Source organism: Astatotilapia calliptera, chromosome 16 (assembly GCF_900246225.1).
Source record: "Astatotilapia calliptera chromosome 16, fAstCal1.2, whole genome shotgun sequence".
NCBI lineage: Eukaryota > Metazoa > Chordata > Actinopteri > Cichliformes > Cichlidae > Astatotilapia > Astatotilapia calliptera.
Window position 1 is genome coordinate 9,832,490 of NC_039317.1, and position 102,839 is coordinate 9,935,328.

The window sequence follows — 102,839 nt, forward strand, 5'->3', positions numbered from 1 at the left end:
TAGGTCTTAATTCTCCATGTGCCCCTCCCATTCCATCCCACACATGGAAAGTCCTTCTCAGGCAACATAATTGTGTCATACTGTACATCACAGCCACGTTTAACCACGAGATTCATCATCATTTCCATGTGTTTTACAACTGCAGCAGCAAAAGTGGTTACACTGCTCAGAGTGAGTAGTCTGCGTCATGATGAAATAACAATAAAAGTGTATGATTTAGACTACTGACATCATGTCTGTCATGAGGGCGAAAAAACATGTTAAATGTAAACAGAAAAAAGGAAGGGCAACACAATGCTGACCACACAGAGTTATTTTTTTAATTTAGCATGTATCTAAACCTTAAAGCATCTTTTTTTTCATGACCAAAGCAGAAAATAATATGGCCATGGTGTTTACACATGCTACAAATGCTACAAAAACATAACCAATTTAAAAAAATTTAAAAATCTAACTCAATGCAAACTGGTCACTTAAATCTGTTTTGATTAAGCTGTAAACACAAATCACAAACGAGCTAATTCCACGTAGAATTCATTCATTTGAAAAATGAATGAATGAATTACTCTTTCACACAGGGCCAGGTAAGTCTGAGCAGTTTTTCTCCATTGATAAATGAGATTATTATTTAAAATCTACAATTTGTATTAGGTTAGGTTAGATAAGGGTTACTTAGGTTACCCTTATCTAACAATAAAATCTGTCTAATGATCTGAAAGATAAAAGTGTGACAGTGGTGGCAAGATGGAGCAGATTAGAAAAGAATATGTAAGAGGGACCGCTCAGGTTAAGCAAGTTGGAGACAAAGTTAGAGAAGTGAGGCTGAGTTGGTTTGGATATGTGACGAGGAGGAGAGGAGGGATATATTGGACTGAAGGTAGAGTTGCCAATCAAGAGGAAAGGATTCGTGGATACAGAGGCTTCTGTGACAGAAGAAGATGTTAGAGAGAGGGACAGAGATAGGATGATATGGAGGCAGATGATCTGCTGAAGGAGGTGTAAAAGAAGAAGCGTCCATCAGCTTGATTCCCAGTGGCTCAGAGATACTGGAAATGAAAAACCGAAGTAAGTTTATTAAAAAAAATGAAGGTTATGCATGTTGTTCACTGCTAAGTGTTCTCAGACGAGAGTTAACACTGGAGTGACATTTGGCCAGGATGCTGACGTCTTTTCGACCTTTAATACACATACAGTAGTACTAATGCTGAGCAATGATGTGTTGATCATAGTGATGATGTGTTGGTGCTGCGTTTTCAAGCTTACTGTTGTTACTAAGAACATGCTGTCACCAACATAAAACAAAAGATCAGGTCAAACGGTGTTACCTGACCTTCTGAGGAACTTCAATTTGGAAACGATCAGCAGTTCCTGGAAATTTTGTCCCTGAGGACGTGTTGAGTAATTACTCCATTATACCCTCTCCACACATGTCAGACACATTTCTGGAACAGAGGTAGTTTTATTTCTCAGAGGTCTGTATAACTGTCAACTACTTCCACATGTACATCAAATACAACAGACCCAGATTGGTAAAAGATGGAGTGATGGAGAGGCAGACGCAGGAGGACAATTAAGCTTTGTTTCTGGTTTATTCACCCTGTTTTTCTTACGACTGTGCTAACTGACTTCCATGACTTCACTTTTTGGCAAAATTTATGTCAAAATACAGCTAGTGGTGGTCAGGGTGTTCCTCTTTCTGGTGGTCTATGACACACAGCCACTTATGCATGAATACTCATACACAAGTTAGTCCACAGACAGGCAGTAGGTTGGACACAAGGAAGAACAGCAAATTGCCAGAAAGCCTGACTGTGACTATTAACAGAATAGTCTGCCACCGACAAAGGTAAAGAGGGGAGTCCTTAGAGTGGTGGAAGTGATTAACTGGTTCGACTCAAACAGCAAAAAAATGAAGGGAACCAGAAAAAACAGTGATTTTGGCAGTTAGGAAGGTTCTAACTGAGTGAAGTTCCAGAAGTATCTGCATAGCAGCCATAAAAAGAGCAAACATGCTTCAGTGTTTCCTTTACCATTTCTTTAAACAGCATATACCACAGGTGTCAAAGATATGGTCGATGTATTTTCATACATTTTACAGATTATTCTGCTAATAAAGACCTCCACAATGGCCATGCATACTACAGGACAGTAATTAAGTAATAGATTTCTCTGAATTAACAGAAAGGTTCTGTTTTATAATGACAGGGCAGTCTAGACAATGAGCTACTACACTTTTTCCGTAATTTTATTTCTTAAAATGTAAGCTCCGAAAGTTGTGCTTTCCTTTACTACAGCAGCATGTGGAAAAATTTAAGAGATACTGTTGAACTTGCACTTCTTTTTCTTATATTAAGCTATCTCCAGGATTAAATGTGTAGTTAAACCTCCACCGATCAACAAGGGAGGAGCAATGGACCTTAGTACCCAGATTCTCTGGATACTTAGGTTATCTTAGGTTAGGTTTTCCCACACGATCGCAGACTTTAGAGGGAAAACCAGCACACCGCAGACCACGGCCTCTCTGTGTGAGGATCTAAACGTATTCTACGCTAGATTCGACACAGCGAACACTGTAGATAACAGCAATGTTATGTTTGTCCATACTGCCTCCTGTTGCTGCCGTTACGGAGAGTTCCAGCAGGTGTCGCTGTGGTTCTCTCTAGATGTTATGTGTACTTCCTGTTACGAGTGTACGGACGTTCATGTTGGCTGCTAATAAACGCCTGGCATACAGTTACAGCGGACCGGTTATTATAAGCAAAATCTACATGGTGTCAGAAGTGGGATACCTTAGAAAGCCTGCACAGGCCAAGAAGAAAAGCGGAGCCGGTAAGGACGACGAAAAAAGCAATCACCGCACAACATGGCGGACGGATTCCGGCGCCCAGATCCTCTCATCTTTGACGGCAACGTCGCTGAAAACTGGCGTAAGTTCGAGCGCGAATATGACATCTTTATCGCCGCTGCCCACAGTGACAAAAATGCTAAGACTAAGGCCTATATACTCCTCAATCTGGCGGGACCAGAGGCCATTGAAAGAGAGCGATCATTCACGTATGCCCCCGCAGTCATATCAGCTGAAGGCATAGTAGAAGTCGCCGCGGAATCGAGGGAAGACCCCGCATGTCTAAAGCGAAAGTTCAGGGAAATCTGCAACCCAGAGACCAATGTCATAATGGAGAGGCATAACTTTAACAAAAGACAAAAGAAACCCGGTGAAACCATTGAAGCATACGTGAGCACATTAAAGAACATGGCCAGAACCTGCAGCTTTGGTGCACTACAAGACGAGTTAATCAGAGACAGATTAGTATGTGGTATAACCAGTGACAGCGTCAGACGTTCCCTGCTTAAAGAGACGGAACTCACTCTTGCCAAGGCGGTGCGTATATGCCAAATAAGCGAGCTCACAGATCAACATAGCAAAGCCCTCTCTACACCAAAGCATATTACATCTGCTAGTGTGGACACTGTACAGATTAAACATGGCAAGTTCAAAAGGAAAACAAATAAACTTCTAACAAACATTCAAAATTGCAGAAACTGCAGCGGTTCGCATCCAACCAAAAGGGAGCTTTCGGACAACAGTGTCACGTCTGCAAAAAAATACAATCATTACAAAAAACAATGCAGATCAGCAAAACCGCATCACAGAGGCAAACAAGTGAACCAAATTTCAGAGGATGCTGACCCAGACAGTGATGAGACATTTTGCATTGAGCACCTAACAATGGAGGGTGAGAACAATCACAACAAAGAAGGATACTGCACAGTCAAAGTTTCTGATAAGGCCCTCAAACTAAAAGTAGACACTGGGGCAAAATGTAACGTAATCTCACTAGACACTTACAGAAAGATCGGCAACAACGAAACCCTATTCAAGTCACAAAAACAGGTAAATCTTGTTGCTTTCGGAGGCACGAAGATCAAGACCACAGGCACAGTTACTCTCAAGTGCAAGCTAGCTGGACAGTTATATGACCTGCAATTCCAAGTTGTAAAACACGATGTGCAACCCATCATCGGATTAAAGGACAGCGTGCGAATGAAACTGGTTAGTTTCAGCAAGGAAGTCTACCAAGTTGACACAGATCAGGATGAGACACTAGCGCAGAAAGTGTTTCATGAATACACAGACCTGTCGGTGACTTACCTATAACTTACTCAATTAAACTCACTCCAAACGTGTCACCTGTCGTCAACCCTCCAAGACGCGTTCCTGTTCCTATGCAGAAAAGGGTTAAAGAGGAACTTCAAAGAATGCAGGCCCTGGGAGTAATTGAACCAGTGGAGGAGCCCACGGAATGGGTATCTAGCATGGTCGCAACACACAAAAAGAATACCGATGATGTTCGTATCTGCATTGATCCAAGGGATCTGAACAAGGCACTAATGCGACCTCACCATCCCATGCGAACTGTGGAGGAAGTAGCTGCTCAGATGTCGGGAGCAACCATCTTCTCAGTTCTGGATGCAAAGAGCTCCTTCTGGCAAATCAAATTAGATCCTGCCTCATCTCTTCTCACTACGTTTGCAACACCTTTCGGCAGATTCAAATTCCTGAGGATGCCCTTTGGCATCAACACCGCTTCTGAAGTCTTCCAGAGAGCCATGGAACAAATATTCATGGGATATCCATGCGCAGTGATAATGGATGACATCATAGTGGGAGGCAAAGGAATAGAGGAGCATGACAAAAATTTAAAAAAGGTTCTGGAGTGAGCCAGACAAGTAAAACTCAAACTGAATCCAAAAAAGTGCAAGTTCAGACTTAAAGAAGTGAGCTACGTGGGACACATATTCACTGATGAAGGACTAAAAGCAGATCCAACTAAAATCTCCGCGATCAATGAAATGCCACCACCAGAGGACAAGACGTCTCTCCAACGTTTCCTGGGAATGATCAACTACCTGGGCAAGTTCATCCCAAACTTAAGTGAACTGTCGGCACCACTTCGTCAGTTGCTTCACAAGGATGTGGTGTGGAGCTGGACTCAACATCAGCAGGATGCTTTCAACAAACTTAAAGCATGCCTCACTAGCCCACCAGTACTTCAATACTATGACATGCACAAGCCAGTGACTCTCACATGTGACGCTTCCCAGCATGGTCTGGGGGCTGCATGCCTTCAGGATGACAAACCTGTGGCATATGCATCAAGAACTTTAACTCCAACGGAGAGAAGGTACGCTCAGATAGAGAAGGAGTTACTAGCTGTAGTGTTCGCATGTTACAGGTTTTACGACTACATCTACGGAAAGCCAGTGGTGATTGAAACTGACCACCAGCCTTTGGTCACAATCCAAAACAAACCTTTCCACACAGTCCCGGCACGGCTACAGCGCATGATGCTACGATTACAAAAGTTCAACTTGACTCTGGTGTACAAGAAAGGCAAACACCTTTACATCGCAGACACACTCTCTCGCACACCAACGCTGGATGAGCAACCTCTAAAGGAAGAGGGGCGCGACTTCGAGGTAATGTCACTTCAGCTCATCTCACCAAAACTCCTACAAGAGCTCACCGAACACACCTCGAAGGACGCTACCCTACAGACACTTGCTCGCTACATCCAGCAGGGGTGGCCAAAACAAGCAAGTAGTGTGCCTATAGAAATAAAACCATTCTTCAGCTACCACGATGAACTAATCATCGACAACAATGTCATTATGAAAGGCAACAGAGCCATCGTTCCAGCATCACTACATGAAACCTATCTGCAGGAACTACACAAGGGACATCCAGGCATGGAGTCTACAAAAAGGAGAGCAAGGGACAGCGTATTCTGGCTGACAATAAACTCTGACATTGAGAACAAAGTCAAATCATGCAGCATTTGCAACAGTCTAAAGCCTCACCAACAAAAACAACCCCTGAAACTACACCAAATTCCTGATCTTCCCTGGTCCATCACAGCCACAGACATATTCGAATGGGACAATCGCCACTACCTTGTGCTCGTGGATTCATATTCTGGATGGTTTGAAATAGATAAACTTGAAAACCTAACATCTACCTCAGTCATTAACAAACGCAAACACCACTTCTCAGTACATGGGATACCACAGAAACTGTACTCAGACAATGGCACCCAGTTTACCAGCCAGACCTTTCGTGAGTTTGCCACACACTGGGAGTTCATACACGTCACAAGCAGCCCTGAGTTCCCTCAGTCAAATGGACTCAGTGAAAGAGCTGTCCGGAGTGCTAAAAGACTCCTTGAAACATCAAAAAGAGATGGAACTGATTTCTATTTGAACCTGTTACATCTACGCAACACGCCACGAGACAACATTCTTGGCTCACCAGCACAGAGGCTGATATCAAGGCGAACGAGGTCAACCCTTCCTGTGTGCAAAAAACTGTTAACACCAACAGCAAAAGTGACAACCACTATCAAAACTCAACTCACAAAAAAGCGTAAAACTCAAAAACAGCACTACGACAAGTCCAGCAAGCTGCTCAGTCCATTAACACCAAACCAGGTGGTGAGATTACAAACACAGAGAGGACATGACAAGATTGGAGTTGTAAGTAAAGTATGTGCTGAACCTCGCTCATATGTCGTTGAGTCGGGTGGAAAAGAATACAGGCGCAACAGACAACATCTTCTGCCTGTGAGCGAGCCTCAACCCGAAAAGCTCGCTACAACACAAGATGAACTGGACTCATCTCGACGAGCGGATGAAACTGAACCTAATAAAACACAAACCAACAAACATGAAACAGTTCAAGTTCAACTCGACCCACCACAACATGGCACAAAACAGTCAGAACAGGTGATGACACCTACAAAATGCCAAGTACGCTCTGATGACAACTTGTACCGAACCAGATCTGGTAGAGTGTCTAAACCGAATAGTAAATACGTGGATTAAAAGCACACTTGTGCTGTATTTTCTGTTTTGAAATGTGTTTTATCTCGTGTTATGTTGTTGCATACTTGTCGCAGTTATGACAATGATTACTGTGAATTTCATTTGATATTTGAAGCCTCATTTTGTTGTGTAATCCATAACCTGATAAGTTCTTCCATCACTGTGGTGTTGTTTGATTTGGGTTTGCCTGAAAAGTGCAAAATTAAGAAGAAGAAAAAAAAAACTGAAAAGGGGGATGTAGATAACAGCAATGTTATGTTTGTCCATACTACCTCCTGTTGCTGCCGTTACGGAGAGTTCCAGCAGGTGTCGCTGTGGTTCTCTCTAGATGTGATGTGTACTTCCGGTTACGAGTGTACGGACGTTCATGTTGGCTGCTAATAAACGCCTGGCATACAGTTACAGCGGACTGGTTATTATAAGCAAAACCTACAAACACCATGAGACCGGACAGTGTGCGCACCGCGGATGACGTCAGTGCGCACACTGTGTCTGAGGAAGATGTGCGGAAGTGCTTCAGGAAGGTGAACGCACGCAAAGCTACTGGTCCGGACGGGATTCCCGGCCGCGTCCTCAAGTCATGCACGGCTCAGCTGGCTGGAGTGTTCACGCACATCTTCAACCTTTCCCTCTCTCTGTCTGTAGTCCCAGCCTGCTTCAAAATGGCCACCGTCGTCCCTGTACCCAAATCCTCCACCATCTCCTCACTGAACGACTGGCGACCTGTAGCCCTGACCCCCATCGTAAGCAAATGCTTCGAGAAGCTGGTCAGGGACTTCATCTGCTCTGCACTACCCGACTCACTGGACCCTCTACAGTTCGCATACCGCCACAACAGGTCCACTGATGATGCCATAGCCCTGACACTACACACTGCCCTGTCACACCTGGAGAAGAGAGACACGTATGTGAGGATGCTGTTTGTAGATTACAGCTCAGCATTCAATACCATCGTTCCCTCGAAGTTGGACAGGAAACTGCAGGATCTAGGACTGAGCAGCTCCCTCTGCAGCTGGATCCTTAGCTTCCTGTCTGACAGACGCCAAGTGGTCAGACTGGGCAGCATCACCTCATCCCCCGTCACACTGAACACTGGTGCTCCACAGGGGTGTGTACTGAGCCCTCTCCTGTACTCACTCTACACCTACGACTGCACAGCCACTAACAACTCCAACATCATTGTGAAGTTTGCGGACGACACTACAGTGGTGGGTCTTATCACCAACGGTGATGAGACGGCTTACAGGGAGGAGGTCAGCGCCCTGACCCACTGGTGTCAAGACAACCATCTCACCCTCAACGTCGCAAAGACAAAGGAGTTGATAGTGGACTTCCGGAGGTGTAGAGAAGTACACACCCCCATCACCATCAACGGCGCTGCTGTGGAGAGAGTGAGCAGCTTCCGGTTCCTTGGTGTACATCTGGCTGAGGATCTTACGTGGTCAGTACACACAAACAAAACAGTGAAGAAGGCGCAGCAGCGCCTCTTCTTTCTCAGGAGACTGAAAAGATTCGGCATGAGCCCTCGCATCCTCAGGACCTTCTATCACTGTGCCATTGAGAGCATCCTCACTGGATGCATCACCACCTGGTATGGCAACAGCACCGCCTACAACTGCAAAGCTCTCCAGCGAGTAGTGCGGTGCTCTGAACGGATAATTGGAGGTGAGCTTCCCTCCCTCCAAGACATCTACAGGAAGCGGTGCCTGAGGAAAGGGGAGGATCATCAAGGACTCCAGTCACCCCAGCCATAAACTGTTCAGACTGCTTCCATCAGGAAGGAGGTTCTGCAGCATCCGGTCCCGTACCAGCAGACTGAGAGACAGCTTCTTCCATCAGGCCATCAGACTGCTGAACACGTCATAGACACCTCACCTTCACTACTGGAACTTCAACACTATGCACTCCATACTGTACAGTAATGCCACTGTTTTGCACATGTCTCAACTCTGTATATTTTTTTATATATTTTATTTATTGTTTACTCTATTTAACTTGTAAAATATGTACACACACACACACACACACACACACACACACACACACACACACGTAGAAAAATATTTAGTATACACATCCAGAAATGCATATACTATTATATATTGTACATATATTTATTAGTTTCAGATGTAGCCATTCTTGTATTTTGCTTGTTTACATTATTGTATTTTGCACAACTCTGTTGCTTGTGAAGCTCGCACACAAGAATTTCACTCACATGTGCTGTACCAATGTACCTGCACATGTGATGTGACAATAAAAGTGATTTGATTTGATTTGATTTGATTTATCTTCTCCTCAGTCTGTATGAACTCTCACATCTTTCACTGACCTCGTGGCATTCACCATCTACATCAACGAAGTGATTAGGAAAACTTCACTGCTTCATCATCTGTATCAAACATTTAGAATGAACAGATGTGTGTGAAGCCAGGACCAACTGATCAGTGACTTTGAAAGAGAGTGGAGTCATTTTTATTTACGTAGAATATTTATAAGTGCTTTCCAAGTGTCCTGGGGGGTGATTGGCAGAACCTCTCAAGCCCCAAGGGTCTTTCTGAGGTTCCTGCTCGAAAATGACGTCTAAAATGAAATGCATTTCTCTGGAATTTTAAACTCTGTGTAAACAATCTTGGTTTTAAAATAAAGCTAACACTTGTGAGATTTTATCAGAGGTGTAATATTACAACAGATGTTACTGTGTCAAAGTAACTGAGGCTGGATTTTATCGGATAAAACCACTTTGAAAATGTGCTTCAGAAAACAATAGGCTCCAGAAAACCAAGAGTCAGCAAATGGACAATATGCATGCAAAGATTGATGCTGCTGAAGTGAAACAGAAATGTTACAGTGGGTTTTATAAACTCATAGTCAGGTATTTTGCCATTGAGCACATTCTGGCACCATCTGTCAGTTCAAATTTCATAGGTATTGAAAAGCAGAAATGATTTAACTTTATTTACATGCCTAAAAATGCTTGTATTTTGAATATTTTTGGAGGAATTACCCAGACACGCACACATCGGCCCTTTTTACACAAAGTTCCCTTTGTGTAATGGCAATTTGGAAATAGGCCTTTTCCCTTTAAAAAATGAAGGGCTGTAACTTCGGCTTCTATTAGCCGATTTGGAATATTTAACCCCTCTTTTTAATCATTTGAGCCCACAGAATCATAATAAAATCACCATGTTTACATCAGTTCCACCAATAAGAACTTGCAAGGTGACAAACACACCCAAAATTTATGACACTTGCCCTCGTCTAATCAAATGTCTGTAACTGGGCCGATAATTTTTGATGGGTGTGTTCAAGTTAATCTGGAGTTAATCTGAGTGAGAGACTAGCTCTCCACTCCATTACATATTCCATATGCATGGAGTGTGACCCCCCCCCCCCTTGGTTGTAGCGTGCGGATACTTCTTTAAGACACTCTGGCTAGCTTGGCCACGCCCCAAAGCTTATGTATAAATCAGCTGTGCAGATGTGAAACTGGTGACAATTTGATCATAACGCGTCTCCGAGTGGCCTGAAGCTGGAGCGAGAGGCTCTTACTCAGAGAACCAAGGTTACAGTGTAACCGTACATTCTCTATCAGATCAAGACTATCTCTCCACTCCGTTACATATTCCATATGTACGGGGTAACTCTTTAAGACACCCCCGCAAGGAGACAGTGCAACCGAAACCCTAGAGTGAAAGTGTACAGACAAACTATATACAAATGCAAATATATACACGCCACCGCTGTCAAGGCCCCGCCAAATGCAAAGGTGGGCAGAGGCATCAGTCTGCCACACGCAAGACTGACGTGAACGAGTCCCACAAGACGCAAGGACTGCAATTAAGCAGCTGCTCATTGTAGCCTGCAAAATGCTAGGCCGACTGAGGAGACAAAGGTTACTGCTGACGGGCACCCAGCACCTGCTCCACGAAAGAGGGGCTGGCTGCCACGTTCAAGTGGTAAAACCTAGTAAAGGCAGTAGCCAAGGACCATGTTGCCGCCGCACAAATGGCAGAGAGGGAGGGCCCCTTCACAAGGCCAGAGAACTGGCTACCCCATGGATTGAATGGGCCCGCACTCCCGAGGGGAGGGGAACTCCTGCAGAGGCATAAGCCTGCTGGATTGCCTCTACCACCCAGTGGGACAACCAGGATTTGGACTTGCTCAGGATCCTGGCATGGAAGGCAATGAACAGCTAATCCGTTGTCCGAATTGGCCGGGTACGCCTGACAAAGATTGGATAGGCCACCAGATGCTAAGCTGACTCTCAGTTCAAGCCCTCAGTGGGAGATTACTGCAGCTCGCCCTACTGGGAGAGGTGGAAGTCGGACAGGGTTTACAGCAAGAAGGCAGGGTTGTCACATTTGCATTTTCCAAATGTTTTCATAGACATTTGCATTTTCCATGCAAATGTCTATGAAAACATTTTTTACCAGACCATGACAAGTCTTAGTCTCGGAGGCAGCTGGTTTGGTCACACAAAAAACAGTCTCAGAGAGGACTGACGTATCTTTGGATTCTGCGGCTGAAAAGCACAATGGGTTCTAGAATAAGGTTCAGAACATGCAGCCTTAAAGTCCTCAGCTATCCCCCGCCAGAAGCAGTCTTTGACACAGAGGAATCAACAGGATAATAGGCACAGCCTCCACACACTCGCAAAGCGCCTAAGCAGGCCTCGTGACATCTCCTGTGTCACGGTCCTGGGTCTGGTGATCTAGTGCTCAGGTTTTTGAGTTAAGTTATAGCTTCTGAATTATGGCTTTCTGTTTGTATTGTAATTATAGTTCACAGTTCTGTTACGGTGCCTTCCCTGTGCTTTTGTATCTCATGTTTCTGTTATGTTTTCATATCTGCTATTCCTGGTCTCGTCTGTGTGTGTCTTCTCATTACTTCCTGTTTTACTTTGACAGTCTGTGCCCTATGTTAATGTTTCTAGTTTTGCGTCTCACTGGTCCCGTCTGTTAATTAGTGTCAGCTGTGTTCCCCGTCCGGTCCTCATTCCCTCGTTTTCCTCTTCTATTTATTGTCTGTGTTTTCATCTGTTTGGCGTCTCCTCGTGTCCAGAGTATTCTTAGTTTCTAGGTATCTGTTCCCCAGTTTAGGTTTTAATTCAGCATTTGAAGTTTGTTTTGTCACGTTTGTTGTAATAATGGATTGCATTTATATAGCACTTTTCGAGAACCTCAAATAATGTAATGAGTAATGAGGTTTATCCAGCAATAAAGCTGCACCCTAAATTAACTCTCTGTTTCCTTGTCCTGCATTTTGGGTCCTTCATCCTGCCTGCCGCACAGCACAGCCGTGACATCCTGAGCAGCACAGCGATTGTCTCGGGTAAGGGGCCCACAGGCGATCTGCTCCTGGCCGTGCATAGCAGCAAACCCTATGCAGGCAGGGGACCACCGGTGTTGGTGGCCGTGCACCAGGTCTTGGAAATCAGGCAACAGTGGCACCTCCATTCGAGGGCCCTGCAGCTCCATGATATCAAATAGGTCAAACCAATATAGGTCAAACCTAAAGGGAGCCAGCCAGAAGCGGGCCAAGTGGACAGACCCAGCGTCAACATCCTCCTGGTGATATTCACTCTTCACCAGCTCAAGCTCAGACGCGGGGCCAAGGGAGGGGCAAACACCTGTGAGGTAGCCACTCTCCCTGCTTTAGCCTTACGAACGTTAGTGAGTGGGGGGCCGGTGTGCTTAGAGGCAAAAAAACGGCCTCTCTAGTCCATGCTGGCAAAATAAACAGTCTAAGCAGGACTATGGAGCTTCCCTGGCTAATAAGGAATCTTCAGAACCAACGCACAAAATGCATCTATCTTGCCCGTCCTCCAACGGCATGGATATGCTGCACTCGACACCATTATGGCCCATTAGGGTGGCCATACTCTGGTGTAACAAGGGGGCAGGGCCAGCCGAATCCAGAAGGAAAAAACAAACAAAAAAAACACACTCTCCTCCAGCTACCAGATAAGCAACAGCTACAAGCTACAACACTTTTTCCCTCTTGTTATTCTTTATTCGTACTGAACTGTGTGAAGTGCTTTACAGCTAGGAAGCTGGGCTCACTGAGCTACCGAACGGGTCCCTGCTGGCTGCGTAAACTGGCGAAACACAGGCAATGCGCCAGGGGAATACAGCGTGCAGAAGCAACTCTTCCCTGGAGAGAAGGGACCCAATGACTACGTGAACCTGCGAGACCACAGGCAACACGGCAGGTGAACAGCTGGCTGCAGGACCCTAGGTGAGCGCTACGTGTGCAACCCATGAGACCGTGAGACATGGCACCAGCAGCTAGAGCCACACACAAACACTCTCACACAGTACCACACAGAGGCACCACACACAAGCTGTCACACACGCTCACTCTCAAGTGGAGATCAAACGATCACTGGTTTCACGTCTGCACAGCTGATTTATACGTACCTGGAGTGTCTTAAAGTAGTAACTACATGCCATGACCAAGGATCATACCCCGCATTGGAAGTGGTGGAAAAGGTAAATCTGATTTCACGTTAATTTTTGTCGAGCATCAAACATATTTGTGGTCTTCTTTTGCAGCTGGTTCAGTGAATTTTGGTCGGAGCGTGATGAAACTTCCAGTGTTGGAATCTGTGAGATCTCTGCTTTTAGAAAATGTATTGTTCACTTGGTTAGCCATGGTTCTGTGCACATAAGGCTCGGTTGTTTGTGTTTATGGACATTTTGTGAAGTGACATACCTGCTCTTTTAATTGTTGTTATTTTCACTGTGTTTGGTGGTCGTAGAAATGGTTTATATGAGCTTTTAGCTGAGATTCTGAGGTTTCTGTGGATATTGTACATGCCTCCCATACCGAGGGCGCTGGGGCTCAACACCTCAGGGACCAGGAGGCAAAATATGAACTTTAAAGAGCCATGATATACTGTGGGGCTGATCCACATAAATAATAATAAAACCTTTTTGGCCATTTTTAGACATCCACAGTAGAGAGCAGGCAGAGGGGTGGCTTACAGAACTGATCCAAGGCAAATGTACAACATGCAGATCACTGGCTGAACCAACTGAGCTATAGCAACTCCTTGGAGGGGTAAAAATTTTAAATTAGCCCAGTTTCACAGGTGGCCAACTGAGCTAACACAGGAGTGATACCTTAGGGGGCAATTCTCTCTGTAGTAACTTAATGGCTTCTGATTAACTTTCTTTCTTGTGTTCACTCTGTACTTTGTGGGGGTTTTCCATTTTGTCAATCTTGTCAGTCTTAATTTGAAGATTTACTTACTCTGTGCATCTCCATATATTTATTTATTTTTAATTTCAGTTTTTGTTTCCTCTGGTGCAACCCCCTCTCTCCCTCTTTAAATGGTGAAGAGTGTATATACTCCTCAGCAGGAGTACTTCCTGATCTCCCTACAGAAACTTCTAGTTCTTTGTATTTCCCTTGTTTTCTCCAGTGACCAATTTTGGCTTTCCTGTGCCATAGGCCATCTCTCTTGGATGAAAAACTCAGTTCTGAAATATCTACCAGCTCACTCCCCATTTCCCCCAACCTGACATGTTTTCTGTAATAAAACTCTCATCATTGCCTCTTTCGGAGATTTCCCTATCCCATCAGAACGCTCAGTTACAGACTGCAGATAAGTCAGCTGGCTTTACAGTCCTCTCCCATCTTCATGTGAGGGGATTCTTTTGAGTCCAAAAGGAAAACTTCTTTAGAAAGAGGATGGTCTTGTTTTGAAAGTTTTGAGCTGCACTTTTTCACTTTCAGCAAGATGAGGTCTGGAAAGCAGATGATAGGGTGCAAAGAGAGGAACTGTGCTACTGTATGAGGAAGTCAGGAGTGGCAGAGAAGCATGTTAATATGGTGCAGGACATGTATGAGGACAGTGTTGAGGTGTAGGAGTAACAGATGGTTTTATGGTGGGAGTGAGATTACATCAGAAATTGGCTTCAAGCTCCTTGTTTGCCGTGTGATGAACAGGTTGACTGATGATGTTACGCAGGAGTCTCTGAACTGTGATGTTTGCAGATGACATTGTGATCTGTAGTGTACTGTAGTGAGACCTGTTATGATGCATGGTTTAGAGACGTGGACAGGAATTTAAAAGATCTTCATTGGGAGTGACCAGGCTGGACAGGATTAGAAATGAGGACATCAAAGAGACAGTTCAGCCTGAGAAGTTTGGAGACAAAGTTAAAGACAAGGCTGAGATGTTTGGACATGTGCAGAGGAGGCTTAGTGGATATATTGGACAGAGGATGTTAAATATGGAGCAGCCAGGCAGGAGGAAAAGAGAAAAATCTCAGAGGAGGTTCATGGATGCAACGAAGGAGGCATGCAGAGGATAGGCGTAACAGAAGAGGATGCTAGAGACAAGGTGAGATAGAGGCAGACTATCCACTGTGGCAACACCTAAAGACAGCAGCCGAAAGAAGTAGAAGTTGATGAAAGGTGGTCTGGAGGCAGGCAGGGGTGGAAGATGTATTTCAGGTTCAGGTTCAGAACAAACAACAGGGTTGATCAAAGTCCTTAACAATCAGCAAAAAAACAGCAAGAGATTAAAAGTTAACAAACAAACAGCAAACACACCAACAAACATCAAAGGTCACAGACATAAAACAGGCCTGATGATAGTTAAAACTAATTTGATCCAAAAGCCAAAGTAAAAAAAATGAGTTTTAAAAGAATGTATAGACTCAGAAGTGCGAATAGAAGCGGGGAGACTATTCCAGAGTCTAGGTGATGCAATTGCAAAGGCCCGATCACCTCTGGACTTCAGCCAGGATCTAAGTTGTTCTAAGAGCATCTGACAAAATGATCTTAGTGCCCTCCTGGGGTTATACAAGCGGAGGAGTTCAGTCAGGTAACTGCTAAATTAGTGCAAATTAGCCAATGCAAATTAGCTAGAACTGGGGTGATATGATCATACTTTCTAGTATCTGTCAGAAAGCGTGCAGCAGCATTTTGAACTAACTGCAAGCGGTAGAGGGAGGATTGTTGGAGGCCCAGGTATAGAGAGTTACAATAGTCCAGTCTAGAGGTGACAAATGCATGAATAAGTTTTTCAAGTACTTTTAAAGGAATATAGGGCTTCGCCTTTGATATTGTGGTATTATAATATTATTTTATGCCATGTTAGACCCTTAATTAAAGATTGTGAATTATTATGTAGTTTTGGTTTGCATTATTCTCCTGAATTAGAAGAAGCGGATAACTATTGCATTTGTTAAACTGATTTGCATTACATTAGACTGCTGATTTATTGTGAATGAATGATATTGTTTTATGATGCATTATACTGCTGAGTTATAAGAAATACTGTTCGCAGAAAGTCATCGCCTTATTTGTCTGATTGGAAGAGAACAGAACATACTGGAGTTTTCTGCCCCATCTCAGCAGGAGCAGATAAAGAAGGAGCCATGGTCGTAGCTTAGGCGCCGTGTGAGAGAAAGCATGTGAATGTTTAGGTTTTTATGATAAGGTGGGGGCCACTAGAGGCTATAAGAGTTTGATCAATGCTCCACCATTTCGAGATCTGATGCTGTCTGCGTACGGTGTCCATCTCCCACGCGTGTGATCATTAAAATCATCGTTTGACTCAACCCGGCCGGACCAGTGTTGTTATTGTGGTTTTTCCTCTTGTATCCATCTCCAATATTTGAATCCGTAACAATATCAAACGCAACTGATAAAAGCTAGTTTTTACCACTGAGGACACTTGCTTCTCCAATTTAAGAGAGCTATCCAAAAACACTCCAAGGTTTCTTACCGTGCGAGAGAGATGGCTGGCAAGAGGACCAAGGGTGTCTGTTAACTGACCCAGAGGGGTATGACTATCAAAGACAATTACTTCAGTTTTATTTTCATTCAAAGTGAGAAAGTTTTGTGATAGCCAAACTTTAACATCATGAAGACAATTGAACAAAGGTTGTAGTGGGTCAGAGACATCCAAGGTCAAGGGGAAGTAAATTTGGATGTCGTCGGCATAGCAGTGGAAGGAGATGTTATATTTGTTGAAAATAGAGCCCAAAGGCAGCATATACAGGGAGAACAAAGTAGGACCAAGAACAGACCCCTGAGGCACACCACAGTGGATAGGGGCAGAAGAAGAAAATTACTGGCCCATAGCAACAGAGAAAGTCCTCTCTGAAAATATGATTTAAACCAAGCTCCAGCCTTGATAATAATATCAAGAATTATTATAGAAGAAGGGAAGAATATCATGCGGGGAGTTCGAAATTCTAAGGTGACCAATTATCTCCTTTAAGGTGGAGAAAGACACTGGCTCAAACTGCTGAAAAACAATCTGAACTTGAGAAGCAGGAACTTGGCCAGCCAATGTCGGCAAATATGGAGCCCTTAGGACTAAGATTTTATCAGTGAAATACCTAGGAAGTTATCACAGAGTGCGGGGGACGCATCTCTATGAGTAATGACATCAGGGTTAATCATAGAGTTTAAAAAGGACTCGAGGCTTGGGACTGTTTTTTGTAATTATACCTGACAGGAAGGCAGACTTGGCAGGAGGGAGGGAGAAGTTCCGAGAAGGAGAAGAACTCACCAGGACGAAGCCAGGTTTCCGCCAGGAAAAAGTAATCCAACTCCGATGAGAGAAAAAGGTCGTTTAAGACAAAAGTTTTATTTGCCAGTGATCTTGTGTTTAGCAGGGCCATCCGGAGAGGGGTCGCATTATTGCTGGCTGGAACATATCTCAGTTGACGAAGGTTGCTGTGGTTCACACCGCCTCTGGAAGACCGTACCCAACTCTGAACAGGTGGAGCCTCAGCCGGCAGGTCCACGGGAGCATGAGCTCCAACATGGCGAATCCAGCGATGACAGAACAATCTGTGGCTTGAGTGATCCCAGTGAGCATGGGAAGGTGGCAGGGTATCCATGAAAGCACTGCGAGTAGCCACATTATGAAAATTTAGAAAAGCCTTGATTAACACGGAGACCGCCTCGTTTACCCCGTCTCCTAGATCGCTTCTTGTGTGGAGGAGAAAAAGGTAAGCGGCGTAGGCAGTTAGAAAAGTCCGGCAGAAGCAGGGGAAAATTTTCTGAATTCCACTTCAGAGCAGGTGTTTGGTGATGCAAAGGCCTAAGATTCAGAAGAGTTTGATATGTGAAACCCGCGTACACATCAAGACAACACAAAAAAGAACAAATAACAAACAGCAAACAGAAGTTGAAGAGACGCTCCGCCGTGAACACTGGCGCCATCTTGGAAACACTGTGTGTTTCGTAAGTAAACTGTGTATTTGCTTAAGAAGTCCAGTCACTTTTCTTTCCAAGCTCCCTACATTACCATGACCATGACTGAGAACCTTACAGACGATGTACTTGCTTGTTTTACTTAAAGCCAAAAGCCAATTTAGAGATGTTTTCCAATTTGAAGGAAACCCTGCAGGATCACTCTGGTTTGCCTTCTGCCAATCAGCCTCTCTTCTCTGTGCTTTCCATCCCAGTGCTATTCTGTAGTGAGGTGACGTTCTGTATCGAGGCTTCGAAGCTTGTGTCGAGTAATTGAGGGGCGTTTCCGCGATGCGCATATCGAGGCTTGCTTCATTTATGGGAGCTGCCCGGCTGTACCACGTGACTGGTTCATGAAGTGGTTCGAAATTTGCCACGAGCTATGACAGCGATATAAACCCCTCAGACTTCATTCAAAATGTGGGTGTTTGATGGAGAGTTGCGGTTAGTGAGAGTTTGGAGACAGTTTGGAGGTTTATGAGAGTGAGGAGAGAAAGTCAGGAGAGAATGGAGCCAGCTAAGAAGAGGAGGATGTCCTCCCCTGTGTGGGAACATTTTGATTTTATTCCTCCCAACAAGGTATGTAAATTTCTACAGAAGATGTATTTTCATAATACTGATGGTGCAATAAAACTTATGTTAAGCAGCTTTTACTTTTGTACAAGGTGAAGTGTTTGCTATGTGCCAGGGAGCTGGGATATAACAGCAACACCTCATCCATGCTTAGGCACTACAGAGCTTTGCATGAGAATAAGGGGAACACCGATTGTGGAGCAAGACCAGGTGAGCCATCAAATGCAATGATAATATAGGATGCAGTAATGTTACTAAATGATATAACAATATTATACAACTGTAATAAGTTACGTGTGTGATATTTATATTTGTGCTTTGTTTTTGTTGTCTTTCCTCAGGAGAACAATCTCAAATAGATGAAGACCTGGTTAGCATGGTGATTGAGGACTCCCAGCCATTTAGCATTGTGGAGGACAAAGGATGTAAAAGATTTGTTAAATCGTTAAATCCTAGCTATGTTCTCCCCACTAAAAAGGTCATAAAAGCAGTGAAAATTTGGTTTTTACAGAATAAAATGTGAACAGGCAGGACTGTGTAGCTGTCCATACCTCAACGTTACTAAAGCACAACCACTGTCCACACCCCAACCACACCTCACCTCACAGTAAATGATCGTTTCCATTTTAAGCATTTCCAAATGATCATTGTCCATACTGCCAGTGTAAATATACACAGTATACTGCCATCACTACAATATAGATGTTTTACACACTCCTTTTGTTGTTGACATTTACAGGCTGTGTGCAAAAGGCCACACTCTTCAAATTCATGCCAACTAATATTTTTACGTCCAGTAGGTGTCCTGCTAGAGCAAATGAAGCTTCAAGACGCTTTGCGCTGGGGTGAACCAAATGGATGAAAAGCTTCAGTGCTTCATGAAGCTTCATCTGCCCATCACTACTATTCTGTCTCTCAGTCCTTCAGACATGTTTGTGGTGAACCGCTTCCTCACCATTTCCATCTCAACCTGGTCACTCACAAAGCCTCCAATCCAAGTCTCCAGCTGTCAGCTGCGTGCGTCACTACCACCAGCAGTGCCCAGAATCAGGGGCTCTTCTATTACAACCATCCATTGTTGGGACACCACACTGTTGCTACATCTGACTCTAATCGCCAAACTGATTATTTCTCAAACTTCAGTACATGTTATGTTCTTTCTTTCAAGTAATCTTTCCTTAGGGAAATGCAGCTGGAAAGTTTAATTATATTATGCTGTGATTTATTGTGGACTGCAGAGAAAAACAACCACAGCTGTAAAATAACTGTAATGAGCTCAAAAGTATTATATTTTCCTTCCTTGAAATGCAGGGAAAATATAAAGCAGCATAAAAAAAATTACCCACATCCTTCAAATATGTATTTTAAATAACTTGTTAAAGAAGACTTTGACTTAAATGTGAAAACTGTCAAGAACATCTCATCTGCTAACCTTGTGACAGCCACTAGGTCACCTGTGGCCATTTAGGGTTAGGATTTAACAGGTTTCTGCATGTTTTCAACACATGCATGGAAAATATTTTAATATTCAAAATCCAGAATGTAACTGACAGTATTTGAAGTGTAGTCTTCTGAAAAACGGTCTATTTAGCATGAGGACAAAACGTCTTCTTTCTTTTTTTCCCCCAACTGTACTAACATGGTTCTACTCACTAGAGGGCAGCAGAAGTCTGGATATTGGGGACTGATCTGCTGTGACTGTACTATGAGCACAGATACACAGGCACTAATAATCTACATACATGTCAACAGCCCACATTTCTGCTGCTCAGTCTTCTATGTGGACCCAACTTTATTATCTTCAGACAGGAATTTCTGTTGTCCTGCTGCAAACAAGTGATTCTTATATGCTGTAGCAAATTCCTTTAGTGGAAACAAGGAGCCATGCCAAAACCACAAAAAATAAAAACAGCCACAGACCATAAACCATACAAAAACTCTTTTGAGAATGAAAGACGGCAATAGACTTAAAGTTTTAGAGAGAGATGCAACAGCACACTGGGCGTACATTCAGCCTGTAATACACTGAATAAATCATTGAGAGGAAGCACAGCTGACAGTGCAGCGTGCGCGTCATACAGTAGATGAGAAGATGGTGTTACCTTTTGTTTTGCCTGTCACAAGCCTCTTGCTAGTTAAACAGTATACTGTAATGTATGAAAAATATGCAGCTTTGCATCAAAAGCTAAATCTCACCTAAGTCTCAGATTGGCTGACAATGACAGTCTTCAGGAGTGGAGGTCAGAGGTCTCTGATATTTTCCCACTTGGTTCACACAGTTTCACTGAAGCACGTGGACAACAACAAAGAAGAGTGCTGACGAGTGAGCTGCTTACTCCCACTCATACGATCTACCACCCACTGAACTGTCTCAGCATCCAGACACAGATCTAAACTAAACTCAGCAGTTTACACAAAACATTTACATTAGAGACAGATTAACGCTCCAAGGAAGGCACACACAACGCACTTGTTCTTTTTTTAGTGTTAAGGGAAAGATACATTTGTGTGTGCAGAAGGAGAAACCTGTGGCATAACTTAGTCTGGGAATCTCTGACAAGGCTAGCTGTTACCAGCATTACTGAGGCATAAAAAAAAAACCCAACTGATTCAAATATCAATGCAATAGCACTTCAGTGTGAACCGTTATTGCCAAAACATCGAGCACTCAAACATTATCAAGAGAATAAATCCAGTCTGGACCATACCTGCATGAAACATTTGGGTCATTAGCCCTTAAATGGGCCACTTTTCAAGACACGGCTGCTTAAAGGAATACTAGAATTAACTATTTGTGGAGTTGTGAGGTGCTCATGGTTGTTTAAGGATGCAGTCTAGCTGATGATGCCTCTAGTAAGATTGTGCCCAACGGATTTACTTTACCAAATTGACCATCCTAGGCTTGCCGTAATGGTCCATTTGATTCACCTTTTGTTTATTTTATTTTCACTTGCTGAATATGGGACAGACTTGGTACATTCACTTTGTATGTCCAGCTTTACTCTTTATTGTAAGTGTGGGATTTTATTCCCCCCGTTTTTCTTTTTTAAATGACTAAGCATACAACATGAAACAAAAGCAGTTACACTTTTCCAGCTGCAGCAGATCTCCAAGCTGTAGGTGTCAGTCTGAGAAGGACAGTGAAATGATGCAGGGCGAGCACAAACACAATGTTTTGTGGCAATAAAGCAGAAGGAAGCTTGTTTTTCATACAGGAAAGATGGCAAAAAAGGAAGTGAAATATTCAAATATGACCTCGGTTAGCTGTCCATTATATCAGTGCATTAAAGCCATATTAAAGCAAACGCTTCCATAAAGGCCTGTCAGAAAATGCTGGACGGTTTAAAAACCACATGGATCCTGCTTCACAAATATAACCAGTGGGATGCGCCAGGGATCACCATACTTAAAAATGATAAAATGTCAGTTTAACAGAACTGGAGTAAATAGACCATCTATCCCCCTGAGCTGTAGTTCATCAGAACATGAAGTCAGACGTCTGTTCAGCAGTAATTAGCCTCCATTATCATCTTCCAGCTGTTAACACTTTATTTTCCCATGTTTACTCTTTTTGTTATCTACACTAAAGTTCCCCCTCCCTCCGTCCTCTGGCAGCCATGCTGAACCTAAGCTCTGTGACTCCACGAGTGTCTCACAGTGCTGGTGCTACAAACGAGGCAGGAGGGCGAGAAGAGACAAACTCAAAACCACCCAGGGTGGGTGTGGAGATTTATGAGCTCACCTTGAGCAGGGCAACACACAGGACAGAGTTTTTCCTTCCCATTCGAAGAAATCTTAACCACAGGCACGAGTGAGCCGGTCAATGTGTGCTGTGTTATCCTGAACCTTTGCAATGTAAGAAAAAAGCTTTTTGTTTGAGGGTCACTGATGGTGGAACTTTCCCCCTTTTAGAAGAACTCAGACCCCGTATCTGTGGCAAACTGGCCGGACTGGATGGAGCTGAGAAAGACTCACCTACATACAGACAACACTGTATCAACACCGACAACACTACACTGTCCTCTGTATTATCGACAAGGATATCAGCCCTTTGTAAAACTCTGTCCCAGGAGCATGGAGGTAATCGTGAAAATATGAAAAAAAAAAAACCTCAAAAGAAAAAAAGTATTTTCTTTTGTTGCATTTTAAGATTTTTTTCTGGTGTGTGTACATACAGCATATCACAGACACTTCTGGGGACGGGGATAAACTGAGGACAATGCAAAAGCAGTGGAGATTAACAGCTTTGTTAAAGGGGTTCCCCTAAAGTACAAAGTGTCTTCAATCCCTTTGTAAAACTTTTAAACACATTTCACTTTATTGTGAGAGACAAAACTGTCATTTATAAGATCTTTTATAATCATTTATCATTAACATAAAAATAACAAATCAAAAAATACTGACTGTTACATGCGAATGTTCACATCTCTGTATGGATTCTGATGTGTGGACATGTAATTAACTCTGCACAAATGTGTAGTGCAACATTTAGTGACATATTAAACAGAGAGAATGAACTAAATTAGCTGCTGTTCTTTAAAAATGAAAAAAAAAAAGTTAATTTGAAGCACATGGAATAAACCTAATTACAGAGTCATTATGATAATGTGTGGGAGGAGTTTAACCAAGTGTAAATTACAGCATCAGAGAAGCAGTCCTGTCTGAGCAATTACACATCAAACATGTAAGAGCAGAGTTAGTGGTGCAAACAGATGTTTTACCAAACTTTGAAGTGTGCACACACGCATGTGCGATGTCCTGGAATAGAACTCGGATTCACAACGTTCGTCCTAAAATAGCCTTTGAGAAAATTCAACAATGGACTGAAGCAAACACAAGAGACTGACGGAGTTTTGACAAAAGCAGATTTATTGTTTTGCTGTGTGTGCGTGCAGTGTTACAGGGAGTGCTGCGAGTCCTGTTTTTCCATGTGTAAATGTTCAGGGCTGTACAAAGAGGAGGAGCTGGAAAAGGTAGTGGTGGGAGAACTTCAGTCAGCTGTGCCAAGAAGCACACCCGAGCCAAGTGAAAACTGCAAGGCACTTTTAGCCTCGCATGCCCACATGTAATATTATTAACATTCATCACTCACTCACGCCAACTCCAAGTTCCTGCCACTTACACTTAAGATTGTTACCAAAAAGCCCACAGAGCACCTTCTTCCCCCAGGCTCACCCCTCCCTACACGTCCTGCTTTCCCTCTGACGGTTCAGACAGAGCTTCTTCCTGTGGGAACAACGACTGCTGATTTATGACCCTGGACACTTTGCTTCCACCCACTCCCACAGCTGGCAGGGCGAATACAGAGTCATATTATAAGCCAGTCATATTATGTGCCCAAATAACATTAACACAGCACCGCACATGTCACAGTCACACTGATCTGTGTCTCCACTGCACGTGAACGTAACCGTTGAGAACATCATTACCACAGTGCTGGCTATTTCACACAGCGCAGACCCCTAACCCTGTGTTTGGGAGCTGGTTTTAGAGAATCAGAGGCTGCTGATGTTTGAGATTTTCCTTACTGTCAATACATTTAAAAAGACACTGTTGATTATAATTAATGTTTTTTTTCTGCATATATACATTTTATTCAACTCAGCGGCATATTCATAGACTGAAAAATTAAACAAAAGTGAAAGGACCAAACTAGATAATGGGTGAAAAATGTATCCTATTTAACTTATCTATTTGGATTTTGTTAAGGCTTTTCAGTAAAATTATCTCACAATATTTCCAAGAAGATTGTGCTTCATATTTGGTGAATGGAATTCTAGCACTTTATTAGTTCTGTCACTTTGTAACAGTGACATCATCATATTGCTTGTTTTGTCTAAACAGTCAAAAAGATAATTGTGTAAGAAACACTTTATCCAAATTATCTGCAGGAGGTTGGATTTGGCGGCATGGCTCTGGTACCTCCCACCCTCTCGTTGTCATACATGGAAAGCCTAAATAGAAGGACGTTGCAGAAGCAAGATACTGAACCAGGTATGTCTGTGAAGGTTCTCAGTCATCCAGGTCAGTGTAGACTAAGGAGCTTGGAAAGAAAAGCGTCTGGACTTCTTTAAGCTGCTTTAAGAGGTTTAACCTCTCATCAGAGTAGCTTCTTCAGTTCTAAGAGTCCCAGATTTAAGCCCTATGGGAGTGTCCCCCCCAAGAGGGACAATGGACCCTCTAATGATCCTCTACATGAGCCAAGGTGTGAAAACGGGTGTAGGTCACAATCAGCCAAGGTTTCGGGTGAACTCACTGTGAGACCTAGCCCCACCCTTTCATGCGATGTCCTGAGGTCAAATGGCCCAGGATGTGTGTGGGCGTTAAGGCGTCTGGGAAGGGATCTCAAAACTGGATTATAGATGGCAGACAGTTGGTGTCGTAAGCCACCGCCTCTGTTCAAAGATGGCCGCTCACAGTGCACATAGATGGCTTCTTTTACTCCTCTTTCAAACCATCTGTCTTCTCTGTCCAAAATGTGACCGGGTACAAATGACATACATGATAAAGAGGAGCTGAGGTGGGTTGCAAAAACAGCTTTTGCAGTGGCAGCAGCAACTCAGATTGGCCAATAAGATACACAGATGGGTATGAACTGATCTGGACTGGCATTACCGTCAGGCGATAGCTGACTGACCTTGACCTGTGACCTCCCAATACTAAGCTTATTAATTTATTAACACTCATTTATTTTACAACATAAAATAAACTGGGCAGGCTAATGGTGACCAGGGGCCAAATCTGGCCACTCAGCCTCCCCGACACAAGATGAGGTTTAATAGTCGTGTTTAAAAATATTAACACTGGGCTTATATCAATAAACATAACCACATTAAATCCAGTCCTGCCTATATTCAAGGAAGTTAATAAATGAACCCATAATATATACTGTATATAAATATACTAAAGAGCCCATGATTGAATACTTGCTGACCCCTGCTGAATGTGTTTTAACGTATAGAATGTAATGCATGTTATTTATTTAGTTGTACATTTAAAGAAAGCTAAATGTTTGGGAATGGGTTTTTTTTTAGCAGTGTCTTAGAGGTGGTAAGGAGGCCAGAACAGCTCTAGAAACAGACCAAAATGTTGCCAGATTTGTTCTTTTCTTGTTACAGAGCAACACCAGACTGAAACGTCAGTGTTCAGATGCTGAAGGGTGAGTTTGTACCCTGCAACTGAGTGCAACTGGAGCACAAACACACACACGCACACGCACACACACGCACACACACACACACACACACACACACACTTAAGACATTAAAAAAAACTATGTAAATCTTTCCAAGACTTGACTCAATAACTTCTGTGCAAAATGAAGGTAAGAAAAGTTGCTTAGTAAAAGTTAGTAGTACCAAACATTTTAATAGCCCCCGGCCCCCTCAGAAATATGTGCTTTTTAAGAATCATGTGAATTGGAATCATCTGCAGTTCAGAGTCGTGCTGGGTGCGCAGTCTGTGCTAAAAATGCATCTTCAACACCTACAAAAATATACAAAGAGAAGCCAATATCTTGCCTGATCTGTACAGAATGAGCAGTGCTTTTATGTGGCTGGAGTTATGGTTTCCATAAGTTGGTCTATGATGAATAACTGCAGACGAGCTCACTTCTAACCCTAATCACTCTGTATCCCGATCACGACGAGGGTGGTGTTAATTTGTTCGGTGAAGCACAGACACAGGTGGTTTGAATCTCCCGGGTGAAAATAAAACAAAAAAAGGCCACAGACTTCTCTTTGAACACACTAAGTCATTTCTCTTCTGCCATCGCCGTGGGTGTGCACTGTGCAGACGGGTGAGTGTGCTCAGTCCACCATCCACCTCAGGCACGTCTCCTTGATCTACTTGTTGGACCGGTCCCGCCGCGCCCTGTACTGAGGGATCAGTGGAGCCCTCCATTGTAGGACTTACTGTACATGCTGAAATCTGTTTCCACAAAATGTGTAGAGATGGGGTGCTTGTACAGAGGGTTAGAGGCCTGAGGGGGAGAGAGATGAGACTTTTAATACCTGAAGGGCCCATTTTACTTGACTGGCTTGGTTTATCTCACCTACATAGAAGGTGCTGAGGTTTTTCAGCCTCAAACTATGAGCCTCAGTTTATTGCTAGTATACATGATGGGGCTGTAATACTCATGAGTTAGGCTCATCCTTACCATTTCATATCGGGCACGCGAGCGGGCGCTCTGGAAGCGGGCAAACTCACGCCGGTCGTGGATAGTGATGACCAGCTTCCAGGCAGCGAGCAGCAACAGTCCTACCAACAAGATGCTCCCAACCACTGCCACCAGCACCATCAGGGCATCTGGTCCCCTGACGCACTCTGAAGCAGGCACAGGAAACAACATTTAACACAAGCTCACTTAACTTAAGTCACAGCTAAGGCGGCACTGAAAACACAGCAAGAGGGCCAGGGTGTCACTCTGCCCACTTAAAAATAGACGTGTGGACTTTCTGGAGCCAGTGTGTAAATGGAGACAGCGAACTCAGGTAACATGAAACAGTTGACATCCCCCACTGCAGTCAGTCTTTTATTTTGAGTAACAGTAATGTTAACAAATGTTTGTATTGAATATGACCGTTTTAATCCACCTGTACAGCCTGAAAATTTCTAGTTGTTTTTGGTTCAATTTGTAAAAACAAATTGGACCAAAAATAATAAATTCGACACCCCTGACTCTGGACATAGAATGACAGTCACTCAGTACTACACTCTTAAGCTTCCTTTGTATTGACAGGTTCATTGTCTGTAACCACTGAGGGGGAATAATGTGAGGTAAGGTTGGGAGCAATGAACCCAGAATCTTTAAAGATGGTGGTGAAAATCAAGCAGCTGATACCTACGTACAATCCAAAAGCACCTGATCATTACCAGCTGTCAAATTTACCAACAAGTGCTGCTAAAAAACAAAACAAAAAACCCAAGAAAGACAACATTATGTATTGTTGTTTGTAGCACTGACCTGGCTCTTTAAGAGCTGAGAGTATAGATTGTCCGCTGGCGTGCTCAGAATATGTGAACTTCATGACACAATCGTCGTCTGTCTTGTACAAACAAAGCACAGCGCCGGGCTCGTCAGTTTCTAAGCACGACAGAGAGAGGTGGGAGGTGGGAGAAAACACAGACACATTTTTCAATAAATGCAAGTTTCTCACTTTCTACTGCTGTTCTAACAAAGCGAGACTTTGATATTATAAAAAACTATTAAGGTTTGGCTTCAGATACTGGAACAAAAGACATCCAAGAGGAATCTCACGCTCAGGGGCAAACGGAACCACTTATGAATGTTTAACACATCGGTCAATGTCTCTGCTGTGAAGTCACAATTTAAAAACAACAACAACAAAAAAGACAGCCTTGACTGATATGCTGACATTCTGTTTGCCATTGTTTGCATTCGATCATCATTATCTGACCAGATTCAAAACCTCACAAGGGAGGATGAGGTCACTCCGTCCTGGTCCACCCCTCCCATCAGCCCCTGCTCCTCTAGTTCATGCACAAAGTATCTGGAATGTACATGTGGAGACCATTAAGGGCAGTCAGATGGCTGAACTAGTAGAGAATGCTATGAAACACATCAGACCTGGGCCAGGGCCATGCTGGGCCAATATGGAATGCTAATATAATAGTCTCTATGGCTAAACACAGACTCAGGCCATGCAGTGTCACAGTGCCACTTAAAACATTTCACATTTCCCCCGAGTGTTCAGCACCAGGCTGTGAGGAAAAAAAAAAGATGCACTGCCAAACATTTTGGATGGTGTCCCCTGGCTTTTTACAATGAACCACGAGACAGGCAGTGCACTGCAGGTTTGGTTTGTTTAGCGGGTGGATTCTCCCTGTAGAGAAGGTAGGTGTCAGCGGAGGATTGGATTCTAAAATAGACTGAACTCTGAACCAAACGAGGGGTTGTAGACGAGATGGTGTAGCTGCCTGCTGTGTGGAGCTGCGACAGGTCCAGACCGCCGTCTTCCACATAATAACATGAACACGAGGCCAAGCCTGACCGCTGAGCACTGGGTGTACTTTCATTAGCAATCACAGAGGTGTGAAAAAAGAAAGGGTGCAAGCAGCAAAGCCTCAAACAACCACAGAGAGTGGAACAGAGGTGACAGCCATACTAGAAAAGAAACTCAGAGGCTGTAGCACCTGTAGATGCTAACAGGGGATTTATACTTCTGTGTTAAGCTACTGGAACCAGAAAGCTCCAAAACCCTGCCACATAATATGATGTAAGCTGACGTGGAAAAGTAACTACACTGTTTTTAAATTTATCAGTAAAAGAATAACGGCTATCGTCCTAGTACAGGAAGAACAATCACAGCCTCGATAAAAGAATTCCCAGTGGTCGGCATATTCCTCGAGGGAGATTGCGGAAACGATCAGAATGCACCTGAGGGAAGTACAAATGTGTCTGTCTCTGAAAATGAAAAAGAGCCAAACCAAAACAACAACAAAGAGTGGGAACCAAACATTTTATTTGTTTCTTATCGAGGCTGCACCACACATGAAACAACACGCACAAGCATGAATGCTGGTAACAAAGTTGGCTACTTTTACAGGTTATTGCATAGAGTCAGAGACTCACAGCACAAATCTAAATCAGCTGTGACATGTCACATGTCCATCCAAAGTACCTGGAACTAAAAACGTTACTTTAGACAATCCCGTAAACACCTGTCAGGACTCGACATGTACTATACTTCATCTGTCCATGCCGAATGCACTCTTGGCTGAAATAAAATACTGTAGGTCCAATCAAACAGTCCAGTCCCTCCATTTGCTAAAATGGTCACTTCTGTTGCCAAAATACAAACTTGAATTTTCCTATAATTTGTTTTTAAAATAGACTGTATATAAAAGATGGCCAACTATTTCACTTTCAGCTAATCAGTTAAGCCGCTTCAAGCTCTGCTGCTTCAGTCGTTTCTGTCTGGTGTATGTATCCTGCTTCTCATGAAAGCTTAAAGGTAGAAGATCACTTCGAGCTGTTCTTCTATGTATTGATATTTAAAATATCGTTTTTCCTGGAATGGAAAAGTCCTTGCGCGTGCATTCAGGCTGTTGAGCATCTGAATGTACTTTATTACATCAGGTGTTAATAGTGCCTCATTAGTGGGAGTCAGACAATTACTTTAGCAAAGTCCCACAGTAACAACAATAAACGGTATGCAGAATGTGAAAAATGAAACTTTTGCAGATGCTACAGATGTGAATACTTTTCTCTGCCAGCAAGTTGGTCTCTGTGTTAGCGTGTGTGTGTGTGTGTGTGTGTGTGTGTGTGTGTGTGTGTGTGTGTGTGTGTGTGTGTGTATTTGTGTTTACTCACTGAGAGTCTCCACAGGGATGATGTGATCCTTGCACTGTCGCTGGCAAGTCTCATTGTCCGCAAGCCTTCCAGAATTGAAAAGCCGGCACTCAATGCACTCCCTGAATCAGAGAAGGGCAAAGACACGCTAAACATATGCATACATTTTTATATCTACATTCAGGAGGCAGAGATCACTCAACCCAAAAGCCAATCATATGACATTGTTACTGTGCTTCAGTTTGTTATTTTTGCTCTGCTACATCAGCTGTCGAAAGTGCCCCACTGTGCTCTGCTAAAACACTGGAACTGTCTCTACTACAAACTGCGACTAAACAGCAAGTGAGCCGTGCAGCACACAGAACAAAGAACCTGATGAGTGCATGAACTGTTGCTGGTGCAGGTTACAGGAACCTTTCACAGATGCTTCAAGTTTGTTAAACGCTGCTTTTAAACTTGATTTGGTTCTTAAAAGAAATGGTTTTCTATTCTGAGAGCTCAAAGCGCTTTCTTACTACAAGACACCCATTCACAAAGAGATCGATACAACACTATTCTTATATGCCTCTAAGCATTATGCCCAGCAGGCTCCAGTGGATGGATTAGGCAAAACTTGTTCTATGTATCATGTCAGAAGATGCTTCGACACAGAGGTTAAAAGAAGCAGGGATTGGACCACTGATTGTCCAGTTATAGAAATGTCATCAATTCTCTGGCACAGCAAATGCACAGTGATGCCTTTGACTTCCACTATGGAAGCAAAAATCCTGTTTTTAAATCAGTTCTGACCAGCACTTGCGCTTTTGCACAATAAAAACAACATTAGTTTGTCAACTAAACTTTATCTCTCACAGGAAGCCTGTTGAGAGGAAACTGTAGTTCCATCAAAAGCTCGAGCTGCTACACGGAGTGATCCGAGTTCAAACAGCAGACAAATGGTTTCATGTCTTCAGGTCACAAATGACAAGAGAGTTAGCTTTGAAGGCATGGGAAGAGTTTTCTGATCAGTCTTCAAGTGAGAGAGGTATGTGAGGTCTTGGTTTTAGACTACTTAGAGCTTTTCCTGGAGCTTACAGTTGCAGACAGCCTGAAGGTTTCAATTTTCCACCTTATTTCTCATCTATCAGCGGATATTAGCAACCCAAACAAGCAGGTAAAGCTCCAACTTGGACTGTGTAAACCACAGGTATAAACCGCAGCACGGCACTTACCTCTTTGTGCCGCAGGCATCGGGGCAAGTGGGGCATTTTTCGCAGGTTTCTCCAAAGGCTCCGGGCTCAGTGCACTGACAGCGGCCGCACACACAGCTGCCTCGCCCGCTGCACATCTGCCCGTCATCTGAAATGCAGCCCGATGTCTCCGTCGAGCAGTTGCAGTTGTCGCCAATGTAACCGGCATGGCATTTACACTCCCCACAGTGACACTCACCATGACCTGCCGTGAGAGGAACACACAGCAGGTCAGCAGAGAAACAATGTTACAGCGAGGCAGCTCGGACACTGTATGTGATAAGAGATATTTTTAGCAGATGCTCTGAGTTTGAAACACCTAGGTCACATTCAATTTTGGGCGTCCATACCACCTGAACGCCCAGCAGGGTGATGACAACACCCCATTGGCCTCTTAGAGCTGTGGGGTAAAAGGTTTTCTGGACATAGATCCCTATAATTAGCAACCCTCATAAAAAGCAAAAATTGGAGTTTTATGCGATTCATTTCATGGCTTTGGAAATATATTGAGATGCTTTTGTTGGCAAACTTGAATATCATTGAAGAGTGGATTACTGGCTAAGTCTAAGAACTGAAGGACTTAGATTTAGCTAGAGGAACAAAAACTACACTAGAAGCCGCTGGCTAAACTTCACGTGTGACATGAGATTGAGCAACATATACAGAGTCTAGCTGACAGTTCATAGAGGTGGTTTTGCTTCTCCTTTGCAACAGTGGGAAACTGAAACATCTGGAGTATTGCAGTGTTGATCATGCTCTTCTCCTACCAGCACTGAGCAAACTGCCCTGTTTGTACTGCACTCATTGACTTATCAACACTGGAATGAGTCCGAGAACGGGCTCTAGCTCTTGCTATAACTCTGATTTGGTTGTCTAAGAACAGCCTGTGGTAAAGAGAGAGCAGTCAGAGACAAGAAGACTCCTTGATATAAGGAGGACAGCAGCTGCAATCAAAGAAGCCTTACTGACAAGCTGATTTCACACCCGCTGTTCCAAGACCCTCCACAAAGACCAAATTCATGAATCTGCTCCCAGAGAATGATAAGAAAGAGGAAGGACATACTGTAGGCAAACTATACCAATACAGACTTTATCAACAGAAAAGGAATGGACTGGTTCTTATGTAGCACGTTAATCGAGTAGGCTGGTACATTAAACACTTGACTTTTCCAGTCCTCCTATTTCAAAGCCGTTAAAATGGAAAAAACACTGAAGACAGTTATTTGTGGAGACTAAGAAATAACTGGGTCACTAACAAATGAAATCACTGTAGGAGTGGTTCCTACTTCTGTCAAAGGGGCTCTCCTGGCAGTCAAGAAAGACAATCACAGTATACTGCCAGTCAACATCAGACACAACTAGGAGGAAAAACTGAGCCTCTGATTGCAGCCAGATCCTGAAAGAGGACACAGAGACTTCTCAAAACCAAGAGGAAACATTTTTTCTAATCATCAAGCAAGTGGTCAGGGTTGTGCAACACACTGTCTGGAATCACAGACATGCAGTAAATTCTTCCTATTCTTGTCTAAACACTTCCTAATTATTCAGTGCATGCTGCAGAACTGTGCATGTTTTTTTCTCTCAAGGTTGAAAACCTGAGACCAGTCAAATGAAATTTGTTTAGAGCACCACTCCTAGCCCTCAGTCACTGGAGGCTACCACGATGAGTGGCATGTGGCTGACTCACAGTACCAACACTGGGAACGTGTCCTTAGATGACTGCGCTGCTTTGTGGGCATTCAGAGGGCACGAACTGGGATCTTTTCCTGACAGTATGGGGAGGATAAAAGAAGTGTAGCTGTGTTCTCATTCAACATGTCCTGGCGAGCTGCTAATAGATCTGCTGTGTGCAAATACTCCTCTAATATTTATGTGAAATATTCATGTCTGTGCTCTTTCCCAGCGCTTATGACTGAGCTTTTGGAATTTCCTGTTGTATACAAATGTTGTTTTCTGCATCACACTGCATGGCTGCAATTTTTTTCTTTAAATAAATAAAGAAAAGAAGAAGATCAGCTATGTGGGGATCTTTTTATAAAAGTCTATGCAACAAGACAAATTCATGCTAGGAGATGTTCATGCTCAACTTAAACAAGCTTAAAATTGGCCAAACTCCAAGTTAAAGATGTCTTTGTTTCGTCATATGTTAGGCACCGCTTCTTTTCCTAGATGCTGACAGTCTTTAAACCACTGCACCAATCGTGAAATGAACTGGCGTGCCGACAGAAGAAAATACCAGCGATCAACACTTCACGAGTCTACAACAGCTAACCGTCACCATATGCCTTGAACCAGATGTTTGGAGCAAGTGCACATGCTCTTTATCCTGCCATTCAGTCTTGTGATTTAGCTGGTAAGTTGTTTCACTTCTTCTTCTCTGCTGTGAGATTAAGCAGTACTCACAATAAACACAGCTGTAGCGGAGGAGGGAACATGGAAAGTGTTCAGATCCTTCAGAGCTGTGACCTTCCCCTTTAGCTTGCAACTTTTCCATGACGTTTCTCGAGACATTCTGTCAGCCTGGAACAGCAGCCAAGATGAGTTAAAATGAGGAAGAGGAAGGAGTTGTTCTGGAGACATCCAAGACTTTTCATTTCTGACATTAGGCTGCTTTCTGTTTCGTTACCACCATCTCAGGCCGTCAAATACTTATTACTTATACTCCCTTATGTTGCTCGATTCCCATAAGAAGATTAGAGGAAATTCAAAATGGAAAGGAAAAACAAAAAATGGAAAGAATAGTGTTCTAGTCTTCACACTACTGACTATGAATACCACATGAATGAATGAAGCATGAACGCATACTACATATGTCTATATCTTGCTCACTGTAATGCACTAGCCTAAAATCTGCCATACATCTTTATTTTCACAATTTTACCCATCTTTGCAGTCAACTGCTGCAGTAAAATCAGCGAAAGCGTCTGCTTTTCAACATTTCTCAGGTCCAGCTCTAACCAGTGGTTAGTGAAGGCATATTACAAAGGATCTAAGTTTTTTTCTCTTTTTGTGAACTGACAGGAAAGCTGGGGAAACTGCAGATTGGCACCTGGGCCTTATTTCTGTCTACATCTAGGTGTGTTTTGTCTTCTAACATTCAGTCTCTGACGAATGTGTAGCCCAGCTAGAAAAAAAGAGCAGTGGAAAGTAGTTTTTTTTTCATGTATAATGTAAACAATTTAGTCATTTCTTTTTTTCTTTTATGTTTAAAGGAAGATGTGGACCAATAAGATTATCTGTTGTCATTTAACTTGGCCAATCAGCAATGAGCTCCCAGTGACCCTTGCTGTTGACCTTGATCACATGATTTCCTGTGTTGCCATTTTCGTTCCTGTTCATATAATGCCATGTGCCAGAGAAACTAATGTTCCCGAAGTCGAATCGCTAGGAGTTAAAAGCAAGTCTGCTGCAGTTGTTTTTGGTTGTTCAGAGTTTCACCCTGTCAACGGATGACTCGACAGACGGACCCAGTCTGAAGCAAGCCCCATCGAGGAGCAGTGATTCCACAGTTCCAGTTAACTGGATGGCGAGCCAACCCGAAATTGAAAAGGATTTGCCAAGGTTTTATTGAAGCCAAAGTTTCGTTACCATTGAAGCTTCAGATACCTGCAGGACTACGAACTTTCTTCCTTCATCGGAGTGTGGTAGGACAAACGTTAAACAAACTGAACGGGCCCCAACGATCCATCAGTTACCAGACATTGTCCATTCATACAATTGACTCAGAGAAAGCTGTATGCGCGCACTTTTATTTAGTTTGTTATTTTGGGGGAAATATTTTGTATTTTATTTTATTGTTTTTTCATTACATTGTTGCAGCTGCTGTGTGTCAAATATAATAAATTTGTGAACAGTCTATTGTGGTGTGGTCTCTCCTTATTGGTGTTTATACCTTGGGCTCCTGCCGATCCTAGATCTTCTGCTACTGGCTAGTGGAGTTCGGTCATTCTTAATGATAAGTCGTAAGTCCGGTTACAAATGCATTGGGAGCAACTCAGGCTTCATTATCTTGCCCAATGATACTTTGGTCTCCAAGCTTTGGATTAGTACAGGACGCACTCTACCTCCTGATCCACAGCCATTTAAAAAAAAAGAAAAAAAAAGGAATGTGTTGATTTGTGTTCTATTCTGCAAGACTTGAAACTGGTGATTGAGACTATAAACTCATCAGAAAAGTGTTCACTGAGCTCAGAAATCAAGGGCTGTTCTCCAATATTTCCCATGTTTTCCTATATTTCTATACAACAGTGAGTCACCTCCTTCTGGCCTTTTGCTTCAGCCTCACCAAAGCAAACCAACAACGTAAGTTCATCTTTTATGTAAATGCAAAGTGTTTGAGGTCTGAACAGATCCGCATAGCATGGTAATAACACTGCCATCTAGTATTGTATAGATATACTTGCAGAGTGGTGCAGAGACATAAGCTAATGTAGCATGGCCTAAGACTCACTCGAATTTATACAAAAATGCTATTACAGTTCTTAGTAAAATATTAGACAGGTAAGAAAGAAAAAAAAAAAAAAGCGCACCTATAATTATTCTTTAGAAATCCTCAAAAACAGGAGTATACGATCATCTCACACCACAATACGCTGCATTACATATTCTCATAACACTGGAGCATATAATATGCAGTATAAACATCAGGGGGATATCTTTGGAAGGATTACAAAGGCTGAAAACAAGCAAATAAAATAAATAATTAGTCCCTTCTGTCAGACTGGTGGCTTTTATAGGCATGACAGGATCAAGAGTAGATCCTAACATTGCATGTAGCCTGTGAGGGCCTGTGCATATTATTTTTGCTGTGAGAGAGTGACATCACATTGTAAACGAGCTTAAATAAATATTTGGAGATTATATAAACGGAAATGAGCTTCTGGGGTATTTTTAGAAGGATAATTCTTCCATCATATCATACAGACAACAGGAGCTTTGGGCTTTAAACGGGAGCTCAACTAATGTTTCTCAATAAAAGCATCACAGACAAATAAAAAGTCCACAGAGTGAATTGTTTGGCCATCTGGAGAACTGTTGTGCATGTCTGTGCAAACCAGAGTGTACAAAGAAGGATTTGACACATCAGCCTCTCCCTCCCTCTGCGTGTTTTGTGGGTGGAAAACAGGAGAGAGAGAGAAAACGATGGACTCGACACAGATGTACAATTCATGAGATGGTTGCAGTTGTAGTTCCAGTTGTTTTTGAACAGCTGGACATTATTTCTAGATCTGTGAGCTGGAATTACTCAATACTCTGACACTTTGAACATTTGGCTCAAAATGAAAGCCTTCAAATGATGCCATAAGCTCTGAAGATGAAACCAAACAGTTTATGACAGCAGCAGCAACATCAAGCAGCAATTAGCTGTCCCATTAAGTGGAAAGCATCAGCTTTACATCGAGCCAAGATTCTTTTTCTAGTCTGGAGGTCAACAAACTGAACTCAGTAACCCTCGGCAGGAATGCAGTGAATGTGTGATATGGTGTGGCAGCCTACAGCAGGAGTGGAGGAAGACTGAAACACTCCCTCTGGTTCCCACTGCAGAGAGAGAAACAGTCACTTCCTGCAGCGGTGGCCAAAGAGGAGCCTGTGTCCCAGAGGCTGTGATGTTTGGAAGGAAAACGAAGCCGGCAACCTCCAACGTCTCCAGTTGCAGTCTGAATCTATATTGTGGTCTTGTGCAAAGGCTTCACCAAATATCGGAAATGTTTGTGGTAGAAAGCTATTTTGCCTTGAAAAAGAAAAGTGGAGGTAAAAAGTGTCCTTCTGGAGAGGCTCCATTTCCTGTGGGATATCCTGCAGTACATAATTGGCATAGTTGAGTTCAAATGTTCTAAATAAAGTTGATACAAAAATATGAATTAAAGTAAAGATAGAACCAAAAAATCCACAGTGTGAAACATCTTTTCAAAGCATGTTATCCATTCATGTGCTATAAATCTGCACAGTACAGGATGTCAAAAAAAATAGCCTCCTCTGGCACTATTTCTTGACTTTAAATACAGACGTAGACACTTCCTTTTTATTAAACAACAAAAACAGAAGAAGCATGCTGCTAAAGAGGATATGTACCAGTGAAGCGCTTATTGTTGTGAGATGAGATACTGTCCAAAAAAGACGAACACAGAAAGCCAAAGGAGACAAAAGCTAGTAAGAAATCTTTGTAAAAACAAAACTCATTCATATCCCAGCAACATCTCCACCAGGTAAAGCTGCCACAACCAGTCAACGGAGGGTAATTTGGGCCCAGTTCCCAGTGTCGGCATGCACTCCGCTCACCGCTGAGTTCAGCGCAGTGTTTTAGGATACTGCAGGGGACAGCGCAGAAGAGTTTTAAAAACTGCATGCTGGAGAGAGGAGAAGGTTAATGTTTGACATACCTATTCGTCATTTTTGGAAAAAAAATGGTGACCCACACACGTCCTTTCCTTCAAAAACATCAGTCAAATTCCAGCATTAGGTTTTCCCCATCTTCCCAAATGACCTTCAAATCACCCACGAGCCCACAATTAGATCTGATGGGTGATGATGAGTACTGCCACGAGCAGGTAGTGCCAGTCATTTTTCTTTAATTTCTCCAATCATGACTCAGCCACTCATTCTTAGGTGGAAACCCTGGCAGCGATTCACGGCTGCTCCGCACAGAACTTCCAGTGCTCCTCACTCAGGATCCCCAAAGCTGGATACCAGAATAGTACTGTCCCCAAAGATTCATCCACCTACACTATATCTAGTCGTTACCACGCAGGATCCTACCCCTTTATCCCCAACAGCACCTGATAGGTGACTGTCCAAAAAACACCTGATCCTGCTGGGAGGTGTCAGACCTTGAAGGACTGCTCTGCTAGTTATCTGCCAGTATACTGGCATTGGTATTTTTAATGGCCGATCATTGAAAAATAAAAAATAAAAAGTAAAGAAGACCCTAAAGAAACACCCTTCAAACATGTGTTGATATTGTATAGTTTGCAGACTGGACGCCACTCGAAAACAACAAAACACACATAAAATAAACTGGATATGTAGGATTTTGAATGACCAAATATCAGTCTGGGTGTAGTCCTGTCTTCCACGTTTGATCTAAAGTATTATTTATTCTAAAACCAGAGGACCCACAAAAGTAGTTCTGGGTCAATTTTTTTCGGCTTACAGTGAATACAAAGTACTAAAAGAAATACAATCTATGCATAACAACATTTAAGTTGATAACTATCTTACATGATGCCTGTGGTGGCACTTCTTTTGTTTGACATCATTTGAAGAAGCAAATGACAGAGTGCTCTGTACACTCATTTCAGAGACGAGACAAATCCATCACAGCAAGGCAGCACCTCCCTGACCCTGGGAAGGAACCTCAAAATATGAGTGTACCACTTTAAATGAGTGCTCTGACAGGAGAACAATATCTCTGTAAACCATTCATCTTAATGACACAGTAGGCTGTAGGATAAGATTACTGTTTAGTCACAGGCTCAGACTGGCCTCGGAATGTGTCTTATTTTAAACAGAAGCTGCTCGTGTTGTGAGTTCAAGGTTTCAATGTGCTGAAAGGAATATTCCCAAGGGTTCTTTGACTGTACTCTAAAACGGGCTTACAAGAACACACGGTTATTGTTTAGAGGATGGGCCTGGTAGACGTTTCTCCCCATTTATGGTTCATTGAAACCAAGCCACATCAATTACACGTCAGCAAATGTCGCCCTGCCAGACACAAAATGGCAGTAGTGATGATTTCATGACAGTAACAAAAACTGTAAAGTATCACCAGCAGACAAATCCTCTAAGAGGGTCCTGCGAAACATCTGGAGTGACTGCAGGGAGTCGGTGAGCAGCAAAAGTGCCGACGAGGCTTCAGTTTGTGTCCCCAGTGAGTAGAAATGAAAACATGTTATCACTTATCACTGCTGTCATGGTTTAAACACCCTCAGTGACATTTTTAATCCTCTGTCATGGCTAGGATCTGGGAGACACACTGTTCTCACAAGATAAGAGGAAAAGATCAAACACACCAAGTTACTTCTGTCTATATGTGGAAATTTGGAGCAGGAGGAATGAAATACTTCCAGAGACCAACAAATATTAAAGGCTGAAACTGTCAGTGGGTTCCATGAATTTAAGTCATATGCAGTGACATGAAAGAACTGTTAAACTCAAGAGTACTTGATGATTTATAAGCCTAAACAGTGACAACCTCAGCCTTGTGCAGTGTGACTGCAGCAGCAAAACACAAGAGCAGGTGGGATATGACGTTATTTTTGTGCCACTATTCTGAGCACACGTAAAAAGAATTTACAGGTGAAACTGTTGTATTTTGAGGAGAAATTTATTTTGAGCGAAGAAAAGCTAAATTTGAGTGAACAAAATTAATTTCTGCGTGCAAAATATGTATTTCAGTGTTTGCTATTATCCATACACACACACACACACACACACACACTAGCAGCCCCTCTCACTCAGTTTTTGCGCTTGCCCGCAATGTGTTGCTCGCGCTCTCAACATTTGTGCCCGTGCGCGTTCTACTCGTTCTGTACACCGTTATATTTGTGCCACAAAACCAGCCAAACACAGACTTGGATGCAAAAAAACCATCTGATTGGCTGTTTTGGTCTTCAATCAGCTCGAAATGACGAAATGCAATATCCCAGAATCCATTTCGTTCAAAACTCAAACGAGGCAGTGGCGGAGGAACATAGAGTGGCGGAGTTTGAAATATTACTCTTTATGGGTCACAAAATAAACTTTTAAGATATTTTCATACGAGAATGGTGCTGTGTTAACTTCAAATATCTGCTCGATTTATCAAGACATCACATATTTGCAAAAGTGCTCTAACGTTTTCGGAGATGCCTGTTACCCACCAGCTGGTCACTCGGGTTAAACATAATATATAAGGCTGAACTGACGACAAAAAAGACAAAAAAAAGACCAAAAAAAAAAATCTGCCGGCTACACCACCAGGTAATACAGGAAAAACCATAAAGCCTTTGAACTAAAATAAATGCTGTTGTCACAGTGATGTACACTGTCTTGTTGTTCTTGACGAAATGGATTCTGGGATATTGCATTTTGTCATTTCGAGCTGATTGAAGACCAAAACAGCCAATCAGATTTTTCTTTTTGCATCCAAGTCTGTGATTGGCTGGTTTTGTGGCACAAACATAACGGTGTACAGAAAGAGTTGAACGCGCACGGGCAGAAATGTTGAGAGCGCGAGCAACACATTGCGAGCAAGCGCAAATGCAAAAACTGAGCGAGATGGGCTGCTACTGTGTGTGGATAATAGCAAACACTGAAATACATTTTTTGCACGCGGCAATGAATTTTGTTCACTCAAATTTAGCTTTTCTTCGCTCAAAATACATTTCTCCTCAAAATGCAACACTTGCACCTGCTCAAATTTTTTTTTACGTGCGCTCAGAATAGTGGCACAAAAATAACGCCATAGTGGGAGACATGAAACTATCCTGAGAGAACAGGCGTCTTCCCGTGGCAGACCAACGCACAGACCGACCAACTGACAGTCTGACTATCCATCCCTGTTTTTCCCCTTGTCTCTCTCTGCTCTCTTCAATATCACCTCACCTCCAAATGGTTGTGACTGCCTGGGTTTTTCCTTCACACTTTCACTAAGTGCTTCCTCACAAGGGATTGTGCAATTCTTTCTAAAATTATAGGGTGAGTGTTATTCAGAACTGTTGCTGTATAAATAAAATTGAATTGAATTCAAGGAACACTTTGTGTGCATACGGAATAAGGATACAAGTACTGCACTTTATCTGGGCAGCATGTCTGCTGCTGGCTTGTCACAATCACTGTGACAATATACAGTACAGCACACTCCAGGCAGTCACTCGTATTTTTTCTGCCAGGAAATGTTACAGCTGCAGACACGGCCTACAGCACTACTACTCACACCAGAGACTGGTATCAACACTTCCATCCATCTCCTAGAAACACAACAGAATAAGCACACGTCAAACTTTAAGTCAGCAAAATGAGCTTTACAGGTGTCACAGGCCACACTACTGTCAGAGCACAGTTATTCTCTCTCAGATTCAACCATCTGATACATCTTTACTTCAGTATGGGATCCATTTTCTAGTCAATATGCCTTCTATTTAAAAGGCAGTTTAAACAATGTTGCTAGCGTATCTTTGTGTGAGTGTTTGAGTGAGCGGGTCAAACAGCTAAAATATGTATGCTATTAAAATGTGCAGGCCAAGACAAGCTCTCTCATGTATGCTGAGCTAAGCAAAGTTCATCAACAGGAATAAACAGAGTATTTGGTCTCTATGAGATGTGGGGGAGTAAAAACCTTAGGAGACCAAACTTCCTCTTTCGTGAGGCTGTTTTAAGAGTTCCAGTAAAAGAAGAATAAAGGTAACGTAAGACATGCAGCCTGTTGCAGAGCTCGCTAAAACTATCAGAGCATGCAGCAATTACAGATAGCTGGGATTATTATGTGAATAACAGCACACAGATGACAACAATCATTATCAACCATGAAAACAGTCTTTACTTTTCTTCTCCTCAGACTGCAAGTCATAGAATGACTCTGCATCGATCAACATTACTCACACTAAGACACAACATAGACACGGAAAGAAAAAGACAGACCGACTTCTTCTGTTTCTTATTATCAGTCACGTATATGTGGCTCCAGTGTAGGAAGATCATGAGAAAAGGTATACACATCTCTCATCACACACACCTAAAAAATGTGATGCTTTTAAACAGTGAATAAAATACTACATGAACTTTAAAAGTTGGGCCGTTATGCATGAGAAAATGCATTATTTAAAAAACAAAAACAAACCAAAAAAAACCCCATTAGCACATTTTAAATTTGATGGTAGCAACATGTCATGTTTGCCACTGTGCAGCATTTAAAAACAACAGCACCCAGGCTCTTCAAAAACTATTTCAAGATTTGAATTCAGCTGATCTTTGCACGGTAGAACTTTAAGCTGGATTTGAAGATAACACAGTAAGTGGTGTGAGTCAGTGCACTGACTTCCATGACAGAATCACGGCTGATTTCACGTATAGTGCCGTATGAGGCTCCGGAGCTCAGGGGAGATTGAGCTCTGTCCTCTCTCCAAAATCTCTGAATCTTGATATCTCATGTACTGTTGGTGATGAGATATTCAGAGTTGTATTTTTATATTGAGGAACATTATTTTGAAATTGTTCCACAACTCGTGAATGTATTTTTTGTAGAATCATTGCATTCTGTTTTTATTTACTTTCACTTGGCATACTCTAGCACTGCCTCCAGCCCTGGAAGTCCTCCTGTCATTCATTTGTCGTGTGTGAGAATACATATCAGCAACAGATCACCTTCTAATCAGCATCAGAAGGCTCCAGTTACTGGAATCTGCCGGACACAAATCTGAATTCAGAAGCTGCTCTGTGGTTATTTTCTCCTCCGCCCAGCACTGTGTGGATGGCACAGCATGCACCCAGCAACAACCAAGCTGATTTCTTGTATTCATCCCACACTCAGCTGTTTAGCTTAAGGATATTAACCCAGGGGCTGAAGCAGTGACCTCTAACTGACAAACCACCCAAGAGGCTGAGCTAGCTTTACCCCTGCCAGACTTCAGAGTGAGCCCCAAACACAGCTGGAAAATCTTCCTCTGTGTTTGTGTGTTATTTTCCCACATGATCACTCAAAATGAAAAATAACACAGATCCAGTGCTGTCATACGTAAGAAAATTTTTGCTAGTGACTTTTACTCTGGTTTTATCTGGGTTTTTTTGGACTAGTATTTAACACGTGAAGAGCATATAAATCTGAAAACTGCACTTCAATAAAAGCTTTTTTTTTTTACCTTTTAGTTAATAACCTTTTAGTTATTGCACACAGATCATTTTGGATATCAACACTTGGTTAAAGGACTTAATCTATAAGTCCATCCTGTAGCTGTGTTCTTCCAGCTACAGCCACAGAGTGTGTGATCCTGTGCATCTGTGTTATAGTAGTTCAGAGCAGAAATCTGAGGTCTTCGTCTGCAGCGGTCAAGTTCAGTCAAGTCTCAAAGAAGAGGGAGGAGACGTCCGGTGTTTGTTTTACCTCAGAGTGTGAGAAATGAGAGCAGGTTCCCAGGTGCAGGGTATGTAGCTTTGATCAGTCAGACACAGAACAGTTCACAGAGAATTAACTCAAATGTTGGCATAAATTCAGCGCATGATAAAAATGTTGCTCCTAGTCAATAGTCGAATGGATACTAGCATTTCGCTAACACTCAAACTGACATCAAAGTGTCAGAAATATGTACAGTAGCATTACTTTTAATCATTTCTTTGTAGCCATGAGACTGGTGTTGCTTGTGACCCTTTAACTGGTGGTATGGCTGCTGGCCCAGCTTTAATGAACACCAGGCACACTAATTGCAGCATGTTCAAGTACTGACACATAAAACATTAATGAGAAACACAGCCACTGAATTAAACTGTCTTTGCAGGACAGATATTAGTCATCCTACTGTTATTTTTTTTTCTTCCACGTCCACATTTGCATTCTTATACTCTGCTATAGCTACAGACTAAAACTCTGATTACATGTCCAAAATAATCCTGATTTATCTGGTGGCAGAACTTCAGTTCATCTTTTGTCTGAAACAAAGTGTTTCAATTAGAATCAGCATACTTTATTAATCTCTAAGGAAATTATGTGGGTTACAGTTGCTACAGTATAAATAACAGTAACAGACTAAACTATTTAGCAACACAACATGTTACAAATTTAAGAAATTTAAGAAATAGCACAATTCACTTGTGTCCCTTTAATACCACTGTCACTGCCTATTCAGAAATCAGTTCGTTCTATGCCTTTCACAATAAAAAGGCATATGCACTGCTGTTGAAATGATGTTGAAAATATGCAAAAGGAATTACAAATTGGACTCTAAATAAAATCTTACAAAATAAAAGATAAAAAAGGGAGAAACATATCTAATATATGGCAGAAATTAAATACATGACTGAATGTATCGGTTTTTCCATTTTAGTAACAAATATAAGTTAATTATCCATGAAAAAACTTATTTAAAAGCCTTCATCATCCATTACATTATGAAGAAACAATATGATGAATGAATACAATGTACTACATATAACATTTATATTATGTTGGTTGCGTTGTTAAAGTCTCACTAAACTTGTTTTTAAGTATTTAGCATATTTAATTCTAGTGTTCCTTTTCTCTATTCTGTATTTAAGCAGAAACATGTGCACAAACAGAGCGAGTGAGAGAGAACAGAACATTTTCTAATACAAAGCTCAGGTCATCAACTTCACCATTAGCTCAGTTACATTAAAGTAAAAGCACCAACCTCTCTGCAATTTGGAAAAGTCCATCTTTCCCCAGTGATTGTGCTCATTTTTTCCCTTTTCTTTGGCAGTTGGAGACTGACTGCAAGTCGTTGCCCAGAGGCTGAGCATGAAACACCCTCAACAACACTTTGATCACAGGGTGATGGCTCAGGTTATCTGATGGCAAGCTACTGCTCTCAAAACAATAGCTGTCAGACTCAGACCGACTGTAATCACTCTCAGACAGATTGATGGAATTTTGCAAATAACTGCCATCTAATTTATGAATGATGACAGATGGCCAACACGTTACAGTCGATCTAAATGATTAGAGAAAATCCAAAATAAATTAATGTGCGTCCAGTTCTTGTGTTTGTCAGGCATTAACGACGTGTGCTGTACAATCTGTACAAAAAAACAGTTCAAAGAAATCATTAAAAGACCAAAATTACCGTGATATCCACGCCCATGATGAGTACACAAACTTCTGATCACAACTGTAGCTGACAGAAGATAAGTCCAATAGTTCGTTTTAGAGCCACAGCTGCATGCTTCTGCTCCACAGATGGTGTTTGAGACAAGCTACTGGTTTTGATGAGCTACTCTGATCCATCACTGATCAGAGGAAAAATATATCATAACAGGATCTGAGGATTTTATCTTTGACACAGCTGACCTGGTCTGGATAGCATTTGGAGCTTCGCTAGCAACCCGGCATTTCATCTCCGACAAAGTTATCCCTGAGAGAAGTAAAGCACGTGTGTAAGTCCATCTCTGAATGTTTGTAAAGCATTCCTGCATTAAGCTTAACGAGCGACTGCCTCTCGCTCTCCGGCTGCTACTTCAATCATGAAACTGCTTAAATGATCAGCTGATCGGCTTTTCTGTCGCGAGTCCGTGTCTCTTGTTTGCTTTTGGCCCACTTTGCACCAGACAGAGGAAACCAGCGGCTGAACAACAGCAGCACGTTTAAGCTTGATCAGCTGTTGTTAGAATTTATTTAATATTACTTTCTACTCCAGGATCTTTTTCTATGTAGCTGACGGCTGGTAACTGTGCAGGGGCGGATCTAGCAAAGTTTAGCCAGGGGGGCCGATAGGGCATTAACAGGGAAAAGAGGGCACAAAGACATACTTTTCTTTCTTATTCTCATTTAAAATGTCGAGCTTTTAATTATTTAATATTTATCTGAATCTTACACCCAAAGTTTTAATCTGATGTAAAATGTATAGAAGTCCATTATTGTATATAGTAACTGTTAAGTCTAATATACCCTAGTAAGCTATAGTACTTTTTCCTTTGGGAAGGTACCATCTGTGCAGTCTGCAATTTTGTTGAAGAAAGATGTTGAATCTATTTAATATTTCTTGAAAAATAATTGATTTCTGTGTATTTTTTTCACACTGCATCAAATTAAGGTTGATTACGTCGATTAAGCATCATGAGGTGGAGCGTGAGGGGTGGTTCCCTATTTTTTATTTATTTATTTTTGTTGTTGCTGGGAGTTGGAACCCTATTAGTTAGGTTGCTTAATATTTATGCTAAGTACTCTTTAAAATACCAGAATAGGGAGGATGGTGTAGGTTTAAGTTTATTAGATTGATCAGTATTGCTGAACTATGAAATATTTTTTTTTGCATACAGGTATAACAGAATAGCTTTAGTGTAGTTGTTGTTGACAAGGCTTTTCTTATTACAACAACATGTAATTAGTATCAAATATTTTTGGCAACTGTGCATATTTTAGCAAGGTGTTCCAGGACTGTTAGAGCCGTTTCAACATGTATTTTCTGCAGCTGGGACAACATCAATCACACTTGCAGTCCTATTGTGTCAAACTGGTCTGTTTTCAGCGCAGCACAAAGAAAAGTCAATCTCTTGCTTTTAACCAAACGGCTCTGTGACAAAACAAATAGACCAATTAAGGCTGAAGAGAACTGTTTTCTATATTCAAGCACAGTTCCAGTAATGCTCTGCACGAGAGTGAATAAACACACATGTTTCCGTTTACTCCATAAGGAGACACAGTCCTCCGAGTGAATACACATGGTGTGTATGCACGCTTTTATTTATGAGGTAAAAGATGGCCTGTCCAAGTCTGGAAAAAAGACCCACGCTATTTCTGGCTCCTGCAGCCTGCTGAGTGCTGAGATCATTATTTAGAACCAGCTGCAGAGTCGGCAGAGGAGATGTGGGTCAGAGGGGCAGGAGGACGACCAAGTCTTCATGAATCCCTGTTACCTTGGAACAGAGGCGGAGCAGCACAGGCGCTCTAGGATGTATAATGATGTCACTGTTCCAGTGGTTTTGACTGCCTCGTGCCACCACAGCACATACACGCCCACACAACACACAATTACAGCTCAACCAAACAGCCGGTCTGCCCAGCAGGTGTGAACTCCAGCTGGATGTACAGTGCAGCCCGATTCTGTGTCCTCACGTTCAGCTGTGAGAGGATTAGCAGCAGCTTTCCAAGAGTGACCAAACCACTGGTATTAACTGAAAACTTTGTTTCACTGGAAAAAAATGGTGGTTAAAAACAGTCCAGAGCATGATTACCATTGATTGTGTCGACACTGGGTCACCAGGCCATATTTCCTATTACATTCCTAAACAAATCGTTAACAATGTTTTATCATTTCCTGGAGTAAACGTGTTCAGATTTAAACTTGGCTCATCTCAAAATCTCACACATGTCCAGCACTACTGCAGTTTTGCTTTTGCAGAGGATGTAATCCAGCTTGACACATTTCTTCTTTAACGAACTGGATTATTTTGTATAAAGATCAAGGAAACATACTGACAGTACAAAGTAACACGGAAGTGCTGACTGCAGGTCTCTGGAGAATCAGCCATCATAATACTAAAGTGGAAGCAGCTCTGTGGGTGTGACTCTTACCCAGGGACGTTTCACTGTCGAGCATGTCTGAGTGAGAGAGAGCTGCCACTTTAACCTGCTGACGAAGCCACTTGACGTGATGTTAGTGGCTTCATCAGCATGGCTGCAATGACAGCAACATTAACACACTTGTCTGGTCAATATTTCAATCCCAACATTCACATGCTGACATAGCCCAACAGCACAACTGTAAAATCAATAATAAGTGATAAAAACTTTACAGCAATATAGTGAATAAGACGCCACAAACACAATCTGGTTGCCTTTGACTGAAGTTAAATACTGATGGTGACCAAGAACACAGGCTGACTATAAGATAGACCGGTCGGGATTATAGCCTCCACACTGCAGAGCAGCAATAATCTAATAAACATCGCAAGTTATATCAACTGAAATCAAACCTCTATCACCACATTCTTCAAACTACATGTCAGATTAACTCGCTGATAGCTCCAGCTCTCTCAAATGTGGATCTAATATGCAAATTTTCTTGCAGCCTCACTTGCAGGAATAACTGTTCCAAATAAATATTTTTTTTAATCTTGTACCGGGTCTCACTGAAGCCATTCAACTAATCTTCTCCGAAACAAACCGTTTCAGCTCCCTTCACCCTTCACTGGAGCCAGATTTCTTCTGAATGGCTGTCTCTTACAAACAAAGTTTGTACAGCAAGTGGATGGGTCTTCTGTGCTCACGACCAGAGCGGTGTGTCTAAGAAGACCTTGAAGACCTTCCACTTGTCAGTGACATCACACAGAGGCAAAACGTTCTGAAATTGAGTATTTAAAGCAGTCTGAAGCCTGAGCTTTAGACTCACAGAGATTACTTTTAAATAAACTGACTTCATTATTCAAAATGGTCAAAAACTTTGATATGAGCATCCACAGAAAAAATGAGCTATCAGCCTGATTTTCCCAGGTGTCAGACTGAGCAGCTCACTCTCTGTGATGAATCTCAGTGAAACAAGAGCTGAGGGGCTCAAAGCACCCCTTAGCAGTATTCCAGTGGTCACCTAATGGTGTTATATTAACATTGTTATTATTATTGTAATTCTTGTGTCTTACACAAGGTCCACAATAATTAACTGACACATTTAGAGGAGTGCAAGGAGCAAAGCATGGAGGAGGTGTCCTGTTTAGAATCATTAGGACCTCATTACAGTTTAACACAGGGAGAAAGGCAGGAGAGAGGAGGAGAGGGACAGAAAGTAGTGGACTGTTAACATTTAATGACTGCTTATGGACGATCAGTACAAACAAACAGCCATTATGCATCTGTGTATTGAGCGTGTCCAGCCTCGCCACTGACTGAACGAAAGACTTCTGTTTCTACTGACTGTAGACAAATAGAGGCAGGCATTGTGTAACAGGATCGCGCCAAAGCCGGCCCCACTGCCACAAAGCGCTCTCTGTGGTTTCACAGGAACAGCCGTTGGCTTGGGGATGAGCCAGTGGGTCTCCTTCAGCCAGGAGGTCTCACATCAGAACTCAAAGTCTTGGACCGAGTGTTTTGGGAACACAACGGCAGATACACCCTGAGCCAAACCTGGATTTTCATACCAAGTCTTGGTTCTCTCTGGGCATCAGATTACAGCTGGGACAGTCAATGAGAGGACAAGAGATCTTTCTTATATAGTCTGAATACTTAGCTAAGATTTGATTGCAACTAAATGATGTCACAGTGCATTGGTTTCTGGATACCACATTTAACTCTTTACCCCTTGGACACCTACCAGAGGACCACTGGTCCTCTTTTCTAAACTCAGATGTTTCTGTCATATTTCAGGCCTGCGGCCAGAATAAGCATCAGATGTTAGTGAGGGTGATCTCTGTCTACACAGTTTAATAGGGCTTGGAAAAAGCCTGGAACTTATTCTATTTAATGATGTATACAGAGGTTTCAAAACTTCCTATTATGGCTACAGGTGAGATGATCACCAAATGGGAGCAAGAGTAATTTTTCTGGGGTCAAAAGTAACTATATCTGGACAAAAGCATGGTTACCAAATTATCAGCTAAGGATAGCAAGGCTGGTTAGTAGGCTGTAGTCATTAACTGTTAGGTAGGTAGATATAGAAAATTCACATGGCCATCGTAACATCACCAATATCCCCCTTTTTGAATGGTTTGTACCACAAAGTGGTCACCCCAGATAATTACATTAAAAATGCTCCAAAAGGCACCAACACTGGAAATCAATGAGAGGTCCAGGTTCACTCACGTCAATAATGGTGGCCCAAGTTGGGCATTTTAACAAAGTAGTCTACGGTAGTTGACTTGGTTTCCTTTATGTGGCTACTACAGGAACTGCTGTTTTGTTGCACGCATTGGTTTCCTTTTTCCACACCAACAGAAAACATGTACTGAATCTTTTCAACAGACATGCCCCCAGAGGCAGACGGCAAAGAAAACAGGAGATGAACATTAGACCCATTACTTTTGCAGCTGCTCCTTTGATCTAGTTTGGTGAGTAAAGAGAGCAGCTCTGCAGGTGACTGTTTGAGTTTACCCAGAAAAGCTGGGTTGGTTTCAATGCAGTCAGGACAAGGTCAAATCACCAAGACACACCCAGAGCAGGCATGGGACGTGACTCACTATTGTTAATGTGGATTACCCAACCCACAACAAGCATCTCAGATCTAAAGAGTCTTGATGTGTTCCTGTTCAGTGCCCTCTGAGGTGTGGTCTCTCGCCAGCTTTAGCTCAAACTACTCCTTCATGACAAGTACAGAAACTCCACAGAATCACATACAAGAATTACCCTAACATCACCCTGCAAGCACGATCCTCGAAGGAATATGTCGGAGGTCTTCCTACCTGAGCAGAGGATGCCTTTGTGTCGAGCACAGGAGAAGTCGTCGCACTCGCAGAAGCTGCCGTAGATCTTTCCGAACTCCGATTCATAGCACAGGCACTGGTTGCAGCTGCACTCGCCTCGTCCACTGCAGATCTGTTTGCCCTCGGATTCCCGGCAGGCGCTGAGAAACATGTTGCTTGTCTCACCCTCCTGGCATTCACAGCGGGCACCCAGGTAGCCGGGCTCACATTGGCAAGTCCCACAGTTATAAGTACCTGCAAGGAAAAGGTTTCTTTAACTTCACTTTTCCTTCATTTCTGTTACACACACACACACACACACACACACACACACACACACACACACACACACACACACACACAGTTACAGTCATGACTGCTCATATTAAACATAGTCAGATTCAAATAATGAGGTCAGCATATGTACAACCAAAAGCTAAGACGGCTCCACACACTGAGACTCCGAGTTCTTTTCTACTCTTGCTCTGTATAAGGTCAGTGAGAGCAGAAGTTTTTCATGGTGTACCCCATGGTCATCTCAGGCACACGGCTTTGGCTGTGAGAGCAGAAGCGCCACCGACCTGCTGTTGAAATGCACTGTGTGCGAGGAGCTACTGCTAATCAGAGAAAGGTTAAAATTAAAGGAAAGTTTAAAAGCTAAAACAGCTCGTTTCAGAAAAAGAATGAACAGAACAAGATATCTTAGGTATTACTTATATTAGTGAATGCAAAGCTACTAAAAATATGGAGCTGGAAATGAGCTTAAAGGGTCTACTTTTAAGTTATACTGAGGAATTATTTTGTCACATTTGAATGTTCGCTTAGATTTCCATTGATGTTCTTTGTTAGCTTACAGGCATTAGCATAAAGCAAACAATATATCAGAAACAACCAATTGGTCCCTGTGTTTTAACACCATACATGCCTGACATCTGGGACCATCTTTACTGGTGTAACTGTCATAACAATAACCAGTTACTCCCAAACATGCTAATGACAACTCACAATGTGTATAAACCAGGCTAGCCAAATCTGGTTTGGCCAAGCTAGCCACTGTAACTGTGTTCTCCAAAATCCTCAACTCACCTTCAGTTGCAAAGATTTGAGACTTCAGGAAGAATTGCTGCATCTAATGGGGACCGTAATAATTGTTTTTAAAATTAATAACAAGCTTTTCAAAAAACTGCTTCATTCTCTGGATTTTCATAGCCCAGTTTGATTGGCTAATGACAGAAGTTAGCACATTCAAATAAACTTTATTTGCCTTATGCTTGTGATTGAAATGTTGAACATTTCTCACCTTCTCACCTATTTTTTGTGTTGTTCTGCAGATTATACGGGTTGGAGCAGGCAGTTCTGTAAAATGTATGCCAGATTAAGTTTGAGAGCCATTTGGATGAATGGCTTTAACCAGAGGTGTGGACTCGAGTCACATGACTTGGACTCGAGTCAGAGTCATTAATTTTATGACTTTAGACTTGACTTGAAAAAATGTTCTAAAGACTTGTGACTTGACTTGGACTTTTACACCAATGACTTGGGACTTGAATTGGACTTGAACCGGTTTACTTGAAAAGACTTGATATTTTACCCCAAATATAAAATTTAACATGCATATTATATAGAGATTGAAAATGTGACGTCATTCACGGGTAGAACCGCAAAGGATTCTGGGAACTCGTGGCAAGCGGTACTAGCGCACGCAGGCTTTCAATTGAAATCAGTCACACAGCGATAAAAAGAAACACAAAAATGTCAAGAAGCTGTTGTATTATTAACTGCAATAGCCGGTCACATGACAGCCACGGGAAGCCGATGGGTAAAGAGATCGGTTGTTATCGGATTATGTCGTTGAAGAGAAATTGTTCGAGTCATGTTTCCGAAGTAACAAAGACGCGACGGATGGCCTGGATTGCAGCCATTCAAAGATCAAATATAACGTCCCAGAACCCTCCAGCTCACAGGTTAGTCTGCTCCAAGCATTTACACAAAGGTCAGTCTGCTGTTGTAGTTAATACGTCATTTTTCTTAGTGATATAGGTTACAAGCAAGTCTGGCGCTGAACAGAAATTGTCGCGCTATGCTCCTTTATTTATTGTGCATAAATAGTGAATTGTCCTGACACAATATTGCGTTTCGCTTCTGTTATTATGGTACATTGACAAAAACATATACTTTTATTCACAGGATAAAACAGGTGTTTTGTATCACTAATTGCCCAGTACGATTACAGCATACAATATTATTGTCACTGCTACATTTCTGTGATGCTACCAGAAATTATTTCCACTGCTAATTAATTACCGTTGAGCTCAAAGGTCCTATTAATAAACGGTTAAGGAATGTGTATTTATGACGACGATTTGTGAGACTGGTAAACTTATGATACGTACGATGGTCTTTCGTTCTACACGGTGCATTTCAAGGTCCTGCACCCATCCGTCGGTAAACTGTACCTGGGCTTGTTGCAGTGACCGGAAGTTACTAAACTTCATGAGTGTATGCACTCACTCCAAGAACCGTATAATTATAAATATGCATATAAATATGCTAAGATGAGATAGCTGACTTCATCTAACTAGCAAATGTTGTCCAGGATACGTTGGTGATACAGTTTTTTTTAATGTGTATGATATTTTTGTCATGCGATTTTAAAGCTGGTCCTACAACCGCATCCAAGAATAACATGCAGCTTATCTCAGAACTGTCGGTGAAAATTATTCTTGGAGCTAAGTTTAATTGAGCTGCATTTTAAAGAGGTGCAATTTCACAATTTGTGTATATTTTCTAAGTTCACTATTTTGTCATGTGTTGAGAAAAACACAGATTTTAAAATTACATGGTCTAATATTTACATTTAGCATAACTGCAACATTATTTTTTCGTTGTTTTTTTTTTTAAAGACTCGAAAGGACTTGAAATTCAAAGTTTCAGACTTGTGACTTGACTCGGACTTTTACACCAGTGACTTGAGACTCGACTCTGACTTGCCTGACATTACTTGAGACTTGACTTGAGACTTGAGGATAAAGACTTGAGACTTACTTGAGACTTGCAAAACAATGACTTGGTCCCACCTCTGGCTTTAACCTCCTAACAGTGTTTCAGAAAGCAGCGCAGCAGTGGTTTCTCTGCATTTCGTGTTTTTTAATCTAACTAAAAAAAAGGCAGGACTGAATGTAAAAAGGGGTCATGTCATTTTGGACTGATTCCCACATGTTCCTTCAAGCTTTAGTTTCCTGCAGCACGAATATGTTGGCCTGTACACTTTAGTTTACAGTAAACAACACTATCAGTCAAATTTCCAAGTGGAGTAAGGGGAAGAAAAGATGAGCAGTTATTCTTCTTGGAAGTTCGGGAAAAAAAACAAAAAAAACATGAAAACTCTTACATGATCATAAATGAAGATTATAAATGAAGATTTAAAAGTAGTGAATAAATATGAATTGTTAAAGTTATACCTATGGAGCTGCAGATGACGCTATTGTTTTGTGCATTCCGGCTGCAGCCGCAGTCACACTCGTAATCCACGGCCACTTCCAGGCGGTCTTTAAAGCCCACCGGCTTGATTGTGAATCTGCGGTCAGTCCCACGGGGAGGACAGCTCCTCGCCTCCACACTGACGTTGAACGAGACCTTAAAAAACAGAGTGATGTTCTCAGAAAGGAAAGATACCAATACTGACAAACTGACCTCCTGTTCACTCGCTGGAAGTTCATGTCAGGTTCAAATGGTCAAATGTGCTTTTTTTAAAAAGTAGCAGCCTCATGAGGCCTTATTTGTCTCTGATATCTCTGCTCAGCTTTTGTTTCCTTACTCCCAAATGACCTGATCCCACCCTGCATCAAACACAGTGAGTTGCCAGCCAGCCAGCACATGACCCCGTGGTGTCACATTTACATCAGTGGGCTTGTTTCACTCCAGAGACTAATTTACATAGCTCAGTTGCAGAGAAACTGGGACAGGAGATCTACACCCATTTGATTGCTCTGAGGAAGGAAGTTATGACAAGAGAAACCAAACCCCAGGCATGCCTTTATCATCAAACATAAGTCTGTTTTTCTGGCACTCTCCTGACAGTCGGCTCAGTGTAAAGTTCAATTTTCTCTGCGATTAAAATTGTCCTGTTGACAAGAGTTTTTTTGGACTTAAATGATCCAGAGACTGTACAAGTGTATGACAGAGTCTCATAAAGAGAAGCACAAAGTGGACAGTGATACGTGTTCCAGTGGTTTGACTCTGTCCTTGAGTTCTGTGGAGCAGAAATAAAAACAAAAGTTATGAAGTTAAACAGCCAGAGGAGCTTGCAAAGAAAAGCGTCTGGACTTCTTTAAGTTGCTTGAAGACGTTTCACCTCTCATCCGAGAAGCTTCTTCAGTTCTAAGGTCAAATGGTGGAGAGTCCCAGATATAAACCTACGTCTTCAAGTAACTTAAAGAAGTCCAGACGCTTTTCTTTGCAAGCTCCTTTGACTACGATGACCTGGATAACTGAGAACCTTCACAGACTTAAACAGCCAGAGTTCAACAGTAATTGGCAGGTGTTCACATCCATATCTGATAAACACACCCTGCTGACTTTTACACTGATAGGCTAAGAGATTAGTGAGTCTGAAGTGCACGCAGCTGGCAAAGAGAGAAGAGGGTTGGAAATTCTTAACTATTTTGTTTTTAAGATGAAAACTGACCAGAGGGGATGCAACATTTTCTGCTTCAAAGCTCTAACTAGAAGCACCTGAAAATTTGATGTCTCGCACAAAGAGAAATGCACCAATCCTTTGCTCTGTCAGGCATGGGGGGAGCAAAGCGGTTGGGAGACTTAGGGAGGCATTCAAGGCATGCTACACCAGCAAGTGCTGTTTGCTTGCAGCAGCTTTGAGCAAACTGTGGTCAAGTGAGATGATGTCACGCTTGATGTTGCCTCGAAAGAATGATTCCTCTTCCTCAAAAGGGACAAATCTGTATCATGATATTAGTATCATGACTCAATAAGTTGGATCATCTCATCCTGAGACCTATCCTGTTGCATATGTGCTAGAGAAACTGAGACATGATGGTGGTGGTTGTTGGTGTTGTTTTGGTGTGAAGGGATGAGGCTTGGGGGGGGGGTACAACCATCTTTAGCAACCACAAATCAAGCAGTCCAGGGCTATGTAAACTTGCAATCAATGTAAAGTTTCTCATCTCGTCTGTATAATAAGCTACAAGCTAATCTTTGGGTTAGCATCTTGCCCAAGGCCTAAAGCTTTAAACATCAACAAATTCCAAATGGATGTGATGAAAAAACAAAACAGACTCTTCATAGAGTTGTTATGAAGGCATAAACCATTTACAGAGGCAACCAATGTATGTGATAACCATACAGTTTTGGTTTTGTTTTGTTTTTTAAATGTACACTTTTTATTATTATTTAGTATTATGTTGCGTTTTAGCGAGCAAATAATTAGTGTAGAAAGAAACAAGTGAAAACAGCTCTTCATATTAGAGGCAGCAAACTAGATTCTGTCCAGAGTTGGCAAACGTTAGTTTTGGTAGTATCATGATGTTGAACGAAAAAGGATGACATTAGTGACATCTGCTACAGATAGCTACATAGGCAGTTCTGTGTGTTCCTTCACTTGTTTATGATGCTTGATAAAAAAGACGATATGACGCAGTACCATTGGGGAATGCACCAGAGGAACGCTTGTCACATTAGTCCAGCATACAGGAAGAGAATACATCACATGTTGCCCAAAAAGCCCCTCTACTCTAACATTAACAAGTTAATGAGGAACACAATTAAATTTACTGTAAATGTGAGTCGCGAGGAGGCCAGTTCACCCAGTCATGTGGCTTGTTAGGAGAACTATGAAGCTGAAATGGAAATGGGCAAAAATGTGAGAGGAAGTCGTAGTAGGGCACTTTAGGAGAGATGGGTGCAGAAAGACCGAGCTCACTGAGAAAACTATGTAGTTGATCGTTTAATCCAATTCAAGGAGAGATGCAGGGAGTCAGAATGGGGAAGTGACAAAATTGTATCCAACAGTTTCACCAAGAATTTCTTCCTGGCAGAAAAACACAGCAGCGTTGCTGTGGATAGCTCTGTTTTGATGATGGAATTCTTATGACTGCCTGAATTCAGTTAAGTGGGATAAAAACAGTGGTTATGGTCAAACAAAACCACACATAACCAGGTTCAAATGCTTCTGCCTCATTTGGAAATAAATCTTTAAAGAACCCGTGGTATGTTAGCACAGACTTTCATTCATATGCATGAGCCCTTTCAGTCCTGCAGTTGTGTGAATGAAACAGTGAAAACCATGCTCCTTTAACTATACTCCAGCTAGCATTTCTCCTGCTGCCAGCTTCGCTCTTTCATGCTGTGCAGTTTCACAGGCCTCCTCATGCCTACTTTTGTGCAAAGTCATTGAGATGCGACGACAAGCTCCGTCACAGACTCACAGGGTCCCAGTGACTGACACCTGGGCACTGCAATGGCCCATTCCCTCAGTAAAGACTGGGAAACGTAGCCCCAAGCAGAATAAGCTGCTACCCTTCATCTCCTTTCACTGCAAAGGACAAAAGACATGAGCAAGCCCCATCACCCAAGAGCTCCCTTACATTCACTGTTTTGAGTTTTTTTTTTCCCCTGACACAATGACCCTAAACTGCTCATTCCCATCCCAAAACCTTCCCAGGAAAATAAAGTGGCCAAGAGAAGAGCACAGGGGGTTTTCAGAGAAGCATTCTACCCTGCTGAAGTCTCGCTGTGTGACGCATGTATCAAACTACCCCTCGCTAACATTTTCAAAAGATTCAGATCTCAATTGAGGCCTGTACAGAATACAAAGTGACTGCCACGAAGAGCCCAGTGCAAAACTCAAAACAATTAAGATGTACTGTAACCACCTGTCACCTGAAAAGACCCCCCAACTGCTAAAGGCAAGGCTGTGAAAAACACATAAGTAACACAAAATGTTAAAGTGTAAGTCCATTAAAATTACTCTGTATGTTGTCACCAAACATACAAAAAAAACTCACCTTGGTTAACTCAGAATAAAAGATGGATGTAAATACTATAATGTCACAAACTGGTTCGTGGACTAACACAATGAAGTATTGAGGTTGGCATAACCAGATAGCTAAGTTTCAGCTAACCCAGAAGGACTGCTCAACAACAACAACAACAATCTTTATTTATAGAGCACATTTAAAAACCAGCGGTATACCAAAGTGCTTAACATAAGAGACAACCTCTCATAGACTATAAAGGTTAAACATACACCAGCTAAAAAAAATGCAAAAAATATAGCAATAAATTACTGGAATTTCAAGCCAGGCCTGCTCATGTCTTTTGTCCTTTGCAGTGAAAGGAGATGAAGGGTAGCAGCTTGAAGTGGATCTGACATTGTACTCTGATACTTGGTGAATAAACTCCTGTGCGACGTGAGAACGTAATCAAACTGTTTAACTGAGGGAAAGTATGATTTTTAGGACCCTTGAGCCTAACATTAGCAAGCTTAATGTAAACTTATAACCAGCTGTTATTGTTGTTTAGCTGGTTCTTGTCAGCTGTCCAGAAACCAACAGTTGCATGTTTAATCTGCAGGTAATCATGACATTGTTGGGAATATATGAGCATGTCTGAGGGCACTGAGCGCTCGAGTATAAAAGCTCTATATAAAAACCTTCCCTGCCACTGTATTTAAATATATATAATAATATAAATATATAGGGAAACTGTTTGCAGTTTCCACAAACCAGTGCTCAAAGGCATTGATTTATGAGTATGCATGAGTTTGTTGGAAGATTTAATTACACTCTATTCTTTGTATATTTATCAATATAATATCTTCTTTTTATATTAAATAATCTTAAAATTGCTGAAAGTCTTAACTTTAAGATGAGTTAAGACTGAAAATAAAACTTCTCAATCTTAACAAACTTTTCAGTCTAGTACCTGCTACAGGGCATGCTGCAGCAGGTACTACTAGCAGGTAGGAAGAAAATCCAGAAAGTCCAGTTTGAGTAAGGGACTGGTGAGCTGGGTTTTTGTTTCAGTACTACTGTTGGTCTGAACACAGGATAGAGACGGGGATGAACCATAATGTGTTTCCCACAGCTATATCCACTGTGAACTGAATCCAGTCTCAATTCCAACTCACAGGAAGTCACCCCAAGAGGGTCCCACTGTGCGTTTTCTTGTTTGCTTAGGTGTTGACAGGAATTATTAATATCACTTTGGCCAGAATAGAATACGTTTGCCATAACTTGGCATTGCTGTGTACTCAGATTTATTATTATTTCAGCAAGTAACCGTCAACAATCACCTGATATCACTAACTGAACTGCAGTGCACCTGCTGAAGTTTAAACTAAAGGCAGAGGCCGTAGGTGTTAAGACGTCTGCAGTGGAACCTGAGAAGGAACTACCAGGTAGGACGCAAAGAGTGTGCAGATGCTGCCTCTGGCTGAACGCATTCAGGCAGGAACTCAGTGCAAGTATGACCCATCAAGTATTAAATATGATGATTTTAGGGTGACTGGGTCCTCTATTTTGAAAAGAATTCGATTTTTTAATTGACAAAAAACATAAAAATACAATACTGGCACTTGAAACCTTAACATAACATCCACTATTTTGTTTCAGGCTGAGTACCAAAAACCATTAAGAACCAAAACATGCACACGATCCTAGACAGCCTCCTAGATACTATACCACACACTGGAAATGATATACTTCAACAAACAAACAAACAAATTTGCCAGCAGTGACCTTTTCCAATACATGAACCAAAATGAATGTTTTCCATTCCATCAGAGCTGCATGTTGCTGCACATAATTCGATCCCTGGCAGAAGCAGTCAGGGACTTTTTTTAGGTTGTGTTTAACTTTGTGAACTGTGTCACATTAAGCTGAAGTGTGCTGAAAAGAAGTATACTTTCGTAGATGGCATTTTTAATGTAGTTGTTTGCGGTTTGTCGATTTTATTTTGGAAAATCTTAAATTGGGCTATGACCTACTTTCAACAAAAATAACAGTACTCAGTCATTTTAAGTGGCTCGGGACAGTTAACTACATGCTGTAGCTCAGGAGCGAGAGCAGGTCATCTACTGATCGGAAGGCTGGTGGTTCAATCCCTGGCTCCACCTAGTCTGCATGCCAAATATCCTTGCATCCATTGGAGTATGAGAGTGTGTGAATGGGTTAGTTAGAAAGCACTTTGAAAAAAGAAAAGAAAAGCATAGAAGATAGTGCTTGTGTGAATGTGGCGTGCTGTATAAGAATCAGTCCATTTACCTGTCCATGCAGATAAATACCAGTCAAAACTGAACAAAACAAAAAAAATAAGAAATATAAAGTTTATTAACTTTGACCCTAAAATATGTTTTGCAAGCTTTTTCCCCTCTTGAACCTCCATCTTTGCCGTTGCTGAACTCTCCCATTGATTTCAGTTCAGGACTGACTGATGTGTCTCTCTCTATAATACTCTGACACCAGCAACTTTAAATACTTCGAAAATCATTATTTTTTGTGCAATGTCTTACATTCTCAAACACTGTTTCCATCTATCCTGCCTTTTGCTACAAGCTCCACAGATTAGGAATCACGTTTGTGCACAAATATGGACATTCTTGCAGTTTTTTCATGTGGACGATATTAACCTCCCAAGACCCGAACTCTTTCATGGCATGCATTTTTAATTTCTCTTTGCTATTTGGTCTGACTGGGACCAGATGAATGTAAAAATTATCTTTTTACCTGATTTTGCTCTACAAGGGTCTGATATCTACATATGAGGACATTTGTTTAAAATTTCAATAGAACAGTGGCAGGATAATGTCCTCGTAAGAGATATCAGGCCCTTGTAGAGCAAAATTTTGTATTGTAGTCTAGACAACCCAAAATGTGATGTCCACATATGCTGACGCCAGGTCCTAAGAGGTTAAAGTTCATTTGCCATATGATATGCACAATCAATGTCAATAACATCGCTGTTTAAACTCTCCTCCTCCCTACTTTTGTCATTTGCTTTTAAGTAATTTTGGTGCTGTAAACATCACTTTCCCAGCTGAGATAGTAATCGGCACTTCCCGACTGAACTTCCAGAATAAAACAAAAATGAAAACAGGATGCGAGTCGTGAGTTTGTGCCTGTGCCTAGACTGAAAGATAGAGATTAGGTGTGCCATGATATGTACACCCAATCATGTGACCGCAACTTCTAGATGTTTACGCCCAACAGCAGCAGAGATGCTTTAAAAACCAAACAAACAAACAAACAAACAAAAAACAAATTCAGATAGAGCAAAAGCAGCTCAGAGATCTAAATCAAAACCTTCATTTGTTTGACAATCCGCTATATTCAGAGCACCACTCAGTATGTACACTGATCTAAAGACCTGGCTGAATTGTGAAGGGCCGACACAACAGCAAGCAAGTGGTGAAACACTTATCTGCAACTTCACCTTCAAAATAAGACTAAGGGCTTTGCAGTTTTTTTGGTTCCCATAGATGGAAAAAATAAAAAGACTTGAAATGTCTGAATGATTTGCATTATTGTTGTAACTGTGCAGCTCTGCCCAAGTAACATCTACACATTGGGAAATCTTCAAAAACAGGCATCCAATGGAGAAAAAGCAATCGCTTCTCTCTTTAAACTCTTAAAATCACAGACTGAATTTCATAATCCAAGAGAATAAAAGCGTGTGAGCGAGCACTCAGACGTTTTCTGGGCCAGCAGGACACATGAAACATTTATAACATGAGGTAAGCGTGGAGAAGAACTCACAGTGTCTCCTATCTTCAGGTCAGCACACTTCCTGAGGCCTGGCAGTGGGTTTCCATCCTGACAGGTGGCAGTGAAGGAAAGGCTGAGGTCCTCTGGGTGGTCCCACACTGACAGTTCTACTTTAGAACGGATGTTCTAAGGAGAACACAGCCAGGAGAGTTCAGTCATATGTGGTAATAAACCCAGGGTTTAAAACAGAAACGTTTAAGGTCAAGTAAAATACGCCATCAACAGCAGGACTTTTTGCACTTTTAACAGTAGTTGAGCATCTAAGTGGAAAACCGAGTGAAACAGGAGGAGAGCATTTCTCTGGTTAGACACTGTTTTATAGCCAATCTCACCACAACCTTAAGTGCTGTGCATGGATGCAGGTGGCTTGTGTGGGGACAAGAAATACCACAGCTGCCTGCTCAGTTTGCAGTTGTTCATTCAGCGCTGCAATGCAAAAGTGCCAGGAACAAATCAGGAGAGTTCTTTGGTGCACATGGATAAGCATGACTTCATTCGACCCTTCGCTTTCTCTCTTTCTCGCACACTTGCACTTTCATCACCCTTAACACAATCACAGCATGAAGCAGCTTTGTCCCTCAGTCAGACCTGAGGAGGAACCTCACGCTGCTTGGAAAAGCCCGTCCATCCATCAAACCTCAGAGGTGGATATAACGTGGCAGCTGGAATGTTAACAGGCCCCGAGTTAAAAGCGCTTCATTCAGCATTGCTTCTACACACTGAGCATGTCAAGTGTGCATTTGACACAACTTTCTGCCACTCAGAATGCACCGACTCAGCCAAGAGAAAAGAAAAATCTGTCTCGCCCACACATAAAAATATTTAGGGAAAGCTTCCCAGCATGAGGTGCAGTTTCCTGGTTTCAGAAAGCTGTTTGTTTAATAAGAAGCAATCAGATGGCTGTGGCTCCAGTTTAGCAGCGAGGCACAGGGAGACATGATTGGCTTTAAATAAAAAGACCACGGAGGAAGCACGATGTGCATTTCTGTATCAGTGTAGCCCTCGCTGCCATCACAACTCCACAACGCAGTTTTTATCCAGATTCGTACGTCAGCCAAACCAAGTTTAAACTAAGTAATAGAATGATGTTATATGAATCTCGTTTTTGTTTTTTGTGGTTTTCTTTTTACTGGTCAGATCAAATTTGGCCCATGAATTAGAGCAATTCTGAGAAGCCTGCATTAAGATAACTCTACCTGCGACTGAAGAGAACAAAATGATTTTTTGTACCACACTGTTAGCATGGCTTTTAATGTTGTAAACTGGGCCAATTTAAAATGGGAGTCTATGGAAACTGTCTTGGTTTTTGAGCCTGCCTCGAGTGGCTGCTAAAGGAACTACAACTTTCTGCAATTTAGGTTGGTTTCACTCGTCTGCCTCAGAGGTCGCTGCTTACTCGACACTTGATGTAGATCTAAGGCTGACTAACTTTCATTAGAGGAGAGGGGAGACTGAACTGTCACGTAATTCACAAAAAATAATTCAAAGACTAGAGGAAAGTATTAAACATATAAGCAGAGATGGGCAGCAAAGGATCATCCGACTACTTTTTTCAAGTAACGAGTAAAGTAAGGGATTACTATTGCAAAAAAAGTAATTGGATTACTGTTACTTTTCCGAAACACACTGCGTTACTAAACCGTGAATTACGTTGCTTATGGTTTTTTTACGGTATGGTTTATGGTTTCTCACTCCCACCAGCGGGAAAGCAGATGCTCAGCTGCACAGATTTGCATTACTCACATTGTAGGCTGCGATAATCAGCTGGATGACATTCTTGGAATCCTGATCAAGGATTTCTACTGTGGTCCCTGGGATGAGTGCAGTAAAATTCTTTGGGGAAAAAAAAACAGGAGGCACCACTGATGGTTTAAGATTTTAAATACTGTTAGAATGTGTGATCTTTAGCTTGTATAGACAAACATTCAGAGTACCTTGTAGATCACGTACAGCCTTTTTGTCACAGCAAAGTTGAGGAAGATGTTGTTTTCTGCCAGTTTCTCCCCGAGAAGCGCCAGAGAAGGATAGTCCTGGAATAAGAGAGAAGGATTTGGAGTGTGCAAGGCAACTCTATATGTACAGAGTATAGTTCACCATGAAACAGCATCAAAAAGTCTTAAGGGGTCAATAAACCAGAGCTACAAATAAATGATTTCCACTTTAAATGGAAGCGAGTGCCTTTCACATGATTTTGATCCATGTTTACATCATTAGTCTTCTGGCATCTACAGAAATCCTTAATGAACTTGTGTCTGAAAGCCTGTCTTTGTGCAGTTTTACCGAATATAAGAAACGAATCCACTGATGTCAGAAGGATAACGCATCTCATACCAATACTGCTCTTCATCAGCTGTTATTTGAACAAGGATGCTTAAAATCCAACAAACAAAAACAACAACAACAACACACATCTCTGCATGCTCCTGTAAAACCTTCCAGGTTTGTTTGTGTATTTGGACCATTCACGGGCTCTTGTCATTAATAAGCATTTTATTGTGATTACCTGCTTACCTGAGAACTTAGTGAATTACTTATTTACTGAATTAGTTAGAAAAAAAAGAAGTACTCAAATCTAGTAATGTAGTGTGGCTAAAAGCTGGGTGGAGACAGAAGGCCATGAAAAGGGAAGCAAACTATCCTAAAAGCCTTGAAAGTATGCAGGATGTTCATCATGTCATATTTTTTTTGCCTTTCAGTGACCAAATGCTGCAAATTCCAGCATCTGTTCACGGGTGGGCTTTGCAGTGAAAAGCACCTGACGTTTACTGAACACCAGCAATATGAACCACAGTACAGAAAATTCCTGAACCCTGAATACTACTTTGTATTTTCAGTCTTCTTACCATCTTTGTGGAAGCGCTGTACTCGTTGTTGTCATTGAGGTGACACTGTCCATCGTGGGGATGGACAAGTCCACCGAGCCTGCCGTCCAGAGCGAGGTGAGGTACATCGTCTGTGGCGAACACCAGCAGGTGAAGGGCCTCTTTCCTCCAGCCTATTTTTTCCTGTAAATGGGAGGAGTAAGTTAATGGAGCTAATTCTAGCTACAAAAAACAAATACCAGCATCCAAATCGCCAACATCATTAGAACCAAGCAGCAGCTTCCAAGGCTGAAAAAGAAACCAACCCAGAAATGTTGAAAAGTGCCGTTCCACTAATGGGACTGAGTCCAATGATCCCCACAGACCCCCACGTTAAAATGTGCATCTTTACAGAGAGGTACAACATGGTTTTAGCTTTTGTGGCTATTATCCTACTTAATAATAACTGCTTTTTGAGACTACACAGCCCTGAGGAGGCTTCAGCAGACAGTGTTTTTCCCATTTCTTAAAAACATGATTTTCAGATAGTGCTCATTTGCTCTAGATTGTTTTGACCTTCAGTCAGCTTCTTTTGCTTCTTTTTTTTTTTTAAAGGACACATTGCAAAACATGCCGAGATATACCAAGCTGCCAATTGCAGCCATAATATGGTCATTATGCCTCTAAGCTACAGCTGAAAAGGGCCTCCCTTGAGTTAGATGCCTTTTTATGCTTCAGTGATTCTTATTTAAGTGTTGGTGCAGAGAAATTAGAAAAACGTCAGAGGAGTTTTGAGCTGGATGTCAGTTTTCACTCCGCATCTTCCAACTCCATTGTCACGAAGAACAAGTGACCCACGTCTGAATCACATGATGCTGACTCTTTGATAGACTGGTAAAGCTTAGCAATGATACACAGCTCATGTGCTCCCAAGTCCACTACTGTACAACAAGCCAGACTTTTCTCTGCTTTTATCAACAGGAAACAACAGGCGGGGGCACCGAGAACGCTGACAGAGTGCTGACTGATGCGTGACAACAGCTTTTCAGCCAATGACAAAAGAGGGCTCGGCATTTTTTTGCCCTGTGCAGTGCACAATAGAACCGTGGATGCACCTATCAGAGGCCTCTCTGAAGATGAACCACAGCTGTGTCATAAGACTGATATCTACATCTAGGTGTGTGATGGGTGGCCTTTCCTGTTATTGTGGATGTACTGTAGAAGAGGAAGCATTTATGCTGCTTGTGAATAAAAACCTAAATAAAAAACTGCCTCAGTGAGTGAGACTGATAAATGACCAGTAGTGGCCTAAAACAGTGCAAATTAAGTAAATTACAACAGAGGAGCCAACTGGAAGGAGTCATGGTCCTCCTTTAGAAGTAATTAAACTGGAAGAGGAACACGGGGATATGACTGGGCCCGCAAGATACTCATCCTCATGTTTAACCAGCTGCACCAGACTGTACTTCCTGTCATCTCCACCCCCGATGTTTTTAATTAACAAGCACATAGGCAGGATGCCTGTCACAGGGGCTGCTCTCACAGGAGCTGTCCCTCAGACCTGTTACCAACTGTGAACAAATAAATCTTCAAAGGGTGCAATAGAAGACTACACAAACATACTTTATGAAACTTTTTTCTATGTATTGAACACTGAGCTGGTTGTAGTGCAACTCCGCAACATTTGACCTCCCTGACTCTCAGTAGCATCTAAACGCCTGTGGACTAATGTGTGAAGGACAACTTTTTCTTCCCCTCAGAATACAAACAATGTGATGTTTATGCTAACTCACAAGTGCATAGCCTACATGTGTTTCTTTCACTGCCAAAGTCAACAATTGCAAGACTAGCTACAGTAAAACAGAAACTGAGTTCACTAATATCACTAACATCGGGATTGACTCCCAGCCAAGCTCAGAGACTTCTCTGCGCGGAGAGAGCCCACACAGGCATGCTCTCCCCATGCCTGTGTGGGCTCTCTCCAGGTACATCAGCTTCACACAGAACAAAGACACGGTTGGATTTTGCTACTAAAAAAGGGCCCCATTCACAAACAGTACACATGCAATCTTAGCGTAAACAGTTCACACAGGTGGGGTTCATTAATTATTTCATATTCTACAAACAACCTCTGAGCACATGTACAAAAGAAATGATGAAGTCCTGGATAAATCTCCTAATACTGCTCAATAATAATAATAATAATAATAATAATCCTCTCTTCCTTCAGGTTATTGCATACAGTTTACACCATAAGCCAAATGAATACAAGCAAATCATTTAACTGCATGTAAAGGAAAGCTTACGTGTAAGCTAGGCCAATAATAAAAGTATGAAGTCATAAATGAACAGAAGGGGTGGGCGAATGGAAACATCTACAAGAAAAAAAAGATCATCACCTTACAAACAGCAGCCTGAAGGATGGCGTCAAAGCCGCCCTCCGGTGCGTCTCTATTGCGAGATACCATCTGCTTCTGCACCTCCTCGTTAAAACGGTCCACTTTGTCAGTCAGCGAGAGGATGTGGCGGAAACCAAAGCTGGGGACACAGTTGGGAAACAGCTTGTACCTGTGCAGGGTGACAGACACACTGCATGTTAAGATTTTATTTACATTTTTGGAAATTAAAAAACACAATAAGTGTCTTTAAAGGCATAAATCCTGGCTCTGACGGTTGGTTTGTGTTGAAGAGAAGCTTAAATGTTAAATATGGCGTATCTTATGATTCACTTCATATACAGTACTTGTAGACTCTTTCTAATGTAGTGAATGGGATAGCTATGAAAGAAGGGAGATCTTTTAGCAGGAATCGCTTTAGTTTTTCCCTAAAGTGCCTTATTGTTTTGTGACTGATGCACAAACACACACTCACAAAAATATCTAAACATGGCACACACACACAGCCCAGGCCATAACCTAAATGGGAAGTGATGCGCACAGAGTTAGCCGCACCTCCAGGGCAAACATTGTGTACCACAGCTTTCTCTACTCTTTCACTTCTGCTCCCTTTCAGTTTGCCTGCATCACCAGCCCCAGGGGACCGTGGGAGTACTAGGGCCATTTTTAAGAACTACATTATTCCATCTGCCTTCTAAATATGAAGAAAAAAGATGCAGAGTACAGGATTCAGAAAGGTGCAAAAACAGAGTGTGGCCACAGAGTAAATCTCTTTCACCTACAGCTATAGAGCTCGATTCCTTTTGCCACCACTTACCCATTGCATGGGTTCTCCTGGTACTTTGGTGCCATGTAGGAGAACGGGGACATGTTTTTGTCCACAAATGAGCCGAAGCCTAGCCTGAAATTGCTGGTGAGCTTGCCCATCTCGTGGGCTAGCTTAGTGCCCAGGTTGCGAATGGTGTCCAGATCATCTTTCATTGAAAGAGAGAGGTCCATCAGGTAGTAGAGATCCACCGGGTAGTCCTCCACCTGCCGCACCTGCAGGCTGAACCACGTCTGGTCTCCTGCATGAAAAAAATCAGTGAGCTTTGCATTATTTATAAGAGATGCTTTTATTACTTTTTTTTTTTTAATGTTCCAAGGTTATCTCGTATCCTAAATATGAAATGTTTATGATTCTTACCGGGTCGCAGGCTGAGAGAGATCTTCTGTGGCATAATCTGGACCACATCATACTGGGTTGACCCAGACCCTTTTGAACTTAGGGGTATGTTCTGCAGGACGTTGATGCTGCTGGTTGGGTATTCAATGAAGTGTTCGTCACAGCCTCTCTTCAACAGGTTTTGACTAAAGTCACACCGTGATGTCAGACTGCGCCCCCTTCCAAAATCCTGCATATAGAAAGCAACAAATCTCAGATTCCTGATTACTCATACTGCTTCCAAAAGGTCAAAAAAAAAAAAAAAAAGTGCTGAATGCATCCCACACTTCACTGGACCTGTACAAGTAAATGTACATGATGAAAATAATCGATCAACTAAGCCATACCTCTTGTGCGCACCAGGCGCAACTGGGGTGAATCAGGAGGCATTCTTCACAGGAAGTAGCACTGCCACTCATGCACATGTTGAGACCTGAGGGGGGGACGGGAACAGAGCAGAGGCTAGATTTCTACTTTCATCCCTATCACGGTTGCACTTCTATTTCAAATTAATGACCAAGGAAACAGACCCTCAACAGATGCTCATTTCCATCTTTTCCGTATTTATTAGAATAACTCTGAGTACAGAATTTGGAGGCTGATGCAAACATTGATTTTTGGGGATGTAACAAAAAAAGAACTGATATGAAAATCTCAGCCAATATTCTTAACATGCTGCTTGTTCATATGAAATCATGGAGGCTCTGATTTAGCAGCTGAACATCAGTTGGAGTGATCATGGCCTTTGTGAGCTCTTAATTAAATTTATCAATAGTTTCAAACATTTGTCTGACTGACTGTGTGGCCATTTAAAGGTAAGCGTGACATAAGGTTGATTTCCTTGGCACTGAATGGGGAATAAATAACAAAAAATCTTATCTTGCTCCAATCTTATTTCCACAATAGCTTTGCATGATTCACAGTTAAAAATAATCCTTATCTATCCGAGGGCCTGTAGTCCTTTCATTTATCACTGTCAGAGGCTTCGAAGTGTTTTTTCGAGGAGCTCCAGCTCCGCGTGTGTGATCCAAACACAACCCAACGGCCGCTGCAAAAACAGGCAGTGATTTGTGCTGAGAAGAAGACAGTCCTGCGTCCTACCTCTGGCACTGGGCAGCACTGTTTGCAGAAGCACGCAGCACAGAGCCGCCTGCAACATCCACGTCCCGAGGCTCCACATGGTGTCCCTGTGGGTGTTTTTAAAGGCTTAGGGAAACACCGGCTTCGTATCTCTTCAGGAACCGATGGCACCGTGTTACTCTCCCATCAGCGCGCTCACCAGAATAAGTCCAGCTGATTCGTGCAAATCAAAACAGTGTGGCGTGTTTAGACCATTTCACATCCACAGACACGCGGGTTTGGGGCTCATCACAGTGAATGATCCGTGTGAGGTGAGGGACAGCAGTTCCATTGTCTTCAAGTGTGAGAGTCAGCGCTCTGCACCGTCCTGTTGATCTGCTCTCTTAACTCAGGCTTCGGTGTCTGACGCCTCTGCAGCCTTCCACGTCTACTCTACCCTCAGCTGACAACTGCTCTCACACTTCAGCTTCATAGCACCTCTCGTTTCAAATCCACTCAAAGATCGCTAAAAGAGGAAAAAATCCCGTCCCAAATTACATGAACAAAAACTGCGCTCAACTGTGATTTTCCTTTCCAGATTTGAGCGTTGCTTTCTCGGTTTGCTTCCAGCTGGAATCTCCGCCCACTTGCTTTAACCCGTTCACTGCCTTTATGGAGTTGTCGGCACCACATTATGTCGACCACGTGGGGACATCTAGCGGTGAATGCACAGAAAGCCTCAGCTGGGAGGCATGGACAAGGAAAGGCTGCTCTTGTCATAATCCTCTTCTCACGTATGTGAGAATGCTGTTTGTAGATTACAGCTCAGCATTCAATACCATCGTTCCCTCGAAGTTGGACAGGAAACTGCAGGATCTAGGACTGAGCAGCTCCCTCTGCAGCTGGATCCTTAGCTTCCTGTCTGACAGACGCCAAGTGGTCAGACTGGGCAGCATCACCTCATCCCCCATCACACTGAACACTGGTGCTCCACAGGGGTGTGTACTGAGCCCTCTCCTGTACTCACTCTACACCTACGACTGCACGACCACTAACAACTCCAACATCATTGTGAAGTTTGCGGACGACACTACAGTGGTGGGTCTTATCACCAACGGTGATGAGACGGCTTACAGGGAGGAGGTCAGCGCCCTGACCCACTGGTGTCAAGACAACCATCTCACCCTCAACGTCGCAAAGACAAAGGAGTTGATAGTGGACTTCCGGAGGTGCAGAGAAGTACACACCCCCATCACCATCAACGGCGCTGCTGTGGAGAGAGTGAGCAGCTTCCGGTTCCTTGGTGTACATCTGGCTGAGGATCTTACGTGGTCAGTACACACAAACAAAACAGTGAAGAAGGCGCAGCAGCGCCTCTTCTTTCTCAGGAGACTGAAAAGATTCGGCATGAGCCCCCGCATCCTCAGGACCTTCTATCACTGTGCCATTGAGAGCATCCTCACTGGATGCATCACCACCTGGTATGGCAATAGCACCGCCTACAACTGCAAAGCTCTCCAGCGAGTAGTGCGGTGCTCTGAACGGATAATTGGAGGTGAGCTTCCCTCCCTCCAAGACATCTACAGGAAGCGCTGCCTGAGGAAAGTGGGGAGGATCATCAAGGACTCCAGTCACCCCAGCCATAAACTGTTCAGACTGCTTCCATCAGGAAGGAGGTTCTGCAGCATCCGGTCCCGTACCAGCAGACTGAGAGACAGCTTTTTCCATCAGGCCATCAGACTGCTGAACACGTCATAGACACCTCAGCTTCACTACTGGAACTTCAACATTATGCACTCCACACTGTATATAAATGCCACTTGTTTTGCACATATTCAACTCTGTATATTTTATATATTTTATTTTATTTTTTTTTTTACTATTTAATTTGTAAAAATGTGTATACACACACACACACACACACACACACACACACGTAGGAAAATATTTAGTATACACATCCAGAAATGCATACACTATTATATATTGTACATATATTTATTAGTTTCAGGTTGGCCATTCTTGTATTTTGCTCGTTTGTGTTGTTGTGTTTGCACATCTCTGTTGCTTGTGGGGCTCGCACACAAGAATTTCACTCGCATGTGCTGTGCCAGTGTGCCTGCACATGTGATGTGACAATAAAAGTGATTTGATTGATTTGATTCTTCCAGGGGTTCCCAAAGTGTGGGGCGCGCTCCCTAGGCGAGCGCAGAGCAATTAATGAATTAAAAACAAACAAACAAACAAAACGCTTGGACACTGCTACCATAAAGGACAGGTTTTTGATGGGGCTCCCACACAAACTCAAAGCAGAAGATAAAGCATCGTCAAATATGTTTCCAAACCAACTTCCTTCCAAGCCAAATACTAGAAAATATGGTGAAGCATATCTTTCCTTTGGCTTCACCTGCACAAGTGCCAAGGTAGGTCTCCCCGGCAGAATTGGTTTTCCCCTGTGTCGGGAGCACGCGCTGGGCTGTCCAAATCCTGACAAACAGTATCCCACATTCTGGATTTTTTGTTCACAAACACTTTTTAGTTCTTGACTAACTACTCCTGACATTTTCAAGATGTTAGCTCTTTATGCCGTAAGGTTACAGCGGGATACAAATAATATCAGGCTGATCCTGCCACAATTTGTTCCCCCGGTTCAAATCACGGACAAACAGTATCCCACAATTCTTTATGTTTTTAAACCCATTTTTCACAGAGAGGCATTTTTTGAAAAATGTATCGATAGCAATGTTGAATATTATTACACAGGAAAAAAACAACTACACGTAAAATAATTGCACCGTGACGCCTCTGCCTTTTTAAATAGAGGGACATTAATGTAGTATGTAAGCGTGTAAACCTGCAGTTAGAGACAAAATACTGTTAATCTGAATATCTGCCATTCTGCAATTCATCTCATGTAAACAATAACGTGGCGCACAGCGTGACATGGCACATACCTTTCACGTTGAGTGACCAACTCTGTATTCCTGGTCCACACGTTAACGCAAAAAAGGAGTTTTAAAAAATGTCCGTTTTCGGTGATTCGAAAAGCCGTTTACATGTGGACAAAAGGTCCAAACACAAAGAAACAGCTGCGTCCGTCAGATACACACCAAAGCACATTTTTTGGTAGCGCATGCAAGCGGGCCATTGTTATTACCAAACTGATTTTATGTGGTACACGGCGCTCAAAAATCTGTCAAAAAATGTTTTAGTATGACTTTGCTAAGCTATGAAGCTGCACCGCTTGATGGATTGTCGGAGCATTACAGCTAGGGATGGGTACCAACGGTACCTGTCATAAACTGTAGTAACCAGACCGAAAAGCAGCGCACATTTGCTTCTTTTTTTTTTCCTGAGCTGTGATACACTTTAGATTCTAGCCAATCATTTTACGTTTCCGAGGATAGTAGGCGGGGCCAGGTACGTACGTTCTTTTAGAGCAGAGCTACAGATTAAAAACTCCCAAGCCGAAGCGGTCAAAAGTCTGGCTGTACTGCGCAGCAAAATATGCAAACTCAGCAGCAACAAGTGCTTTAAGCTGATACTGTGATACTGTCAAAGGAGGTAACACCTCAAATCCGATGAAACACCTGGCAACGCATAGCGTTTTTTTTTTTTAAAAGCCGAGAAATGTGCCATATTTGATAGCTTGCTGTGAGACCTCACACCGAGCGCATCTACTGCGGGTGTGGTGCCTGTTATCGGACCCGGAGTTAGCAACATCCCCCAAGAACCCGAAGAGGAGAGTCCTGGCCCCTAGCCCTGCCAGTGCAGCAGAAATGATGACGGATGATGATGCAGCAGCAGCCGTTCTTCTCTGCGTGAGTCGCTTAATGTTGTTTGTGTGTAATTTCCGTTGAGTAGGCTAACCACGTTATTACATTAATGCATGTAAGGTGAACTAGCAAACATCATCATAGCTACATGATGCTGTCTTCTTGTTTGATGGCAGATACTCCCTTCACCCTGGACAAAAAGGCTAAAATGACCAAAGAAAAAGTGGAAAACAGTTAAACATGAGAGGTTTTTGGACAAAGTTTGTGTTTTTTCCATTGTTTAAGCACTGCTTCCAGCCAAGAGTGATACCATATATGCCCCATAGCTGCAGAAAAGGCTAACATTGTTATCTTTTTACAAAAAACCAGCTGAACATGAGAGGTTTTTGGACCAATTTTGTGTTCTCCATTCTTTAAGCACCGGTTTGAGCACCGTTTAAGCACCGGCACCATTTCAAAAGTACCGGTTTGGCACCGGTATCGGATAAAACCTAAACGATACCCATCCCTAATTACAGCTACTGTAGTCAGGAGCCTCGCGGAGTGATATGTACTGTGCTTCAACATAATACTACCGCATTGTGTGTATAACCTCTTTTTAAGTTCTGTGGATATTATACATGGTTATGCTCAGGATATGTCGGCCAATATCCACTGGAAATTCCAAACTGTCATCAAGGAATTTGCATTTGCACTGTTAGATTGTTATATAACTTTAATGCACATAAAAAAACAGCAGCTTGTTTGAGTGAAAATAGATTGATGGATTTTTTTCCCCCACTAATAAAGTTGTGGAGTTGTAAAGTATTTTGTCTCCCGTCAATTAAATCGTTATCGCACATTTTCAAATATATATCGTGATAAATATTTTTGGCCATATTGCCCTGCCCTACCAATAAGTATAAAATCCAGAAAGCAACCCAACATGGGGCAGTTGATTTACAAACACAGGTCTAACTTAAGTTTCACTTTTTTGTTAGAAAAAAATCAGATTGGTACATGCTTGAATTCACACAAATTTACACTGTCATGAACAAAAATGAAAACCTTATTTTTCACGATTTGTTGGGATTATATTTTGGACTCTGAGGTGCAAAATATAATTGGCCATTTTTGACTACTTTTGATTTTACATTTGTATTTCACCTTCAAATGGTTTTATTTGATTTGATTTTTTACCTTGCCTTGCTTGGTATCATTCTTTTCAGCACAACCTCATGTGTCTGAATCTACAGTAATTTTTTCATTGACATTCTGTATTAACACAACTGATCTGAAATCACACAAAAAACATGAAATCCTAGTACCGTAGTATTTTTTTTTACTGTGAAACCCACAGACATATTTAGTAAATTACTTTCAGAACTTGAAATGGAAATATAAATAGTAATTTTTGTAAAGTTATGCATACATTTTGTAAACAAAGTTATATGCAACTATTTATCTAGTAATTCAGCCCACGCATCTCATGGGTTTTTTTTTTTGTTGTTGTTGTTGTTTTTTTAAATTTTGTACAACAACTTAAAAATACTACTATAACTATAACAATCAGGTGTCACAATAAGATGTCCCACAAATTATTTGTGCCAATAAAAACACAATACAGAAGAGACCACCACAGGGATAAACCCTGCAGGCCTGACAACAGGAGGTGTATCACTCTTCTGGTTTTCCACCTGGAGACAGCGTTTACATTGCAATCTGCCTTTGTGACATTCATTAGTGCCCTCACTGCTACGCAAAACAAAAAAACAACGACTACACAAGACAACACAGTGCACTAACTATACGCTAAACGTCACAAATCTCTCACATCTCAAAACTTGCTCTCTCTCTTTCTAGTGATGTGTCGGTCGCGAGTGAACGACGCAAGCCTGCTCCTTATTGGGAGCCATGGGTTTTTTTTGTTTTGTTTTTTCCTTTCTCTCAGTATGGAAGAAATATAGTATCATCAGAATTCAAGTATTTTTAGACATTGAATTTATGACACTGAATTTTTATCCTCCAAATTTCCCTGCAAAAATATTCACCTGCAAAAATTCACCTGCAAAAATTCAACTGCAAAAGTGATGAACTTTAATGACCCAAGCCAGAGCAATCAGCACCAGATCGAGTCGAGTGGCTCTCAGCCAATTAAATTACGCTGTTTGATCACATGACACCGTTAGCCAGCAGTGTGTCTCCTAAAAGAGAGCTGTTTAAAGGTGAGTGATTAAGTTTTTCTCCTAAATAGAGATCATTACAGAACGCCTAGTCCTACTTAAAATCCCATTTATTATTATTATTTTTTTTTAATCATCTACTCGAACTAAGGAAAACGTTTGACTAACTCAAAGACAATTTCCACGCCTCCCCTGCCTGACTGCAGAGGCAGTTTTGAATTTAGGAGCGCCAAGATGGCAGCGGCAAACCCTGGCGGCTCTCCGGTGAGTATATATATTTTTTTTATCTTCAAGTTTGTCTTTTGAAACCTTAATTTTATTTAAATCCGTTGCTCACGTATAAAGTACACAGATGGGGTCTTTGCTCAACTCGTCTGAGGCGTGTCTCACTAAGCGCTACATGCTAGCATCCTGCTAACCGAGCTACCCTTTACATGCTGTGCTTTAGAAAATAGGATACTCGTTAAAAAAATACTCCGCAGATATTGATAGATAGACGAACACTGCAAATATAATGTTGGAAACGAGAACGGCCTTTGGTGAAGGGGTAAAATACACCATGAATAAAGCCATAGAGTGAATGGCTGCCATGGTTGCAGAACGGCCTGATTTAATGACAAGAATGGGGAAGAGTGAGGTGAAGTGAACCACAGCCACAAAACACGGTCAGACAAGGCGGCAAAAGGGCAGTGATCTGTCCGTCAGTATGAAGTTGGTGTGTGCTTTGGTGAACAAAAACTCCAGACTGGTAGCAGGAAGATGGGAGACTCGTGTTTCACTGGAATAGTGGTGAATTAAAACATCCTTTGTTGGGGACATTTCGGTGTAAATGCATCCATACAGGCAAGACAGAGGCAGACTAGACAGTGAAGAAAACAAGGCAAACATTAGAAATATAAAAACAGAAATATAGGATGAGTCGGGGATGAGTTCCTGCCCCAAGTGGAGGAGTTCAAGTATCTCGGGGTCTTGTTCGCGAGTGATGGGAGAAGGGAGCCGGAGATCGACAGACGGATTGGGGCTGCAGCTGCAGTAATGCGGACGCTGCACCGGTCCGTCGTGGTGAAGAGGGAGCTGAGTGTAAAAGCGAAGCTCTCAATTTACCGGTCGATCTACGTCCCTACCCTCACCTATGGCCACGAGCTGTGGGTAGTGACCGAAAGAACGAGATCGCGGATACAAGCGGCAGAAATTAGCTTCCTCCAAAGGGTGGCTGGCCTCTCCCTTACAGATAGGGTGAGAAGTTCGGCCATCCGGGAGGGGCTCAGAGTAGAGCAGCTGCTGCTCCACATCGAAAGGAGCCAGCTGAGGTGGTTCGGGCATCTGACAAGGATGCCCCCTGGGCGCCTCCTGGGTGAGGTGTTCCAGGCATGTCCCACCGGGAGGAGGCCCCGGGGCAGACCCAGGACACGCTGGAGAGATTATATCTCTCGGCTAGCCTGGGAACGCCTTGGTATTCCCCCGGATAAGCTGGAGGAGGTGGCTGGGGAGAGGGAGGTCTGGGCCTCTTTGCTTAGGCTGCTGCCCCCGCGACCCGGCCTCGGATAAAGCGGATGAAGATGGATGGATGGAAATATAGGATTAATATAACATACAATTAGGGAAAATGTAAGGAACACAATGTAAATGATATTGTAAAGTCATTAAAACAGCATACTCTGATTAAAAGAAACACATAATTGGGTAGGATAATAACAATAATAATGTTAAAAAACATGTACAAGATGGGTATGTATACTTGTAGCCAGAATACTATAAAGTTGTAGCATGCCAGACCATCTTGATTGAATGTAACTTCGCTCCACACAAGTTTTATGGTAGACATATTCATATTGGTATCTAATAAATGATTAATTCTTAGATTTTATCGAACGTTAATTTATAAATTGTTTCTGTCTTTATGTGTTTGTTTCAGATTATGCAAGATGAAATTATTCAGTCAGCAAGACACTTGCTGCAGTTGCTGACATCATCCAACTGAACTGCTGCTGTGATGAATCAGAATACAAGGTTTACTTTAGCAAGACTTATGAGTTAATGCTACATTTAACTAAATTGTTATATATTTTTTGTGTCCAATATTGTCTCCATATGATTTTATCCGAGGCCGGGTCGCGGGGGCAGCAGCCTAAGCAAAGAGGCCCAGACCTCCCTCTCCCCAGCCACCTCCTCCAGCTTATCCGGGGGAATACCAAGGCGTTCCCAGGCCAGCCGAGAGATATAATCTCTCCAGCGTGTCCTGGGTCTGCCCTGGGGCCTCCTCCCGGTGGGACATGCCTGGAACACCTCACCCAGGAGGCGCCCAGGGGGCATCCTTGTCAGATGCCCGAACCACCTCAGCTGGCTCCTTTCGATGTGGAGCAGCAGCTGCTCTACTCTGAGCCCCTCCCGGATGGCCGAACTTCTCACCCTATCTCTAAGGGAGAGGCCAGCCACCCTTCGGAGGAAGCTCATTTCTGCCGCTTGTATCCGCGATCTCGTTCTTTCGGTCACTACCCACAGCTCGTGGCCATAGGTGAGGGTAGGGACGTAGATCGACCGGTAAATTGAGAGCTTCGCTTTTACACTCAGCTCCCTCTTCACCACGACGGACCGGTGCAGCGTCCGCATTACTGCAGCTGCAGCCCCAATCCGTCTGTCGATCTCCGGCTCCCTTCTCCCATCACTCGCGAACAAGACCCCGAGATACTTGAACTCCTCCACTTGGGGCAGGAACTCATCCCCGACTCATCCTATATTTCTGTTTTTATATTTCTAATGTTTGCCTTGTTTTCTTCACTGTCTAGTCTGCCTCTGTCTTGCCTGTATGGATGCATTTACACCGAAATGTCCCCAACAAAGGATGTTTTAATTCACCACTATTCCAGTGAAACACGAGTCTCCCATCTTCCTGCTACCAGTCTGGAGTTTTTGTTCACCAAAGCACACACCAACTTCATACTGACGGACAGATCACTGCCCTTTTGCCGCCTTGTCTGACCGTGTTTTGTGGCTGTGGTTCACTTCACCTCACTCTTCCCCATTCTTGTCATTAAATCAGGCTGTTCTGCAACCATGGCAGCCATTCACTCTATGGCTTTATTCATGGTGTATTTTACCCCTTCACCAAAGGCCGTTCTCGTTTCCAACATTATATTTGCAGTGTTCGTCTATCTATCAATATCTGCGGAGTATTTTTTTAACGAATATCCTATTTTCTAAAGCACAGCATGTAAAGGGTAGCTCGGTTAGCAGGATGCTAGCATGTAGCGCTTAGTGAGACACGCCTCAGACGAGTTGAGCAAAGACCCCATCTGTGTACTTTATACGTGAGCAACGGATTTAACTTGAAGATAAAAAAAAAATATATACTCACCGGAGAGCCGCCAGGGTTTTCCGCTGCCATCTTGGCGCTCCTAAATTCAAAACTGCCTCTGCAGTCAGGCAGGGGAGGCGTGGAAATTGTCTTTGAGTTAGTCAAACGTTTTCCTTAGTTCAAGTAGATGATAAAAAAAAAAAAAAATAATAAATGGGATTTTAAGTAGGACTAGGCGTTCTGTAATGATCTCTATTTAGGAGAAAAACTTAATCACTCACCTTCATCCTGCAGCATCTGGACTCCCCAGGAACCTACGCCAGGATCCTGTTTGTGGACTTCAGCTCTGCCTTCAACACCATCCTTCCAGACCATCTCCGAGACAAGCTTTCCCAGATGAATGTGCCTGATCCCATCTGCCGGTGGATCACTGACTTCCTGACGGACAGGAAGCAGCATGTGAGGCTGGGAAAGAATGTCTCGGACTCCCGGACCATCAGCACCGGCTCCCCTCAGGGCTGTGTTCTTTCTCCTCTACCCGCCACTAACACATGACCCTACGCTGTGTCACTGCATCATTCTATGTTTGGCACTGATCACCACCTGCACTCATGTATATATCTTTCTACGTAGCACTCTTAATTCTTATTCTCATGTATATATCTCATGTATATCTCATGCACATATCTTTCCACGTAGCACTTTTAATTCTTATCCCTACTTTTATTTTTTCATGTCTATTTAAGTGATATTTATGACAGCATGTTTGCACTGAAGCACCGCAGCAATTTCCTAATGTTGTAAACCTGCTCAACATTTGGCAATAAACCCCATTCTGATTCTTTAAACAGCTCTCTTTTAGGAGACACACTGCTGGCTAACGGTGTCATGTGATCAAACAGCGTAATTTAATTGGCTGAGAGCCACTCGACTCGATCTGGTGCTGATTGCTCTGGCTTGGGTCATTAAAGTTCATCACTTTTGCAGGTGAATTTTTGCAGGTGAATTTTTTTCAGGTGAATTTTTGCAGGTGAATTTTTTTCAGGTGAATATTTTTGCAGGGAAATTTGGAGGATAAAAATTCAGTGTCATAAATTCAATGTCTAAAAATACTTGAATTCTGATGATACTATATTTCTTCCATATCTCAGTCGCACTTTTTTCCCGCTTCACTCCGCACGCCAGCCTTGTGCTTTGCGCTGGGAAGGGGGGGAGGGGCGGTAGTTACACTCGCAGTAGCACAGGAACATTTTTTTTTTTTTTACCATGACGATAATATTTAGAAAAAGATAATAGCTCAGATATATATATATTTTTAATCATAACTGTGGACTTAGTGGTCTGTCATTAACATTTTTAAATTTCTGTATACTTTGAACTCCGAACTTTCAACACAAGCTGCAGCTTATGTCAGCTTAAATCACTCGTGATTTGGAGGTGCTGCGTGTCCGTGTACCCCAGAAGGTTAAAAACAGACACCTTCATTCCATTTCCAGAGCGTAACCAACCAACCACCTGTGTGAAATGCCCAAGGTTTTGATTCAAAATGTGCTCTGACACAATCATAAGCATCGGTTGCTACTGGAAAAAAGAAAAAGAAAGCGGTCAGCGCTATGGGCGGAACCATTTGTTAATAGTGGAGGGGGGGGTGTAACACTATGTAATATATTCAGTTTTAGAATTTATATTCACTGTTAACTTTAGCTAGGTCTTGAGGTCTGCAGTTCACTTGGCTGTCAAGGCAGCTGTTATCAGCTGATAAAAGACCTGGAGTGGAAATTTACGGGTCAACACCAGAAGACAGTCTTAGAAAAAGAACTTCCAGAATTAAAAAGCTGTTTGTTTTTTTTAGGACAGTCACCTTTTCCATTTGTTAAAAATAAATCAAATTTAAAGTTTGCATTTATATATATGTTCTAGACAGTCTTTCAGTTCTGGTGACAGCGGACATTAAAGCTAGTTTAGATACTACTTCAGAATAAGTGCCTTAGTTACAGCCCTTCACATCTACTAAGACGACTGCACAGTGTTGAGCCTCGACATTAGGACTCTGCTAATACTTGGTTAAAGAAAGGCAAAACAAAGAGGATAAGACATTTTTCAAAGGATGCTTTTTTTTTTTTTTAATGACAGAAAACAAACGAATTCACGTGCCAGATAACAGAAGTAGCAGCCTGAACATGCCTCTAACTTTAAGGCAGCAACATTGAGAGATTCAAAAATTATATTCTTTATAGCAGGCTGATTAATAGCTTTTCCCTCTTCTTAAAAATAATATGATGGAATGAACAATCAAAGGTTCTGTCACATAACAAATCAGAGCTGTTGGTTTCTTTATTATGACTGCTTAGCAGTCTGCGGCCTGGTCAGAAGTTCAGATATCATCTCCCTGATGGTCCTGAGGGGCATGCCACAGAGGACGCCCTGATGCTTTGCCCTCAGCTCAAGCATAGCATCCACAATCCTCTGCCTCCCCACCTCTGGGTGGAGCTGTGTCAGCTCTGCTATCAGAGTATCAAAGCTGCTCATGGTGCCATAGTGTTGTGGCACAAAGGTTCCCTTTGCTGTAGGGGAGATGCACACCACCTTCCTGATGCTGGGCTTAACAGGAGGCGGGGTTATCAGCTGGAGAGAACAGAGGAGCACACATTTCCATATTAATGCACTCAAAAAACAAAAACAAACAAAACAAACAAGCATAGATCCAGTCCCGATCAAAGGTTTAAGACTTGAAAAATGGCAAACAAGCCAGCTGACAGAAAATGACAATGAATAGACATTTTTGCACAGATTTAGCCTTGCACAGGGTATGTGGTCCCAAACCTTTGCTCAGCTTTAAAATAGCCCGTTTCAGTTTAAGTGTTGTTTTCAATGAATTGCATGCTTTCAAAAAAAAAAAAAAAAAAAAAGAAGTTGTGTCCCACTCCCAGCTCTTCTTGTTGCATGCTGAAGCTCTACTTGGAACCTTGTTAAGATCCAACCATGCAAAATCAGATTTTTTCCCCCCCATTTTTCAAGTGGTCTTAAACTTTTGATCGGGACTGTATGTTCTGCTTCTAACAAAGATCTGAATGCACACTTAAAGTTTGATTGTTTTAGAATGCCTAATGCTCGTCTGCTCACCTCAGTGCTGCTGGAGTCAGTCTTGGAGGTTTGTGGTTTGGCAGCGTCCTGTGAGGAATCAGGTTCAGAGGCCGAGTTCTGGCTGTTGTTCGTGGGTCTGCTGATGTGCTCCAAATGTAAAACGCGACCTTGCATTCTGCATCCATTTAGCTCTTTCACTGCAGTCTCAGCAGACTGGGGGCCACTTAACATAACTATGGCAAATCTTCAGAACATAGCGAGTTGTTAAACTGGCATGCGTGTGCTGATTTGTGAAGCATTAGAATTCGCTGCTACAACCACACATAAGTAAACCTTCTAGAATTGTGTAGAAATGTAACATTTTACAGTTTTGTATAAAATTACAGCCCAGGACTTAATTCTAATCTCAGTGTCATTTAATGTTGGATAAACACTAGCATGACATTGCTACTGGACTTTTACATTACAAGCAATACATTAACATCTGCTTTTGACCAGGTAGATGATTTACTGTATCACTTTGCACACCACTGTGACTCCAGCGATTACATGGAGCAGGGTGAGTACTGCCAGTCTAACAAGAATAGAAATCCCACATGGCAAAACATAATTCCCTAAAGAAAACTGGTGGCCCAAGAGTAAACAGACCTGCTGCAGGTGGAGTGGACACAAGGGTAAAGTAATGTGTTGACAGCAGTACACAAAAAAATATGACAGGATAATATCACAGATCACCTGGAATCAGCCAAACACATGCAGGTTTACTTTGATGCAGTTAAAGCATTCATACTCAGGATTGGAGTCACGATTTAAAGCCAAAAACACAGGGAAACTGGGCCCATAATAATGTTTTCCTTAAGGAAAGAATTGATATAAAGACCTGAATGTGTGACTACTTAATAAAACAAGCATAAGCCTGAATAGTGGGGAAAAAAGGACCTCACCTCAAATCCTTTAAAGCAGAAATGCTGACTTCAGTGGGATGGTATTTCTCAAAGAACAGCATCATGTCACTCTGACAGGGACAAAGTTTCAATTAAAGTCTACACTGCCCTCTGCTGGCAATCACACTGCAGTACAATGGTTTTACATAAAAGGATCATTACACAATTTAACTTGTCAATTAAAATTTCCAATGCGAAAAAAAACAATGAATTTTAAATGACTACTCAAACAACATTGATGAGTAAATGTTCACCTCCGTCACATTGCTGGGCAGCTTGGAAACACACAGTACGGAGCTCATGGCCTCCTGACTGGCTGATTCTGGAATGAAAACAACTTAACTGCAGCTACTTAGAATTTTAATTCTCCAAACGTTCAGCCCTAATGCACTGTTTGCTCTCTCACCATCAGACACATGTGCCGTCACCGGTGTGGGGTCCTGTCTCACAGCAGTAGCTACATCATCTTCTGGAAGCTCCAGCTCTTCCTCAGCATCATACCATTTCTCACCTGTGTTCACCTCTTGACCCGCAGACCCTGTCCACAAAAAGAATTCCTCAGATAACCAGTATTCATAAATTGGTTACAGACGCTTCTGCGCATTATGGTTCGAACCTCCATCTTGAGGGATGAGGGTAGGAGCTCTCCTTGTACTGTCATTTTTATTTTTGAGCCGTTTTTCCTTTTCCTGACCAACCTGAGAAAAGAGGGGGAAAAGTTGACTTGTTCATGGTAATGAGGCCCAAATACAGGAAATAAAAAACAAAAAAACAAAAACCCCCACACACACAAAAACAAAACACCAAGCTGAAAAAAAGGACGTGAAAAACAACAATGTGAAGAACCTTTCCGCCTTGAGCATCAGGACGTCCACCATCTCCACTTGGTGCATCCAGCTTCTCCTGAGAGCTGCTTTGGATTAGAAAACATTTGTCATTATTTGGGGGGGGGGGGGGGAGTCTCATCTACTCAATAGCTGAAGCAAAATAACATACAACTACACCGCGTTCCAATTATGCAAATGATATTTTCCCCTTATTTTTTGTAAATAGTCGATTCAAATGACAGTCAGCATAATTTTAGAGTCATCAACCATTAGAGTACAACTCAAATGTTACTCAACAAAACTGCCAATGAAAAAGTGTTTTTCAAAAATAATAAACTTAAAATGCACTGTTCCAAATTATTACGCACAGAGTTTCAAAACATTTTATAGATAGTAGAGAATTGAAAATGGTCATTTGTTGAATTTGCAGCATTAGTAGATCAATTTTACTGAAATCAAAAACATCTTAACAGGTTAAAGCTACATATTAACATAGGACCCCTTATTTGATAGCAGTTTTACAATTCTTGCATCCATGGAACTTGTGAGTTTTTGGAAAGTTTCTTCTTGAATGTCTTTGCAGGATGTCAGAATAGCCTCCCAGAGCTGCTGTTTGGATGTGAACTGCCTCCCACCCTCTTATTTTTTGGTTTGAGGATGCTCCAAAGGTTCTCAATAGGATTGAGGTCAGGGAGGAATGGGGACCACACCATGAGTTTCTCTCCTTTTATGCCGATAGCAGCCAATGATGCAGAGGTGTTCGCTGTAGCATAAGATGGTGCATTGTCTTGCATGAAGATGGTTTTGTTGCAGAAGGCACAGTTCTTCTCTTTCTACCATGGAAGAAAGTGGTCAGTCAGAAACTCCACATACTTTGCAGAGGTCATTTTCACACCTTCAGGGACCCAAAAGAGGCCAACGAGCTTTCTCCCCGTGATTCCGGCTCAAAACATGACTCCACCACGTCCTTGCTGACGTTGCAGCCCTGTTGAGACATGGTGGCTGTCCACCATCCACCACTGCATCCATCTGGACCATCCAGGGTTGCATTGCACTCATCAGTGAACAGGACTGTTTGAAAATTAGTCTTCATGTAGTTCTGGGCCCACTGCAGCAATTTCTGCTTGTGAGCATTGGTTAGGGGTGGCCAAATATAAGGTTTATGCACAACTGCAAGTCTCTGGAGGATCCTACACCTTGATGTTCGCAGGGCTCCAGAGGCACCAGCAGCTTCAAATATGTGTTTGCTGCTTTGTTAGCAGCTGCTCTCTTAGTCTGATGCATTTGTCTGGCAGAAACCTTCATCATTGTGCCTTTATCTGCACGAACCCATTTGTGCTCTGACTCAGCCACAAATTTCTTACATTATGGTGATCATGCTTAAGTTTTCGTGAAATATCTGAGGTTTTCATTATGTGTCCAAGGCATTCAACTATTTCACGCTTTTCAGCAGCAGAGAGATCATTTTTCCTTCCTATATTGCTTGAAAATGGTGGTCTGCTTAATAATGTGGAACATCCTTCTTTAGTAGTTTTTCCTTTAATTGGGCTCAACTGGCAAACTAATGATCACAGGTGTCCAAGATTGAGTTTAGTCATCCAAAGAGCCCTGAGACACAATTTCATCCATGGGTTTAATTGAAAAACGATCATTATGACACTTAAACACAATTCGCATAATAATTTGGAACGCGGTGTAAGTGCGTGTACCTGTTTAGACCTCTTTGTGGAGGCCCAAAATTGACATGTTACTATACTTGTGGGAAGCCACGGTCACTTTATGAAGACAAAAGTGCCCGTCCCCACAAGTTTGAAGGCATTTTTGAGACTCAAAATGCCGTTTTAGTGTCAGGGTTACAATTAAAAAATGAATGCCAAACCACAACCTATGTTTAGGGTAAGCAGCTAGGGAAAGCATTCTGTCAATTAGATGTCCTCACTAAGATAGCAAAATGATAGCGTGTGTGCGCGTGCACATGTGTTTTAATGTACCAAGATGAGATTTCTCCCAAAACTTCACGAATGATCTAGACAGGAAGACAGAAAAAGAAGTTATTTCCAAATAAAGTCCAATTCATCACCCAGCCCCACCACAGAGCTGGCAGATGTTTACTAGGGGTGCAACAATACATGTATCGATATTGAACCGTTCGATACAGTGCTTTCGGTTCTGTACGCATATGTATCGAACACTACAACATGTTTAATTTATTTTATCAACTTTTCTTCTGACGATGTCGTCTGTGTTGAGCACTCAGTGGATCTGCGTTCGACTACTCTGCCTAGGCTGCACTGTCGAGTGCAGATCCACTAGCACAGCGCAAGCTAGCAAGACAGAAGCTAAGCTTGTTGCAACATGGCAAATGCCTCAACGCTACCCGAAATTGAACCTCCCCCACCCTCATTCAGATCTGGCCTTTGGAACCATCTTGGTTTTCATGTGAAGTATGACCCTGATGGTAAGCGTGCCATGGACTAAAGTAAAACAGTATGTCGGATGTGCCACGCAATGCTCAATTGGTGGGAACTAGTGCGTTAGCGCAGTTAGCTCGTTAACGTGTTGACGTCGTCCAGCCCCACGCACGGGGCGATCTGCGGTAACTTGTTAACGGAGATTTGCCGCGTTATGGTGTTAATGTCATTTCAACGAGATTAACTCCGACAGCACTAGTGGGAACACAACGAATATGACTGCACATTTACGCCGACATCATCCTAGTGCAAAGACAAGTGGAAGCAGACAAAAACAACAAGCACGCATACTACAAACTTTACGAGTCATTTAGACAGCCGTTAGCACGTGATTCTCCTTATGGGGACCTGATATGTTTAATATGCTGCTGAGAATATAGCCCAGAAGAAGCGTATAGTATAGCTTTTATTTTGGAAAGAGCCATTTCTCTGTAATAAACTCTTTTCCAAAGATGAGCGATTTCTCGATCAGATAGATTTATTTTCTTTATTATTTTGTTGTTTCAGAAACATTAAATTTAAAAACTGTACTTTTGAGAGAAAATATTTATAATTTTAATAAATGACAAATTAAAAAAGGCATGAACATTTTTTTGTATCAAAAAAATATCGAACTGTGACACCAAAGTATCGAACCGAAACGTGAATTTTGTGTATCATTGCACCCCTAATGTTTACCTGTGCAGGGATGTAACTTGATCCTGTGAGTATCTCGCCAGAGTCAACAGATAAAGGCTTCAGTTGCTGCAGGGGAAGCCCTGCCTGGATCTTACTCTTCATCTCATTATAGTCCAACTCCAGTTTTTGGAGAGCAGATATAATGTTTGAAGGAGGATTCTTTGCCCTGCAGTGAGATTCGGGACAAAAACTCTTGTCTGAGACAGAGGCTTATAGGCTCAGACACATATTGTAACTTGGTGCATACTTACACTAGGGTGAGCTGGTTTCCCTCAGTAGAGGTGTAGTATAGTCTCCAGCAGTGCTGTCTGCATATGCTGTACTGCAGTGCCAGGAGGGCTAGCTCTGCTTGCTGAGCACGGTCCATACACTCACACTCTTTTCTCAACTTGCCGCCAACACTGAGGGGGGGTTACATACACACATTATACTATACAGATCATGCATAAACAGGTCATGCGTGGGTATACTAGGGCTGCTCGATTATGGCAAAAATGATAATCACGATTATTTTCACTGAAATTGAGATCACGATTATTTGACGATATTTATTTAACCCTTTAAGACCTACCATAGAACCAAGTCCACCAGAGCTTATATTATTATTATTTTTTTTTTACATGTTGTAGTGCCATTTGTGGGAGCATTTCAAGTTGCTATACATCAATACAACTGTTATAGCCCATATTTTAATAATATGTATGCATTAATTTCATAGTAATTACATAAATTGCAAAAAAAGTGCAATAAACTACAAAAAAAATTGAAAATCGCTTTTGTTTTGTTTACATATATTTCTACTTGGAGAAATTTAAGAGGTTTATCCCTCAAAACTTTAAATACAATAAAGTTGCAAAAAAATAGTTTCCCACCACAGGAAATTTATTTTGAGTGTCTTCATAGTTTTATTTTGGAGATACAGCAATTTTTATATACTGCAGGAAAAACAAAAAACAATCCTATGATGCAAATTTGCAAAGAAAACAGCATGTGCATCATTTCACTGTGGGAAGTGTTACGAACAGCTGATGGATCGGCAAAGCGTGTTTCTGGAATATTATGTTTTTGTTCCTGCAAGCGCTTTTTATGCAATTTTTGCAAAGCTATATGTGGAACGAAACCGTGACCGAGGACAAGCTGATGGCATCAGATGTAAGTACAACTCCTCCGGTTTCATATGCAAAACAAATTATTGCGCTAGCTTACACGGTTCAGGTTCTACAGGGATTTAAAAATAGTTACGCAAAACGGAGCATGCTGCTCTGACCGGCTTTAAAGGGTTAACAATGACTTTAAAAAAATAATATAAAATGGTGTGCAACACCACTGAAGTTTTTTTTTTTTTTTTAAACTCTTTTTTCAACCAACAGCAGTCACTCTCCTCTCCAAATAACTTCTGCTTAGCTTTCCGAGCTTCCCTCAGGTCCTCTTAATCAGCGGTCTCCAACCTTTTTTGCGCCACGGACGGTTTATGCCAGACAATATTTTCACAGACCGGCCTTTAAGGTGTCGCGGATAAATCAGGGAGGGGCTAATAATCGGCTCAGTCATTTTTAATGATCGTTGAAAGCCCAGATCGTAATCGTGATTAAAATTCGATTAATTGAGCAGCCCTAGCGTATACTTCACCTTTTTGTTTTCTCTTTCCCTTCCTGTGTTTTCTTCAGTTTGAGAAATTCCTGAAATATTAATAGACTATTTAAAAATGTTTTGCTGGAGCTTCTATGAATGACAGCTGTTTGGGTTCCAATCTTACCTTGGCGATATAGTCCAGATCTGCCATGCGCACTTCAGTGTTAATGTGTTTGTCAGCTGTTTCCAGGTCCTCAGTTTGAGTAAAGACTGACAGGCACTGCACCACCTCAGTGCCAATCATCGCATCACAGGTGGGGACGCAGGGCATAGGGGAGGTGTGCTTATCTACACTTTTTACCTTGGTGGCAGACTCATATGACCTCAAGGTCTCAGTGCTGGCTTCTGCTGTAACATCATTATTAGTGGTGACTGGACACGAGTGACCGCTCCGGTTTTGTTCTTTCAGACTGTCATTAGCCAGACAGACAAGGATGCTCTTATCATCCTTCATGAGGCTATGAAAGGTGTCGCTTTGATCTTCAAAGGTTAAGAGAGTTGATTGCAGTATGGTCAGTACCATGCATATCCTCATCTCTGCATATATGTTTTGTGGCGTTTTCTTCAGCTTGGCACAAAGGAAACTTACCCTGTTCTGGCTCCACTGCCTGCACAATGCTTCCATCGGTGTACTCTGGATCAATCATCTGAATCCTGTCAGTACTGCTGGAGTATAGGAGAGACTCTTTGGTAGCCATTGGCCATTCTGACCTGTAACATCAAATAATGTTACTCATTACTCTCAGCCTAACAGGTAGTGCTGTTATAGAAACCAAGTTCTTGTAAATATAATTAGAGTGGTGTAAGAGTGTTTGGTCTATGGAAATTGCATTTTGTGTTTACTTGGGTTATTTTGGTCTAATATCTAATCTTTGTTTGATGATTTCAAATATTTAAGTTTGACAAACACAAATAACAGAAAATCAGGAAGGGGGCAACATATGCACGACATTGAATATGCTGCAGATTTAGGTAACTTTAAATATTTTTTACATTTCTTTCCGATGTCTAAAATAAATTCATTCACTCTGTAGTTGGGGATAATTTAAATCCACAGTTGGTTTAAAGTAGATGTCCGTAGACAGACAGGAGCACCAAAGCTGAAGTCAAAAAGCTGGACACTGTCAGCAGCAACATGGATTTTAGACATGCAACACACATCCTGTGGGCCCACCATCCGCCAGAGGCGGCGTAGGGGTCCGGTGCAAGGTGCTTCAGGTCACTGTCAAGGGCAGGTCCCTTGCAATTTGATTACTCAAGCTGGCCATGGGAAAAGGGAATGTCATCTGTCTGGTATGGAAGGAAACTGAAGTGATGAGAGTTTGACAGAAAGAAAGAGTAGATGTAGCTGGTTCACCTCAACTGACATATTAGGGTCTGAAACTAGTCTCCTCAGAGGGGCTGGGCTCTGCTCCAGTCTAGAGTTACATCAGTGAGAGCAGCAGGCAGGTATACACCAGCCTCTGTGCCTTTGGTAACAGGTATGCACTGTCATTTGCACTTATGTGGCAAAATCATGGTTCAGAATACCTTCTTGCTGGTCAGGGGTTCAAATCCAGTAAACGGTAGGCTAGGCCCTCCATGCTACCTAATGTGTATGTGCTACAGTTAACTCAAGCCATACTGGCTTGTAGGGCTGGGCCATATTATACCGTTCACGGTAATACCGGTATAATGTTAGGCAACGATAGGAAAATGAAATATCGCGATAGAATATGAGTAAAACGCGCATGCGCAGTGCCTTTGTTTTCATATGCACATGGCCGATTGTTGAGTGAAACAGATGAACCAGAATTGGTTTGTAAAAATGGTGAAACTTCCGTGATGTGGAACTGGTTTGGTGTTTGTCCGTCAGATACACGACAAAGCACATTTTTTTGCAGAACATGCAAGCGGCCGTCGTTATTGTCGTATTTGTCGGACTAAGATGCTCTTAAATCTGGGAGTAATCTGGGTCCTAAACTCCGTATGCTTCAGGTCAAACGAACACTGCAGCATCACTAAGAGTTAAAAACTGTCTAAATTCTTTCATCTTTAATAAAACGATCAGCATTGCTGCTTTACCAGGTGTAACTATGAAGTTTAACTTCCAGGCATCCATGAAAACAAAATGCATTACATTTAATGGAGTTAGAAGCTAGCAGGAAGCTAGCGGAAGTTAGCTCGCTAGTTACCTAAGCATGATATTGCATGTTCTGACTGAGAGATTTCTGAAAAAAATCAAACGTACAGCTCTGCTATCACTTCCAACATAAATGAAGACAGGAAACTAAACAGCAGTGACGTTTGTAGGGTTACTGAAGTTGGGCTAGCTGGTATATAATGATGTGCTACGTGATCGCTAGTGACACAGCTATGTTAGCATAACATAAACAGTGAAGCTGGAGGACGAACACTAACACTTTTCCACTTATAAAAGTTAACGTTAAGGTTCCTCATGGTTAGAGACAAATGCAATCGCATGGCAGGATGTTGTAAACGGACCAAACTTCAGTCAGGAGAACAACTGAGATAATCCATCCACAATACGAGGTTAGTCATTAATATACTGCAACAACATGGGAATAGAGCCGCTGCCACAGAATTCAACATTAATGAATCAATGGTACAGAAGTGGAGGAAGCAAGAAGAATGAGTTTAATAAAGTTTGATTTATCTGACTGCTTTGTTTCGCTTAATGTGCCTTATAATCCCGTGCACCTTATGGTCCGAAAAATACGTACTGCACACTGCAGTTTAATGTTGCAAAGCACCTCTTTTTAACTTCAGTGGATATTATACATGGTTATGCTCAGTATATGTCAGCCCATTTCTACTGGAAATGCCTTTTGGTTAAACTTTCAGCAAGGAATTTGCATTTGCACTGTTACATTTTTATAAAGCTTTAATGTACATAAAAACCAGCTTCTTGTTTAAGTGAAAATAAATGATAGGTTGTCTTTTTTGCGCTAGTAATGTTGTGGAGTTGTATTTTGTCTCGCATCAATTATATCGTCAGTTATATCGTTATCGCAAATTTTCAAATATATATCGTGATAAATATTTTTGGCCATATCGCCCTGCTCTACTGGCTTGTCTGTTGCTCATATTAACAAGGTCTGTGTGAGGTGTTGAATAGCTGTTTTAATGCTACCATGCATGTAATCCCAGGGGAAGGGGTTACATGAAGAGGATGTGGAACTTATGGCTTTGGTAACACCAAACATCTAGACTAAGGGTGAGATAGTAGCTCAATGTTCCAACATCCAGAAGAAGCAACTGCTATCACAACTATAGATTGATGAGGTACAACACAAATGCTACAGCAAAGGGAACCCAGGACATCAGCTCAAGGGTTGAGAAATCAACATCCCCACCCTCCAAGAGTGGTTACCAAGCTCTAAGAACAACTGGTGGGTTGCTGTTGAATGCAAGAGCAGCTGACCTGAAGTTTATGACTAAGCTGGAAACCTGGATCCTCAGTGGCTGATTACCAAGCCTACGTAAAGTACCTGATGAAAGTCTACCAGAAGATGTGAATGCAGCATTACGGTCAACGGCCACTGTCACAATGTATTTGGCTATATGGTAATTAATACCACCCCAAAAAAAAAAAGTCACTGGCTACCCTCTGCCACCCCTGCAGGCCACCGCCAGATCCTTCTGTCTCAGGAAAAGCAGGGCCCTCACAGGTGACTCCTTGCACCCGTTCACCACTTGTGTGAACCGTCTGGTCGGCACCTCAGGTCAATCAGGTCCCACACCTCCAGACTCACTAACAGCTTCTTCACCTGGACTGTTAACAAATACTACCCCCACTCACCTCACCAATCTGAGCCACAGTCTGAGTAACGCTCATCACTCAGGCCACTCGCATACAATCTATACTCAGACGAAGTCCTTTGCACTGTTTCCAAGAACTTTGTTCAAGAAGTTTGTCTACATTTCTCCTGTTTGTCATTTATTCCTAATGTCTTATTATTTTATTCCTGCAGAGTTGGTGTGGAACACCCATAATTTCATTTTACATGTACATTGACAATAAAGGGCTATTCTAGTCCATCCTATGATGAACAGCCACAAAGAACAGTGTCCTCAGTGGAGATGGAGCATGAAGGGAAGTAAGCTAACTGTCGGAACTGCAGGAAGGCGCAATGTAAAAAGCGGGGCCTAAGAACTGTCCACACCTGTGGCCTTAGAAACTGCTAAACCAAGCCAGCCTTGGCTACCAGCTCGAAAAGGTACACCAGAGAGACAGAAGCAGTAAGAGCCTCACCAAGGCTGAAGATTGAGCAACATTGGGAGAAGGATGCAACACATAACAACAATTCTCAGCGATTAGTAGAGCTCAGCATACCGTAGCAACATTACTGAACAGGATCCAAGAACGTCTCAAGTATGAAGAGTTTGGACAGGACCAGGTCCTGACATGACTCACACCTACTCAATAAAAACACTGCTCTAAGTCAAAGACTCAGTGAAATAAGATGCATACTTACTGTGATGGACTGAAGTCTGCACTCTGGCCTTGTAGCCCTGAAATCTGGTTCCAGGGCTCAGGCTTTCTCCTCTGTCGACATACCTCGAGGTCCGTGTCCAGAGAAACGCTCACCAGGCCGGCTGGTTCCTTGCACACAGCTGCACAGCTGCCCGTTTGAAATGAGTACCTATCTTCATTCAGCTGGCACAGTGGCAGTCCCTTTCAAATAACAACAGTGATTTGTCTTTTTAAAAAAAAAATAAAAAAAATACAACTTTGACTACACAAACTAAAGCTCTTTAAACACACTTACAAGTCTATAGCAGGCCTTCTGATCATTTGTTTTTTGTGTGACGGGGCTGCTGCAAGCTGCACTGAAGCCACCAGGCATGTGAGCCTGCACAAACAGCTTTTCTTGATGCTCGTTCCTGTTACAGCCAAGCAAAGTTAAATTCTCCCTACTGGCGAGCATCTCCAAGTCCAGGTGAGTGCTGGGTGTTTCTTGAATAAAAAGCAAACAAATGGAACTGTTACAAGATTGAAAGTATGTGAATGGAACTTGGTCTCAAGACTTGGTAATCTTCAATTAATACTCATTACATTTGACAGTTTGAGACAAGAAATAAGCCTTGTTCTATACTAAGACGTGTTGTGAAATTTATTTTTACTACAATTTTGTTGTCATTGCCTGTCTGTGGGATATCTCCAACCGCAGGATGAGTAACCTGAACTTATACCAGGAATTATCCGAAAGTTCCAGGACTTCACTAATTAAAAAACGATTCCAGATTTAAAGATCTTCTCTTCAAAGTCATCTTTCTGTGCAACTGTGGCCCGCTTTCAGCACGATTATCGTTTTTAGATCACTTAACTAACTCCTCTTGGTCCATTTGCATGGTCTGCATGTGCCTGTGTGAGTTTCTTCTGGGTTCTTTCCACAACCCAGAGACATGCATGTTACATTTTGATTCTTGGCAATGGATTTAACACAGAAGATAAAATCCTGTCTAAATTAATAGATATTTTAATATCTATTAAGTGTTATTCGGTTGTAAAATAAAAGGAAAGAACAAGAGAGAGAGAACGAGAGCTATTGATGGCAGGCCTGAAAGAACAAAAAAGAAAAAAAAAGAAGAAGTTTTGAGCATATTGAATAACTTCTATGGCCACAGGCGTATAACATCGAGCATCTAGGAGTGCAGACTGCTTCTGCAAAACACTTGTGAAAGAATGTGTCACTCTCAGGAGCTCGGTGATTTCCAGTGTGGCACTGTGATAGGATGCCACCTCTGCAATAAGTCAAGTCATGAAATGTCCTCAATACTAAATATTCCACAGTCAGCTGTTAGCTGTATTATAAAGAAGTGCAAGTCATTGCACTTCTCAGCAACTTGGCCACAAAGTGATAGGCCACACAAAATTACAGAGTGGGGTCAGCAGCTGAGGCGCACAGTGCACAGAGGTTGCCAATTTTCTACAGTCAGTTGCTACAGACCTCCAAATTTCATGTTGCCTTCAGATTAGCTCATGAACAGTGTGTAGAAAGCTTCGTGGAATTGGTTTCCAATTCCATGGCTGAGCAGCTGAGGAACCCAACAGAAGTTGGAATGAGAGAATAAAATGGGTAGAGGGTTGGAAATCACACCTTCGAGTTGGGCTATTATCTGTCTAAGTCAGAGACATCCAGTGAAGCCAGAAGGTGAGTGCACCGGCAGCATTAGTGACAGCTGAATGTGCTGGAATGCGTATCCATTTACTGTGCTGACGCCAACCAAACGTTGACAAAGCACAAGGTCACTAACAGGCATGTTAAATATTCATTTTGTAAATTTTTATTTAAAAAATTCAAGCAAAAAAAGTAGTTAAAAATAAAGTAAAACAGGTAGACAGCTAATGGACAGGAGCTGAAAATACCATCTATTTTGGAAGAGGTCCTGAGAATGAATATTAGTTATGTTTTTTAATTGGCAGAGTCCCAGAACTATCCACCAATAGCACAATGTCCAAACCAATCTGATTAATGCTTTTAAAGGGGTTTCTGTTTTCTGACTCAAGTGTATGAGATGATTATATTACCACATCCATCCATCTCTGTTCCTGCAGTTGTAAACCTGTAAAGAAAATGAATTTTAGTGAAGTGATAGAACTTGTCTGATATGTGTCTTCACAGTAACACATACACGTGCTGGCTGGCTGTCACAGCTGACTGGGCAGGACTGCTGCCATCTGTAAATTTAAAAATAAATTTAGTCTGAGCACACCTAGTGCAAGATTTTAGTACTATAACATACTTACCCTTCACATGAACATGATGCCTATGTATTTCTAAGGCAGGATGTCTTTGCAAGAACTGATGAAACCCTCCTCCTTCTAGGGAAAAGAAAAACATGATAAGGTAACTACAATTCATTTTCAATGCATGAAAATGTGCCTACACCTATACACAAAAATGCTGAAACTGTTAGAACGGTTCTACCAGTTATTTAATTTGCTCATCAATGTGACAACTCTAGGTGATATTTTTTGTTACAAAGGTTACAAACCTAGAGGGAGTTTTGATGCTCTTCTCGTGTCTGTATGGTTCTCTCAGAACAACTTTGTTACGTTAACTGGCATTTGCTCTGAATGGTTGCCCTCCCCCGACTCCCCAGTTGAAGCAGGAAACATATTAGCCAATCATGTACTGACAGCAGCTATCAAAGTTCTGTATTTTCATTTGTAATTTGATTAGTTATTTCCAGATTAAGTTTGCTTGTTTTGGCTAAGTGTCATTATTTAAATGTTTTTTTGTTTTGTTTTTTTAGTTTCAACTATTAAAGAAAGAAAAAAAAAATTTCAAAACCTCCCCACAGATATATCATTAAGTACAGTAACTGGAGTAGCTGCTTATATTTAGTTTAACAGTTTCTCTCTGATCTTTCCGAGTTAACTTTGTGAGGACTAGAGAAGTTTGCTTTACAAAACCTGTGCTGGCAAATTATATGGGGACTGCAATTAATTTTAGATCACTTTAATGGTTAATTGCATACTGAGCACTCCAAATAAAAAAATAAGAAGAAAAGTTATAGATTCCCATGATCAAGGGTTGTTTGTGTAGCCTTTGTGGAAGGCTCTGTGCAGGAATGCGGTAGTGAACCGGAGCAAGGTCCAGAAACAGTAGCGCTCACAGTAAGATGGTACCTTAGGCGCATGAAACTGGGTAACAGGTCAGGGAAAAGTCTGTGTGTGTCCATCCCTAGGTGAAGCTGCACCCAATGGAGGAGAACAATGGGCTAAAGCAGGGGTGGGCAACTCCAGACCTCGAGGGCCGGTGTCCCTGCAGGTTTTAGATGTGTCCTTGAACCAACACAGCTGATTTAAATGGCTAAATTAGCTCCTCAACATGTCCTGAAGTTCTCCAGAGGCCTGGTAACGAACTAATCATGTGATTCAGGTGCATTGACCCAGGGTGAGATCTAAAACCCGCAGGACACCGGCCCTCGAGGCCTGGAATTGCCCATCCCTGGGCTAAAGTCTAAACCACCGCACTTCTCAACAGGTTTTGACCAATCAGAAGCACATTCTCTTTTACAAATACCACTAGTACTGCTGGTTAGCATCATCTCTCTGGATTGAGAAAAAACATGGATTGGGACCGAAACCCTCTTTTACCTTAGATAAAAAGAACATGCAACAACTTCATTAATTCATTTTTTCCTAAACCACTGTGTCTTTTAGACTCCATTCCAACACAACTCTTCAGTTCTACTATTAATCAATTATTAAATATGATCAGTTTCTATTAACAGGATGTGTATCACGGGTTTTCACTTTAGCTGCAATGAAACCACTAATTAAAAAGCTTTTAATCAATTCAGCTTTTTTAGCCAACTACAGACCAATTTCTAACCTCCATTTTTATCTTAAAAAGTCTTGAAAGAATTACTGCTGTTGCGGCTCCTCCAACCTATGGCCGCGGCAGGCTAAACATGAGGACACAGATGACGCGCAACAATAAACACATAAAATACACTTCTGTACCATTTGCTCCTTTTATTTCCACATGCAACTGTCCAATATATAAATCAGCACATGGGATTAACTATTAAACAAATGCACAGATTGCACAAACAAATAACTGCAACTTACCAATAACTGCACTAATTACAATGCCAACTTACAATTAAGGCTATGGCATCAATTAGTGCACAAATATACAAAAACCCATCAAGTTCCAGTTAAAATACATCAAGCTGCGGTCAACAGAAAGTTTTGCCTCATGCTCACCCTACCTTTCTGCTCATCAACATCAGGCGCAGTGAACAGGTGAGTGCAACCACATTTATCATCTACCACTAAGGAATGGTTTTATTTGAATGGTTTCGTTCTGGATTCACAGTGCATCATAGCACAGAAACAACACTAGCAAAGTTAACAAATGATCTTTTTATGGCCCGTCATAATGGACTGCCTCGCCTGTTAGACTTCAGTGTAGCATTCAATAGCACCAACCACAGTATTTTACTGCAGTGATTAGAACACACCACTGATATATAAAGGAAATAGTCTGAATTACATCTGATTCCAATGCTTTATGTAAATGGAGAGCCGTCTTCACATATGAAAGTTAATCGTAGAGTTCCACAGGGTTCGGTGTTGGGACCAGTACTATTAGCATAACATATACGTCCCTTAAGTAACATTATTAAAAAACAGAATACATTTTCATTGCTATGCAGATGATTTGCAGCTTTATTTATCTATGAAGCCTGACGAGGGCATAAAGATGTCCTTCAACATGCATTAAAAAAAAAAATAAAATGTAGGAATGTTTTCTTTCATCTGCATAATCTCTTAACATTGGAAGCATCCGGTCTCAGAGTGATGTTGAAAAACTAGTTTGTATGTTCATTACAGCTAGGCTGGGCTATTGTAATTCATTATCAGGTCAAATGCTCCCAAAAAGCCTTCACCTAATCCAAAATGCTGCAGCAAGAGTACTGGGACTAGAAACAGAGAGTACATTTCCCCTATATTAGCATCTTTTCATGGCAACCTCTTAAATCCAGAATTGCATTTAAAATCCACCTCACATACCAGATCTTGAATATTCAGGCCCCATCTTATCTGAAAGACCTCATAGGGGCATTTTACCCCATCACAGCGCTTTGCTTTCAACCTGCATAGCCTTCAGTTTTCAGGCTCCTCTTCTCTGGAACCAGTTCCCAGTTTGAATCCTGACAGACACACTCCCTACTTTCAAGACTGGCTTAAAACTTTTCTTTTATCAAAAGAAAAGTTTATTCCCCCAACTATAAGCTTTATCAAAGCTTATAGTTGGGGGAATAAAACATTTTCAAAAAGACAGTCATTCAAAAAGCCTGGAAGTCTGCTGCCCAAAAATCACATTGGCAATTACAAGAAACTGGCGCATTGAAAGCAAAATATGGTGTGGTGTGGCAAAGACATGCATAGTACTATAAGCCCTAATACATTCTCTTTCACATCTTTCTTGACCTCTTTATGTCTTTTACTCTTATGCTGTTTTGTGGATCACAAGGTTTAAAATTACTTATAAACACACACACACAGTAACTCCACCAGAGTGCCTATTTCGGGTCACTTTTGCCGGTGTTCCAGATCTACTGGCGTTTAGATCAACTGGCGTTAGTCGAACAGATGTGTGGCAGTCTTGCGTTTCAGGAGCTGCTACCGACAAACCAGCAAAAAAAAAAAAAAAAAAAAAAAAAAAAAAGGCAAATGTGTCATCTGTGACACTTGTGAGGTTATCTCAAACACACTCCGTCAGTCTTGATGCTGTTGAACAACAAAATGTTTAAAAATGTGGCGAGTTTACCTGGTGATATCCTCATGCGCGACGCGATCGCGAAAACAGCAAACAAGTAATACCACGCCGATGTTGTTCACAGGACAGCAAGAGTAAACGATTGGGAGACTCTAGTCGTCGTTATCGTTCCGCTCGCACGGTTTATTTCTCCGGTTTCAGCGTTTTTGCTTCACAACTAAAGCGAGCAGTTTACTTTGTGCACTAACATGGACTCGAGTCAACCAGCGCCACCTCTGGCCAAGTACCACAGCCTACAGCCAGATCAACTTGTGACACACATCTGCACCACGTTTGAATTCGTGTCATGCACAATACATTTGTACCTTTCAATTGTGTCTGTTTGTGCGTCATGCAAATAAACCTCCTTATTGGCCTACATTCGTTCAAAATCCCAAATTATATACACAAAGTCATAGAAATCACCACTCCAATTGGTCATCATGATTTTGATATTCTCTTTTTCCATAACAATGAAATACGCCTTGGACAAATATGACACATCAATATTTCATTAGTGTTGTCACATCACATCCTGTAAGCATCGTCTGTCTGTGTCCTTTCTCTGGAAATTAATATTTCCAGCCAATATAGGCAATCCATCAACATGGCTGGAGAGTTGGTAGTTATATACAGTCTGTATAAGTGTGGTTAATCCAATGAAGATTTGTAAGGAGACGGCAGTTACTTTGAATTCACAGCAGTTACACAATGATTAGTAATAAACAGAGCCGGTGAGAGTGAATGGATTTAAGAAAGTCAGTGACTCAGGTGTGTCGCTTGGTTTGTCATCTGTTTGTGAGACTGGAGGAGATGTAGAAATCTTTTGTTTTAAATCTTAGTTAGGAAGATTCCTGTTTGAAAACAAGCACTTTTTGTGAGAAATGCAAGAAGTACATCTGCAGAAAGCACACAGTTACATTCTGTCCATCATGTGGACAAAATAGAAAATGTTGAGCATTGGAAAACTGAGAACGTTGGGCAAGTTCAAAATACGTGTTTGTAAGAACGAAAAACCATATTGTTCCTAAAATAGTTATGGAAAGTCACTGTTGTATGTCTGTGTTCTACATGTTTATCTGATGGTAAATAAAGTTGCTATTGTTTTATTGCAGTTTATTGCAGTTTCTTGACAATTCTGAGTGGATTTACACAGTACGGGTCAAATGACCCGCAACAAAATCAATGTCACTTTTGTTTTTCAACATAATACAAGGGTTAATTTCCAAAACTTCCATATGATCTTCAATTTGTAGCAGATCCACTATCACACAGCAGCTGTAGTTGTGAAGCAAAAACGCTGAATTCGGAGAAATAAACCGTGCGAGCGGAACGATAACGACGACTAGAGTCTCCCGATCGTTTACTCTTGCTGTCCTGTGAACAACATCGGCGTGGTATTACTTGTTTGCTGTTTTCGCGATCGCGTCACGCATGAGGATATCACCAGGTAAACTCGCCACATTTTTAAACATTTTGTTGTTCAACAGCATCAAGACTGACGGAGTGTGTTTGAGATAACCTCACAAGTGTCACAGATGACACATTTGCCGTTTTTTTGCTGGTTTGTCGGTAGCAGCTCCTGAAACGCAAGACTGCCACACATCTGTTCGACCAACGCCAGTTGATCTAAACGCCAGTAGATCTGGAACACCGGTCCAAGCCCGGGTAAAGTAGCAGGGTTGGAATTGTGACATTAAAAAAAAACAAACAAAAAAACCCAATAATTGCTAAAAGAAATTTAATTTGTAGTTCTAAATAAACTCTAAATGCATTTAGGACGTTTTTTACTCACTTTGTCTCTTCCACGATGTTATTTCTCTCTCCAACAACATAAGTTACAATTAGATTAGCATGACCAATTATGCAAATTAGGCGATTACGTCATTTAGCGAGTTCTAGCGACTTTTAGGACAACCAATAGCGATTTTCCTTACTGAGAAGTTGGCAACACTGTTGTGGACTGCTGTAGTGGGAGTACCGACACATACCCTGTATGAGCTTTCTGTCCTCGGGTGACAAACGCAGATACCAGCCCAGCAGCTTGGAGTCAGTTAAGGCCAGTTGCGGATAAGCAGCCACCAAATCATACACAGACCTGAAAGCAGAACCACGTCTCTTTTTTTTTTTGGTTCAGGTTATTTAGCTGGACACAAAACTGTCGTGGTTACATACCTGTCCAGAAAGAACTTCCTGTTATCTGTTGATGCAGAAACCGACGCTAAGACAAACAAATGACAAACTAGTAAAATGTAGTTACTGGTCAAGTTTGCGGTACAGAACACAAAGCCTGGACACAGAATAATATCATTGCGCTAGGACATAAATTGGGATTACTTTTACCCATGATTTTATACTTACGTGGACTGGGTCTTTTAATATAAGGATTGTAAAAACTGCTTTCTGGCCACACACCCGCAGAGTAATGAGGTGCCTCGTGAAAGCCACGCCACGATGTTTGATAAGAAGTCATGGGTTGGGTGTCTATTGCAGTCGACCAAACGTAAACAGGCCACGACGTCCGCCACGGGTCATGCGTGTAGCACGGCTCCATTATGACCGCGAAATGGCGTCAGCTAAACACGTGAACGTAATGACGGCTAATGTTAGCATTAAGCAAAGCTAATGTTTATCTGTTAGCATTTGAATTTTCGGTTTCTCGTTTAATATTTCTGAAAATAAAAAGGCACATACGCTTCTCCTTTTAGTTTTCGGAGTTAGCTTGCTAACTTGTTAGTTATGCTACATCCAAACCCCGCGTTACTCTCGAGGCCTTCAGTTGTCTCATAACTACAATAATGGAAGATATATTTTCTCACTCCACTTCATTTTAGCCATGCCGGGGAAAGATTGGTTCGTCAAAGTACAGGAATAGTCCACTCTCTAATTTTACCTTTAGTTAATCTTCGCTATTGCCATTTGTGAGCTTTAACATTCTCCTCCTACGACACTCTTACACATGCAGCGAGTTCTGTAGGCGAAGGACAGTCAGTTTACCCTGTTGTCACTTACCTCAGTCTGGTAGTTGAGAATAGCACTCAGCAGATAACTTTTTTGAGGGGCGGGATTACATGTATTTATACACAGTACAATTTTATTTGAACATTGAGAAAAACTAATACAATTCAAGTACAGTTTTCATGGATCGATCGATACTAGCGTGATTGGATCGATACTTTGATTTTAACTGTGTTAATTATTTCTTTGGAAAAAGTAAACCTCAAACATGCACTATATGAAAAATGTCCGAATCTTTTTTTTTGTGTGCTTTAGAGACAGAAAATTTTAAATTCCAGGTCTCCAAAAGCTCAGTTAAAAACACATGAAAAGGTGAAAGGTGTGTTTTTTGTGTTAACTAATTATTGCGGAAAGTAACGATCACAGTGATGATTAAAACGTGTTCAGAATTTGGAAATTGAGAATTCATCTCATAAGTCGTGGCACATACTCTCCCCCAATTAGCTGCCCGAATACTTTAAAATTATTGGTACTGATTGTATCCATATCAAAATTTGTAGTTTTTGTACAAAGTATCAGTATCAGATACTACCTTGAATTTTACTTAATATCTAATTGGAAAGGAAATCAGTGGTATCCCACATCACTAGTTTTCATTTCCTTTACTATCATATGTATATTGGACAGTGGTAATGTCCATATTAAACATGGCCAAAGTTTCAGGTAATGAGCATGATGTTAACAGCAGGGATGAGGAGTGAGACTTGTGAGGTCAAAGGACAGCATGTTAATTTGCTTGTTTCACTCTCAGTGGCATGATATTTAAACATAAGACCAAGACCAGATTTAAATATCTGAAAAACATATGGGGCACAAACGCAATATATATATTTTTTAACATAACTGTACAAAATGTACATTATATTTTAGAATAATTTACTGGGAATAGACTGCATTGCAATGGTGCCGACATGATTGGCTTACACTAAAAAACAGATACAGTGCTGTGAAAATATTTTTGCTCCCTCTTAATTTCTTTTTAAGTATTTGTTTAAGATCATCAAACTAATTTCAATAGCAACAACAATGCAAGTACAAATACAAAATGCAGTTTTTAAATGGTCCTTTCATTTCTTAAGGAACAAAAGCTATCCAAACCTATCTGGTTCTGTCTGAAAAAGTAATTGCCCTCTAAATATGATAACTGATTGTGCCACCCTCTGCAGAAAAAACTGCATCAGCTGTTCGATGGCAATGACTCTTTCACATTGCTTTGTGTAAAGTTAATATGTCAATCCAGTCCCACTGGTGGAGTTTTGAGCATGAACGCGGCAGATGTGATGGGACTCAAACCTTCCAAAAAAATTTGTTCAATCGGTCCATAAAATATTTACCCAAAAGTCCTGGAGATCAAGACATTTAATGGCAAACATGAGACAAGCCTTTGTGTTGTTTTTGGTCAGCAGTGGGTTTCATCTTGAAACTCACCTATGGATACTGTTGTTGCTTTCTATGATCAAGTACATTCTACCTAATGTTCACACTCAGAGAGCAACTTGGGGTTAGTATCTTGCCCAAGAATATTTGGCATGCAGACTGGAGCAGCCATGTATCAAACCATCCACCTTCCAATTAGTATGACCTGCTCTACTACTGAGCTACAGCCACCCCAAGTCTTTCCCATTGTGGATAATAGGTGTCGCTGTGGTTCACTGGAGTCCACAGCCACTCCTTCCAGACTGATAGATGTCACTGACTTTGTTTCTCATCTGTTCTTGAGTTTCTTTAGATTGTACCATGATGTGCTGCTTTTCTTTTTATGTTTTAGCCTACTTGGTTTCTTCATTCATCATGTCTGGCAGTAATCAGGCCTGAGTATGGCTAGAGAAAATTACTCATGTTTTCAAGAACTATTCATCCATTACCTTTTCATATAGGGTCAGGTAGGTTTAGATAGCTTTTTCTCTTAATAACTGAAATCAAAATTCTAAGATAAAGTGTATATATAATAATTTAACTATCATAAGTTATCTTTTTCTAACATAAAAATTCGTTTTATGATCTTAAACATGCAAGTGTCACTAATAAAACAATAAAAAATAAGAAATCAGAATGGGGGCAAATACATTTTATCAACACTGTACACGGTGTGCAACAGGCCACCTATACTTTACACCTATAGGAGCTGCTCAGCCATGACAAACTCAGGACATATTTGTTACTTAAAGTACT

General features: G+C 41.9%; 2 protein-coding genes and 1 long non-coding RNA gene across 7 annotated transcripts; 1 reads left to right on the forward strand and 2 right to left on the reverse strand.

The window, feature by feature from the left end:
• Nucleotides 1–26,023: 26,023 nt before the first annotated feature.
• On the reverse strand, nt 26,024–69,177 carry itgb5 (integrin, beta 5). Its single transcript, XM_026144221.1, has 16 exons — nt 68,540–69,177; nt 67,786–67,871; nt 67,421–67,628; nt 67,052–67,301; nt 66,238–66,406; nt 63,881–64,042; nt 62,972–63,067; nt 62,781–62,870; nt 61,029–61,163; nt 53,718–53,892; nt 50,257–50,511; nt 31,207–31,429; nt 30,017–30,117; nt 27,647–27,766; nt 26,840–27,006; nt 26,024–26,662 (listed from the first exon to the last, which is right to left on the reverse strand). Exons 1-16 carry the CDS (start codon nt 68,616–68,618, stop codon nt 26,567–26,569), a joined length of 2,412 nt encoding a protein of 803 aa, XP_026000006.1. The 5' UTR covers nt 68,619–69,177; the 3' UTR covers nt 26,024–26,566.
• Nucleotides 69,178–74,304: 5,127 nt separating this feature from the next.
• On the forward strand, nt 74,305–76,506 carry LOC113008091 (uncharacterized). The gene is made up of 3 exons (XR_003269984.1): nt 74,305–74,477; nt 74,642–74,699; nt 76,351–76,506. It is a non-coding gene; the product is annotated as an uncharacterized LOC113008091 (long non-coding RNA).
• Nucleotides 76,507–79,838: 3,332 nt separating this feature from the next.
• Nucleotides 79,839–100,740, reverse strand: rbm44 (RNA binding motif protein 44). 5 transcript variants are annotated; one of them, XM_026145513.1, is made up of 23 exons: nt 100,543–100,655; nt 100,344–100,439; nt 100,011–100,225; nt 99,825–99,870; nt 99,641–99,747; nt 94,121–94,195; nt 94,006–94,051; nt 93,902–93,936; nt 92,139–92,326; nt 91,845–92,044; nt 87,956–88,077; nt 87,491–87,846; nt 87,364–87,413; nt 85,986–86,135; nt 85,735–85,900; nt 84,577–84,611; nt 82,605–82,671; nt 82,375–82,456; nt 82,165–82,296; nt 82,013–82,080; nt 81,759–81,829; nt 80,854–81,058; nt 79,839–80,355 (listed from the first exon to the last, which is right to left on the reverse strand). In XM_026145513.1, exons 3-23 carry the CDS (start codon nt 100,201–100,203, stop codon nt 80,068–80,070), a joined length of 2,682 nt encoding a protein of 893 aa, XP_026001298.1. In that variant the 5' UTR covers nt 100,204–100,225; nt 100,344–100,439; nt 100,543–100,655; the 3' UTR covers nt 79,839–80,067. The 5 variants fall into 5 exon arrangements, with proteins under 5 accessions (XP_026001298.1, XP_026001301.1, XP_026001297.1 ...); XM_026145516.1 differs by lacking the exons at nt 100,344–100,439; nt 100,543–100,655 and adding an exon at nt 100,662–100,740 and having other exon boundaries at nt 82,605–82,668; XM_026145512.1 differs by lacking the exons at nt 100,344–100,439; nt 100,543–100,655 and adding an exon at nt 100,662–100,740.
• Nucleotides 100,741–102,839: the final 2,099 nt, after the last annotated feature.

What these genes read in the sequence shown, in the direction of transcription:
- itgb5 (XM_026144221.1), bottom strand. Translation starts at nt 68,618, where the DNA reads ATGTGGAGCCTCGGGACGTGGATGTTGCAGGCGGCTCTGTGCTGCGTG. An exon ending in TTCAGGCTGCTGTTTGTAAG is followed by an intron (nt 64,043 to 66,237) that starts GTGATGATCTTT and finishes TCCCATTTACAG; the next exon opens with GAAAAAATAGGCTGGAGGAA. An exon ending in CGTCATCTGCAGCTCCATAG is followed by an intron (nt 50,512 to 53,717) that starts GTATAACTTTAA and finishes TTTTCCTTGCAG; the next exon opens with GTACTTATAACTGTGGGACT.
- rbm44 (XM_026145512.1), bottom strand. Translation starts at nt 100,203, where the DNA reads ATGGAGCCGTGCTACACGCATGACCCGTGGCGGACGTCGTGGCCTGTT. An exon ending in ATCTGGACTATATCGCCAAG is followed by an intron (nt 87,414 to 87,490) that starts GTAAGATTGGAA and finishes TTAATATTTCAG; the next exon opens with GAATTTCTCAAACTGAAGAA. An exon ending in CCTCATCCCTCAAGATGGAG is followed by an intron (nt 82,297 to 82,374) that starts GTTCGAACCATA and finishes TTTTGTGGACAG; the next exon opens with GGTCTGCGGGTCAAGAGGTG.